A 120,763-nucleotide genomic window follows, 5' to 3' on the forward strand; every position below is an offset into this window, starting at 1 on the left:
GTGTCATTCAGCGTCATCCCATCAGTGTTGCGGGCCTGCACCTGGCATCAGCGGCATCTCTGCTGCAGCTGCATCTCTGCGTTCTCTTTACTACCACATTATTGGTTCTGAAGGGAAGCTTAGAGTCCCTGTGCTTCTTTATACATGAGGTTAATTTATGGTGGGGACTCAGTGACATGCTGGTCATTGTTCCGTGCAGTCACAAGAGGATGTACATGCCCCATGGCCTGGGAATGGTCTTCATAAAGCCCGAGTCTCTTGCTTAAGATTCATATATCTACACGGGTTCCAACAACATGGTGACTCCCATCTATTTCCCAGCACAGCTAGTGAAACGGTGACGAGGTATGCCCTGATACAGCTCCCAGAATTCCACAGAACAAGCTGGGGTCTGAATGTTAGAGCAGATTGGTTTTTCACTAGACTTTACACACGAAAATGATGGGGTGTTTCCCTTCTTTCCTCCCAGACTTGTACTGCTTTCTGCTAGCCCCTGTTCTTTGCTATCACTTGGATTTCCCAAGAAATTCACACTGCAGACATCATTAAGAGGCTCCTGGAAGTGGTAAGACAATGACACTACACCTAAACCTGTCAGCTTCTGAGGCTCTCCTTGGACAGTAACACTTCTTGTGTTGCACCATGACATTCGCACTGAGGTTTACGTAGCTCCCGTGGATACTGACATTACAATTGTGTCAAACATCACCTTATCACACGGGCATGTTTCTCCTGACGTTTGACAAGAAGCGGGAAGCTATTTCTGATATTACAAAACTATTTTCTTAACTCGGCCGCGCCCTGGTGGAGTAAACAAATGTCCCGCAGACTGCATGTGCGCGCTGCTAAAATTGCAGCAATCATCAGAGCTGTCTACGTTTTTTTTTTCCTTGTGTTTAAGTCCAACGGTGATGCAATTATGTTGTGAAATAATGGCAATTTCAGGCATCACACAGTGGTATTTTGCTAATTGTGGGGATTTGACAGTCCTTTCTAATCCCTCTCCCCTTTTTGAGGATATTTGAATGGAAGTTACCATTTGATCATCACGGATTAACCTTTAAAGGGGCTCTTGAAGGAGCTGGCAATTTCCTGGAGGTGATGTGAAGTCAGTGGGACTCTCACCTCCTGGCAATGAACAAGACTAAATGAAGTCCCCTGGTCTAGCAGCTCGTCACAGATGCATTGGCCCAGCCCGGCAAGGCTGAGCGTGGTCCGTTGTCATGTGCGGGGGGGGGGGCATGCTCTGAAACACCCGCTGTGAGAAGAGTTCTTGCAGTAAGATGTTGACATCTCGTGTTAGAGTTGGTGATGTGCTGGGAGGTGCGCCAGCCTCCGAGACCTTCACGGGGCGGCTGCAGGGTAAGCGATTTCAGTGTCAGTTAATTACACTTGAAGACGTTGTGGTGGTTGCGGTGTCTAAACACAGAATAGACGGAGATGTGGAGTGACGCCTCAGGACGCGGTGACTTTAGTGGGAGGGAATCAATGAAGGGCTTTGAAGTCTCTCCTTGGTTTCTTTGCAGATGTTTCTCTTTCTTCTCATACCGGTGCTGTTTCAACAGGTGTCGGGTTTTTGTTTAATGTTAAAACCCAGGGATTCAGTTGTCACATATAACAAGGACTGCTGGGATGTAGTTCTTAGCACCTACCATTATAGGACAGTTATGGCTGACCTGCGCCACTTTATTCTCCTAACCGCCTCTGCCACTACCTTAATGCTTATGTACCGTAGAAATGGCTCACTTTATCATATCTGTATTTATCCTCATCTTAAACACAGCAGCTGCCCCACAGGTGACAATTCCAGTGCCTGCTCAGTGTAAAGAAAGGGCAGGGAAGACACTGGGATTGGGGGTGCTGCCTGTCTCATTTTACGGCCTGCTAGATCACCCTTTGCATCTCTGCGTCTGTTTTCTCTTCCCTGTGAAAGGTTGTAACTTCTTAAGGTACTTTGGGATCTACGGAAGAAAAGCTTTGTACCTGTGTTAATAAAAATAATTATTTCCCATACTTCCCATGGCAGTCTCCCAGCAGCTGTAACGCAGCTTGCCCGGGATCCCCTGCAGAATTTCTCTAGAACCCTTTCCGCCAGCAGCGTGGGCAGCTGAGAACAGTAAGGAAATATCTGTTTAAAGATTTTGGGGGGTATAAAAGTATATTTTTCATGCCAGTATAAGTTCGATATGGTCCTCATAAAGCCCTTGCTGTAATAAAGCACTTCCAGTCGCTCTCCCTGCAAGCTGTTCGCTTCAGCTGGCAACCGTTTTCACACACGAGGGTGTGCTGTGGATGCTCCTCTCTATTAATACATCCCAATGGAACTGATTTTGTGCCTTTCTGTCCCAGGTAGAGAAGGCTGGAGGACTTTGTCCTGCTGCCATTGGCCCATCCTGCTTATACAAGGGGATCTCAATGGCGCAGGCTTTCCCGTGGTCCTCAGGGCAAAGGGAAAGAGCCACCCGTGGGCCATCAGCTGTTTGCCAGCGCCAGCACCTCATCAGGCCGGATGGGCTCACGTGCAGAAGAGGCTTGCAGCTGTGTTTTCTCATCATAGCGGACACAAAATAATGGGTCACTTCACAGGGTCTTCCAGCCAAAACTGTGTGAACCTCCGTTGCTCTCCATTTTTTCTTTCAGTTGGTTTTACCAAATATACGTTAATCAATGAAGCTTATAAATGCAAGCAAATAATGCCTGTTTATTTTCTTTGAGCATATTCTACTTCGTATCGTTGCTAGAGGTAATGCTCTAGTCTATTTCATTTATTTCTGCAGGCAACGGAGTCTGCCTTGCTTACAGAATACATCTGGAAATCAGCAGCAAGGCCAATCTACATGCTTTTTGTTGAACGGCTGGTCAGCTGTATGTTTCTTAGAGAGTACATCTTGTAACATAAAGCAAAGGAGGCCGAGGAATGAAGCGCGTTAGTTTTTTTCCCTTCTAAATGCCGTCAAATACCATTCATTGCTCTTCGTGGTAGCGTTACTGAAATGCCTTCGTACAAAATACCGGTATGAAAACCAGTGGATTTCATGGAGTCTCTGCTTAGTGTCTCCTGTGAGAATCATTACTTTGGGTAGGGATTTTCATCAGTTTTGACAGGGGGGCAGCGAATCAAAAGGGCTTGAAGAGGTATTGGTCCTTTGCACTAGAAATGCTTTTTTGGAGTATTTTGCAGTGTTTCTTAAAACATGCCCTGGAACTTAATTCCCTCATTGGAAAGCGTTTCTTTTCCAGCTCTTCCCTCGCTTCTTTTTGGGCTATTGTATCCTGGAAGTGTAACCCTTCAGTGGCTTGGGAGTCAAAATGGGATATCTGATACAGCACTGTTGTATGCCTTGCAATGGTCCGAAGGAAGGAGACTTTAAAGTGCCCTGCCTAAGCTGGGTGGTGGTGGGCTGCACTGGCTGGAGCACGTGCCCCACGCTCACAGCCAGCCCCACGCAGTGACTTGTGACGCAGCCTGGAAGAGAACACACAGAGTCGGGGCTGAGAAGAAGCAGCAGCATTTCTTAGAGTGGGAGAGAAAACCCCAGCACTATCTAGCAGCCATGTCCCTGCTCCAGACACTTGTGCAGGAAGAACCATCCCACACCTGAGGGAACCACGTGTGTTATTTCCTTCTCCGCGATTTTTATTCTGCCCTGTTCAGTCATGTCATTTGCCCAGCACGAAGCGTCTCAGCAGTTCCCCAGCTGCTGGCACCATTCTTCCTGGGTCTGCAACCGTTACGTGGTAATTTATGAACGAAGCTGCTGCTCAGGAGGAGTAAGGGATCTTCTGCTGCTCCACCTCTGAGCCCTGGTGGCCTTTGTGGCAGTTGATTGCCCTCACAATCATTTGTATTATTTTAAGTGGACTTGGGCCCAGACTCAACAACCAATTTAATCTCTGACCTTCCTGCTGAAATTAGTGGGCCGCAACAGTCATATTGACTTTAGTGGGATTTATCTCCTGTGATTCTTTCATCACTCTTCTCTGGATCTGAGCCTTTTCTGTTCCATATGACGTGTACAGGGAATGAGCCCAGCTCTGCCATCTCTGCTTGTTGCACAGTGCTCTCTGCACATCCTTCAGGTGGTTAAATTCCATGGTATTTGTGAAAGAGTGCTAACAGCTAGGAGTCTGCGTTGAGGGCACGTAGGAAGGCGTGCAGGCTGCATGCCGTGCTCTGGGAAGCTGCCAGACGTTGAATTCACACGTGGCATCTTCCCTGGGTAAGCCTCCATCACCTGCTACCCCTGTCGCAACGGGAGGACTAATTTATAGGTGGCCTAGGTAGAGCCCTTACACGATTGTCCTGACTCTTAAGGCAATCCCAGCTTTTACACACAGGTGTGAAGACAGAAATAACTGGCACTGAAGGCTTGCAGTTTGCCTTGGAGAGCTGCAGGTCTTCTGTGAACAAGTCTTGTTGATTTGGGGGAAGCAGCTGCCACCGTTGGCTTGCCTACCCCACTACCTTGGGTTTACCCCACTACCTTGGTTTTACGCCACTACCTTTTACACCGCTGTCAAGACAGGAGAACTGACTTGCATTTGTGTGCCCTAACGTGCCGATGGGATTCAAAGGAGCTAACGTTCTCATTGTATGTATGTTTTCACCACTAGGTTGCATCTGATTCCCGTCGCTGCTGCCTGCCTTTCAAGCTGTGCACGTACAGCGGATCACAATGCCAACAAAATCCAGACCTGTCGTTGTATGAAGGTTGAGCCGGGTGCTGTATCCATCAACAGGTTTTCTGAGAACGCGTAGTCAACGCTCTCTGAGAGAGCCTAGTCAATGGTGATGCCAGGCAAAAGAAGCGAGAGCACCTTGTTTCACATCAGTGTTTTCTCTGACGGCATCCGCCCACCTGCACGTTTGCTTTAACAGTGCATAGTGCACCGTGATATCGCATCCGATTGTGTTTCATTATTTTCCTCGCCCCAGCGCAATGCTTCAGCATGCTTATGGCTGGACTCAGTGATCTCAAAGGTCCTTTCCAACCATGAAGATTCTACGATTCTGTGATTCCAGGGGAGGTGGTGGTAGGACAGATACCTAACGCTCTCTTTTCTGAGGGCTGCGAGGAGCAGCTTTTACCATTTGTTGTTTTCTTAAACCGTTAGTCTTACAGTGAGGGTCTAGCAGATGTTTCCTCTCTGCAGTTTGCCTAGCTTTTTCCTCAACTCCAGCTCGCTAAATTCCTTTCTTTACTCTGCCTGAGACATGCAGCAGAGGACCCTGCCCAGCCCCGCAAAGGGCAACACGCTTCACAGTGTTGCAGTTTGATTTTAGTGGTGTTTTCCACTTATCTGAAGGATTTCCCTGCTCCCGTGTTTCTGCTGAAATACTAGGTGGTGTTTATCACTCTTCTAATCATGGCAAGTTTACGGTATCTCTCCTTGTTCGCTTCCTTGCAGTTTTGCAGCGTTTAACCTTTTAATTACATCTTTCACTATTTTTGTCCATGCCAGGATACCACAGGATGTTACGATGGCTGGTAAAGTCGCTTTTCCAGATTGCTGGCTTGTCATGGTGTTAGCCTCTTGTGCCTTAGAACATGCGCCTTGTGTTGAAAGTGCCCTTTCCGTATCTCTGCTTTTTTCTTTTTTTTTTTTTTTTTATTTCAGCCAATGCCAAGATCATTCCCCGTTTAGCACAGAAGCAGAAAATTGCAAACCCTTTCAGTGTATTCCGAGGAGATAGCCAGCATCTCAACACAGCAAGGTGCGGAGAACAATGTTCCTGCCCCAACCATGCCTGAAGCCTGCCAGACACGCGCCAGGTCCAGTTAATCCTGCCTTACACAGCGCTGAGCTCAAGCTAATGTCACCTCTTGGCTCAGGCTGGCTGTGACTTCCAAGTTTGCCCTGCTTTGGGCAGGACGCGGGGCCCAACATCCCCCAAATTGTCCCATGACTCATTGCCATGCTTACACGGCTGCGTGACTCCCAGGCAGACTGTGGCTTGTGTACACTCTCGGGTCATTATCTGAGAATGGGCAATCTCTCGAAAGAAGGTTCAAAAAAGCACCCAGGGAATTCCTGTCCGATCCAGAGATGTGTCAAGGGAATTACCTGGAAGCTGGAGTTTAAAGCCCAAAGGCCCAATACCTCCATTTGCCTTTCCTCTGAAACCATTTCTAAAATGGGTTTTGTACTATTTCTTATATCCCTCTGCATGTATCACCAATACTGGCATACAAGTAATATCTTTAGTCTTGTGTACCAGTGTTCATGCTAGGAGTTACAGTGGTATATTTCATGATAACGAAAGTGTTACAACTTTTACATGCAGGCGAGGTTCGGCTGGATAGCACTTACCGAAGGTAACGCTATGTTCAATATACTAACATTTCCGTACTGAAGGCCCTGGGCAGATGTGTTTGCCATTAGCCGGTTCACTTCATTGAGGCCTTTTCTACTTGAAATTGCAAATTCCGTACCCATTTGCCGTCACCACAGGGCATCCCCCTGTCGTTCATGGCTGGAAAAGGGGGCTGAGGCACACGGACAGAGAGAGAAGCCGCCTTCCCTGGCCTTCTGCCCTTGAGGGCTCTCTGTTCCTCTCCCTTCCAAAATTATCTCGTTACACACCACAGACCCACATAGCCTCGCAATTTACTCTTAGGACCTTGCCCTCTACTGGTCTGTGAACTTATTTATATCTGAACCATTTTTGTTTGTCATATTTTATATTCATGTCGTATTTAAAAGCTTCTCGTGGTGCTTGGCCTGCAAACGGATGCTTTAAATCAAGCTGAGGTAACTCTCTCTGTAAGAACAGTTGCTCTGGAAAGGGGCACGTTTATATTAGATTATATTAAAACTGTGCTGAAGGTGTGGAATTGAACCAAGAGGGAAAGTTTCTTTTTGTTGCCTGTTTCTCCTATAAGTGGCAAATCATTTCACCTGGCTCATTATTTTTTTTTTTTTATCGGTACTTTCGCTCCTGCCTCCATTGCCTCGCAGCATTGCCGCAATTTGGAGACTGGCAGTTTCATCATGGTAGGCGGTAAGGTGTCTTTCACCTCTTGCGAAAAGGAGCGTGCTGCTGCTTCGTTTGGGATGAAGCTGCTGGATGACGTGTTTTAGGTTCGTTAAGAACCGTAAACCGGTCTTCAAACAAGAACACTGGTTAGCTGGTACAGCGTGGTTTGACAGATCTCTAGCATGACTGAACGCTGCCTTAGAATTTAACAAGTCAGATTTGGTGGGTAATGCACGTTTGGCCAAAGCAGGATAAGGCTTTCAGAAGAAGAAGTCACGCGCCTTGTGTATCTCACATTTGGCATTGTCATTTGCGTTGCTGCAGAGAAGATCCTAAACATTACTGAGAGGGTGACAATGGCTGTGTACGTATCGTGGTATAAATGGCTTCAGCTAATACACGTTGTTCGCGTTAGGCATAAGAATTAACTTTTGCTATCAATACTGTTTCCTCAGAAATAGACGCTTGATCTATGCAAGTAAGGTATGGACAAGATCCAAAAACCCTTCCCTTTTTAGCTGGGTGCATAACCCTGCACCTGGTACTATTTTAGCCTCTGTTTCTTTTTTTCCATTTGCATCCCCATACAAGGAGGTAGATCCATGAAAAAAAGTGCCAGAAGACTCTAAATGAAGTTTACATTTTTAGCCTTTGCTGGATTTTCTCTAATGTGAGCTCCTCTTCCAGCCTAATTGGCTATGAAAAGCCAGACATCTCGGTATGACTAACAGCAGCTAAGGAGTCAGCAGCTAAACGAAAATGAGCGTACATCCAACTGCCGATTCCTCGGCTGGAGCTGAAGTCATTCAGAAGCCTACTGCGTTTCACGTTGGGAAAAGCCACTTGCGATAGAAAGTTTTTAAAAAAAAAACCAAACCCCAAGACAACACTTTCTCAAAAATTCATTTTGGTTGCCCTTGTCGTCTGTTTGATTTTGAAACATTTATCTAATTTTCGAGTGAACATTTGTGTCTTCTTTAGGGGTAGCTGAATTCATTAGACTTTTATACTTTAGCCAATAAAATGCCATTAATATATGTTAATGCTGTTTGCACCTATATGTACAACATGTATTATGTATTTATACATTCTTTACATACATATTTACCTCCTGTATCACTAATTGGTCTATTGAAAAAAATATATTAAAACATTAAGTGTTGATGGCACAGATGATGTAATGTGGGTTTCCACAGAGAACAGGAACATATATTGACCTAAAACGGGAACAGGATCTGTAATGCATTAAAGGAACGGGGTTTGACCTGAGATTAGATAGATATGGATATTTATGTAAGACATGATGTTAACAAAGTTGATTTTGTTCTCTCAAGCAGTGTCGCGTTAGTCGAGAATGCTGCCCTTTGCTTCCAAATGCCGTTAAAAAATTGTAAAATGCATTCAACCTGGTTAATACGTAATGTTGATATTGCGGTATGATTACTTTATATGACAAATAAACCCCAGGTACAGCTGCAGCGGGTGATGGGCTGGGGCAGGGTGCAGGCCGGAGCTGCCCCACTCCCCAGCCGTGGGGCAGCGGGATGGGGCCGAGGCAGGAGGAGGGGAACGCTGTGCCGAGGCAGCGGCGGTCGATGGGATGCTGCTCAAGACATCTTAGGCTGTGTCACCACTGTTCCGTCGTTTTCCAGGGTGCAGTGAGGAGCTCTGTGTCCTTGCTGTATGCTCTAAGCCAAATAGATACCAGGTGTTAGCGTCTGCTCTCCGGGGATGTTTGCTAATAGAGCGCTCTCCAGCTGGTTGCCGATGGGTGACTTTTAAAAATAACTGCAACACAGGACGTCACAGAATCCATTAACCTCAGGATTTGTTATTATCCCTAAAACAACAAACATTTTAATGAGCTAAATTACAGCTTTGACAACGATGTATTTTAGAAAATAATGACTTGAGCCCTAAAAGTCATGAAGCTGGCTTAGAAGGCATAGATATTTTTTTCAGCAGGTCTTAAGATTTTTTTTTTTAATATTCTTCTGATGCCTAATTCTTAACAGTTTTTAAGTTTTCAAAAAGTACTAAATTTTTTTTTCCCCCTACTGAAGCACGGCACCAGAGCTGGAGCTTTAAGGAAGCCAGTAAATATTGCAAGATGGAAACACACCGCGGTCTTCTAAATCCTGACTGTTCATTATTGAGGCAGTATAAATTAAAGGTAAATTTCTGATACAGACACAGCGTCTAGAAGAACTGCAAGATTATAGTCCCCAGAGTATGATCAGGAGGTGCTTTGTTTGGATGCTTCATCCTCTTTCACCACTGAAAGCGTTGTCAGGAAGATTAAGCTTTTACATTCCTGCAGAGGCAATGACAAGGCATCGTGTGCTGGTACCTCTCATGTAGCAGACGTTTGTCACCTTGACTGATGAACCATTCCGGTTCTCTCAGGCTGCCACAACTTAAAAGGGAAGCCGGGACTGGTGCCATTTAAATTACAGACTCTGAAACTTTCAGCCCGACGTCGTGCTCCGCAGCAGCGGCACCAAACGCGCACCACAGGTTAGGCATGCCTTCAGCCAGGCGCGGGGGCTGCCGAGAGGCATTTCCTTTTGTCCTTCTTGGGAATACCTACAGCCAGCAGCTAATTTCCCTAACACTTTCCAGCACCTGATTTTGCTGAATTCTAAAGCTGACAGTTTTTAGGGGTTTTCTCTTCGTGCCCCGGACGTCAGTCGTGCCTTCATAACTAAGCCTGATACACCTCCGTGGCCGAGAAGGGCCAAAAATTATTTACCAGCTTTAACTTAGGTGATTTACCACATCAACACTGTAGCTGTTATCTTGTGTTTGAAGTCATGGTCTCTAGATAAATATGGAAAAAAGAGGGGATACGACTATAGGAACACTGACATTCAAATTGGCGCGGTTCACAACAAACAGCAAGCGCTGCCTTCATTCCTGGCTTCCAGGATGGCTGGGAATCCGGCGTGCATACAGGAAGGTTTTCAGCTGGGCTGTCGTAACCCGCCCACAAGCAATTTGATTTTTAATGCACCTTTATCTCACCCATCCATCCATCCATCCATCCATGTCCACCCGGTAGGATGGATGCGTGTTTTCTCTGGAGCTACGTAACAAAGCCTGTTTTTACTCCTCCTCTCCTGGCAGGAACACAGACTCATGCTTGCAGCTGTGGCCCAGGTGGGACACCCCAGCCCACAGGTGGCTGGGCAGGTACGACACCGGCTTCTGCACGCGCCGGTCACCAGGCTCTGTGTTTGAAAGATGAAACACTACTGCTGGCAAATCAATAACATTAATCATCATCATCATCATCTTTTTTTGTAGGATTAACTTGCTGTGGGTATGTCTGTCTGTCTGCTGTGTGACTCTGAAAGGCTGGCTGGCTTGAAATTTGACTTGGAGGCATCGTAATTAAACCTTGACATCTGAAGCAATTAATGAGCAAGCTTTACATTTTAGCACAGTCTCAAAGGAACAGCAGGGTGCTGACAGAAATGAAATAACTTTGTTAATTTAAAAGCGTCGAACTTTCTGTAAGCGTGTAGCTTGCACTGCTGGGGACAAGCTCTTCAGAAACAGCACCGTAGCCCTGGTAGTCTGAATCTTGGCCCTTCTCTAAGGAGGGAGTGAAGGGGGGAGTCTCACTGCAGGAAACCGAGGGCAGGAGATAGTGTTCCCCACCAGGGAATGCATCTTACATCACCATCTCTGCCTCTTCCCCCAAAGTCTAGGGAAGGTCCCGCAAGCCCAGGCTGTGTGAGCATCTCCAGGAGCTGTCTGTGAAGGAGGCAGATTCCAAACCACTGCTTAATGTTCCAGCTGGAAACTGGATCTTATTTACACCTATAAATAGCCAGGATATGTTTCTTTCCATTAGTGCCTCTGGGAGACTGTTCCTCGTCACATGCGGATTCAGAAAGGTAAAGAACGATCACGTGTTTTAGCCCAAAAGCCTCCAGGAGAGAGACATGGTCACCTGTCACACAGCGACGGCCGGCAATGGGGTACACGAGTCAGGATTGCTGCCGTTGTACTGCTTAAGCAGTGTTGAAAAGGCAGCAGCGTAAATACCGAGCCTTTTAAGTGACAAGGTCAGGACTGGCAGTGTCTGTGACACTCTGATGACGACTCACTCCCTACAAAGTCACAAGCATTTTCTGGAGGACCCTTGCATCAATCACGTGGTGATAAGAGCTTTTGCTGAGCTTAAAAGAGTAGTTCATAAAAATCAGGGTCCTGAGGCCAATAAATTGGAAGCCAAATAAATGGCCTCAGATGTTTTCATGGCATCCAATAAGTACTCAGCACTCACGAAAACCAGGAGCAAGTTGCGTGTTTTCAGTGCCCTCAGTATGGACAGAGAGCCTAACTTAAGAAAGCAGTTTTTCAAGTTCTCCTCCTCCTGTATTTCCACTGCGTGCAGAGAAGAGGTGCAAAGGGGGGGTTAAAACAGATCTTGTATCAAAGCACACAGGTCTAGGCAGCACGGGGAGGTTTAGGCTTCGTTTCAGGTGGCAGTTCAGAGCAGCCTCCTCCCCAGCTCCATCGCTCAATGCCAAGGTCTAAGAAATGGACGGCATCTCCACAAGTCACGCAAGCTGTTGTGCAAGATGCTCCCCCAACTCGTTTGTGTGTGCATTTGGAGCAACCCCTTCGCCTTTAGAGGGCTGGTGGATATTAACTGCGTTATCTTGCTCCGTGCAATTAATCCCGATGTTAATGACTTAGCAGTGCACTTGGAACAATTCATCGAGCTTCTTCCCGTTTTTCTGTGCTCTGTGAACTGACACGTCTACAAGCCCCTGCTGCATCCCTGTTGACAAGTGGCAGGCCAGGCTGGATGCATTCCTTCTCTCGGCATGTTTCTGTGAGGTAGGTCACAGTAGAAGCCATCCTGGTCATAGCCGTGACCTCTTATTCATGTAAACTCAGAGCTTTGTGTGAAGCAGCTCAGATTTTGAGATTCGCTCTAGTTGCCTACGGATCCCCACCTAAGTTGGGTGCCACGTGCCGAGATGGGCGCCTAGACCAAGGGAATAAGGTTTGGGGCTGCGAGTTAGCTAGCAAATGGTTTTAAATACTGATGTGAGTTCTAGTGAGAGGAGTCACATTGCAAAATAACACTCGAGCTTCACGGACTGATTAGATTAGCACTCCAGCATGCTTGTGTTAGCAGTGCTAAGTGGCCAGGTCCACGCTGCATTAGTAGCTTGAGTGCTTTCAGTTCTTGATCTTCTGCCCATGCTGACAATCTGCTAGCTTGGGTTCAAAGTAAGCTTTGGATTAACCTAGAAATGTCAATGGTTAGAGGAGAGACCTTTAGCTGACCTTTGAAGTAAATTTTTAGTTTCCCAGGACCTGGGAAACAGTGGCTGGGAAACGGCGTGTGGTCAGTTAAAAGGTAAGTACGCCTGGGTGAAGGTGGCACTGCGGCAGTTCAGCAAATGTGAATAGGCTGTGCCACACTCTGCCTCCCGTGGCAAAGGAGCCGGTACCCAACGGCGGAGATGTTCCCCAAAGTATCTGTGCACTGCGTCTTGGCCCTGGCCAGCTTTCTGTCACAGGCAATTAAGTGTGACCCTATTCTGCAGTGCAAACCATTGCTTTAGTCATCGGATGCTCTATCAGTCATCCATGTCTTCGGATATCCTGCAGCTTTGCAGGTGGTAGAACAGCCCAATTCCCCTCCCAGGGATTAGGGATACATCACGCAAGAAAATTTAGGGAGCTCTCACATCCTCACGTGAGGCTGTGAGACGAGGCAGGGATGTAGGCAGGGATGAAGGCAGAAACTGGAAGGGCCATCGGTCTGCATGGCATCTCCTCCTCCTAGGACAGAAGAATTTGTAGCACAAATTACACCACCACTGAAACCAAGAACATCGCCTTGTGACTTCCAGCTATTGCTTTGGGGGAGCCCTGGGAAGCCAGTGGTGCCCCGGTCCAAGGCAGAGGGTTAAGGAGTGTTAAGGAGACTTCTCTTTGTATACTCCTGGTCCTTGTTGTTTAGACCAAGGTGATGGGACCATCAGAAAAAAGAGATGAACATAGCTGGAAAAATCACACTTGGGACAGACATCCTGGCTGGCCAGCTCAGGTTTGCTCCACTCGGTGGGAACAGTGCCATAGGCTGGTGGCCCGACAGAAGCTGTGAATCTCAAGGCTTTCCTTCCCCTTTTAAATTCCTTTTAACTTGTGTTTCACTCCAATATGAAGAAATGAAGTTGCACTAGTACCGGGTCCTTCATGCTTACTCAGCTGCGCCTCACCTGCTATTGCCAATAACAGACATGATCACCCAGGACAGATCAGGCAGATCTGGATCTTGTCTTTTCCGGTATCTAATTGCCATCTCACTGAAGACGTTCCGGTTTGGGATGTTTACCGCTATGCTATCTCAGGTATGGATAGATGGACATTAAAGAGGGGAATCTGCCAGCAAACATAGATCTATCAGGCCACTGATCACAGAGCTCTTGCTACTGTTATTTTAATGATATTTAATGATAAAGCACAAAAACTGTAGTTTTAGGCTGATAGTTAAAACTGTTAATACTGATTTTCTGACATGAATAAGACAGGCAAGACCGTGAAGGATGGGTTTCAGGATGGAGCGCTCCGTGGCATTATCATTCCTGCTGCATCGCGAAGAGCATCCTCCGTTTCTGTCACAAAAACCAGCCGAGCATCCAGCATCCCTTGTTTGTAAGTCCATCAGGATGGCACCTCCTTGTTCTCTGGAGGCTTTGTCTAACATCTAGAGCTGCTGGAGAGGTCTTTGCGTGTGCTTTGGTAAAAAAGCAAGGTTCCCATCCAGAGATATGTTCAAGCCATGGAGCTGGCTAAGTAAGCTGTGCAGCAGATCTCCTGTGTAACAGCTGTACTTGCCTGGAGTCAATCACTGCTGCCCGCAAACAGTCCCAGGCCACCTTCTCTGAGGATGGCGAACACCATCGTCTCTGGGTGTTAGATGGGTTTGCTCATGTTCTCACTATCTGCTGAAATGAATTCAACCAAGAGGAACATGCTGGTGGCCTCGTTCTGCGATGTGTGCTGGTACCTGACCCATCCAGACCATGCGTGCCTTTGGCGTGGGAGCCTCCATTGCAGCTGCTGCTTCCAGCACAGAACTAAAACCATCCATCACAGCCTTGGAAGTCTTACAGGATTACTCATATGTGGTTCAAGTCTTGCCTTGTAGACGATTCTTCAAGACCTGAAGGCACTAGTGGCCAAAAGTTGTTTTCCGACAGAGTTCCTCAGCAAAGACAAGGTGCATCGTTCCTGCTGGGCAGCCAGCCAGAAGGGTTATCACCAGAAGCCAGGAACCAGGACATTAGTGCTAAGGCCGGCAGCAAGGGGAGCAGTGTGGTCTGGAAACACAAAAGGAGAAGCACAAAATGCCAAGGAGATGATTTCAGAGACGTGTCATTGCACAACAGGGAACCGGGCTTGGGGAAGGAAGCGGCACTCAGCTCTCACACATCTCACTGTGTGTTGGTAACGCAAGCTTTGATGGAAGCCTGTGCACCGGCGGTATTGCAAGTACCACACAGCATTTGTTTTTTCTAGGTGGCAAACTGAATGGACGTATTCCAAAGGCTGCGAAGGTCGTGTTCTACAGACTGGTTTGGCTGGGTTAGTGTTTCACTGCAGTCAGTAGATGTTTATCAGATGCTTTTACTTGTTAAATTTTCCTTGGTAGTGGGAACGATCCAGGAAATAATATAAATGATGGAGCACGAGGAGACATGCAGCCAAGGAGATCAGTTGTTTGGCTGGATCCCCTCCTGCACAAGAGAGGCTTTGTGCAAGCTCACAGGAGCGCCGTGTTCAGCTCGCTGTGGGCAGAGCTGGAGGCAGGCTTTGGGCTTTCTCTCCATGCAGAGTCAGGCTGGCTTCGTTAACCATGGGGCTTAAAACTCATTAGTTCCGAGGTTGTGGCCAGGCTGCTGGGAGGCTGTGGTTTCTCACGAGAGGTGACCGTCTCCCTGCAGCAGTGGCAAGGAGGCAGCTGGTCATTTGGGAAAACAGAGAGGCTCATCTGGCCTGGGCGAGGGTCCTGTGCTGCCCGTGAGAGCTGCCATGGCGGTCATGCGTCTCTGGCAGTGCTGACCTCCTCTGAGACCTGCAAAGTGGGAAGGGACCAGTGTCACCAAGCTGGCTGACAAACAGCCCGTGGGTCAAGGACATGGGTTGGTCACGGTTCCACCAGCATCTGGTCTCATGCAGGTTGTCTTTGACCCCTGTCGATCCAGATAACACGAAATAAGTCAAGTCGTGCTCACAGTGAGGCAGGTACCAGGCACCTCTGGCTCAGCCAGCGTCACTGTCAGCTGCCAGCATCACCTTTGGAAACCTGTTTGCGGTAACACCAGCATCATGTTGGAACAGCCCAGCTGGTGACCAGGCACCGGCCTCAGAGCAACACCCTCACGGGGAGGGCAGGGTGAAACCCACCTCCCCGAGATGTTTTCCTGGCTCTTGCAGGGTTAGGTGGCCCCTTCTCAACTACAAACGGGCCTTGGGATCATCAGCTGCCTCCCAGCTGCTTCCCGCGGCGTTTCAAACACAGCATCACAAGAGCCAGGGATAATACACACGAAAGGCCCTTCTCAGTGGGACCAGAGAAGCACTAACAGAGTTATTGTAGGAACACAGAGGAAGTACTGAGTTTCCTATATGCAGGACTGGCTATATCTAGGGAGAAGAGAACCATAAAAAAAAACATCCAAGGTTTCCCTGGGATGCCCATCCTAAACATGCCACAGCATGCCCTTGCTAATTCTGCATATAATGAACATGTATTCAAATGCTGGGAAGAAATCAGTTGAGCTAACGCTGCCCTAGTCTACACAGATTTAGACAAGCACTCAAACCTGGATTTCCCGCCAGCCTTCTCCCCCGACTGTTTCCCTTCTCCTTGGCTGTCCTTATCCCCAGTACTCCAGAGGGCACCCAAGGCCATGGTCTGGGCACGTGCATCTGCAGCCACCACACACCTCACCGGGGAGAGGAGCCATCCAGGGATAACCTGCTGGGAGCGTGTCAGCCCTCCAGGATCCACAGTGCCGTTCCTTTCTGCCCCTTGCCAGCTCCTTTCACTCGTAGCTATTAATTGCATACAACAGGGTGCTGCAATTTCTCTTTCTCAACAGTTTTCTCATCCTTGATGAGAAGAAGGAGTTTTCACATCCTTCACACCATCCCACCTTCTCTGTCCTGCTTTCCAAAGGCACACCTGGTCTTTCATGAGCTGGGAAGGGCCTTCTTGTCCCCGCCGGGACCTGCTCACAGGAAAGGCCAGCTGCAGGCGGCTGTGGCCCGGTGGTGCCCCTGTAACAGCTCCTGCTGCCCTCCAGGTTCCCTAAGCCCCCTCCCCATGCATTTTGGGGTCCTTCAGTTTTTTATAAATCCCCTTAAGCAGCAACAGAGCTCCTCCTGCCTCTTGCTGCCCTTGCTTCTGCCTGCAAGTGGGACCAGGGCAGGCAGAGACCCCAGTGGGCACGTGGAGAGGAAGCTCCTGAGCAGGAGAGGCTGTCCCAGGGAGAAACGATGCAGCAGCACCCAGGGCAGGAGGAGCTGTGCCTCAGAGACCCTTGCTGTGCGGGCAGATGCACTGTGAGAGCCTCCAGCAGCCCCTCCGCTGCGCAAGGAATGCCAGCAGGGCACTGCCAGCTGGGCTGAGCTCATGGAGCAGCTTGTACCACATCCTGCTGCCTGGGCACCCCACAGCATCGGCATCCCAAGGCAGGGGGCAGCACGGGGCCAGCGGGGCATTGGCGGGGGCATGATGGAGCAGGCAGAGTGCAGCAGGATGAGGCCCGTGGAGAGGGAGAGGGTGGTAGCCAGGAAGTTAGGGATGGGCCCATTGCACCTCCACGTGTCCCTGCCTGCTGGCAGGGTGCTCGGGATGCGCAGCACCCACAACTAGGGCAAGGAACCAGCCCAGCGCACTCAGCATGAGCGTGACAAGCACCTCCGGGCCAGCTGCCAGATGGCACCCTGCACACTGTTTCCCCCTCTCCCCGCAGGCGGGCAGAGAAAGGGGGACCCCGGCTCCCTGGCCCCAGCTCTTTGCCCAGCTGGGGCAGTGTGAAGCCTCACGCTGTGTGTCTCCGTGCCGTCCCAGCATCTGGTGAGAGAGGTGGCAGGATGTGACCCTCACGCACCATGCACCATGCCACCGGCTCGGCCCCATAGGTGAGTGAGCCTGGGCAATGCTGGCATCAGTCCTAGGCAAGGTTAAAGCTCCGGACAGCTGCACCAAGGGACAAGGGGGCATTGGAGGGAAGAGGGGGGACGGTGGGAGAGCACAGGGCCAGGTGCACCCAGTGACATGCCCCCTGTTTCCCTGCAGCCTGCAGGACGCAGGCCAGCCTGTCCCCCTGGAGATCAGTGCAGGAGTTTGTGGCCACAGACCAGTTCCCATGGGTGGTAGTGCAACCTCCTGGCCTTCGGCTCCGTCCTGAACGAGCACTGGATCCTCAGCGCTGCATCCAGCCTGCAAAGCTGGTCTGTGCCCTTCAAGGGGCCCTGCATCACCCTGGGCAAGGCTTGGGAATCAACAGGGAATAACACCACCTCCCAGTGCTCAGGAGGGTCTTGTCACTGCCTGGCAGCTGGGTGAGCATCCTTCAACAAGAACAGGGGGCAGGCAGCACTTGCCCCAGGCTTTTCCTTGCACCCAGTTCCCTCCATCCCCCCGCTGCAGGCAGCAGGTGCTGGCCTTGGGCTGAGCACTGTAAAGAGGCAATCAGAGGGCCAGCCCCAGAATGCAGCCAGCCGTTGTCATCCCCCACGAGGACGTTGACAAGGCGACACTCTACAACACCGCTCGCTGCAGTTCAGCCCACCTGCTTCCCCCACGGAAGCCTCTCTGCCTGGGGCCTCATGAACTGCTGGGTCTTGGGCTGGATCCGTCCCACTGCAGGTCACCTCTGGCTTCTCTGGCAAAGAGCTCCCTCTGGCAGGGCAGAGAGCTGTCTTCCTTCTCCCTCCTGGCAACAGTTCCAAGGGGAGGAAGGGGAACAGGGCTTGTCCTTGGAGGAAGAAGCACACACTGGTCACCCACCCCTGTTTTTTGGAGGCCAAGGGCTGCCCAGAGCCACAGGCTCATGGTGGTCCCTCGGCCAGGCAGGGGAAAGAGCTGCAGCGACTTCCTGAGGATGCCCTCCGTGGTGGACGTGAATCCCTGCCTGCCGATAAGGATTGCTGCAACCACATGCTGCAGCCACAGGGACGCCGACAAGTGGCAGGCTGTTTAGTAAGGGATGCAGAGCGTCAGCCCAGACCAGGCAGACATTTAGCCAAACCGCCTCCTCCTCATTCTGCTTGTCTCCAACTCCCGGCTGGGAGAGCAGCCAAAACACTTGTTGGGGTTCTCCTGCTCAGTCCTTACAGGAAAAGATCCCTTCCGCACAGCTTGCAAACAACAGGCATGGGAGACTGTCTGAATGTGTGACACCCGTCTCTGCGTGACCTGCGGGGTGACCATCTCCCTGCAGGGTGGTGCTGCTCCTGGCCCCTGGACCTCTACTGCTGCTGGGGCCTCCAAGGGCCTTTGATGTGGCCAGGGTCAAAGATGCTCATGAGGCAAAACCGAGAGGGGTTCCTTGTGGTACGTACCAAAGGATCGGGCGTGGGGCTGGGCTGATGGAGGCATGGGCAGCCACAGGGAGCAATGCCGGTCACTTCATCTGGGACACACAGGGACATCATCAGCCCAAAGGCAGCCAAGCCCGCTGAATCAGTGGTGCTGTGCTTCCAGTGATGATAAAGGACTGAACTGCTGTGATCTGCTCTCCTCTCAGCCTGGTGAAGCCCACAGCCACTGAGAGCCATGGCAGGAGGGACACTGCTGAGACACAACCTGGCCTGTTTTGTCTCTCAAAAGGGTGATGCTGGCAACCCTGTCAACGTGCCAGATTAGAGGGACTGAGAAATGGGGTCCTGAAAAGCATTCTCAGTGAGGGCAGCATGAGATGCCACAGACCGTTCCTGTACAGCCCACTGTCCTCCTGCAGCAACCGCATCTTGGCCACCACCGAGAGGACAGGGCCTCCTGCATTCCCCACGCTAGTCAGGGCGCGAGCTGATCTGCAAGCTCCACCCAAACAGTGGGAAAAGGCTTCCAGACCAGCGGTGAGGCTATTTCAGGAAGTTGGTTACAACCCCAAGAAGGGACAGACAGACCTGAACTCCTCTGAGGCTTGCCCCGGGTGCTTGGGAAAGGGGTAGCTGCTCCCTTCTTGCTGTTTTGTTTCTTTAGGTAAATGAAGTATCCTTTTGCAATCAGAAAGCCTGCTTAGTTCATGTATGCCACGTTGAAATGATTTGCCCTATATGCTCACACTGCTCCGCTCTCTCCTATTGTCGGCGCATGCTTGGAGGTGTTGAACTCTCACATCTCCCAGGGACAACCAGGGACCCTCTGGTTGTTCCCGCACTAAGTGATCACTAGGGCTTGCCCAGGGAGAAAGGACGGTTCCTATGAACATGTCAGATTTGATCACCAGAGAATAACTGCTTGTGGTGACGGAGGGAGGGGGCAGCACCCAGAGCAGAGCTGGCTGACCTAGCAGGGCCTGCGAAGGGGCCAGGCAGCTAAGCCTGGTAGAAGGCACCACATGCTGGGACAGATCAAAGAGATGGCCTCACAACAGAGCCATGGGTTTCTTTATCATTTCATGCAGAAGTGGTTTCATCTCACTGCAGCTTGCAGGGTGCTACATTTACCCACTCGACAGCAAACATCCCCACAGGGCTGGCTCCTTCTGCAGCTTCCACTGCCCGCCTTGCAGCATCGGAGAAGCCTACTGCTGGTTACCAGACATCTTGACCTGGTTCCATGCTCTGCGGTAGCTTTGCAAGGTCATCTGCAAAAGGAGAACAAGGAAGGCCTTACTACATTCAGACAGCAGTGATATGTTGTGGAGAAAGTGGCAAGGTTGGAATCTAGCCTGGCCTGAGCTGCTGTACTGCTTGCCCCTTCATCCCCTGCTGCTCCCACCTGAGATTGGTGCTCGCTGTGGCACGCTGAGGAGAGCTCCTGCAGGTCTACACCAGCTTTGGTTTCTCCCTTGAATGCCACAGGAAGCCTGGAGACCACACACAACAGCACTGTATAGAAACCTACAGCCCCTTGCATGGCAGCAGGGGCGTTGGACATGCCCTGCCACAGACGGGCCAGCAAAGAAAACAGGTTTATAGCCTCTCTCTTATTCCAGGGCCAGCTACAGGTTCCTTCTTTAGCCCCTTGAGCCCTTGCTGCTCTCCAGCTCCCAGAGGCTGGCAGGACTCTGGGCACTGCTGCATGGGCAGCAGGCAAGCCAGAGCCTGGGTCTCCCAGTCAAGGGGAGCAGCTGGGCGAGAAGGGATCTGCTTGCACAAAGACAGGCCAGCAGGCAGGCTGCCCACCGGCTCTGGGGCAGTCACAGCCAGACCACTATTTCTGACCTCACAGCACTGGCACTGATGGATCAAGCCCAAATCCACACAGTTCTGACCCCCGAGAAAGGCTGGACAACATAAGCCCTGCCACCCGACTGGGGTGCTGGGGGGATAAGTGCTGGACGGGTGCAAGCCCTGAGCCTTCCCTGTCCCAGCCACAGCTAAGCCCATCTCTGCTCGAGGGCGAGCAGGTGTCAAGGTACAGGACCACACTATCTGTCCCGTCCAACTCAGCCACTTCTCTCCCCACGCTGCTGTGCACATGGGGCAGGGGTACAGACACGACCTGCTACTTCCAGGCTTTGACTACACTCCTCTGTGTTATCTCTCCATCTCCTCCCAGGCTGCAGGAGTTGGGGCAGGAGGAGAATCAAAGATATTCTTGCAACTTTGCCATGCGCTCATGGGTCTTGGCTAGCCTTTCCTTATCAGGGAAGCATCAAGATAAAAGGGAGTAAGAAATGTCTGAGACCATCAAAGATGACTAAAAGCACTGGGGAGCCATCGGGGGTGCTGGAAAAAGCCGGTGCAGCTTACATATGCGGAGCTGGAAACGTACCGGGCTGTCATACGTCCCCATCTCCTTACACCCACAAGAGGTTTCAGTATAGCAAGAGCCCAATGGTGCTTCCTGTCCAATTACAAGCTGTGTCCTTGCCTTGGCTTCCCCTCTGAGCCCAGTCATTAAAATTCAGCCTCCGTCCTCAGGGTAGGGAGCGATCACTGCTCCGTAAACAGGAAGAGCCTCTGGCTCTGCCAGGCACCAGTGAAACCACCATGCGAGAACGCAGGTGTGGCTTCCCGGGGGGTCAGGAGCGAGCACTCCGGTCCTCAGGGTGGCTGCAGGTGGGCAGGCACAGACGCAGCTCCACCGGGACCCAGCACCGGGCTGGCACATGGTCCAGACTCCCGCACACCCAGCCCGGTCTCACTCACCTCGGCAACTGCCGCCTTCCTCTCCCAAGCCTTGAGGCTGTTTTTGAGGTCAGTAACAGCCACCTTCTTCTGCACATAACTCAGCACAGAGGGGACGCTGTAGTCTGAGAGCTGCTTCCGCAGCTGCCAGTTCACGCTCTCAGCTTCAGCTCGTTGCTGCCAGAGGAATAGCGACAAAGGGCAAGGAGATCCCAGGGAAATGTCCCTCTGCCAACTGGTGGACAGAGGGACCAGAACTCCGGAGGAGCAGGCAGGCAGGATAAATTAAACCCTCAGCACTGCAGGGGGAGCAGTGGCATGCACCCACCAGTGCCTCCATCCCTGCCAGGCAGCACTGCTAGGGAGCCCCTTAAACCCGCTTCCCAAAGCTTTGGTGTCCCCGCCAGGCTGTGTGTCCCCAGACTGCATGACAGCAGTGCCGCTTCTCCCTGGGGGGGACGCTGCTGATGAAAAGTTCAAGGAAACAGAATTTCAAGAAGGTAGGGGCAGGTCCCTGTGGAGCCAGGGCCAAAATCCACAACGTGACCTGTTCTACAAACTTGCCCGTGCTCCCTGGCACCGGCAGGAGCCCTGGGACTTGCTCAGATCCAGAAAGGCACACAGGTATCCAGGTAGGTGCTGGGCCTCAAATGGGCATCAGTATCCAACATACCACAAAAAGTACCCCAAAAAAGTCCTCCCAAGTGAAGTCTCAGTGCTTCCCAAATCACTCCCTTACCTCCTCCACCAGAGCAGCTTCTCTTTCAATTTTCCCCAGCAGTTCCTTCCTCTGGGAGATGTCCTTCATCAGAGATGTGGACATTTCCATGGCATCCTGCAGCTTCCTCTGGAACATGAGAGCAGGACGGCATCAGCAGGCACAGCGGCAGCTCCTAGCCACCTGCAAAGCCACCCCTCTACTCCTCCAGCTTGGTCTCAGGGGAGCTCTGCGGCACTGCTCGTCCCCCGCAGAAGGCAGCCTCGTGCCCTGGTCATACAGCCACTGCTTCGTTATGTCCTCTGTGACACCCTGCGGCACAGCCCGCGGCACAGCAGCCAGGGTTTAGGACTTAGCCAGACAGAACGGCCGATCAGAGAGAAGCAAATACACCCAGCTGAGAAGCACTTTTCACTGACAAGAGCAGAGACTCAGAGTGATGGCTGCAGCTCATGACATCTTTTCAAATGTCACAGGTTATGTAAGAAATGTATTTTCCTGTGCAAGTCAGCACCAAAGCTCTTCCCTACTAGGATTTTCCCCTGGGGTGTAAAATAACCATGCTGCAAAGCATCAACCCCGTTATCAGGCTGCAGCCAAACATGAACGAGGGCATCGCTGCGTTTGGTGTGTCAGGCAAACCCCTCAACCAAACTGCTAAGTCAGTGGGAAGGCAGAGAGGTGCTCGGCACCCTCTGACCGAGAAAGGGAAAGATGCAGGAGCTGTTAATCAGCTCATGTGTGACCTTCAAAAAGAGGAGAAAGGCAAAACAGAGGTCCTGGGAGGTTCACTCACTTTATAGAAGTTGAGGACTTGGACAGTCTTCCCTGAGGTTAGTTTTAGCTGCAGCAGCTCCTGGTTCTTCTCATCAATCTTCTCCTGGTACTGGGCATTTCTAACCTGCAGCTGCTGCAAACGGACCTCACAGAGTGTCTCTCCCATCTGCTCCTTCTGCAAACCCTAAGGAAGTAGAGCTGTAGGTTGCCGACCAAAGCTGCATCCCAAGGGAGAGAGCTTTGCTCTGTGGGGAAAGCAGACCTGAAGAACACAGTCTTCAAACCTGTCTGCAAACCTGGGGCTTGGGGAGAAACGTGAGGCACAGTGTGCCACTGAACAGGTGCTCTGTGTCCTGGCTTAGAAGGTCCGAGCAGTGCAGACAAGTCCCCTCTGGTGAGGCTTCTGCCATGCCAGCAGCAGCAGCCAGTCCCCAGGGAACTGCTCTGATCCACCATACATTTTTTCCACAGCACCAAGGGCACAAAGAGATCTGCCAGCTTCCACTCTGTGAGACTTCTGGTCTCATCCCGTGCACGCAGACACGTGCCAGGTCAGAACCTGGGCAGAAGATAAAGGCAGCAAGGCCAGGAGCAAAGGAGGAAGGGGAGGAGGAGAAGGGCCATGCACGTCTACACAGAGCATGCCCTGTGTCTTCACTGGGCTGTACTCCTTTCATTCTTCAAGGGACCATCTAGTTCCTGCTTCTCCTCAAGGGCTGCACACACCTGCCTGAGCTGCTGCTGCAGCTTCTTCTTGTAACCCTTGAGCAAATAATTTTTCAAGCACAACTTCTCTCTCAGCAGATCCTAAGGAAAGACAGCAGATTAAAGTGGAATAGTAGAGCCTGGGAGGAGAAAGAGCACCCAGACCCCACTCCTTATGGTGTGGTTCCCCTTCACCTCATCCGCATTGTAGCCTTCACCGCTGGCTTAGAAAGGAGCCCAGCGAGAAACACTGCTCAGCATCACCCTGCCCCAAACACAAGGACACAGCCATGCCCTTTCCCAGGCTCGGCTAAGAGCCCTGCATCACCTGTGCTCACAGCTGTGCTGCAGCTCAGCAGCCTGACGAGCACCTGGGCTATGTAGCGCCTGACAAGCATGACAAGGGCTGTCCAAAGGAACTTGCTAAGACAGTCTGAAAACCTGCTGTAGGCCACACAGGAGTATGGGAACTAGCATGTTCCTAACCAACATACTTGTTAAATGACAGACCAGCCTCAAAATTTGCCATGGTGGACTGACCCTCTGGCGGTTCTTCTCCTCCATGTATCTCAGCAGCTTCTCAGAAGCTATGATACTCCCTTTCTTGCTGGAGATGGTGCTGATGATGTCTTTCTCAAAGTCACTGATGGCTTTCTTAACATCAGCCCACCAAACATCTGCTTCTTCTATGACTGCCTGTAGAAATAAAGACACGTAACAGTCCAGAGGTGCTAACTTCCCTTGTTCAAACAGCTTCGGGAACAGAGAACAGCAGAAAGCAGCAGGCATGCTCTCTGCTAGCATTACTAGCATTTCTCCTGTGAGAGCACTGAGCTTCACCCTGTGCAGCTTGGGCACATGATGCAGGCTCACGCAGCACCACTACTTCACTGACTCAAAGAGAACGAGAAAAAAAATCTTTCACCTGCCTGAACTTCAACATCTATTGCTCCATCCTGTCCCACAAACATCGCCAGTCTGACAAAGCCAACATAAGACAAATTACCACCCTTTGTTTACCGCGTATGCCCTGTGGCCACACAGAGGGACAGGCTGCCTGCTTCACCTCTCCTGGCCACTGCAGGCAGCATCAGTGGTCTGAACTGAATGTAGAGGTCTCTCCTTCCCCGAAAACTCCCGAGAATCTTGACTAGGAGGAGGTCTCGGCAGCCAGCACAGGGCAGACAGAGATGGCGATACAGCCACAAGGAGCCTGCAGCAGGAACGCAGTCTTGGGGACTTGGAGCGCTCTCTTAAGAAATCCCAGAGACAGCAGAAAGGCAGACCCCGGAGAGGACTGCATAGAGCCCAGCCAAATTGGGGAGCTTCTGGGAGCTTCTGGAATGAAAAATATGCCTGGCACAAATGGCACACCTTCAAGAAGGTGACAAAAAGGAGATTTTTCTTTCAAGCATTGATTTCTTCATCTCACACACCAGGTCTGAGCTTCTCTACCTAACAATATTCCCTTCGCCTGTATTATTGCTAGTTCCTGCTATAATAAGATCCATCTTTAAAGACCGGGCACCTCTGATCTCTGCTGCTGTACTTGCCTTCAAGACAGTTATGACTCCCACTCTCTGTCTTACCACACCTTGGTGATCGTAAGGGTCCTGGACAGCCATACCTCCAGGTCCTGCAAGGTCTGCTCCGAGTCGTCCTTCAGCCTCTGAATCTCATCCTTCATCTCAGCCAGCTCCCGCTCAGCCAGCTCACATTTCTGCTCCACTGTCAGGCCTACAAAATAGTCCGTCGCCCCATGCAACTTGGATTTGTACCTGCCACGTGTCTGCAACAACCAATGAACAACGCAGGTGCCATTAGAAAGCCCGCATTGGCCAACTGTTGCTGCATTTTCCTGTATTCAAAAAGAAAATAAGCTCAACAGTCACATTAGAGGGATTTCAGCTTACAGCAACGACAAGGAGGCCTCTCCAGAGGAGAGGTAACTCAGGGCCACACCTGGGCTGACCCCATCTGTCCTCTCATCTGCCCTCAAAGCCCTCCTATGTAAGCACTTTCGGTTCAATTCAACAGGCAAAACCAGGGCTAGAGGTTAAAGCCAATGTGACAGCTTCACGTGGGCAGGTAAAACACCTCTTTGTGGCCATGATGCTGATTGCTGTGTAGGACAGATGGGATCTCCGAGCACTGCCTGGGTCAGACGCCCTAAGGAGCTGAGCTTCCTGCTGGAGTGTGCTCTCGGAAGAACTGACACCGCTCTGGAGCAATTCCCAGTGCTGTGGGGACACAGCAAGGCGGGCACTGCTTTTCAGAGGGCAAGTGAACCTGGCCCAAGGCAAAGTTTCTAAGGGCTCAGCCTGGTACTATCCAGAAAGCAGCTACTTTGGACTCAGGCAGGTGCTAAAACCCAGCGCAGGATGCTGGCTGAAAGGAGCTCCGCGGCAAAGACTCCAGAGCTTCTGTTCACTGTGCCTCTGGCGAAAAGGTGATGTTTGGGCCAGGAGGTGAAAATCTGCTCCAAAAGCCCGTTGACGGCTCCAGCGAGAAGGAAGAGAGCAGCAGGACCTCAGTGGAGGTACCCGAGTGTGGATGCATACCGCTCTGGGCATGCGTAGACTTCCCCAGGAGGGAGGAGAGCATCTCGTCACAGACCTGGCACAGCCTTGGCCAAGTCTCCTGCTTTCTCGCGACCAGCCTCCCTATTTGTTTAACTTCTACTCCAAATTATGCTTGGCGGGGCGGGGGGGTTAACTCATTCCAGATCTCCCTGGCACTCGATGTTCAGGAGGGCACACACAGGTGTGATAAATAGAATCATGTTTGTTAATCAAATCATGCTTTCTTAAAGGCTGGTGAAAACTTACACTGTTTCGACTCTTCACATACTTGAATCGCAGGCATCCAGCGTGTTATCTGGTGCACTTTGATACCTAAAGGCCTAAATCACAGGCATCCGGTGTGCTGTCTGGGGCACTTTGACACTTCAAGGCCTAAATCACAGGCATCTGGTGTGTTTTAACACTTCAAAGGGAAGAGCTAATTTGTGAGATAAGCTGAAAAGAGTCTCCCCAAGGACACTGATAAAGATGAGGAGCCTTCAGTCTCACGACCATCAGGAGGCGGGACAAGACCGACCCCCTAGCAACACGTCGCTTAGACACGGAATATACCAGGATTGACACATATACGGGAACCAGAAGAGTATATAATCAACTACTTTCGGGGAGTGGGTGTGCGCCGTTGGCGGAGCAAAGACTCCCCGGCCGCCCAGCGCTGTTTTGCTTGTTGCCGCTTGCTTAATAAACTAATTTGATTAATTGGACTGGTTCCTGTCAATTATTGGGCCTCAATCTATAACACAGGGAAGGGACAGCATCAGGTGGAGGAGGAGAAACCAGAAGGCAGCCTGGCCTTTGCAGAGTGCAGGCAAGGCCTAAACTCTTACACCTGCAAGTCCAGAAGCACCGTTTTGCAAGCAGGTGTCTGGGTTAAGGGCTTGTCGCTGTGAAGACCAAGCGCAGAGGGCTGTCGGGGGACTTTCTCCACCCCATGTCAATGCGGGGAGCTTGCCTGCTGACCTCCCGTCAGATGAGCGCCGAGATCAGGAGCTCAGAGGGGCTGCGGAGGGAGGAAGCACGGCGACAGCCAGACCCGAAAACCCAGTCCCTGCAGTCGCGCAGCCGGTGTCCTGCCGGTACCTGCGTCAGCTCCGGTGGGGCATCGGGCGCCTCCGTCAGCAGCTGGAGCAAGGGGCCGGAGGGCTCCATCTTGCAGTACCATTTCTCAAACATTTCCACCTCAGTTCGGAGCAGGGCATTGGCGTAGCTGCGAGGAGAAGGGGGTCGGGCTGAGCCAAGCGCCGTGTCAGGGGGGATGGCTGAGCCAAACCGGGCGACCACAGGCAACAGCGGCCGGCCCGACGCGGGTGGGAGGGCCTGAACCAGGTCACCCCGGCCAGGACACAGGGGGTCGGCCAGACCCGCTCCTTCCTAGACCCGAGGCAGCCGGCAGAGCACAGGGCGCAGCGTGCGTCCCCCCCGGGGGTCTGGGGCGGGAGACCCTGGGCGCAGACCGACCATGGGGACCACCGGCGCCTCTGGGGACGGTGCCCAGCGCGGGGGCTGCCGGGGGCACCCTGCCCGGCCCTACCCACCCTGGCCCGGCCCGGCCCGGCCCGGCCCGGACCCCCAGGCCCCGTCCCCCCCCGGCCGCCCATACCGCGCTTCCCGGAGCTGCGCCCGGAGCTGCGGCAGCGGCAGCGCCGCCAGGCGCCACTCCGCCATGGCGTCTCCTGGCAACGGCCGGCGGGGGAGGGCACGGGACACCGGGGCGACGCGGGGACACGGGGCGGACGTGGGACATGGGGACAGGAGGCGTGGGACGTGGGGGGACACGGGGCACAGGCCCAGGGGGGCATGGGACATGGGGACTCATGGGGGATGGGGGGACAGGGGGCGTGGGGACAGGGGGGGACAGGGGACGTGGAGGGGTCATGGGACACGGGAACACGGGCGGGCACGGGACGTGGGACATAAGATATGGGGGGACACAGGGACAGGGGGAATGGGGGGACATGGGGACAGGGGGCATGGGGATACATGGGCACGGGACAGGGAACACGGGGACATGGGGACAGAGGGACAGGTGTATGGGGAGACACAGTGTCACAGGGACAGAGGTGGGACATGGGACACAGGGCATGGGGGAACATGGAGACGGGGGAATGGGGGGACACGGGGATAGGGGGCATGGGGCGACATGGGCACAGTGACAGGGCCCGTGGAGACACGGTGGGACATGGGACACAGGCCATGGGGGGACAAAGGGACAGGAAGAATGGGGAAACATGGGGACAGGGAAGCATGGGAAGATACAGGCATGGGAATAGTGGGCATGGGGACACAGGGGGACATGGGGACACTGGTGGACATGGGACATAGGGCACAGGGCATGGGGGGACATGGGTGGGGGCACAGGAGACATGGGGACACATGGACACACGTATGGACACACATGGGGTCTCATGTACACACACATGCACACGCGCCAGGACACATGCACACGCACATGTGCACACACCCCACGCAGGGTCCGGGGGGTCCTGCAGCCTTCAGGGAGGGGGAAGGTGCTGCTGGAAGGGTGCAGGGGGAGGCAGCCCCAGTGACACAGATGTCCCCTGCCCGAGAGGCTCTGCAGCGGGGGGGGGGCGGGGGGCGGTCCCTGAGCCCGTGGCGAGGTGCCTGCGGTACAAACGCATCTGCAGGGGGCTGGCCAGAGCGACACAGGGGAGTGTGATGACGAAGGGGCACCCCTCCAGGGGTCTCCTGGGGTGCACATCGCTCCTGGTCCCGCAGTGCCCACTCCCAGAAGCTCCTGGTCAGGCGCTGCCTCCCAGCTCCTCCTCTCCGGACACGCTGGACAGGATCTGATGATCAGCCGGGTGGCAAACCCTCTGGAGCTCACTGGGTGCACCTGCACCACGATGGGGCTTTCTCTGCCTGTGACACTGCAATCTGCCTCTTACACGCTCTGCTTTATCACAGCCTGGCTGTAAAACCGGGGGGGAACAGTAGCGCCGGTCTTGAAGACAGCCGCCCAAAAGGAATGCCTAATTTTAGGAGCTTTGGGAGCGTGTGGAGCATAGTTTTGAAGTATCCCTGTGGCTGGATCCAGACCACGGCACAGCGATGTGCTTTGTCTTCCTTGCACTGGATGCTCAGGACCAATTGAGGCGGGTGGCAGGTCTGTTTAAATGTGCAGCTCTCCCCTGAAAGTTGGTGGTGTGGCCAGTGATGCATCTCCACTGCTTTTCTGGGATGAGGGATGCAAGTCGACCTAATTATATAAACGGGGGAAAAATCAATGCCCTGGCAATGCCAGTCCTATTTCTGGCCAGAATATGTCAAAACTCATCTTCAAAACGCATCTTGAGTCATAACCGCATCCGATTCACGGGAGGAACCATGCTTAACAGCCTCCTCGGGTGCAGGGACAGATACACCTCACTGCAGGATCTTCATCGCATACAGAACTCGATGCCAGAAGTGAGGCATTTCAAGACAAGGAGGAAGGGACAGCACGTATGTGGCACAGCCTGGAGGTCCTCTTTGCGTGCAGGGTGGCATGGGGATCCCATGAAAAAGCTTAACACGGGGTCATGAATTAAAACCTTTGTTAAAAGCAGTGCTTGTGTGAGGTAGCTGATTAAGACCACCAAGTTAATCGTAACACCAGGCTGTTGGTCTCTGCACCGGCCCACACTTTCTGAAGCTCCAATCTGAGGCAGACAGTATTTCATTGTTCAGCTGAGTGGGGAGAGGCAGTTGAGCGGCCCAGAGCAGCCATGGTCAGGGATGGCATTTCTGAAGAGTTCAGCAAAGTTGTGACGGAGGTTTTGCAGCTACAGGAAGGTGGGGGGACGATTTTAAGATGTTTATACCTCCGTCCAGCTGCACAACGCTTTTCAGAGGTCAGCAGGAGACTCAGCATTTCTCTGCCAGAAGGTCTGGCCCTTGCCAAACACCAGGCTCCGAAGTACTTTCAGGACAAAATCTCCAGGTGTTTTTAATGGCCGAAAGCATATTTTCCCTGACTTTGCTCTGGGAAACAGCTGGACCTTTCTGGCCAGATTTGAAAACAGTAATAATAATAATAATAATAATAATAATAATAATAATAATAATAATAAAACCAGCTCACTAGCATTTCAGAGAAAGTAGGCAAAGCTTGGCAAACTGCCCTGAAACTGCAAACAGGGCTATTTTGCTGCGGGAAGTGCCAGGCAGCATCAGAAACCAGCAGTCAGCCCCGGTTACCCCAGACGGGCGGCCAGGGCACCAGCTGGAGGAGCTGGCAGAAATCAGGCTGGCACTCCGGTTCGGTAGCCTGCCTGTGTCCCAGTGGTAAAGCACCGAGGAAGATGTCACTGGTGACAAAACTGCTGACAACCCGATGTACTCCACCAGGAAAATGATCCTGCAGAAAAACGTTAGCCAACTCGATGTCTGAGCGGCACACTGTGGAATGCAAATCTCCCTTTTAATGCAGGGTTTTACCCAGGTGCTATGCAGAATTTACCAGGGGAGAGGAAGGCAGCCATGCAGCGCTGCAGCTCCAGCCGTCTCGCTCTGCGAAAAAGCCATACACACACGCCAGTATCATGGCACCACTTCAGACCTGTGACTCAATGCCATTACATACACTGTCATTAAGTCTAATTTATGCAAGGGCTGACTGCTTTGCTGATCTCTTCCAGGTGCTAGATGATGTTCATCTTCACTCTGTGGTCCTGATAGGAAGAGGTGAGTAAGCTGGACTCCAGACATGGCAGACTTCCCCAAATCTATCAGCTCTTCAGAAGGGATAGACAAGGAAGGAGAGGCGGGAGTGTGGCTCTGTACATTAGGGAATGTTTTCATTGTATAGAACTAGATTCCAGTGATGATAAAGTCGAGTGTTTATGGGTAAGGATGAAGGGGAAGGCAAATAAGGGAGATCTTGTGCTGGGAGTATGCTATAGACCACCCAACCAGGATGAAGAGACAGATGAAGTCTTCTATAAGCGGCTGGCTGAAGTCTCGCAATCGCCAGCCCTTGTTCCGGTTGGGGACTTCAACCTGCCGAGTATCTGCTGGAAATATAACACAGCAGAGAGCAGGCAGGCTAGGAGGTTCCTCAAGTGCGTGGGAGATAACTTCCTGACACAACTGGTAGGTGAGCCTACCAGGGGAGGTCCCTCGCTAGACCTACTGTTCACAAACAGAGAAGGACTAGTGGGAGATGTGGTGGTTGGAGGTTGTCTTGGGTTTAGTGATCATGAAATGGTCAAGTTTTCAATACATAGCAATGTAAGGAGAGGGGTTAGCAAAACCTCCACCCTGGACTTCCGGAGGGCGGACATTAGCCAGTTCAGGACACTGGTTGAGAGAGTCCCTTGGGAGACAGTCCTGAAGGGCAAAGGGGTCCAGGAAGGCTGGACGCTCTTCAAGAAGGAAATCTTAAAGGCCAGGAGCAGGCTGTCCCCAAGTGTCACAAGATTAAAGGTGGGGAAAAAGGCCAGTCTGGATGAATAAGGAACTTCTGATGGGACTTAGGAATAAAAGGAGGGTTTACCACCTTTGCAAGAAGGGACAGGCAACTCAGGAGGAGTACAGAGATCTCGTTAGGTTATACAGAGAGAAAATTAGGAAGGCAAAAGCCCAGCTGGAGCTCAACTTGGCTACTAACGTAAAGGACAACAAAAAAAGTTTTTATAAATACGTCAACAAGAAGAGAGTCAGGGAGAATCTCCATCCCTTACTGGATGCGGGGAGGAAAGTTGCAACCAAGGACAAGGAAAAGGCCGAGATACTTAATGCCTACTTTGCCTCCGTCTTCAATAGTCAGACCAGCTATCCCCAGGGGGTTCAGCCTCTGGAGACGGAACATAAGGATGGAGAGCAGAACAACCCACCCATAATCCAGGAGGAAGTAGTCGATGATCTGCTTCTGCACCTAGACGCACATAAGTCTATGGGGCTGGATGGGATTCACCCAAGAGTACTCAGGGAGCTGGCGGGAGAGCTCACCAAGCCTCTCTCCATCATTTATCAACAATTCTGGTCAACAGGGGAGGTACCAGATGACTGGAAGGTGGCTAATGTGATGCCCATCTACAAGAAGGGTCGGAAGGAGGATCCAGGGAACTACAGGCCTGTCAGCCTGACCTCGGTACCAGGAAAGATCATGGAGAGGATCATCTTGAGTGAGCTCTCACGGCAAGTGCAGGGCAGCCAAGGGATCAGGGCCAGCCAGCATGGGTTTAGGAAAGGGAGGTCCTGCTTAACCAACCTGATCTCTTTCTATGACCATGTGACCCACCTTCTGGATGCAGGGAAGGCTGTGGACATTGTCTATCTGGACTTTGGTAAGGCCTTTGACACCATCCCCCACAGCATTCTCCTGGAGAAGCTGGTGAATCATGGCATAGACAAGTGTACTCTTCGCTGGGTTAAAAACTGGCTGGATGGCCACGCCCAGAGAGTTGTGATTAATGGGGCAAAATCTTCTTGGTGTCCTGTCACCAGTGGTGTCCCTCAGGGCTCAGTTTTGGGGCCAGTTTTGTTTAACATCTTTATCAATGATCTGGATGAGGGGATTGAGTGCACCCTCAGTAAGTTTGCAGATGACACCAAACTAGGTGGGAGAGTTGATCTGCTTGAGGGTAGGAAGGCTCTACAGAGGGACCTGCACAGGCTGGATGGATGGGCCAAGGCCAGCTGTATGAGGTTTAATAAGGCCAAGTGCCAGGTCCTGCATTTCGGTCACAACAACCCCAAGCAACACTACAGGCTTGGGGAAGAGCGGCTGGAAAGCTGCCCAGCAGAAAAGGACCTGGGGGTGCTGGTGGACAGCCAGCTTAACATGAGCCAGCAGTGTGCCCAGGTGGCCAAGAAGGCCAACAGCATTCTGGCTTGTATCAGGAATAACGTGGCCAGCAGGAGTAGGGAAGCGATGGTGCCTCTGTACTCGGCACTGGTGAGGCCTCACCTCGAGTGCTGTGTTCAGTTCTGGGCCCCTCTGTACAAGAGGGACATTGAAGTGCTGGAGCGTGTCCAGAGGAGAGCTACCAGGCTGGTGAGGAGTCTGGAGACCAGGTCATATGAGGAGAGGCTGAGGGAGCTGGGCATGTTAGGGGAGACTTCATTGCCCTCTACAATTACCTGAAAGGATGTTGTAGAGAGGTGGGTGTTGGCCTCTTCTCCCAAGTGAATAATGACAGGACCAGGGGAATGGTCTGAAGTTGCGGCAGGGGAGGTTTAGATTAGATATTAGGAAGAATTACTTTACTGCAAGAGTGGTCAGGCACTGGAACAGGCTGCCCAGGGAGGTGGTTGAGTCACCATCCCTAGAGGTATTTAAGAAACATGTAGATTTGGCACTTCAGGGCATGCTCTAGTGACAGAGATTGTAGGGGTTGTTGGTTTTTATTTTCGTTTTGTTTGGTTGGTTGGTTTTGGTTTTTGTGTGTGTATGCTTGGACTCGATGATCTCAAAGGTCCTTTCTAACCATAAAGATTCTATGATTCTAAGGACAGCTGATTTTCCTCTCACTTTGCTAAGACAGGTTTGGCAGGAGTCGGTGTCGGGCTTGCCCTGTCTCTCGAGTGCCCTGGGGGAGTGAGCATTTTGAACACATCCTCCTCATTTCCCAAAGAGCCTGCGGAAGTCTTGCCTGGACTGCATTTGGTTGGGACCCAGAGTAAAAATTCTTGTTGGGTTTTCTCCTCATTTAGCCTCAGGTACCTGGAAGGCTCACTGGTTTTTGCAGTGCACAGTTGACTCCGTCTTTCCAGGGATACTTTCCTTTGGTTTCCCCAAAGCCTCGAAGCCCAGTCCTCACATCAGCTTTAGCCCTATGAATCCAGAGCCCTGTGGGTCCTTTTCCTTTCTTAGCATCCAAAGGAAAAGAAAATCATCTCTTTATGTGCTTCCATCAGGGAGAGCAGCCTAAGGCTTATCTCCTCTGTCTGCTGAGTGCTGCTGTTCCCATTAATAGCAATACCAAGCAAAATAGCAAAATCTACACACAGTTTGAAGGCTCCAACCTCACCTTGGTTTTGACTTAAAAGTGCACACCTACAGAAAAGGAAGGACAGTGGTGGCCCTGTGACCTGATGGCTGGAAAGGCTCCTCAGCAGCCAGCATGAAACTTGCCTGGAGCCAAGTCTAATTTCCAGCTGAGCCTAAGCTGATGTTTGGAGGCCAGCCAGGAGCAGCACCAGAGGAAGACCAAGCAAGCGGTGTCCCGAGCTCTGCTCTGTCACCTCATGGGCTAGTGGCTGGTGCTGAGCCCTGGCTGCACCTGGCTGGCGTGGGCCTGGGGAAGGGCTGGAGTTGGCAGCTCCCCTGGGACGCACCAGGGAGATGAGGGCGTAAGGTGGGTTCAAAAGCGGCCCAGAGGGTGGTGACTAGTGGCACCAAGTGTAGTTGGAGGCCGGTCACTAGCAGGGTATGCCAGGGTCCAGTCCTGTTGGGAAGGAGCTTTTCTGAAAAGGCCCTGGGTGTCCTGGTGGACACCAAGCTGAAAAGGAGCCAGCAACGTGCCCTGGCTGCAAAGAAGGTGAATGGCCCTCTGGGCTCTGCATTAGGTAAAGGCCAATACATTAGGCCAGTCCAATCATCTTCATTAATGATCTGGGTGATGGGGCAGGGCGCACCCTCAGCAGGCTGGCAGATGACATCAAAGTGGGAGGAGTGGCTGGTACTCCAGAGGGTCATGCTGCCATCTAGAGGGGCCTGGACAGGCTGGAGAAATGGGCTGACAGGAACCTGCTGAAGTTCTCCTGAACTAGTAGAGGTGCAAAGTCCTGTCCCTGGGGAGGAACAACACCAGGCACCAACATACAATGGGGGCCACCCAGCTGGGAAGCAGCATGGCTGAAAAAGACCTGAGAGTCTTGGTAGACACCAAGCTGAACATAAGCTGCAAAGAAGACTAATGGTGTCCTGGGCTGCTTTAGGCAAAATATTGCCAGGAAGCAGAGGGAGGGGATGTTTCCCTTCTGCTCAGCAATGGTGGGCCAAACCCTGGGGTGCCATGTCCAGTGCTGGGCTCCTCAGTATAAGAGAGACAGGGACATACTAAGGAGAGCCCAGCGAAGGGCCATGAAGATGACTGAGGGACTGGAGGGAGGGTACAAAGAAGATAAAGCCAGGCTTTTCCATGACCAGAGGCCATGGGCACAAACTGACACACAGGAGGTTCCCTCTGAACATCAGGAGGCACTTGCTCTGTGAGGGTGACCAAGCACTGGTGCAGGTTGCCTGGAGAGGCTGTGGAGTCTCCATCCATGGAGGTATTCAGAAGTCATCTGGGCACAGTCCTGGGCAGACAGCTCTGGGTGGCCCCACTAGAGCACGTGGTTGGACCAGATGACCTTCAGAGGTGCCTCCAACCTCAGCCAGCCTGTGGTTCCATGAAGTCCCTCCAGAGGAACACGAAGCCTTTCCTCCATCCAAGGTCCCACCTTGGGAGTGACAAGAGGTGATGGAGCCACAGGGGGAAATGATGGACAGCGACAGTGGCTGAGGCAGGTGATGGCGAGGGTGACGGTGCAACAGGGGACTGACCGGGGCTGTGACAGGACTGGGGGGGGGGCGTGACGGGGGCAGCGGAGGTGACAGAGTCTGCGATAGGGTGTGAGGGGGTGACAAGGGGGTGACAAGGGGGTGACAGGGTGCGACGAAGCCGCGCTGGGGACAGGAGGAGGTCGGGCGGGTGGCAGGGGATGGCGAGGGGCTGGGTGGCGGGTGACACGAGGCGGGAGGAGGAGCGGGGACGAGGGCCTGGCGGGGAAGCGACACTTGCGGTGGTGGCGGGGGGCGTGACGCGGCGTGACGCTGCGTGACGCTGCGTGACGGCAGCCGCCCGGCGAGCGGGCGCCGCGGGGCCGGACCTCCGCGCCGCCGGGGGGCGCTGCTGCGCGGCGGGCGGTGGCGGGCGGGCGCCTCTCGCGGCGCCTTTTCCGGGTTGGCTGCGCGGCGCTCGGGGCCGGCCCAGGCTGCAGCCGCCGCCGGCACCGGGCCCGGGCCTCGGCACGCTCCGCGCGGGCCCCGCGCCCGCCGCCCCCGGGCCGGCCCCGCCCCGCTCCGGCCTGGCCCTACCGCCGCCCGCCGCCGCCGCCGCCCTCCTGCGCGCCGCGCCCCGCCTCGCCGGCCCCCCGCGCCGGCCCCGCGCCCTCCTCCTCCTCCTGCAGCCGCCGCCCGGCGCCGCCATGCCCGGCCCGGCCGCCGGCAGCCGGGCGCGGGTATACGCCGAGGTGAACAGCCTGAGGAGCCGCGAGTACTGGGACTACGAGGCGCACGTCCCGAGCTGGGGGTAAAGCGCCCCGCGGGGAAACCCACCCCCCCACACACCCTTCACAGGGCCGGCGGCGGCCTCGCACCCTCCCGCGGGCCTCACGGGAAGGGTTCCCTGCCCTTCCCCCTCCCCCATCCGTTCTGGGGTGTCCCCGGGGGGCTGAGGTTGGCTGGGTGTGGGGGGGAGGGGGCTGGGAGAGGGTCCCCCTTCCTCCCCCCCGCCCCCCTCCCGGCCTGCTGCCCTGTCAGTCATCCTCCTCCTCCTCTCGCCCCTTGGTGCCCGCAGTAATCAGGACGACTACCAGCTGGTTCGCAAGCTCGGGCGGGGGAAGTACAGCGAGGTCTTCGAGGCCATCAACATCACCAACAACGAGAGGGTCGTCGTGAAGATCCTCAAGGTGAGTGTCCCATTGATGGTGTAGGGGCTTGCGGTGACTGGAATGCTAGGGAGAGAGAATCTGGGTTAGGCAGGGCCAAAGGGCTGTTGTATCTTCTCCTTCTCCCCAAAACTCCCCGTTGTCTCGTTAAGAACGTTGGGACGGTGGGCTTGGAAATGGATGTGGTGTCCCATGTGCTGTAGTGATGTTTTGATGTCTCCACCCCTCCTGCCCTGCATAGCTCTGGGCTGAGAGCTCCTCTGGAGGAGGAGAGTGGCGAGTCCTGACATTTGAACAGCGTTGCATGTGCTGCCCGCGTTTGGTAAATCGTATCTGGCAATGCCTGTCTAAAACAGCCCAGGGACTGCCATGTCAACAGGAATGTGAAGCCTGGAGGGGGGAATCCTTCTGTTAACCTCTAGACATCTGGCATGTGCCCCTTTCAGAGCCAGGCTGTGGGATGCTCAGCAGTCAAAAAAGCAGGCAAAATTTTATATTCAGTCTTTTAGAGGATCTGACATGGAAAAGAACTTCACCGCCGGCAGGCCAAAAACACTGTGGAAACTTGAGGAGACTGAGTGAGGCTGGCTGAAGTTTGGCAGCGTTGGTGGCCTGTATTCTGGTGTGTTGACCCTGGTGGGGTCGGGCTGCAGGGACCTTTGTGCAGCAGTAACAGGTTGTCATTTGGGGTGGCTGAATGCATGGGTTAGCCCCTGCAGGGCATGACTTAGTGTGTTTGGTGTTGAAGCAGCAGGCTCACAGCGAGCTGTGATAACTGTCCAAGCAGCAATCTGCGTTGGTGACCTATGGGTTGGCAGGGGTGATAAAAAAAAGGTAACTGAAAAGTTAGAGTAGAGGTGCTTTTGGTTTTGGCTTGGCTGACACTTGAGTCTGTCACTTGTTGGACTAGCAACATGTGTCACTTGTTCCCCAAGAGCACGTGGGAGCTGATGTCCGACCACGGGTGTTCTAAGAATTTGGGTACACATTGTTTTTAAGTAGGGGCAGGCAGGAGTTTCTGCTGTGAGAGAGTAGTCAAAGGTAGCCAGTGCAGAGCTGGGTTTTACGGCAAGGTGGCTTGTGGCTAGGCTGGGGACACCGTGCGCTTCTGCATGCTGCCCTGAAGCTCCTGATGGTCTCTTCAGGGCTGCTGTGGTTTGTTGAGACCCCAGATCTTGTCCCAGATAGAAAGGCACCACAAGGCTGAGAAGAGACTACAGGAAAAGTCATCAGAAGTCTTCCTCCTTGCCTCTTCCCAGCCTAAAGAGCCTCCCCTGGAGCAATGTTCCTCTCCCTGTGGCAGCTGAACTCTGTCATGTCTAGGGAGCCTGTCAGCGTTGGACTGTGAGTCAGCTGGCAAGAGTCATCTGGGGGTGGCTGGGCGCTCCTTCTCCTTGGGGCCTGAATGTGTTGCCTTAATGCCCTGAGAGCAGGGGACTGGATTGTCCCAGATTTGAAGCGGATGGTGTTGCCACCAGTTCCCCTGGCTCCCCCCACTTGTATTAACATGCAGATGGCATTCCTGTGAGTGAGCAAGGAAAAGCAGAAAGTCCAGATAAATAAAGATGAACTTTCTTCTCCAGAAAGTGGGTCAGTGAAAAGTGAGTTTCAGAGCACCATGTTGTGTACGTTATGAAAACCTGTGAAGTGTGGCAATAACATCACTCTGATCTGTGGAAAGTGCTTCTGGTTTCCTGTAGCTAGACTTAAACTTAATTGCAAATGTAGTTACATGTATCTACAGTGGAGCCCTAGCAAAGAGGCTGGGTCTCTCTGCTCCTCCTAATTCAGGCTGGATCCTCTGAGGTGGGAAACACAACCAAAAGTCTTCAGGTTTTTGTGTGGCTATAGGGGTGGGACAAAGGGGAAGACTGTTGCTGGGCGATGGATGCGGCTGTTTAGCACAGTTGCTCCTTCCTCTTTAAGGGTTTTTTGAAAGGACAATTTATGTGATGTGTTAGAGTGATTTTTTATTTTTTTTTTTTTTTTTTTTTTTTTAGCAAGAGTCACCATTTTAATATCTGCACCTCATGGGAGGTGACTGGTGTCTCTTCCCAGCCTTGCTCTTTGAAGCAGCTTATCCTTACTGAGCTCAAGTTAGCATGTAGCAAGTACTTCCCCTGCCTTTTTTTCTCCCCTTCTTTGGTGTTGTGCTACCTGAACATCTTGTACCCTCCTCCAGAGAGGTCAGGAAATTTTATCACCCTTTCTCTGATGCAGAACTGAGCCACAGAGATTTCCTGTGTGACTTTGGGCAAGTCCCTTAGCCTCAACAAAGCTGAGACTAGAGCGCAGGTCCTAGTCTACTGCTGCATGAACAGATAACTGCTTTTCCTCTTCTGGCGGTCACTTGCCTTGTTTGTTTAAGTGCCCTATGAAGACTTTAGCATTGGACAAGGCCAGGGAGCTAATGGCTGTGATTGGTATCACAGCGCCTCAGGCCTTTTGGGCTTGCATAAAGCAAGGTGCCCCATTTCCCAGGGCAGTACCCAGCATTGCCTTTCTGTTCTGCTACCCCGAGTGCAGGATGGGCATAATCCTGCAGGAAAATGGGACGCTCTTGCCACTAGTTGTAGTCAGCAAAGGAGAAGAATTAAGGTCATGCAGATGACCATAACATTACCATTTCCTGGGCCAAGTGCCTTTCTTTGCAAATATGATGCTCTTAATGTCACTTTTCCCAGGAAAATTCTGGAGCCCTTTAAAAAAAGGCAAACAAAGCAAGCAGGTTGCTTTTCACTCCACCGCAGCAAGACATCAAGACACTGCGTAGGCCAGTTTGTGCAAAGCAGCAAGGTAGAAGCCCTTGTTTGCCATGCAGACACCCCATGCCAAGCACCCTCCAAAAGCTTTTATCTCGAGAAGCAAAGCAGAGTACAACTCCCCGCCTTTTCAAGCTGTTCAGGGAGCAAAGATTGAGCAAAAAAAAAAAGCCGTGGGGCTGAAGTCATCTTGATAGGTAGTGGAGGACTCTGCACTGTGCTGACCTTCCTACCCCTCTGGAGTAGCAGGGCAAGGAGTTAGCCAGGAGCTGTGTTCCTGCAGTGCCCAGCTGGTATAGGAGGCTACTGTGGGCTTTTTGATCCGGCTGGCCTTGGTACGGCTGTGGGCTTGCTTCCTACATGCGTAGGGGAGGGCCAAGCCGAAAAGAGGAATGTGTGAACATGTCCTATACATGCTTTTGTGTCTTGCTTAAGTCTAACACTAAGGTTTGACTCCCAGGATGAGGTCTGACATTCCTCGGCATCTAGAAAGGAAGTTTAAGACATCTTTGTTTCCAGTGAGTCGTGTACCGTCTACATCCAATGCAGGTATCTAAAGTACAGCTCCGCTCTTTCACATCTAACCACATAGGTTTAGATTTTCAGTGGACTGCTGAGGTCAGTCTGCAACATTTGGGGTGTCTCTTTGGTGAACTTCTCATTTTGCTTTTCTGCTAATGCGGCTCCAAAGTGTCTGCCAGTCTCCTGGTGTGCCTTAAAAGGGAATCCTCTGTTCTGGGGTAACAGTGTTCCTGGGGGATGTGAACAGCATTGCAAGTTGCCACTCTGAAAGCCAAAGATAAACTTTCCACGTTGCATGTAACTTTTGTGGGTTATCCTTTGTGGCAAGAATGTTGCTGTTAAAGTTACCTGCAGTTATGGCTGTTTGTGAGCTTCAGCTGTCCCGCAGCGTCCCTCACAGCCTGTTCTCATGTACCGGTTACTGCCATCGGAGTGTCCGCTCAGTACGGAGTTTACAGCATCCATATTGTCAGCTCTGTGCAGGAGTCCTCCTGCTTTCCTGACGCACGTATGCGTCTATGTACGCTCTAGTTGCCTGCGAAGCATTGAACCCATCACGTAAAGAGACTGTTTTGTCTCCTTGTATGGTAGCTATCTGCATAGGCACAACACGCAGGCGGAGGTTAGGGGAAGAATGCAGTTACATGGAGAGGGACCAGCGAAATGGAGGCTCTGCAGCAGTGATGAAATAGCCCCTTTCTCCTTTGGTGGCTTTTGTCCCTCTGTGCTGAGTCCGTGGACTGGAACTTTCAACCATGTACGTGGTTTCACAAGTGCATTCTTGTTTGTTTGGCTTTGGTTTTCCCTTGTTCCCCCTTTTTGGGCTGTGTGAACGCTCCAGAGCTCCTGCAGTGCAGGCACTGCTGCAAGGGCCTTCCAGTGTTGAACTCCAGTTGTCGCTCTAGTAGCTAGAGAACCATTTTTGGGGAGGTAGCCCTGTGGATCCGGTAAAGTTTCCTCTGTCCCTAAAAGCTTTAGAGCCCACATAGATCTGCATACTCTAGATGGGGGCCGAAATGACTCTCGTGCTGGTGTGCAGAAGGGATTGCATGGGGAAATAGGACTGGATGATGTTGGCCCCTCAGGCTGGAGCTTTTGACTGCATCAATGGCCTTCCACCAAAGCCGTTCAATGCCTGTTCCTGGTAGCTATCTGTGTCTCTTGCTCCTCCTGCGTTTGCATACACTGAATCAGCTCTCCCTGGCCCACTTCCTCCTCTGGCAGTCTTGAAATGAGCCCTTTTGCAAGAGTGCCGGGTACACAGCTCTTCTCTTTTGAACACCAGTTGCCCGCACTGAGCTTGGCACAGTTGGCTGCTGGAGTCCAGCCTTGTTTGGAGCAGAGACCGGCTGAGACAGTAGCGGGTGTCTCGCAGAGGCCTGGAGATGCAGCTGGTAACTCTTGCTGTGGTGTTCTAGCACCAAGGAACTGGTGAGCTGCGGAGCTGCGGCTCCTGTGAGGAGGAGGGTGAGTTACAGCACTGCGGCTGTTCGCAGTGGCCGGGGGCAGAGTCCGAGGGAAAGACTCTCATCCCTTGCGGTGGTAGTGGGGGAGATCAGGGCTTGGTCCTTGTCCGTCTCCCTTTTAGTTGACTGCAGAAGACTGTTTTGGAATGCACTATGGGGGGAGGAAAGGCATTATGAAGGAAAGAACGTCACTGCCCTCAAAACACGTTCTGGTATATTCTACTGAACTTAAATAAAAAAGCGAAAGTGCTTTATTAGTTTCAAGGTAGGTTTCCCCCCCCCCTTCTTCTAAAATTCAAGAGCAGCTCGGGAAAGTTTGAATTCCCGTAATGGAAATGGTAAGATGCAAACTACTGACAGAATATTAACACAAGTGGGTTACTTGATTTTGTAGCTCTTTTGAATACAATCATTTAGTTTCCCAGATGATGTCTGGCAAAATAAGCACTGCTGCTCTGAAGCCAATTTTCCTGTTGAGCAATTGGCATTGCACTTTATAGGCCGATTATTGTGATCCTTTCGATAATACTTGCTAGAGACGAATAAGCTTCTATTGTCAGCTTTTAAATGTTTAAAGCCTGTCATAAGGATGCTGCTCAAGCCTTTTGCTGGTCCTGGACGTTGAGTGTTGAGATCTCCCGGCTCGTTCACTGGAAGCATCACGGTGTTTGCAGGCTATTGAGGTTTGGTGAGCAAAGAATAGATCTTTTTCTTTACGGGATGGTGGAATAAATGACTTTAGTTTCTTGCGGATTTGTATCTTTTGACTGCTGAACCTTCTCCCCTGCTGCGCTAACCCCAGTTCTTTTTCAGAGCACCTGCTGGGCAAAACCCAGCACCTTCTGTGACTCCTTCAGAGGAGCACGTGTGCTCCTCAGCTGGCAGTGTGTGTGCGCTGCCTGACTGCCTGCTTTTGGATAATGTAAAATGCTTTTTATGCTTTGGATTTAACTTGGATTTCACTTACCTTCCTGGTCACTACTTTTCTTTCTCGGCATGGAAATGTGCAGAGAACCTTGTGTAACAAATTTATTTTCTATCTTTGCTTGAATTCAAGCCACAGGGCCCCCAGGTTGTTGGGGAAGGCTGGAACTGAAGTGTCTGACAGAACAGTGTACTCCCTTTGCTTTAGAAACCAAGCAAAAAAGATGATTAACCAGGCAGCCATTTATTCGTTCAAGACAGGAAGTGATGGTTGCAGCCTTGTATTTAAAGGTTTATTTTAGCAAACAATTCTCTCAGCTGGTGTTTGTTGCAGCTGGACGCTTTCCCTGCTTACAAGTTCACATGATCTCATGGAAAATGACCCAGGATCTGATCTCTCGTAGAATCATAGAATGGTTCTCTCGGTCACAAACAGGTGTTTTCTTCTGCATCTACCTGACTGCAAAGCAACTCCTTACCCCATTCCATTTCTCACCTCTGCAGAGGGATGGCATTGCATGATGCTCCCCGATCTGGGACAGCGCAAGCCACTGTCGGTACCTCTTCTGCCTGATATTCAAGGGGATTGAAGCACCCTCATGGGATCCCCTTGGCTGGCAGGGTGGGAAACCTGCAGCAAAGGGTGGGCCAGCTGGGGACAGTCGCGTGAGAGCTGCGAGGTCCAGCAGAGACCATCCTCATGGGGCTGGAGGTCACCTGGTCCCTCTGCTCTGGGCGCTCAGCGTAGCGGACAGCCACGAGCTGCGTGTTTTGGTTCCACCGTCTACAGCCACCTCACTTCCAGTTTGCCTGAGGAAGGAAGCAATTCCCTGGGAAACTGGAAAACTGGCTTGTGAGAGACAGTCGTGTTGCTCTAAGGGTACTGCTGCAGTTGAAGTAATTAAACCCCTCCCAGTGTAGACACAGTTAAACTGAGCCATGTCTTTTAGCCTGGTTTCCTATGGAAACGAGCCTTATGCAATCCCGCTGTCTGTCAGCCTTTCTCCCTCTCCTCCCAGCCAGTAGTTTTTGCACTGGTTGGCCAATTTCAACCAAATGCGACAGAAGTCTCCAAGCTGTCAAGTTTCTACAGATTTCATGGAAATAGGTGTTTCCATAGAGCAGAGGGACTGTGTCGGAGCCTGTCTCGGAGGGAAAGGCTACGGTGAGGGTTTGACTTGTGGTGGTTGCTGGAGAATCCCAGCATGGAGGAAAGCTTTGAAATGCCTCTGCTGTGGGAACAGATGGAGTTGGAGTCTGCACCTGTATAAAACGTTGCCTTGCAAATGCAGGCGGATCAAACTCTGGAGCAGTTAATTTTGTCCAGGTGCCTGCTCCATTTCTCTGCTGGAAATCCACCTCCCAGGGTGGGGGGACTGAGCCAGGTAGGAAACACAACCTGAAATGCACCGTTCATACCTGGTTTAATGAAATAGTCTTAAATGAGTACTGGTAAAATAGTCTGGCTGTAAGGGCTAGTGTTTTAGGAAGCCACCCCTGCTGGGAGAGGCAGATGGTTGGAGGCCATAATAGCTTCAGTTAGTTCACATTTAATCCATGTGTGTTTGGAGTCATCATCCTTGGAGAGACAGATCAGGTGACTCTGAGAGACAGTTGTAGCAACCCAGACTTAATCCTGGTGCTTGGAGGATATGCTGCTGATTGCCTGTGGTTTCAGCAGCATTGGGGTCTGGGGACAGGAGGGAAGTCAGCAGAGTTTCTGTGGTTGTGAGCAGTTAGCTCCAGTGCAGTCCTGGCTGTGTGCTGGAGCGGTTTGCACCAACGTGCTTGGATTGCCAGATGTAGGAGCTTGGGCTGGGACTCAGTTACTGGGCAAAATCTGAGCCCTGGTGATGCATTCTTGGGTAGCAGACAGCAATGGCAGTTGTGGCTGGAGCAACGGTGTGGGACAACATGTGGGTAGGGGGTGGCATGTGGTGGGTAGGCTGATAACGGTGAAAGCTGCGCGGGGTGGAGGCCAGCGGTCGCTACTGTTTTGTCCTGCAAATCTGAAGTGGGGAAATCCTCCGTTACCCTGCATTGCTCTCTGGGGAAACTTCCAGGCAATAGCTTTTCCTCTGACGACGTTACTTCAGCCCATGGCATTTCTTCCCACCTCATCCCTATTTACCTAGGGATGAAAAATCCCTGTCCTGACCACTGGCTGCAGGCAGGGAGAGCGCTCTGACAATGCACTGCTTACCATCCTGCAACGAGCACGGCTTCCCATGCCCCCACCCTGCCCAGAGGCTTGCAGGGCCCTTGCCCCAGCTCGCAGCTGATGTGCAGGTAGTGTAGCCGTGTGCGGACAGCCTGGCCCCTGCTACTGCAGCTTAGCAGGAAAATGTGCAAACAGCCGGCAGCTCTTACCTCTCCCTCTTGCTGAGCCAGTATTCGCTGGAGTGTCCTCCCCTGGTGATGTCAGACATGCTGCTGTTGGCGATTACCTGCAGGCGTTTCGTTAAAAAGACAATCTTTCTTCTCTCCTTTTTTCCAAAAGTCGATGATTCTGTCTGCTTGTGTCTTTTAGTAAGTGTATTGTGGGTAGGGGTAGATTTCTGGTGGAGATCACGCAGGACATCGTTTTCCTATCCTGAAAAAGGTGGAAACCTGTGGAAGTGACTGGAAGACAACATCGTCTGCCCCAGTGGGAGTGGTGGTTGCTATGGAAGGAGAAATGGAAACCTCGGAGGGATATCCTCCCCTACCTAGCTGATGCAAAAGGCCCTTGAAATAACTACAGTACAAAGGAAAAGGTATTTCAAGAGTGGGCTTTGGGTCCTCTTGGCTGTTTCAGCTCCCGATTGGGTGCAAGTGTGGCAGCAGAGAGGCTGTGATGCACGTCTGTCAGCAGCCAGACTGTTCAGTGAGCGCCTTCAGGACATCAGTGCCTCAGCTCCCTCTCTTTGAAGTTCCTTGGAAAACAGCTTGTGTGTGCATCTGCCTCTCTGGACGAACAGAGTAACCAAATTACATCCTCTTAATCCCATCTTGGCCTTCTGGTAAGATCAGTGCATGTGGGCCACACAAGGGTGGTGTCTGTCCCCATGCTGACATAAATGAAATTAGTCCCTAACGGAGCATCTTGCTCTCGGGTTCAGAAATCCGTCCCCCTGCTCTGGCTGCTTCTCCGTGTTTGTCCGACCTCCCACTGGCTCCAGCCATGTTTGGGTACTCCTTGCGGCTGTTAGTCGCCCTCTCCCCAATGCACCCTGCCCTGTGTTGCTCCAGCTCTGGCTGACAGCTGCGGTAGCCTTGCTGCTGTTTTCCACAGTGGCTTTATGAGGTGCTGACGCTCCCTGTGCTGGTATCAGTGTTATTTTTGGCACTTTGCTTCAGGCTGAGATCTCATCTTTTGGCTTGAAAGTCTAGCTTCTGCCTTTTAACTTGGGAGAAGGGCAGGATTCGAATCCGAAGGTTTCAGACACCTGAAGAGTCTAGAAAGACAGCATATTTTATCACTTATATAAAAGGCTTATTTTCCCACTATATAAAAAGCTTCTGTTCCTTCTTCCATCTGCTCGTACATTCCTGCGAGGGGTCTGAAACCAGGGATTGCCTTGGATTTGCCTGCAATGGGAGCATGAGTTGCCCCTTCAGCACTCTGCAGCCATCATCGAAGTGGGAGGCTACAGCAGAGGTGAGGTGGCGAGCATGAGCTGTTGAGCTCTTGGGCTCCTTGTCCTTCACGTAGACATCTGATAACATGTGTCACTTTGGTAAGGTGCCTCATACCTCTTTGCCATGCCCCGTTACTCCCTTCCTCACACACCAGACTGTGACGGATGGAGAATGTTTTAGAAAGCTGAATGTCTGGAGAGGAGTCTTTTCATCAGCAAACCTCGCAGAATAGAGCAAGGGCTTTACCACTGCGTGCAAGATGTCTCTGCAATGCTACCAGTGGTGCAGGAGGGAGTGTTCCAGCTCTGCAATGAAGGGCTGCCAGACTCAGTGACTTGTAACTGGTAATGGCCGCACCGGTCACTAGCCACGGCTCATTAAAACAGTCTCATCTCTTAACCGCTCTAAGCTGCCTTTCCTTTCCAGCAAGTGCAGAGCCAGAGTTGTGCTGGGAGTGGGTGAGTTCTAGAAATGGTTGTTCCTCTGCGTTGAAGTGAACCATGGGATCAACAGAGTGTAAAAGCTAAGCCAACCTCCAAGCCCCTGCCTTGGGAGCAGCTGTTCTTTGTCACTCTGCAGAGTGATGTCCAGAGAAAAGCTTACTTTGCAAAGGGAGTTCCTGGGACTGTGCAGATTCAAGGAGGAGTCAAAAACTGTTTAAAATGTCTGCAGGCTTTAAAAGGAATCATGGTGTATGGATGCGATGGCATGCTGTGCGGTTGGGTCTGTGCTCTTGGGGTGGTTGCAAAAGATGCATCCCATAATTAGGCATAGCGGTGTCTGAGCTTACTCAAAATCTTGGTGTTGGAGAACTTTCAGGTTGTCATTTCATTGGAGTGAAGTACTCATTGGGAAATGGGTTGGGATCAGGAGTAAAAAATTGATTTGTGCCGGTAAAAAAAAAAAAAAAAAAGCTGAGATATGAGGTCCACCATGCTTGTCCTGTGGCTGTAAATGCATAACACCGGAGTGTGCTGAGATTTCCATGCAGCAGTCCAAGGCACTTTTAACCACAGTTACTGGAGTCCCAGTTACGTTCCTCTGGAGTGGTTTGATTTTCCCCTGATGAGTGGAAAGCTTTCACTGAGGAGAGGGAGATCCTAGTTCATGCAAGGTGTCTGTCTCCTCTTTGAAGCTAAAAATGTTGCCTTGTGAGGGTGGGAGCAGAGAGGGGAGGGGAGGGGAGGCGATGCGATCCAATCAAAATCGGTGGCAGAAATCCGTGTTAATTTCTGAAAGGACTCTCACTTCTAATTTCTTTTGTCTATTTAAGCCAGTGAAGAAAAAGAAGATAAAACGCGAGGTTAAGATTCTGGAGAATCTACGTGGTGGCACCAACATCATTAATCTGATCGACACTGTCAAGGATCCAGTGGTAGGTGGCTGTGTGTCACGGGGTGTGTGGTGGGCTTGCCTCCCCGGCAGCTGCAGGCGCAGGGCAGGCACTGCTGTGTGACTTCTGCTCTCAGCTCAAGTTAGGTGCTGCCTGTGCCTTCGTCCCAGCCAGGGGCACGCGGTGTCCAGCCCATGGGGGTCTCCTGAGGTGGGTGGGTTTGGGTGGGCTCATGTTTCCCAGACTCTTTTACACCCCTTCTGTGAGTTTCCCATGGCTAACAGGGGAGAAGTTTTGTAGCCCTACAAATTTTCTGTAAGAAAGCAGAGCCCGTAGCCTTCCGGCTTCTGCCTGGCGTCTGGAACATAAGTATCTGCCAGGCCAATTTGGATATTAAGCACTTTTCATCCTTCTGGTTGCTGTCCTGCCCAGTGACCAGACGTCACATCCTTTGTCTGCATTGCCACAAATATCCCATTCCCGGGAAGTTTTCTCTGGCTAGCAGCTGGCTGGGATCTGTGACTCCCAGACAGCTGGCAGCCATGGAGAGAAAATGACGCTGCTGTAGTGTTGGCAGTCCTGGCTGACCTTGCTCCTGTGATGGGCTGCAAGGTCTTAGCCCCTGGTGACACCTTTTGCCTTGCCCAGTGATACCTTTGCTCCATGGCATGGGGAGGAGCAGCACTGGCCAAAAGGCCATGTTGGTGCTCGCTGTGTGAGGTACGAGTGGAGCTTGCCCCTGCCTGCTGCGGGAGCAGGGCTGCATTTCTCTCGCTGTCCTGCTCCCACCCCACTCTCCGCAGGAAGCAAAAGCTTTCCCAGGTCTCTTGGAGTGACAAAAGGTCAAGGGGGTGTTTTAAACCGTGATTCTCTCTCTCTCTCTCTTGCAGTCAAAGACCCCTGCTCTGGTGTTTGAGTACATCAATAACACAGATTTTAAGGTGAGTCTGCCCGAGTGTGGAAGGGGGAGGCTCCCCATTTCTGTTAAGAGTGCTGTGATCTGGGGTTGTCAGATGCTCCTTGAGAGCTGTGGGGGGAGTTTGGGGCTTTCACTTATGTCAGCTTCACCTTCATTTCCCCATGTAAGTCAGAAACCTGTAAATAGGCTCTAGATGAGAAGGAATAAAAAGCTTGTGTGCTGACTCTCCTCCCAACTTTGAGGAGTGAGTTCAACAGGTTAGATATTCTTACTCTTCTCTCAGTTTAGTAATTACTGCTGTGCTGTATATTCTGCCCGAGTTAATCCCTGTGCTGTGATGCTGTATTTACAGCAGTGCAGTTGATGGAGCAGGTGACGCTGATTTGTGCTGGAACCTTCAGACCTGGGGACTGTGGGGCGTCAGAGGCTGGAGAGCACGTCTCCCATTGCTGGTGGGCCTGGTACTGGGGGAGTGAGCACTCTTGAATACATCTTAAGAGCTTTTCTGCATGTCTGAGGCTGCAGGGTATTCCCCTGGCTCTTCTGATGCCAGGGGAGCTCCAAGTGGTAACACTCTTTCGTGACACGGGGGGTCCTGTCTGAGCACAGCTACAACTGCCTGCGCTACCAAAATGCTGCTGGCTGGCAGCAGCAACCTGATACATAAAAGGGATATATAATTAGCAGCCACACCTATTTTAATGGTATCTTTGCTTCCCCCGTGTGAATCTTTACCCTAAGTCATTAAGTCAGTGGTGGAGAATTAATTGAGCCATTGCCATTGGAAAGCCAGCAGCCATCCCCTCCCGCGCTGTTTGGAGATCTCTTTTGTTCCGTGTTATGGGGTGGTGCTTTTTTCTTCCTGTCCATGCCAGTGCGTTGGGTAGGTTGCATGCCTTGTAGCATGCAGCTTCGGCAGATACACCAAGCACCCAGAGAAGGACCCTGGGTCCGTGGTGGTGGTGGGTAGGAGGCAGCTCATCAGCTGGTCCGCGGGCCATCTCCCCTGCAGCCCCGCACTCTGCAAGGCGGCACGTGGTTTTTTTTCTGTCCCTGGAGGGTTGGTCTGGAGAGCTGAATCCTGCTGGGTGGGACCCCGTGCACAGCCAGAGCTGCAAGCATGCTGGTGGTGGTAGTCTTAATGCTGTTTTAATCTCGTGTAGAGACTTACTGCAGAGTCTGGAATAATAGTAACTTGCAGCAGCGTCTACCCTGACAGCTCTGGGCGGGGAGTTGAGTGCTGCCTCCATCAAGTAAACAGGCATGAGTGCTATGTGGTGACCTTTCAGGGCTAATTAAAGCAGGCTTCGTTTGTCTGGGCTTCATTGACATCAGCTGGGCTGTTCCAGTGCCTCATGTATGTTGGGAACGTGCCCCTGTGCTGCTTCTGGTGACCCAGGGCCTCTTCGTAAGACTGGTACTGGAAATTTTTAACTATTTAGATAATGTTTGTTTATTTATTTTTATTTGCTTATTTATTTTTATTTTTAATGCGTGGCTCAAGATAAAATAGTTTGCTAGGACAGCGGCACATCTTTCTGAGGATCGCTTTGGTGTCTCCTAGTCAAAATGTGGTTGCACCACCTGTCATGTCCTTAGAAGAAAAAAATTATCATCGAAGCTATTACCCAGTAACAGAAATATGTTCACGGAGCGGAGTGTTAAGTAGTAACTTGAGGCTGGTGGCCAACAGGGACTCTTAACTGAAAAATGCAGGGCTTGGAGCACAAGGGAGGCCATCGGTCCCAGTCACGCTGAGAGCTGACACAGTCACAGTTGCAGCCAGTGAGGAAACGTCGGTCTGGCCACAGCAGAAGTAACGGTGCTCAGCTCTGACTGTTGCGTTAGAAACAACTGTATGAGTTTGCCGCAGATCATTTCGAGGCTCCTAGGAGAAAGCCTGGGTCCTCGAGGAAGCCCAGATTCACAGCTGTACAAGTCCAGGACAGAAAATATTGATGCTTTTGATGCTGATTGGTACAAGGCAGGAATAACTCATCTTGGGAATGCAAGCGCGTCCCCCAGGGCGTGCGGTGTGGCTGCTCGTGTTCAGGCATTATTTGTAACCTGAATTTCACTAGCTACGCGTGGGGCGTGGGGGTTATTTGAGCTATGCTCCCATGAGCTCTGCTGCCTATTTGGGTAGGTTCTCGGGGCTGCAGCTAAACTGGCGGATTACAGAGCTGCTGCGACTCGTGGGTGCCTGTGGATCTCTTCTCCTATACGGAGCCTCCCAAACTGTCTCTTCCCTTGCTCTGAAGTGCAGCTGGAGAGCACCCAGTCGTTGTCCCCTCTGCTCCACAGTCCTGAGCTCCCCAGGCAGCCAAATTCTGCAGGAATTAAGTGCCGCATGAGCTAATCCGGGTGACAGGGACCTCTTCTCTTTGTTTTGAGGGTCTGCTGATCTGTCCATCTCTGACTTGACTTCTGGATTCAGCAGTACTGATGAGTACCATCAAATCACCTTCAGGGGGTGTGAGGAGGTTCCCAGGGCGGCTGTGTACTGTGCTGACCGCTGTACAGGATTGCCTTTTTCTCTGTCCTGTTGGCAATAGTTGCTCACAAGCTTGGATGTCTCCTCACTTGTCTCCTTTCTGGCAGTTTCTTTCCCTCAACATTATTATTTTTTGCTTAATGTTAATAACTTTCACCCTGTTTCCCATTAAATGGCAGGACACTATTCATGTCTGTGCCCCCATGAAATTGGCTGCTGGGTTTCCTCAGCTCTCTGTGCACGGGCAGAAGCTGCAGTTCCATGAGGCCTAAGCCACGCCTGTGGACAACTCTGGATCAGAAGAGCAAGCTTGTGTTCCACAGGGTTTGGCTATTTTTAAATGGCGGTATAAACAGGAGACTTAGGTGATACCTCCCTGGAGCTGATTACAGTTTCTTAAATTACCCTGCTGGGTCCCTTCTGAAAATGCTGGCTCTGTACTTGCAGGGATGATGAATTGGAACCAGACTAAATGCGATTCTGCTGCGTGAGGACAGCAGCTTGTGTATGGGGCTAGTGTTTCTCTTCAGACCTGCTGTGGTGCTTGTCATCCGTGAGCACTCGAGCTACCTGCAGTCGTCTTCCTTAAACGATAGCTGCACTGAAGCGCCATGCAGTCAATTGAGTAACCGCCAGTGAAATTAAATGTCTTTTGCTAATTGGTTTCAAACTAGAAATGGTCTTTCAACCACCATCAGCTGTCACGTATTTTGTGTAGTCGGTGAGCATACCTGGTACTGTGCCTTTCATTGCCCCAAAGAGGCAAATCCCTGGAGAAAGAGGTGGACAGGGCCGGGTCTCCAGGAGCAGCGCTGACTTGGGTTTGCTATTGCGTTCTTAAAACGCATTAGCAGGTTTGCAGCTGAAGAAGAGGAGATGGCCAAGGAAGGTGAGCAACGAAAGGTTGCTTCAGGATGTTCAGCCTGTTGGAGTTGTGGGGGCAGAGGGCTTTTGAGTCAGATCTTCCACTTTGCATGCACCTCAGTGAACTTTCAGGCCAAGTTCCTGTGAGAGAACTGTGTGCCTGTGTTTTATCCTTGTACGTCCAAGCTTATTTAAAAAAAAAAAAAAAACCAAAAACAAAAAAACAGTTGTTGCCCTGAATAAGTGATGCAGAAGTATGAAAGATTCTCTTCCCTTGCATGGCTGCGGAGGCCAGGATGCTTTGAGAGCCGTTTCCCTGCACCCCAAAGCAGTGTCTCAGCCCTCCGACGGTGCCTCGCAGCCATCCTATTGCTCTGCAGATGCTGCTTGCTGCACGTAGCCAGCTGTGTTGCTCACTCAAGGGAGAAGAATAAGCGTTTAACTCCTGTCAGCCCCATGGAGAAGGGAGGCATGTCTCTGCCTCCTCGGGCACTAACAGGATTAGTTTACTTTTGGTTATGTGATGCGTGCCAAAATATCATGGAAAGCTGGGGAGGGGTGGAGACTGCTGGTGGGTGAGTGTGGCCTTTCCTCATGCTCTCTATGGAGCAAGGAGACCAGCCCAGGTCTCCGAGGCCTTGCATGATCCTGAGTGCTGGCAACCAGCTGAGCATGTATTTGAGCTGGGTCTGAGTGGTCCCCACAGTGATGTTTCTGATAGTTTTACTCCGAAGAGCCAGCTGTAAAAGCAGGGCATGGGACATGTCTGCAAAGGAGGTGTCTGTTGTCCCCTGCTAGGCTGGGCAAAAGGGATTTGGAGCTCACTGTCAAAGCCTTCTTGGGGCAGCTGCAGTGTGGGACCTACTTGCAGTGGAAACCTTGGCTCTATTCTTCAAAGCCTTCTGTGGTCACCAGCTGCCTGCAGTGCGAGGGGAGCACGCTCCCACAGGGACTGTTCCCTGCAGCGAGCGGAGACAGGGTGCTGCTAGCCACGCTGTTGGCCTTGGGCACAGTGAGAGGGTCAGAGGTGCTGGTTTCTAGGGAAGTCTGCTGAAAGCTGGTTGCCCAAAGGCTGCCTCTGCTGAAGGCTATGAGTTGGGGAAACGGAGAAGCATTGTGGGCCTGAGAAGAAAGGCATCAGTGACCTCTGTTCCATCCCCTCCCTGCTTCCAGGCAGTGAGAGGCAGAGGAGCCAGGGAATGGGGAAAACAGGGTCTAGCCCTGTTCTGCCACTGCCTTTCCTGCCCTCCGCCTTCCCCAGGTGCATTGATGTTGCCAGGTGAAGTTGAACAGGGTGGTGATTCCCAGAAAGACATGTTTTAAGCATCTCTGTCCCCCCATAGTGCTTGTGACCTAAGCAGGCCATTCAAACAAACCCCTGGACAGGCTCAGCTGGCCTCTGCTGGCCCTGGGTTGTACATCGGAGCTATGCACAACCGAGTCGGGAAATCTATCCCTGCTGTAGCTTGTGGCTATGTCTTTTTTGCTCCCTGCTCGCTTGTCTGCTTCAGTGAGTTGCTCCAAAGCGTTACGATCATCCTAGCTCATGAGAATACAATGCAGCTTGTGTCCTGGAGGCTGTTAAAGCTCTGCATGTGTAAGTGACACTTGGATGTTGTCAAACGATTTCCCAGAGCAGTATTGGGGTTTTGGCACTGTTTGGAGCTGGCCCTAAGTAAGGCAGGATCCTGAGGACCTCAGCATGGGCCTGGAGGGGATCCGGGGCCAGAGCTGCTTTCTTGGAATGTGAATTTCAATCCCTTGCTCTGGGATTTTTCCTGAAGCTGCCAAGTGGTGCCCGTGGTGGGCAGCTGGCTCCAGTGCTGATGCAATTGGTGATTGGACTGAGCAGTGAGACGATCCTTGTTTGTAAGAAAGGGCAGAGAGGTCTGGTCCTACTGCTGCCCTCTGAATGTCCTTCCTTGCCCTATCCTGGCGTCTGGCCTCACTTTCTCTAGATGAGAGCACAGCCCGATGGGGTTGGGTTGGCAGCGCTGCCAATGACAGGCATAGAGCAGAAAGCAAAATTGGGGCCGGTTGTGACCTGACGTGGGAGCAGCAGGATGATGAGTTCTCCAGTGATGGTGCTGGTGGCATGGTGCAAGTTAAAGTGCACCCTGAATCTTTGTCACTTCTGCATGAGTAGCCACAGAAGGACACAGAGGAGAGTGGTGGATGTTTGCTGGCAACAAGCACTTCCCTGAGACTCCAAGCTGTGCGCTCCTTGGCCCCACAAGCATTTCTGTCCTGTTGAGCTGCATTAGCCTTTATCCTGGGATAGAGGGGAGCCTCCACGGGTCTGAGGCTATCTCTACCCATTTGTGCTTCCCCTCCACATGCTTCTTTAGGTTAATGCTTTCCTCTCCCTGCCCCACCTTGAGCACTTAGAAGCCTTGCCCACGTGTTCCCAGCCTGCCTTCTCTGAGTGCTGTTACCCATGTTGTCAAATCTCCGTGATGACTTTGCATGTGAACAGAGAGTCAGGATCATCTGTGCCACCTCCAGCGTGCTCTGAAGGGCTTGCTGTCTGCACCTTGGACAGACAGCCTGCCTGTCTCCCACGGGAAAGAAGTCGTGACAGGTCTGAATGATCCCAGTAGCATTTCACGGGAGCTCTAGCATCTTTTCTGGGTTTCCTAGCGTGTAGCCCTGTCAGGTCAGAGACCTGGACAGCCTTCAGGAGTGGCAGCATTCACAGGGGAATCTGGAATGGGGTCAGTGATTGGAGGCAGGTGGGATGCAGGAAACGAAACTAATCCATATCTGGAGTATTTATTTTTTCTTTTTTTTTTTTTTTCCCTCCCTCCCCAAATCTGTTTCAGCAACTGTACCAGATCCTGACAGACTTTGATATTCGGTTTTATATGTATGAGCTGCTGAAGGTGAGTGGCATTGTATATGGCAGTCTGGATGGGGAGACCAGGAATGAGAGTGGCAGTAGCGGGGCTGTGCTACTAAGTGGTTACTTATTTCATATGTTCAATGCAGAATCCATGTCTCATAACCCAGGAAGGTCTGGGAAGACATCTGGTTACCTGGCTTGTTGCTATGAGGTATTACAGCCAAATTGGGGACCTTTGGTGACCTCCAAAGAGTCTCTGATTCTCTGAGGACTGTTCTTCCCTCGTGAAGCATTTGTGATTGTTAGTCACCTGGTAGGGCTGTGCTTGTTCTCCCCGTGTCTCTAGCACCATTGGGCTGCTATGAGGAAGATCGACTCCCTCCCATCCAGACGCAGTACAAGCTCCGAGGGGCATTTGCAGGGCTGGGGAACCGAGGACTCTTTAGCATGCTAGGGACAGCGGAAGAGAGGGATTGCCAGCTCCAGGCTTTCTTCGGCAGTATTCAAATGCAGCCCCAGAAGGTGACTTCTGCCCACTTGGTCTTAGACCCCTCTGTCTCTAGGTGGGGGATCTAGGCTACTTCAAGAAAAAGCTGACCATCTTGGTGCCCTGTGGTCACAGAACCCCGGGGATGTGGTCTTGGGGAACAAAGCTTCTGGTTATGCTACCTGTTATGTGTTGATATAATGCTGGTATTTTCCTTTGAGACCTCCCAGCCAAAGCTTTCCCTGCCCTTCTGGTGAAGGGCGAGGGCTGCCTCCTCTTTACTAGCCTAGCTTCCACCTCCATGTGGAAATGCTCATGGAGCCCTATGGCAGATCTGTGAGACCTGCTGCGCTGCCCCTCTGGGGTCTCTGGCTGCAGGACATGGGACCCAGCAGGGTGTTAGGGAGAGCTGACAGGTTTCGGCTGATCGCGGGGCTGCTCTGTGCTGACCTGCTGGAGCAGCAGCTTGGCTGTGTTGGGTCCTAGCAGGGCCTCGGGACTTCTGGGCTGGCACTTTGCATGTCCCCTGCCTCTGGAAATGAGTGGTACAGGCTAGGGAAAGCCCTTTGTGCTCCAGGACTTGGTGACTACAGGAGACTTCCTGAAACAAATCTAGTGGGCTTGGTGGAGGCTTTCTTCTCTGCACCTGTCTGCAAGGGAAACACCTTCCTACTGGAGGTTGGAGGGAGCCTGAGGCAGCCCAGGATTAGGGTTGAGGGGTGACGAGGTTTAGATGATCCAGCCTTGAGACAAGCAAGACACTAGAACAGTCTCATCTCTGGAAGCGGTTTGTCCAGCCTGTTATAGATCTCCTGTACTGGAGATCCCAGGACCACCATTTGCTGTGACCCCTGGTGGTTGCGAAGCCACGTGTCATTACAGGGATATTCCCTGAGGCTTTGCTGTGATGGAAGCTGCCTCCTCTGTTTCCCACTGTGGCAGGGGCCCAAGGACGGTGCTACTTCCCTGGCACTGGTGTCTTGGATATTGAATGACTGCAGGCTATACCCTCCTTCCATGCTGCTGGAGATCTCAGAGCATCTGATAAGTGGTGACGGATGGATCTCCCTCCCCCTTGGAGATGACAAAACAACATTCTCACCCCCTTGCTCAAGGGAACAGCTGCGGGGGTGGGGGTGAGTGGTGCAAGGTCATGGAGCTGGAGAGCTTATGTGTGCTCCTGCCTTCAAGCTTTAAGCAGCAGGGCCCTCCCTCGCATGCCGTCACCTGCCTTTTGTAAGCGCAGGTTTGGCTTAAACGAGCAGGGCAGAGGTAACTTTCTAGCTTAATGTGTTTCCGCAAGTGGAAACCTGCACTGGAAGGCCATAAAACTGTATGCATGTAAGAATCGTCCTCTTCTGGGGAAGAGAGTGTGGCCGAGGAAGCACAGGGCTACCCAGGTTGGAGCGTTTGGCTTGTCATCAGGTGGGCCGCCTCTCTGCATCGAGTTCTTCAAAGACTCTGCAGGGAACACGATTGCAGGACTGTACTGGGACACGAGGTCAATAGTCTTGTTGCCAGCTTGTCACTTCATCGTGTGCTGAAAATGCCAGTTCCTTGTGCCAGGGTTGCGGCATTTCCTCCTGGACAGGGCAGCCTTGCTCCTGGCTGAGAACTGTCTGTTATATTGTTAGTGCTGCGTCTGTGCTTACAGACGTGCCTTAACGTGTGTGCCTATGTCTGCCAGGCGCTGGATTACTGTCACAGCATGGGGATCATGCACAGGGACGTCAAACCCCACAACGTCATGATAGACCACCAACAGAAAAAGGTACTGTGGCACCAGGGCTTACAAGCAGTGTTTTTCCAGGGAAACTTGAAACTTTGCCGCCTGTAGCCTGGGCAGCTGGGCTTACCCCTTTTACCTTTATTGTCTCCCCGCACCGGGTTTCTTTGCTGAGAGGAGCAGGCCTGGGCTGTTAATCTCTGCCTGGGGAGCTACGGCAGTAGGGTGTAGAGGCCCTGGCCAGAAGAAGGGTGGCCTTGTCTGAAACACACGTGGATATTTTCACTTAGGGAATTTTAAGCTCTTCCTGTATTACAGCCAGCGTGTCCTGCAGTGGCTTCCTCACTTCTGGGGCATGCTAGTTAGATCACAGGTAACGTTGGTTTCCCGCTTGCTACCGGGAAATGGGCAGCACAGGGAGCTTCCCCACCCCGTCCTGGTACTCGTACCTCGTTGGGTGGTGTGTCTCCCTGTCTGCCCAGGGATTTGCAGCAGCTGGTCCCCAGGTCCGTCCCTCTCCGTCAGCGGTGGCTGGGCAGGCAAGGCAAGGTTTATATGGCAGGGGAAATCTCTTACTAAACCTGCTGTCTGTCAGTAACAGGGAAGGTCGTCCATCCCTGTGGCTGCAGAGGAGATGGTCTGCCTTGCAGGATGTGGTGGGGCCCCCTCCTACCTCCTTTCCTGCTCCCAGTGAAAATCAGTACTGCCTTCAGCCCAGCCCCTCTAAACAGCAGGATAAGGTTGGTTTTTGCCCATTCCCTAGTATGCAGTGACCTATCCACCATAGCTGCTGGTGCTGGTAAGGAGCCAGTTGTCCAGCAGTGACAGTGTGCTTGGACTCAGGAGGCAGGGGAGCTCTCTAAGCTGGGCTTTGCCTCACCAGCTAGCGATGGGGGAAAGGGAAGAGCCTGACCAGAGCACTGCTGAGAGCATCTCCTGTCCCCGGAGTGCCTCCCGGCATCCTGGGCTCCACACTCGCATCACAGGATTGAGAGGTTTGGCCAACGTGGCTTCACTGAAGTGGCTCGTACTGAGGCTCCTGACTCTGTGTCTCTTTATCGCATGTTCAGCTGCGGCTCATAGACTGGGGTCTGGCCGAATTCTACCATCCAGCTCAGGAATACAATGTCCGTGTGGCCTCTAGGTACTTCAAAGGACCAGAGCTCCTTGTGGATTACCAAGTAAGAGTCTGCCTCCTCCTTGCTAGCCAGTGATACCACTTGTGGTTGCACTTTGGCTGCCTTTGGGTTGTCTGGTTTTGCCTGCCAGGGCATTGCCTGGGTTGGAAAGAGGCTGGCTGTGAAGTGGAAAGGCTGAGGCCGCCTGTGTGGCTGGGGAACCGGGCTGTGGTGAGCACGCCTTTTCTGACAGCTTCTCCTTTTTCCCCTCAGATGTATGACTACAGCTTAGACATGTGGAGTTTAGGCTGTATGCTGGCAAGCATGATCTTCCGAAAGGAGCCCTTCTTCCATGGCCAGGACAATTATGACCAAGTAAAGACTTTGCTACCTGGCTTGTTTCTTGAGACGTTTGTCACTGCCTCATCTCTGTGTGTATAGTGGGGAGGTTCTGGGGATTGGACTGCCAGGCTGGGAGGATGTTGCTGTGTGCTTAGTTAAGCCATCTGGGATTATGCCTCACTGCCTTGTGTAGGAGACTTGTCTTCTGCACGTCTTGCAAAAACAAGTTTCAAGGGAGATATTCCTTCCATCTGGGATGTTTCCAGAAGGAGAGCTCTTAGATTTGGGCAGCTCTGCCTCTGCGAGAGGAGTGGCCTGCCCTTCTGCTCTCTCTCAACATGCCTTTTGTTCCAGCTGGTTCGCATCGCAAAGGTCCTGGGCACAGATGAGCTGTATGGGTATCTCAAGAAGTACCACATAGAACTGGACCCGCACTTCAATGATATCCTGGGCCAGTAAGTGGAGAAGTGAAATGCAGCCTTTTTTCCTTACAACACAGTGAGAGAGATAAGTTGACGTCCATCCCCTTGAAGGACTCTCAGCAAGGGCCTGCTTTGATCTTCTGGGTCACAGTGCTGCTTGCAGGCTTCCCATCTGGCTACTTATGCCATCTCAGGAGGCCACTGAAATGCAGGCCGTTTCCTTTTGCCTCTCCCATGATCCGCGAGACATCCCCTCTTTCTTCCTTCTGCTTGTTGACATCCTGGGAGTGGAGATGTAGGCACTGGAGTTGAGTGTGGGACGAGGGGCTCAAAATTTCCCAGTTGAGATTCCTGAGTAGGATGCGAGGTGGATGGGATAGCAAGGACAGCTTCTGTGAGACTGGCTGGCAAGCCAGAGCACCTCTGCTCCCAAGGGTGTCGCCCTGCATGCCGTTGTCTAGTCCCTGTAGGCAGAACGGAATGCGCAATATTGTGCCTTTCCCAGGTGCAGGACATCCACACAATTGTGTACCTAAAGAAAGAGGTGTTTTCCCCCTTTGGCAAGTGCTTGCTGAGCAGTAGCTTGTGCAAGGAAGAGCTGTAGGCAGTGTCCGTCACAGCTGTCTCTTCTCAGAAGTGGATAGTGGCAGGTGATTTCCCCGGGGACCTCTGGGTAGCGCTGTGCTGGTCAGAGCTGGCCAATGACAGCTGGTCCCTTTGCAGGCATTCCCGAAAGCGCTGGGAGAACTTCATCCACAGTGAGAACAGACACCTGGTCAGTCCTGAAGTCCTAGACCTCCTGGACAAGCTCCTGCGATATGACCATCAACAGAGGCTGACCGCCAAGGAGGCGATGGAGCACCCCTATTTCTGTGAGTCTGTGGAGAAGCTGGGACCAGCTGGGACGGAGAGGGGTCTTGGGTCGCAGGGGCAAATTCCATCTCCCTGCTCTGCGAAAGCCTTAGCAGCGGTGTGGGTTTCGAGGGCAGTTTCTCTGGAAGGGTTTGCCAGGGTGGAGCTTCCGCTTTATTAAATGCTGTTTCCCCTTCCTGCCTGGTCTGTGTCTCCTGCAGATCCAGTGGTGAAGGAGCAGTCCCAGCCCAGCTCAGAAAACGCTGTGCTGTCCAGTGGCCTGACAACAGCACGATGAAGACTGGAAAACGACGGGTAATTCAAGATGTTTACAAATAAAAGCAAAACCTTCAGTCACACAGTGAAGGGAAAAGAACCAAGGACCCCCCCCCCCTCCTTACCCTCCCCTTTATACTCGGCAGAAATCTAACCTTGGTGGGGGGGTCATAAACCTCAGTTCCTCTCTGGTGGTTGTGGTTAATGTAACTCTAACCCTGTGGTACCAAAGCCCTGGGCAAATGGTCTTGCAAGAGCTAAACATGTAGTGATATCCCCAGGGCTCAACACAACTGATTCTGGTTCACATCTCTATGGATCCTTCTCTTCCTTCTCAGTCCAGCCTTCCCTGCCACGCTGGTGGGGACAAATTGGTCGTTCCACCATCAGCCCTTAGCATGCCTCTTTCTAAACATGCCTTTCTGACTCGTAGACTGGATGAACCAAATTCAGGCTGGGGGTCAGCAGGTGCAGCTCCGTTTTGAGATCCAAGTCCTACTGCTCACTCTGGGCTCGAATTTGGCCTTCGAATTCCAGTTTCAATTGTGAAGGCCAGGGGCGGCTGGGGGGAGGAGGGAGGTTATCAAAAAAACAACCCGCAAACCCAGCAGCATCTCAGGATTGGTTTGAAGCATTAAAAGGAAGGCACTGATCCGAGTCGCTGGGGAGAGGTGAGATCCTCCCTCCAAGTGTGTTTGACAAAGGCTCGCTCTGAGAAGAAACTCAATAGACCTGCTTTGGAAACTTGTGAATGAGGGCTGCTCTTGTGGCAGGAGTGGGGAGGGACTATCCAGACTTTCCCACCGAGCTCAGGAAAGTCGGTGTTGCAAGATTTCTTGTGATAGGTGTGCAACCACGTACCTCATGACGTGGCTCCCATGAGAATTCGTGCCAGACGCAGACTTGTGCCAGAGCACAGCTCTGGAGCCGTTTGGTCCAGCACCGCAGGATGGAGGAGTGGGGAGGAGGCCAGGGAGGAGAGCGCAGGGAGGGGGAAGGATCAGCAAACGGCAGCGTGGTCCGTTGGGTAGGGGGCTGTGCAGCTACCCATCCAGGACTTGGGATCCCACGTAGTGTTTTAACAAAGTCAGCCTTTTGTTGAATTCCAGGGTGCCGATCCTGTTGTGGGGGGTGGGGGGTTCGTCTTGCGGGTTCTTTCATCAGATCCCTCGATGGCTTTGTAGCCCCACGGTTCACAGTTGCCTCCTCTACTTGTTCTGTGTGTAACTTCATCAAGTGGTTCTGGTGACACTCAAACCTAGAAGCTGGAGATAGTGTTTTCCCACCAGCACCTAAACACAGAATTTCCTTCTGCGGCATTGTTGAAATAGTTAATTTTTTTATAAGGTTGCAATGTTTCTATTCAAAACATCTGTTTACATTCCATATTCCAATAAAGTTCTATTGGCATCGATAGCAGGTCAATCCATTTGTATAATTCACTGAAACCAATAAATATCTATACGTCTGAATGTCTGCCATCTCTAATCTATGGGATAGCCAGAAAGGGTGAGAGCTGGAGGTGTTGCCTCCTCGAGGAGGCCGGGTTGTCTCTTCCAGCCCCTCTTGTCTGAGTATTTTGGGATCTCGTAGTCTTTGGTTGCGGTTCTTTGCGCCGTCAGCCCCGAGAGTTTCGCTGTGACAGATTGCCTCTGCTTCCCCAGGGCTGCAAAGGAGGTGCGGGGGTTCGGGTCCGGCGGGGAGCTGGCTGTTGTGGTACGTGGGATTCAAACAGCTGGCGCCCACGGTAGCGGGCTGTCGGTGATGTGGCTGGTCGGAGAAGTCAGCGATGCGGGACTGGAAGCTGGGCGTTCTCCACGTCCATAGCCCTGTGCTCATCTCCTCTCCGCCTGGGTGGATGGCTTTTTCTGAAGCTGGGCTGAGCAGGGAGTAGCTCTTCTCTCCTCCTCCCCTGGGATGCGGCTGCTGCTTGAGCTCAGTTATCGGTGTTTGGGCTGAGGAGCCAGCTGTGGTGTGTCTGCCATGCCACGGGGCCCTCGCTAACATTAACTGTCCTGCAGATGCTGCTGAAGGCTTTGGTGAGTGTTTCCAGCCCTTTTGTCCTTCCATTGGCCTGGCCTGGCCTGAGGGCTGTGGGGGTCTCTTAGGCTTTTAAGCTGCGCTGATACCAGTGAGGTTGGTTGGGGGTTTTAACATCAATTTCTGATGTTAAAAACTGATTTTAAACAGGTATTGAATTGCTCCGTTGAGAAGAGGCAGGGGTGGACGTTTCTCATGGGCTGTAACAAGTTGCTCTGGGGGAAACTTGCCCATTTTCCAGCTCTTTGTGTGTTGGCATTCCCAGCTTCCAGAGAGCTAAGGCAGAAGGGGGGGGGGCATGGGGGAGAAGAATGGGTTTGGTATGGGAATTTTGATAGGTGAAAAATGTTGGTTGTTGTATATGAGGGCTTGACCGTGTCCAAACCCGACGGTGGAGCTTCAGGAAGTGTCAGTTCTGTAAACCTCAGTCAGGAATTCTTCCCTGGTACCCTCGAGCAGAGGAAGAAAGATGCTCTTTCCAGCAAGTGAAACGAGTAAATGGCTTTTTCCCTGGCTGCAATAACCAGAGAGGCTGGAACAACCTGCCCCCTATCTCCCCACATCCTAACCCCAGCTCTAGGCTCGGACGAGCTGTGACAGATTCATCCTGAAGGGAAAGATGGCCTGAGCAAGTGTAGCCCGGGAGTGAGGAGGGTGCGGAGTCTCCTGATCCCAGGGCGCTGCGGATGCTTGGCTGCAGCTTGGGCCAGTTTCTCTCTGCACCCGTGGGCCCTTCCAGCACTGGGAGCAGGAAACCCTGCTCTCCTCTGGACCTCAGGAAGGCCTCGTCCTGCCTGTAGGGACAGCTGGGAGCTGGAGAAGACAGTGTCTTGTCCTTCGGAAGGAAGGAGGCTGGCGAACGTGCATCTTCGTATGCTTTCTCCTGGAGAAAGTTGGGAGAGTCCTGGCGTGTGTCCTGGACTTTCAGCTGGCCTGGCCCCAGCTTTCTAGCAGAGGTGGAGTGGAGGTTTGGCTGAGCATCTTGTGAGTGGAAACGCTCAAAAACAGAACCACGGCAGCCATTGAGGGACACCGTAGGGGAGACATGTGGTGCCTGTTGCAAGTGTGACGTGGCATGACGGGAGCCTTTAGCTGGACTAGAGAAGATGTTTGGGGCAGTGGAGGGGCGCTAAACACAGGAGGTTGAGGAAAAAGAAGTCCAAGCTCGTGTCTGGCTGCCCACGAAAGCCCTGCTTTGCTGGACTGTGTCGCTCCCTGGCCGTGCTCGGCCCTGCCTTCCCCCCTTCTAACGCAGGCTGAGGATCCCCTGCCGTCCCCGCACCCAGAGCGGTGTGGAGGGTGCGGGCAGGCCTGGCTGGCAGCGGGGTCGCAGGACGCGGGGCTGTGCACCCAGCTGTCTCCTTGTCACCCGGGGCCGGAGGCGCTCTGCGTCGAGCCAGCGGCGCCCTGCGATGCTCACTTCCCTCCTCCCGTCTCTCCTCAGGTCCGATGCCGTTGCTCCCAATTTTCCATAAGCAGAATGAGAACCAAATCAAACATCCTATCGGCGCGTGTAGAGTGACGGCGGGCAGACAGCGTGGCGCGGGCAGCGCTGAGAGCAGGGCAGCGCGCCTGCCTGGACGGCACTCGCCTCTGTGACCACAGCCCTTCCCGCCAAGTGTTAAAGGTTCTTCTGCCTCTGGTTCCTTGTTGAGCTCTTCCTGACCCAGAAAGCATGGAAACGTGAAGGGTGTGCAAAGCAGTCATCGGGTAGTTGTTCCTTCCTCCGCTCTGGCTGTTCCCCCCCCCAGTGTCTGACGGACCACAGTTAGCCGGCCTGTGCCCGTCTCTGCCAGGGCACGGGGGTGGCAGGGAATGTAGTGTCACAATGGACCGTTCTATATTACAGTTAAAAGAATTCTATATTGTTGAATAAAAGTTTTAAAAGAAGCCTACAAGGAGGAGTGTTCAGTGGGAAGGGAGCTGTGGGGCAGAACCAGCCCTGCTGGAGGACGCTGGCAGTGTGAGCTGTTCCCTGTGCCCTGCTAGGACAGGCTGGGCGAGGGGAGCAGGAGGAACCAGTTGTACGTGATCACCAGCAGCAGAGGCAAAGGAGCCACTTGCCACCTTTGGGGGTGTCCCTTCTTATGCCCCCAAACTCTTCTGGAGGTGCCTGCCTGGATGGTGACCTGGGTGCTAATGCTGGTACCTAATGCTGGTACCTGCTTTTCCCAGCCCGTGGAGCGTGGGCAGGGCCCTGTCTCTGCACCCCGGGAGCTCCCATCTCTTCCTCTTTCTTGGGCCGAGACTCTCCTCCTCCTCCCCAGCACCATCGCTGCAAAGCCCTGAGCTCCTGCCCATGGGCCTCTGCATCGCAGGTGTCCCCTTAGAGACGCAGTGCTTCACCAGCAGCTCTCAGGAGAGCCTGGCTGTGATGCCGGTGGTTGTTCAAGCTGGGCTCTGGTCTTAGATGTTAACGGACCGCTTTTTTCCCTACAGTTTTCCCCTGTACTGAAGCTGCCCGGGCTAAGGCTTGACTGGGAAAGATAGCCCTGTTGCTGGTTCCCAGGGAGGGGATCTCAGGTAAGGTGAGCCGTGGAGTCCTGCCAGCGCAGAACCACGGAGTGCTGCTCTCGCCCGGCCCTGGGCAGTAGCCGAAGTGGAAATGCAGGAGTGAGCGCTCACACAAAGCCTGAGGGTGGTACAGGTGGGAATTTGCCAACACTGTCCTCATGCATTGCCCCTGGGGCTTGCCAGTATGGGGCCAGATGTGGACATGTACATCAGGTGAGTTCATAGAATCACAGAATGGGTTGGGTTGGAAGGGACCTCCAAAGCCCATCAAGTCCAGCCCCCCTGCAGTGAGCAGGGACATCTTCAACTAGATCAGGTTGCTCAGAGCCTCATCAAGCCGGGCCTTGAATGTCTCCAGGGATGGGGCATCGACCACCTCTCTGGGCAACCTGGGCCAGTGTCTCACCGCCCTCAGTGTGAAGAACTTCTTCCTAATGTCTCATCTAAACCCGCCCTGCTCTAGTTTAAACCATTGCCCCTCATCCTATGGCTACATGCCCTTGCAAACAGCCCCTCCCCAGCTCTCCTGTAGGCCCCCTTTAGGGACTGGATGGGGCTCTAAGGTCTCCCCAGAGCCTTCTCTTCTCCAGGCTGAACCCCCCCAACTCTCTCAGCCTGTCCTCACAGCAGAGGGGCTCCAGCCCTCCCAGCGTCTCCGAGGCCTCCTCTGGCCCCGCTCCAACAGGTCCATGTCCTTCTTGTGCTGAGGGCTCCAGAGCTGGACGCAGTACTCCACGTGGGTTCTCACCAGAGCAGAGTAGAGGGACAGAATCCCCTCTCTGGATCTGCTGGCCACGCTTCTTTTGATGCAGCCCAGGATGTGATTGACCTTCTGGGCTACAAGTGCACATTGTTGGCTCATGTCCAGCTTTTCATCCACCAGCACCCCCAAGTCCTTTTCCACAGGGCTGCTCTCTATCACACCATCCCCCAGCCTGTACTGATGATGAGGATTGTCCTGACCCAGGTGTAGGACCTTGTACTTGGCCTTGTTGAACTTCATGAGTTTTGCTCGGGCCCACCTCTCCAGCTCATCCAGGTCCCTCTGGATGGCATCCTGTCCCTCTGGCCTGTCGAGTTCGAGGTACTGGTGCTGTAAGGCAGGGCTTGGTCCGTTGCCAAGGCACGGTGTAATGATAGCCCTGCTGTATCCAGGACTCTGGTGATCTCTGGTGCCTAAATTCAGCAAGACTCTTTTTTTTGGCCGGTGTAGATCTGGCCAGTGCTGAGAGCCTGTCCCTATGGGGAAGAGCCTGTGGCGGAGTCCACCTGAAGTCCACACGTGCTGAGCAGAAGCAGCACTGTGCGTGTATGCCAACCTGAGGTCCCTGCAGCACAGAGGCACATCCAAGTGCTGTTTCTACCTCACCCATCCCTCTCCTGATGCTGTTGGTTCATGCCCCCCGTCCCCACCTCCTGCCTGCTGCAACCCAGGTCCTCTCCAAGTCGATAGCTCATCTCTAAAGGATGCTCTTTTTAATTGTTGCTTGTCAGAAATAAACTTCTTTACCTGCCTGTCTTTTGTCTCCAGTTTGTGCAGAGTCAGAAAGGTTTTGTTCATTCTCGACCCTTGCTCCACCGTGACATCCATTGCGCAGTGATTGCACCAAAGCAGCATGTCCTGCTTCCTTGGCTTTGCCTGCCAAAGAGCTCCGGCGCACGCTGGCACTGTTCCCTTCTGCACCCACTGGTGTTTACACCCCTGTGCTCTTTTGATCCCCTGCTCCCCAGCAGCCTGGCTTCCTTTTCCTCCTGCACTGCTCGGAGTTCAGCCAGCATGAGGTCCAAAGCCTTCGGTCCAGGTTTCCTCACCACCCAAAGCCACTTTTACACCTCGCCTCCCCTTATGTGTAGTGGCTATGGATCTCCTGCCCAGTTCCTTTTCGGTTTCCTCATTGTAGCTGCCCTTCATCCAGTCCTGCTCCCGTAAGAAAATCCAGGCTGGGAGAGACAGCTGGAGTCATCCGGACAAATCCTAGGATCTCGCACTCCTTGCTTCGTTCTGGTTTTGGCCACGCAGTGAAGCCTTTTGGCTCACTGACCGGGCCCGGTTCTGGTTTTACTGGTCCAAGCACTGTCCTTTCAGCTGGCCCGCTGGGCCACGCAGCCCACCCCAGGCATCTGCTCTCCAGCAACGGCTCAAAGCCGAGAGGGTGACGGTCCAGTTTAGGATTTCCCAGGCCGTGAACCTGGAGTGTGTGCCCCAAGGCAAGCACAGACTTGGTGATACCGGAGAGACCTGCTCTGTTTTCCTCCAGTAACTGCACCTGACAATGTGAAACTTCAGAGGAGCAGTGTTTCAGGAACTTCCTGAAGATCTTATTCCTCTGAAGGCATCAGATGGCCGGGAACTCTGGAGGGCAGGAAATGCTTCAGTGGACAGTTATTTCTGGAGTGGGCAAGCTCTGCTCACTTCTTGGACCAGATTATTCTCTTAGGATGGGCCTTTTCCTTCACCTGCTCCCCAAAATCCAATTGCTCTGCACCCTGGGAATTGGGAACAGGGATGGTGTAACGTGCCAACATCTTCCCAGAGGTCTTCCAGGTGGATAACATCAGTGTGTGAGTCTCATTGAAATACACCTCCCAGAGGCCTCGACTATTAATGCGTGTTAACGTCTCATCAGGCTTCTCTGTTTCTGCCCTCTCCTTTAGCCCACACATGCCCGGGGAAGGAGAAGAGGCAACAGGTATTATTTTTCGTTAAAAATTCATTAAGAAATAGGGACAATGTGAAACCACAACGTATTTCCACGTCCATCACTTGCAGCAAAACACGACATCGGTAAGCGGAGAGCGCGTGAACGAGCAGGCGGTTCAGGAACGGCAGCTGCATATTTGTCCCAGTTGTCCCCTACCATCTGATTAAGGAACAAGTTATTTAATCATGCCATATAAAGCGTACTCCAACCCACTGACTAAATATAGCAGGTCATTTCGAAATAACGCCTTTGCTTTTTGCGTGTCCCGCTTGTTTGTGCGAGGAATTGTAGATGGAGGAGAAAGTGCTGCCAAGCCAGTCGCTGCGAAGGGCTGCGCAGTTGGGACAGTCGGAGCGTTTGTAGCCCGGGGGGAGAGACAAGCACGGCCATCGGACACCGCCGGAGCTGTCAGCAGGATTTGAACCGGGCATTAATTAGCAACGAGAGCTACACGGGGGCTGGAGTTAAACTGCAGGACCATAAAGCTGACGCAGAGTGGTAATTTTCGTGCTGTTTAGTGTCTGTATGTTGAAAATAGATGCTACAGGTGTTCTTACAGCAGGAAGAAATGTAATATATTTCAGTTTAAAAATGTAATTTCCAGCCGAAGCTGCTCCTGTTAAGTCTCTTCAGCTCTGCAAGGCCCTGTCTGTAGGCGAAAGCATTTTCACACCGGTAAAGCTGTACATCAGCCCTCCCCCCCGCCTTATATTATCAAGTGTGATAAATGATTTAATCGCAAACAGGATTCCAATTAGAATTTGTAATTTATTAAAGGAACAAAGGCAAGCAAACAGCGCTGGGTGTGCCGGGGGTCTCTGCTCAACCAAGACACACACCTTACAGACCCCATTTTTGGTTTATATCTCCTATACTAATACATATTCATAACTGCCTCTAAAATGGTTGACCCTTGCCAAAAATGGGTGTATCCCCCCTCTTACAGGTCACTATGCAGATAACAACAGGACTGGTTTAAGTTGGTATTCTAGAATGTTCGCCAGGTGGCTCCTGCAAAACACAGACACGACAGACACACCGTCTCGTCTGTGGCCATACAGACAAAACAATCAAAGGTCACACTTCACCCTGTGGCCCTAACACTGTTCCACACTGACACGAATCAGTTAAGCACATTTCACATCAAGGTACTGCATTTTACCCCAGTTCACAAAAAGAAAAAAAATTTAAAAAAGAAAAAAAAAAAGCACATTTCTTTGCAGTCATGCAGTAAGAGACGAGGGCTGTTGCTGGCGGAGTTATCTCGGAGCAGGAAGATGAACATACTCCAACAGATAAACCTTTCTCCAGGAGGCTAGGCAGGAGCCGAAAGCACTAACGATTTAAAAGGAGCGAGTAAAGAGCACGAAAACGTGGGGTTGTACAGCGTACGCCGCCGCTTCTTGCTCGTGCTCAGGTAAGGGCGGTTGGTGGAGATGAGCTGCCTCCGGCTGGCGTCCCTGTGCCACGGGGGTTCCCTGGACGCATAAATGCTCCCTGGGCAGGGCCAGGGCTCTGCCTGCCCTGTGCTCCTCTGCAGGGAGCCATGCGAATCCTGGCTTCACCAACGGGCATCACCGACGGGCATCACCGACGGGCATCACCGACGGGCCTCAGCCAAGGGCAGAGGCAGCGTTTTGGCTGGAGCAGCGGCAGCTGGTGGCGGGGGGGCAGGGAGAGGGCACACAGCCCCGCCACGTCAGCCATTTCTCACGCCCATGGGAAGCTGCTTTGGTTTCTTGCCTTTGGGAAAGTTGGTTTTTTTTTTTCCCAGAGGTTCCCTCCTTGTGCACCTCTATTTGCTGGAGCAAATACGTTCGTGCTCGGTGCTGCATGTGCTGCGCTGGGTGCCCCCGCGGACGCCGGCGGGGGCTGGACCTGACGCAGCCCTCTCCTGTGGGGCTTCTGCTGTGTTCCTGGGCCGGGGGCTGGTGCTTCTCCGGGACGGCAGAGATACCTCTTTCCGCCAGTCCCAAAATCCAGATCTCCCCCTGGGCACAGATCACCTTCCCGAGGTGGGGAGCCCGACACCGCCCTCCCGGCATGGCTTGGAGCGCCCAGTAGAGCATCACTCGGTGTTGCACGGATGGTGCTGCTGTGTCCGAGAGCTTCCCTGCCCCTTCGTGCCACTGCTCTGCCTCACGACGGAGATGGAGCAGTTCTGGCCTGAAATGCCATCTGAGGAAATGCCACTGTGACAACAAGCGTGATGCAGGACAGGGACAACCCCCCACATGGGCTGATGCGCAGGAGGCTCCTCTGGAAAGCATGGATTCGCAGATGTCCCAGCAATTTCTGACTTGACGAGGCAGCAGCCTCTGGCACCAATGCGTCCCTTTTAGTGCCGCATCAGCACGCAGCAGGAACAGGGAGCTCCCAGCTCATGGCCGCAGCCAGCGCCAGCCTCAGGTGGCATCAGAAATGGCTTGGTGGAGGGTGGGACATGCCCACTGCCTTCGTGTGACTGAAACATCCCTCCCTTCCACCCCTATCGAGGGTGGTTGCCTTTCCCTTGGCCGCAGAGGTCCAGGAAAAGGCCTGGCCATGTCTTGGAAGACCCGTGTCAGGTGTCCATGGATGGATGGATGGATGGATAGGTGGGTGGGTGGATGGATGGACAGATGGACGATGGATGGATGGATGGATGGATGGATGGATGGATGGATGGATAGGTGGATGGACAGATGAATGGACAGATGTACGATGGATGGATGGATGGACAGATGGAGGATGGATGGATGGATGGATGGATGGATGGATGATGGACGGATGGATGGATGGATAGACAGGTGGATGGATGGATGAATGGATGGATGGACAGATGGAGGATGGATGGATGGATGGGTGGGTGGATGGATGGATGGGTGGATGGACAGATGGATGATGGACTGATGGATGGATGTCACCTGCTGGGGCAAGTGACGGCTGGGAGCCAGGGAGCAGGCCGGGGCCAAGGGAAGCAGCAAAGTGGAGCAAACGCTGCGGGGACACTGGGGTCCTGTAAAACCCGCGGGGGCACAAACAGGGACCCCACGGAGGACAGGGCCGCGCCCGGGCTGGGAACACCCCCACGGCGGGGACCTGCCCCGCCCCGGCCCCGCCCATCCCCGTTGCCATGGCAGCGCGCGCTCCCACAACACCTCAGCGGCAGGCGGAAGTAGATCCGGCGTCAGCCGAAGGCGCGGAAAGTAGTTCCCTGGTGACGGCGGTGCCGCGACCCGGAAGGACGGAGGTATCCTCGGGGCTCGCCGTATCCTTGCGCAGAGCGGCGGCCCCGGCGGCGGGAGAGCGGCGCCCGGCCCGGCCCGCCGCGGCCCCGGCATGTTCAAGAACACGTTCCAGAGCGGGTTCCTCTCGGTGCTGTACAGTATCGGCAGCAAGCCGCTCCAGATCTGGGACAAGAAGGTGAGGCGGGGTCGGGGGAGCAGCGTGGCGGCTCGCCGCCGCCGCCCGGGGCAAGACCTGCGTGGCGAGACGAGGGGCCGCGGCCCACGGGCTGGGGCCCGGGCACCCGTGGGGCCGCCCTCGGCAGGTTACTGGTAGCCCCCCGGAATTTTGGTTTGGTTTTTTTTTTTTTTTTTTTTTTGGAGGGGAATGTGTTACTGTAAAAGTATCTTCTTTTCTACCTTCGCTGAGCAGCAGAGCCCCGCCGGGAGAGCAGGCCAGCCCGGTGTCAGGAGATGCAGCACGGCAAGAGGCTGCAAAAAGTGTCAAACACATGAAACAGGCAGCAGAAAACAAAATTACGCTTCCCCGCGGTCGCTGGGTGTAACTGAGATGGGGGGGTCTTCTCTCATATATGACCTACTGTTAAAATAAGCTTGCTAAAGGTATTTAAAGGTAGGCCATGTGGCAGCTTTTAGGGTGTACAAGAAATCATGAATGTTTGATCTGTTTATTTTCCCTTCCTACCTGTTTCTAGAGTGGCTCTGTTTAGGGTCCTCTGCCTTCTCCCAGGTACCTCGCATCAGGGTGCCTGTATCAGGACATTTGGAGGTGTTGAGATCTGCTGCTTCCTCCCTGTTAACAAACCACCCATGGTTGTGTTTCTGCCTAAAAGTGATTCTGCAAAACGCTTGTTACACTCTCTGAGAGAAGGCTCCCCTCTCTGAGGTTACGATGGGTACGCGGTTACTTGTGCTCGAACCTAACCTGAACTTCTTGTGGTTTCCTCAGGAATGAAAGCCTTCAAGGCAGTTCAGCAGACAGCAGTGTTGTTTGACCTCAGTGGGCGCACGTGAGCATTTACAAGTCATGGGATAGGGGACAGGCAGCACAGACCCATCCCGTTTCCCATCAGTGGGGTACCCACGCAGCTCTGAGAAGAAATGGGTTGCCCCACGATAGCCTGGCTGTGTGCATGTGCCAGTGTTGGGGCTTTTGCACAAATATTCGTGACTTTAAAAAAGGATCGGCACTTATTTGGATTGTGTGAGGACAGGGCACGTTAGAGACTCTTAGACAAAGGGATGTAGTCTGCCTTCAGCTTGGATGAAGCCACGAGCAATCTGGGCTGACCCTGCTCGGGGGTGGAGGTTGGACCGGAGACCTCCTGAGGTACCTTCCAACATGAATTGGCCTGCGCAGGATGATACTATTGCAGTTGTGCAGCTCGTGGGGTGGCCAGCAGGAACTCTGCTTGCAGGGTGGACGTAAGCAGCAGTCCATTCAGGTGCCATAGTCACTGGATTGGCCAGAAAGAACTGTTGAAAAATGTTCTTAGGAACAGCAGCTGGGTGCGCAGGCCGTCTCCATCGCGTGCTGTAGGTCTTGCCTGTGGCTGGGCTCCTCTGGCACTGCCCGGAGGCAGCCGCCCTGTGTCCTTGTGAGCAGCAGGGCTGTGTGTGGGTCCTCTTCCTCACTCAGAGGTCTGTCTGTCCTGAGGAAGTGCGGCCAGCTTGGGGGAGCTTGTTGTGAGGATCACCCTGCTCACAAAGGTGTGGCATGAAACCAGAGTGGGTTTTCTGCCTGTGGATATCAGCATCGCTTGCTCTTTCACCTTGCTTTTCCATTTAAAAGGAGTTGGGCTGGTGGGTCTGTAATAGCTTTGGCATTCCTGATCTGACACCCTTGGTGTATTTGCAGCAGCAGGAGGCAAAGGGCGGCACTTGGAGCATCTTGCTGCCTTGGAGCTGAGAAAGAAGAGTACCTCAGGTCTTCATTCCACTGCGCACGGGTGTCGTCTCCCCTCCTCAGCCCCTTCAGAAAATCCTGCTCGTGCTGCTGACTGGTGTGTTGTGTAGTGCAAAGGCTAGGTGAACTCGGAGCGTGGGGAAGTGCCACTGATGGTTTGGGTGCTGATGGCCTGCTGCAAGCAGGGAGCTGGGTGCTAAGCGGCTGATGAAGCCTCTCTGGCCGGAGGCAAGAACTGTCAGCAGAGGGGTACGCTGGCAGGCCTCGGGCAGCGATTTCACAGAATGAGTAGATGTCCAGAAATGGTGAGGGATTTTTCCAGTGGGTTGGTTTGTTTGTTTGTTTATTGGAAAATGCTGATATGTCCAAACCCAGACATCCCAGGAATGGTCCAGCTCTGGCATCGCCACAGGAGGGGGTTAGGGTTGGGGCTTCTGGAAAAATCTCTTTGCAGTAAGTGATTGCTGCTCTCTTCAAGGGTGCATAAAATGCACCTGTAGTTTTGGTGAGAATTGGAAACGAGGGATTTCATGTTCTCCCACATCCTAGGTGAATGCCCTGATTACTGTATTCATAGCTGTCCTAATGTGGACTCTCTTATCCTTGCAAAAAGTACCAGCAGACAGCAACAATTATTTAGTTAGTTAGTTAGTTCTTAGGGAATCTCAAGCTTTTGTGACATGGGGAAAACCATTTCTTGTTCGGCCCTAGTAGGATGTGCACTGCTTGTACTGATGGAGACAGTGTAAAGTAGAGGCTTCTTCATTTGATGTAGGTGTAGAAATGGGGCACTGGAAGCTTTTCCTTGTTTTTCCTTTTCACCTCCCTCTAAGTAGTAGGATACAGTCCTTCCCTTCTCCCTCAGGGGCTGTAGGTAAGCTCTGGGCAGGCCTTGGCAGCAAACCCTGCCAAGCCCAGTCTGTCCTGGCTGCCAGCATCCTGTCTCAGGGGACTCCGGCAGGACTGAAGTATCCAGACCTTGGTAGGAGCGCGGTGACTGTCCCACTGTCCCTGCAGGCAGAGGTTCTTCCTTCACCCTCATCTGCAGAGAGCCAGTAACTGCTGGCTGCGCTCTCTTCTCCTGCCTTTCAGCACCGTGTGTGCCTGGTTTGGAGACCTGTTTGCCAGGTGTTTTCTGTTTGCCTTCCAGCACTTTGTTGTTCAGAGCCCTCTCTTCATTCTTGCAGCGTCCTGCCACCATGGTCCCCCTGCTGATGCATGGAGACACACTGACCAGTCTCCCGGGGACTCGCTGACGCTTTTGTGCACAGCAAATGGGAACGGTTCAATGAAAGTTGTCAAACCTATTGATCCTCTTGCTGATTTCTCCATATTCCTTCTGCTGGCACATCGACGTGGAATGTCATTAGCAATTTTAAATGCTGTTGGGAGGGCGCAAGGTCAGCTAGTGTTCAATGCCTGCCTGAATGTCAAATGTGTGCTCTGCCACCAGGATGCAGATTGGAATTTCCCTGAAAAGCACGGCCGGGATCAAGTCCCTGTGAACTCTCTTGCAGCCCTCCTCTGACTCGTTAGCTCTCTCGCACAGCATCCTTGTCCAGGTTGTCCCAGATCTCTGCATCTCGAGTACAGCAGCTCACTCCTCCTCCCCAAACCCACATGTGCCAAGCAATAACAGCACAGCCAGGTCACTCCTGCATTTGCCTCCTCTTTTGCCCCTTCTCCCTTCCTGGGGGGAGGAGGTGGCATAAGGGCCTCCTGCCTGTTCTGGACCCACTACTGGCTTTGAGAAGTGCTGGCCTGTCCCAAGGCGAGAGCGTACCCATGCCTATGGTAGTCTGGGCAATGGTGCTGGCGTGTTTCAGCTTGCTGTTGCTGGCACAAGCCCATCGCCTAACAACGGAGTGGCCGGCAACAATGCGGGAGCGAGCCTCCAGAGGTCGGCCTCGGACTGCGGTGTCCCGTCTGCCAGCAGGTGGGCGGCTGGGCCTGGGGAGGATTACCCCTTTCTGCTTTTCCTCTGGTCTTTGTTACGTTTGACTAGTGTTGCTAGCAGCAAGGGCAGCCTCAAGAAGCATATATGTTCAGACACAACTGTCTGTGAAGCTGCTGCTTCCTCCAAACCCTGTGAGTTTTGAGGTTCGCATCTGCAAAAAAAAAGCTTTTCCAGTTTGTCTTTAGGCAGCAGGTACCTTCCCAGTTATCCTGATTCAGACAGTATTGGACATTTGAATAACTTTTTATTTTCTAAGAGGGCTATTGCCCTTTTTTCCAGCTTCAAAAATCCACCTTCTTAGGCATAAGATGTCTAGAAAATATTGACCAAGTAGAAATGTGGAGTGTTTTGTTTAGATTTCTAAAATTTTCTGAAATCTTTTTATTCTGAGCTTCCATGAGGTAGGGGAAAGCCCCTGAAGACTGGGACCCCTTGCTGAGTAGTGACTGCGAGCACGGCATGACTGTCCCTCCTGCCCTGCACCGCACCAGTGCTGGTGGCTGTGCCTGATGGAGCCGGAGGTCACCTCTTGGTCTGTGCGAGCTGGTTGGGACGGGACCTCCAAAGCTGGCAGGGAAAGAGCCGTGCTCCTCTGGCTGTGACCAAGACATGTCCTCCGTCAGGGAGGTGGTCCTGGGGCAGGCAGGAGGCAAGCTCAGCCTGCTCTGGGGAGCCGGGCTCTGGAGTGAGCCGAGGGGCTGAGTTGGGGTGTTTGGCATCACTGAGTCCCAGAGAGCAGCGCTTTGAGCCACTGTTGGTGGTAAGCACTTCTGATGCCGTTCGGCCTTATCTTACTGAAATGGTGAGGCTGCTTGGACTTCTGATCCGGCTGGTGCTGGATGTCATGCTCCAGATGTCTGTGTGACTGTCCTGCCAGCGACGGCTGCAGGGACGTGCAGACAGGCTGGCTTTTGTGCGAAAGGGCGACCTGGCCACCGTCTCCTCGCAGCTGGGCAGTAGGGCAGCTCGCAGAAACTTATACTGAGCTAGGCAGGAGTAGGAGGAGGGGCTCTATTGCAGTCTGGCTGTTTTGTACTTACCTCCTGTCTTATTTGCTGTTTTTCATCCTGTTTCTGGCAATGCTGAGGAGGAAGAGTGGCTTCTTTTCATTGTCCTTGTAATCTGGGGAAGGAAAGCCTTCACAGGCTAAGGAAGGGGACCTGGTTACAGATAGAAACACTGCTGACTAATTGGTTTAGCTGGTTTTTGTCTTGCTGTCCTCTCCAGAGAAGCCTAAACCTGAAGCTTTTTCCCTCTGTGGAGCCATAAGCTGTCCTCAGTGAAAGCTGTTTTACAGTGGTGTGGAGGCAGGCTTTGTTGTGCACTACTGTCACCTGCTTAGGCGGGGATATTTCCCAGTGTTAAGTCTGCATGCTGTATCCTCGTGGCTTCCAGCATTTATTTTCCCATATGCCAGTCACTGCTTCAAATATAGAGGGGCGCGCGATGCTTCCGTGGGGCTGGTGATTTTATTTAAGATCCAGACCTTGGGCAGTTGATTTCTCCTGAACAGACCTATAAATCCCTGGGAGCTGCATTTGATGCAAAGGGGAGATACGGGTATCCTGTAAGGATCCTCTCTCTGAGCTTCGTATTTTCTAGAAGTATCTGTGTCGGCTTGAAGCAAGAGTTAAGAGCAGCCTGGCAGGGTAAGCTGCGATCTCATGCTTATCACCAGCAGCCGGGGGATCCAGGCTGAGGTTTCTTGAAACTGCTTAGTGTGGAGAGGGTCCAGGGGGAGTGGGCTGCTCACAGGGCTTGTCTCTTTCTTCCAGCAAATGTATGCAACATCACCCAGGTAGGGCCCTCTGAAGAAATGAACTTGGAAGATTAATTGCTAAACCTATAAGTCATTTTGTAGCTCATGACTGGAACCATCCCATTAGAAGCTTAATGTATCCTTTATATTAGCAACAGTGATAGGTGCTAATGAAATTAATTCATGGAGCCGGAAGGAGCATTGCAATTCGCTGATCTAGCATTGAGGAAGAGCAGAGGACTTAATTAGCAAAAGTGCCTTTTAAATGGAGATAAATTTGATGGGAAGTAAGCTGCTTCATTAAAATAAAAATAAATCCTCAGACCCTGGGATTCAGCCATGTTGCTTGTGGAGAAAAATGAATTTGTGTTGGCTGCTGGCTCTGGCCCTCTCCTCCCTGAGCTCTGTGGGGAGCTGGCTGCATCCGAGTAGACAAATCCGTGTGCCTCTCAACAGAGCAGATGATGGCTCCACGCTTGCGTATGCTGTAATTCGGAAGGATTTCAAGCAAGCTCTCCCCTGGTCCTGCTCTTCCACAGAGGCAGTCAGCCATACCCAGCAGTAGAGACTAAGACCCTGTGGTGACCGGTGCTGGTCCCTGTATTGCTTGTACTTGTTTTTACCCCTTATCCCACTCTAGTTTGATCTTGCTCTGACACTGTTATGTTTGTTTATTTGGGCCTCTAACGTGAGGCTTGAGTCACTTGTGTTCACTGTAGCGTATTTTGATAAATTGAAGTCTTGCACTCGGTGTCCATGCAGCATGCTGGGCCATAAACTCTTGGTTGGAGTGAGGGCACTCTGGGGTGGTGATTAAAGCCTTGGAAACAGCAATGTCCAGGACAATAGGAGCCAAGCAAATGTAGATGGGTCCTCCTGGGATCTTTTCCCCCTCTCTCAGTGGAGCTGTGGGCGTTGTTTCCCTCTCAAGTAACATCTGTGCTGACTGCCTACTCTTCTTCCAGGTGCGCAATGGCCACATCAAGCGAATCACTGACAATGACATTCAGTCGCTGGTGCTGGAGATCGAAGGAACTAATGTCAGGTAAGGGAGGGTGTCATCTTCTGCTCTAGTGTGCCCTGGGCACTTGGCCCTGGAGCAGAGTGAAAGATGTCGGTGCCCAACAGACTCTGCTGCAGTCTCTTTGTCAGTAAATTAAAGAATACGATACCCCTCCATGGCATTGTACTGTGCCTTTCCCTGGACATGCTTGCAGAGCTCTGTGTCATCCTCAGTGGGGCTAAGGGACAAAAAATAAAAGCAAAGTCCTGTTATTTTTCCATCACTTGGGGAAAGCAGCTCTATTTGAAACCCGGTCCCCAGGCAGTGCTGCCAATTACTGAGAAAGCAGCACTCCGCCTTCTGCGTCTTTTATTGTCTTGGGCCTGCTCTGCTGCGCTCCCCACGTGACAGCTGCTCTCCCGACGGCAGGAAGATCAAAGGGAGATTTATGAGAGGAGTTGCTTATGGTGCTTCACTTAGCAACCTCGTCTCCATCGACCGGGGAGAGAGACGCCAGTTCCATGAGCGGGCTCAGAGTCTCCAAGGCTTCTCCAGGGGTGATTCAGAGCATGGCGCTCCTTATAAGGGCAGTGGAGACTCCTCTCCTGCAGACAGGCTGAGCCAACGCTTCTCTTCCTCACAAGATGTGTTGATACAGAACTTGCCAGGCGTGATGTGTACTTCTAGGGCTCATGACCTCTGTTTTCCCAGCCATATAGAGCACACAGGGCCTCTGCTGTGCTCTGGAGAGCTCTACCTGTTCAGTCAATGGTAAGAGGAGGTTGTGTCAAGAAACAATGCTGACATGACCTTGAAACTGGGGAGGTGAAGGTGTTCAGGAAGGTGTTTCATGCCCTGGGTAAGAAAAGTGGGATTTGAAATGCATTCTTAGGGCCTTTTATCTTGTTCTCGCTGCAGCTACCTGCGAAACTCTCCCTCCTGTTACAGGAAGCCTTGCTTGTTGTTCTCAGCAACAGCTGTCTTTTTCTGCCTGTCCTCCAAGACTGCGTTAGGTCAAGGGAGAGACTTGGGACTCAGGCTGCGTGCTGTGTGAGATCCTAAAGTGTTTTTCTGTCCTTCTCAGTACCACGTACATCACATGCCCTGCTGACCCAAAGAAGACCCTGGGCATCAAACTACCTTTCCTAGTGATGATCATCAAGAACCTGAAGAAATACTTCACTTTTGAAGTGCAGGTGAGGAGCGGGGAGGCCCCTCCAGAGACCAGTGAGGAAGGTGCCAGGGAGCTCACAGTCTTATGCTGGAACTTGTCTCAGGCAGCGTGTCATCCCCAAAACAATTTTGCTTTTTTGGACATGTGATGCGTCAAGTCTTCTGCTATGGGAGCATCAGTCAGCTTACAAGCACGTTGTTGTTATTCCTGAAAATGGGTTTGTTTCTTGTGTTAAAGATACTTCTGCTGTGAAATGGAGGGGTTGGGATTAGGAGAGCCCTCTTTCAGAGGCGGGTAGAGCCGGAATCTGGAACAGCTGCTGTCTCGGGGAGCTGTGGGCCCCTGATGCCTGGGTTAGCAGCCTTCCTTCCTTGCCCCAGGTGCTGGATGACAAGAACGTACGCCGGCGTTTTCGGGCAAGTAACTACCAGAGCACGACTCGGGTGAAGCCCTTCATCTGTACCATGCCCATGCGGCTGGACGATGGCTGGAACCAAATCCAGTTCAACCTGTCAGACTTCACACGCCGGGCTTACGGGACAAATTACATCGAGACCCTGAGAGTTCAGGTGAGAAGCAGGCGCATCCTGCCCACAGAAACCAATGGTTGGTAATCTTCCTGCTGGTTGGGACAGCCTTGCTGTATATTGGGAATCCGGGTTTCACCCTGACTGGTTCTTTTGCCAGTCCTGCTCTTTGCAGAGCACTGCGGGAGGGGAGCAAAGGCACAACCGAGGCAGCAGAGGTCTTGGTGCTGCCTCACTTCACTGGACGAAACTGGGATGAAGGAGCCCATTTCCATCTTGTTTCTCTTGCTGGCTGTCAGTTAGGGTAAGAGTTCCAGTCCCCCTAAAGTTCCCCGCGATGTGCCACGTATCCTGCTGGGGGGAGATCTGCTGGGAATTAGCCAAGTGCTGCCTTACTGCCCAGATACACCAGACAGCCACTGGCCAAGTGGAAGCCTGGCTCGTAAAGCCCCGGGGTGTATGTAATCCTGGTCAAGCTTGTTTCCTAGTGCAGATGGAGTGACTCTGCCTTCACCGAGCCCCTCGGACCAGAGCTGGTGCAGCGTTTGTTCCTGCTGAGGATGTGACGCTTTTTCCATATGCTAGGGATTCATGCTTGCTGTGTCCAGTGGCACGTGTTATTTTGAGGAATGCCTGTGTGCGGAGTGTGCCTGTGCTTTAGTATGGTGGGACTGCTGCAGTTCCTTGTGGGCTTGCCCTGAAATGAGCAGGCAGTCCACTGGGAAATGTCTGCCTTCTCACATACCCATGACGGGGACTGGGGCGACTCCTTTGCTGCCAGCTGATAGTGGAGGCAGCGCAGGCTGGACAGTCTCATTCCTGACCTCAGGGAGGCCCTGAAGAGGGAGTGTTAAAAATGCAGCGAGCTGAAGCTGACAGTGTTGTAGCAAATGCTGATATCAGCAGAGAAGTGGAGGTGTGTTCATAGCAAAGAACCCTCTAAGCAACTAAGGTAGATCTCAATTTGCAGAGATGCCAGAGCTTGGCCGAATCTCTTGAGCCAGCTTCCCTCACTGGAGAGAGCATCTAATGCAAAGCAGAGGGCATGGGCCAACATTTCTTCTCTGATTCCTTGTCAGACTCAGAGAGAGGCAGTGAGGGCTTTTCTAGAGCTGCTGAGCCAAGGAATCCAGGCTGTTGCAGGACAGCGAAGCTGGATGTGGAAAGAGCATATGGAAAATGGACTGACTCTTTGTTTTGACTCTCAGATCCATGCCAACTGTCGCATCCGACGAGTGTACTTCTCTGACCGGCTCTACTCAGAGGATGAGCTTCCAGCTGAGTTCAAGCTGTATCTGCCTGTCCAGAACAAGGCCAAGGTGAGCTAGCAATGGGCAAGGAGAGTGGGAGCAGCAGCTGGGCCAGGCTAGCATTCCTCCTGCTGCCTTCACAATCCAGAGTTTCTTCTAGCCACAGAGCTCTTGCCAGCTTTGGCCACCGGCCAGGGAGCACCCTCGCTGTTGCCAGGGTGAGCAGTTTGTTGGGGGTGCCTTGCTGAGTGGCTTTCCTGCCACATGGACATTGTCATTCCCATCTAAAAGCAGTGAGCTGTGCAGCTGCTCCCCATGTTATTCCTGTTCGGGTTGAAGGACTCTGGGCAGGGTGGCAGCCTCCTGACATCTCTCCGGAGCTTTCAGCTGTGACTCAGCATGGTGGCTTTGCTCTTCAGAGCTAGCTGCAGCTCCACAGTTTTCTTCCAGGAGAGGTGCTGTTTGTGTCCCTCTAGCCCAAACTTGCTCCCCTCTGATCTCTTCCCTGCCCAGTGCAGACGATGGTGCTATGAGGTGGGAAAGGCATCGGTGAAGTTGTGGCTGCCCAGCAGGAGGTGCCGACCTCTGCTCTTAAGGTGATGAGAGAGGATTCCCTGGCATATCAGCAGCAGTCCTGAGGCTTGGGAGGAAGCACTTCTTTGCCAGGGCAAGCTTGTCCCAGTGCAGATGCTGCTTCTAGCAGAGAAGATTCCTGGGCGAAATCTCAAGGAGCTGAGGGAGGATTTTGGGTGCTGATCTTAGTGGGAGGTAGAAGGCGGTGTTAGCAGTAGGTGACACCTCTGGGGAACTTCCAACTGCCTTCTGGGCTGTAGCAGCCTCCTGGGGGTGTCTGGGGAATGCTTGGAGCCCTCACAGTACAGTTGTCCTGGTGCTGCCGAGTCTAATGAAGTGTTTCCTTTTTTCTCCCTGTTCTATCCAGCAATAACACCACACTTGGAAGAGATGCAAGAAATGTTTGCAGTCAGTAGGAAAACAAAAGCAGGCGGAAGAAAAGGCCCTGCTGAGACCAAGTTTTAGATCAGCTCACCTTGCCTGGGGTAACTTTGATTCATCTGGTATTCCTCTTCTGGACAGGACACAATTAACCATGTAACAGGTCTGGGACTATGTTGGTGTGCAAGTTGTACAGAATCGGAGTTTGCCTAGCTGTTCTAAAGTGCTGAGCCTAAACACCGCGAGTGGCCTGGTACCTGATCTTGTGTTGCACAGTGCCTGCTCCAAGTGGCCACTGTGCCTCCAAAGAGAACACTCAGCAGGAGTTACGGGGTTAAGTGTGCCCTCTTGAAGACACCAATTTTATTTTTTTCCTTTCCTTGTTTTCCATCTCTTATTTTATATATGCTCTAAATATGGACATAATACTCACTTTTGGAAAGTTATTAAACATTTGACTTCTGGCTTCGTCCTCCTTTGATGGATCCTTTAACTTGCACATGTTAGTGCTTCAGAAAGTGCTGAAGAATTTTTTTAGGGAACCCAAATGTTAGAATTTGCCTCTGAATTTGACTTTGTCAGCCTCGCTGTTTAAGGGATAGCACAGATGCAGACAACACAAGAGAGGAAGAATGGTAAGGTTTTCATAGAGGAGATGGGATCTGTCTCCAGTTCACAAGGTTTGTGGTACTCTACCTATGACAAAATCTCATGCTGTTCACTTCTAGTACATGGAAATGGCTTTTTCATTCTCTTCTTGCTTGAAGCCATTTTCCCGGCAGTGACAAATTGGCCCTACCTGCCTGTTAGGACACCGCTGTGTTCCCTGTGTAGTTAAACAGCTCACTCCACCTCTCAACTAGGCCTTTTAGCAGCTACTTATAGCAAGAGGCACACAATAGTCTTCCAGCTGCCAAATTGTCCCTTTCCCCAGGGATCAAAGGGGAGGTTTAGCAAAGCAGCATAACAGGAGCGGAAGTCTTTTCCTGTGCTGAAGCTGCTCTTCCCTGCCTCCAACCAATATGCCTTTGTTGTGGAAAGGCTTGCAGAGGGGAGGCTGCAGACCTCTGCCAGTAACAGAGAGAGCCTGGCAGTAGCTGATGCCTTTCCTCGCTGGGGCGGAGCCCTCCACAGCGACTCTGGTGGGTAGGTACCAAAGGCGGGTCCTGATCCTTCCCTGGTGTTGGGCTGCGCAGTGAATTGGGAAGACTTCACTCTTATTGTCCTGTAAAACAAAGCTGGGCTCTCCCAGGACAAAGAGAGCCTGTTGGGGGACATCTGCCCCAGATTCTGGGTTTAATCCTGCCTGTTGGCGCTCCACCTGGTTCAAAGGTTTGGTACGTCTGTGCACCCTCACGGGCGGCAGCTCCTCTGTGTGGGCTGCACTTTACCTCTGTGGCCAGCTCTCGGGACACCTGTAATGCAGCTGCCTGATTTGCACTTCTCAAGCTAGTGGGCTTTGAACTGGAGCTGCTGACCCCATGCTGCCACGTGGTGCTGGATTGCACTTGCTGAAGGCTTTCTGGAGAAGAACTTTCCAATTTTCATAGCAGCCGGAGAGCTTGGTAGCTCTAAGGAGCCAAGCCAAGGAAGCCCACATGGGAAGGCACCATCCATCTTGCTTTGACGTTCTGTCAAGGCTTGGCCGGACTTGAGATTTGTTAAGTGGAATTGTCCTGTATTGTGTGCCAAGGATCCGCATTAATGAAGTCCATGGTGAGGCTTTCCTGCCATGTTTGCAGCTTGCCAGGGCTGGGGGAGCTGCTAGGGGAATCCATCCTTTCCCACAGGCCCGCCCTCATGAGCATGTGTTTTTGGCAGTCAGTGGTGGCCGAGCACTCACCAGGAGCTGCTGCTTTTTCCTGTCCCACTGGGGCCCATGCTCCAAATGAGTGACCTTCGTTCGTTAAGAGGGGCTGGGCTCCCCAGGGCCCCGAGCTGGCTGCCTCTGCGGAGAGATTAGGTGGGCCCTGCTGCCAATTCCTGCCTGACCTCTAGGAGCTGTGCCAGCAGTTTTGCTGGAATAAACTCCCAGCCTCAAACCCTTACAATCCATGCACGCCCTCTGTATGTTTTTTAATATGAAACAAAATATTGCGTCTTCCTGTTTACATGCTGCACAAAGTGGAGCATCATCAGATACTGGCTCTTTTCCTTAGGGCCAGACAGTGGGGGATTTAGGCCGTGTTCTTAAAAAATCTTCCTCTTCTAATCCCCCTCTCCCATCAAAACTTTAACTGTGAGTGAAGCTCTCCCTGTGGGAGAAGAGGATGCTGCTGGCAGCTAGGCCACAATATCACAGTCATTTCCTAGAGTAAATGTGCACCAGCAAAACTCCTGCGATGAAGCTCCCAGCTTCTTGCTGCTTTGGACACGCCAGCCGGGACGCGAAGCTCTCCTATGTGGAAAGAGTGGAGGAAGGCAGGAAGGACGTGGGTACAGAGATGGGAGGCTGCCCTGAGGACGGCTGCTGCCTGCGTGCTCCCGGGGCAGCCCCAGCTAGGTGCGAGGGGTGAGCAGAGCAGGGTTCTGCTTCAGTGCAGGCAGCCTGCGGAGAATAGGCCTTAAATATCTCCTCGTTCGCCTTCCTGCGGGTGGCCTGCTCATCCTTCCTGCTTAAGCCCTAATTGCAATGTCTAGTGGGAGAGAAAGGAGTCTTTCTTTGTGGGGAGCTCTGGATTCAACCTGGAGCAGAGTGGGGCCTGCACAGAGGTGAGTTTTCCTCGCCTCTGCTGGATTTTCACCTTCCTCTTCCATTATCTGGGGCAAGGTCCTGCACTTGGGCACTTGATCAGGACCCAAGGGTTTTTTACATCAAAGGCAAAGGTTCTCTTTGAAATCTCAGCTGCTGAAGGAGGGTTAGTGCAGGGGCTGCAGCATCTCAGAGCAAGACCCGGGGGAGTGACCCTCCTTGGGTTGGACCAGGGACCAGACATGCTCGCACTGAGCTGGAGCAGCTGGCAGGCACCGTGTGGTGCAAGCCAAGGCTGGGACATCCCTCGGCTCCGGTGGCTCTGCCTGGGCAGGTGGCAGTGTCTGGCAGGGGAAACAGGTGACAGGGTTTCCCTGGAAAGCTTTTGTCCGCTTGCTCTGCTACTGAGGCAGAAGCAGCCTGGGTGAGAGTCCAGCCCAGTGGAGTGGCAGGATACTGATCTGGGCTTCTGTCCCTGCCTATGGCCTTCCCTTTACTCTGTCTTCTTCCTATTAAGTAGATCCTGACACAAAGCACGGAGCTCTGATTGTGGAGGTGATATGCAGGAATCAAAAAAAAAATCTGGGCCAAACTTTGCTCCTTGCCCTTTCTGCCCCCCATTCTGCATCTCCCCGGATGTCCTGGGCCAAATGTTGTCGCCTTTGTAGAGGGATTGCACCTCCAGGGCGATGGTAATCCTCTGCAGCTGCTCTCTACCATGGTGGTGCTGGAGGGGAGGGCAATATTTATTTTGAGTTTTGCCATTGGCCACCGCCCAGGAAAAATGAGTGACGGTACTGGGGACTTTGGCCGCTTCTGCAGGCAGAAAGAGCTGATCTTCCTGCCCCGCTGGCGCCTGTGGGAGAGGGGTGAGAGCTTCCCCCAGCAGGCTGCAAAATGGGACCACACAAGCAAGACTTGATTTGGATGAGGGAGTGAGGGGCTGTGCACCCTGAGAGCTACCCTGGGCTGGGCGGGGAGCCCATCACCTCAGAGCCGCTAGAGGTGAGATGATGGACGCCAAGTTGTGCTGAAGCAGACCTGCAGACTGTCTGCTCCACCATCACCTCATGCATTGCCCCTGTGACCCCAGAAATGACTTTCCTCCCTGTGAGCTGAAAGGTCTGGCACCCCGGGGAGCGGAGCTGGTGGCTGTGGGGTGGGTGCGAGGCGGGGGTGACAGGCATGAGCAGCGCACGCGTGTGCCCGGCTCAATGCATCCCACCCAACAGCAGGACTGTGCTGGCACCGACCCCTGCACCCCGAAGCCTCAGTCCTGGCCTGCAGCGAGCACAGGCAGCAGGCTCAACCCCTCTCAGGGCCCCACAGCTCTTCCCTCTGTCCCCGGCGTCGTTTCCTCCGGCCTTGAGGCTGGCTGGTCGCTGCTCCGGCGTATCCCGGCCCCAGTTCTTCCTCTGGGCCGAGCCCGGCTTCCTCTCTGCTTTCCCGGTCCTCTCCTCAGCGGCGCGTGGGGGATCATGCCCTGGCTTGCATGGAGGAGGCAGGAGGAAGCGTGTTTTTCTCCTGTGACGGTGCCAAGCAGGCAGAGAGAGCCCCTGCCAGCCCTGGGGGATCACCCCATCACCCGTGCTCCAGCGGCGTGTGGAGCCCCGTGCCGCCGCGGCCAGCACTGCCCCGGCGTGGCAGGGCCCGGAGGACGCTGAGCTCCTGGGGTCTTTTCCAGGTCGGGCTTCTCTAGCCTATTTTTGGGAAGCTGGGAGGATCCACCTGGAAGCTGCCAGGATCCACCCCCGCCCCGCGGTGGGCTGGATGCTGGCAGGGCTGCCCAGTGCCTGCCAGGGCCTGGCTGAGCGGGACTTGGGCTCCCCCGAGCCACAAAAAGCCCTCTCCCTTGCAGCAGGTACATCCCTGCCCTCCCTGGAGGTCTTGCCATCCGTGGGTGGCCAGAGGCGAGCTGATCCCGCTGTGGGCATGCAGGGTAGAGCGGGAGCCTCCGGCAAAGAGCCTGGGCTCCGCTGAAATGCTGGGCTTTGTCTCCGGCAGGGTCGCTCACTGCTGTCCATGAGCGTTTCCAGATGGCCCAGGGCTCCTGGCGCCGGCTCCGCTGCAGCATCTGGGGAAAAGCGGGAGCGGGTGGGAAGTGATCTCCCAGCTCTCTGAACCCCGGGCAGCCGGGGCCTCTGCTCCCAGCGCCGCTAACTCCCCCTGGGGAATTGCTCCCAGCCCCTGTCCCACCCTGAGTCTGCAAGGAGCCCCCTGCCCTGCCGAGGGACTGCCCAGGGAAGGGGATGCCGTGAGCCTCTGGCCATCCTTGGCCGGCTCAGCTGGCTTCCCCTGCGAGCCTGGCATCTCTCCGGGTACCAGGCCTTGGGGTCCCCACCCCTGCATCCTGCCAAGCCCTTGGCGCCCCCGGGGAGACGGGGGAAACACAGCTGCCGTGGGAAATCAAGCTGTTGTCGGAAATGCATCTGCCACGGGAAGTGCATCTAGCGTGGGAAATGCATCTGCCGTGGGAAATGCATCCGCGCCGGCCTCGGGAGCTGCCTTTGCGGGGGTGGGGAGCAGCAAATCCCGTCCAGGCTTTCCTCCTGCCTCACCTTTTTGGCCAGGTTCGTGCTGTTCGGTAGCTCCCGGTGCTGGTTTGACCCCCGTTCGGGGCAGGCTGGGGGTGCCGGGCTGCCTGCAGCAGGGCTCCCCTTCCCGCAGAGCTGTGGTTCCTCCCACAGCCCCGGGGAGGACCCACGCAAGCACACATCTGGCCAAAATGGTCAAAAACGAATTGAAAGGAGTTAAAAGCCAAGGAATGTGACCCAGCACAGCCTAGCTGATAGAATACAACAGCCCTGGAGCCACTTGGAGACACACACACACACACACCACCGCCCCCGATTCTTCAGGGCTTTTCTCTGCCTGATTTTGGCTTCTTGCTTGGCTGCAGCGATGTGCTGAGTCTGAGCCAAAGTGTTTCCCAGGGAATCAGCTAACGGCAAGGAATCGCTGCCCAGCATGGGCAGGGATGGAAGCTGGAGTAGGGGATTGGTGGCCCAGGCCACCGGGGTCCTCCTCCCTGCCCCCCCAGCGCCATCAGCCCTGGGAAAGTGGGGCGAGAACCAGCATCAGTGTTTCCCTTTTAAAGTAATTAGTGGCTGAGGAGTAGCTGGGCGGCTCAGGGTAATTTAGTGCCGGGGAAGTGGCTGCAGCCGAGCCTTGGGCACAGAGCCAGCGGCTCTGGGTTCTGGGGTGGGGGGGAAGGATGGTGATGGTGGGGCACAAAGGCTTTGTTCCCACCCATGGAGGTGCCCTCCTGCTGGGGCCGGCAGGGCAGGGATGGGGGCATAGGGGCAGCCAGAGTCCCAGGGAGCGGGGAGCAGGTCAGGGAAGGGTTGATGCTCCAGCACCGAGCCCCGTGTCACAGCCACCTGCCCCGTGGGAGCGCCTGGGCAGGGGTGCCATGGGGTGCCAGGCTGCCTGCTGCTGGAGGAAGCCTGAGGAGGGAAGAGGATGCTGGTGGGAATCCAGTCCCACAGGGAAACCCCCCACACACACACACTCCATAGGGTCAGACCCACACGTCCCCTGCCTGGCATGGGCTGCCCACCCCCACACCCCACAGGTGTATTTAACCGCACCAGGCCTCAGCTGCACCCGTGGCTCCAAAGCAAACCTGGCCCAAGCTTGCCACCCCGGCGGGCATCGCCAGCAGAGGGAGGGAAGGAAGCTGCCGTCGCCATCTCTGCCGCCTGCCGCGGTCAGGTTTTTCCTTCCCATCAACGGCTGAGCGACATTTTTTTCTCTGGATAAAGCCCATTTCCCGCCACCCTCCCCTGGTCTCATCTTTCCTGCTCCCACCAATTATTTCCCCCGTATCTCCGCAGCGGTCGCAACTCCTCCGGCTCTCCTCTGCCCAGCCAACAGCGGTGAGACAGGATACGGCCACCCCCTTCCCCCCCCACCCAAGGAAAAGCTCCGGGATGGTGCAGGGACAGGGAGCCGGAGCACCCGGTAAACCAGCTGCCAGAGCATCCCCGCACCGTCCCCCGGCTGCCCAGGGATGGGAGGTGGCTGCCCCCGGGCCGGAGTGGGGTGCTGGCTGGGGGAGAACAAGGCCGGCTGTGTTCCTGGCAAGGCCGTCGCTGCTGCTGTGGGAGCTGGTGAAAGGCAGCTCTGTCTGCTGCTGGGGGGGGGGGGGGGCGGGGAGAGGGGATGCTTTCGCTGACCACCCCCCTCCCCCCCCCCCCCAAAATGGTAGCCCCAAGGCAGGGGCCACTGTGGGGACATCGCCGGCCATGCTGGTCCCTTCCCGCACATCCCCTGGCTCGGCCCCCTGCAAGGCACCCCTGGGCAATCCCCCACTACCACAAAAAATCTGCCAGACCTCACGCGGGGCTCCTGCCCCCCCTCCCGCGGCAGAAAGGACAGCACCACAGCTCTCCACGCACCCGACCCGTTTAATACACGTACAAGGTGGCCGTGCCTGCTGCCCTGCCCACAGGACCGCCTGTCCCCAGGGCTTCGCCCCGTGGCAGAGGCAGGGGCTGGGCTGGGCTGAGCCCATGGAGGGGGGGGGTGGGGTTGCAAAGGTGGAGTGTCCCCCCCTCGCGCTATCTTTAAGCGCCACATCCCTGCGGTTCAACGGGAAACACGGACGGGAGCTCGACCCTCCCTTCCCCCCTTATGCTTCCCTGCAATGGCAGGTGCCAGCAGCTGAGACCTGCCAGCTCACAGCACTTGTGAGCAGCCCCCAACCCGCTCACCGCCCCACGCAGCACAGCCACAGCACATTCACGGGGGGAGAAAGGGACCCTGCTGGGACCCTGTGGCAGAGGCGGGCGCAACACAATAGGTGGTAACCCGAGGGTCACAGCCAGGGACGGGGGACAGCCGCTGGGGAGCAGGCAGGACCTGGATGCCCTCCAGCCCCGCCACAACCATCCTCCAGTCCCAGCCCGGCTGCTCTGGGGGGGCTGGGGGGGGAGCATTCCCCCGTTTTCCGAGGCCGGAGCCATCAAACAAACCCAGGGCAAGAGGGGACGAGGCCGTGGGGAGGGGCAGGAGAGGGGGAGATCAGGTCCATCGTTAGCACCATGGTGGTGGGGGCGGGTTGGGGAGGGAGCCAGGGTCAGACCCACTCCTGCAAGGAGCGCTTGCAGTACAGGAGCATTCGGGGCGCGCCCTTCCTCTGCATCTGGACGATGACGTAGATGAGGCCGAGGATGCAGAGCAGCAGCACCAGCAGCACCAGCACCATGACGACACTCATGGTACGCGTGTACTCGTCGATCTGCACCACCACGTCCACGTCCCCACCCGGCTGGTGGCCACCCTCGCTGTAATCCTCCTCATCTTCTTCCTCCTCCTCCTCTTCCTCCTCCTCGCCATCGGCCCGCCTGTCCCCATCAGGGTTAAAGGGGGGTCGGTCCCCATCGGGCCAGCGGGGATGGGGGTCCGGGACCAGCTCCGTGTGACAGCCCATGAAGTCCCGTAAAATGGATTTAGGATAACCTGGCTCCGTCTTGAGCCGCTCGTTGTCGAATTTCCAGTACTTTGTGCCTCTGTAGAAGTAGGTGGAAGCTGGGGGGGGGGGGGGGGGGTGAAGAAGATGAAGGTGAGGTGTAGGTGGGCAGGCGCAGGGCACCCCACAACCTGGGAACCCCTGCAGGTGCCCAGGACAGCAGGTTTTACTCTGGGACTGGTGAAATCCTTCAGAAAGGGCTTCAACCACTGACTCCCGAGCACCCTTCTGGCCTCCACCCTACATGGCCAGGCCACCAGAGGGGTGACCCTATCCCCTCTGGTCCCCCCCTGCCACCCGGCCCTCTTCTCCTCCTCTACTTACAGGCGTCCGGGCTGAGGAAGGCACCCTTAGGTGAGGGAGGGATGCCCGTCCAGACGGAGATGGGCTTCGGGTACCCAGGGTCCACCGAGCGGGTGTCTTCATTAAAGCGCCAGTATCTGGAGGAGTGAGGTGGTGAGCAGGTGAGGAGCACGAGGGTCTCTGCCGCCCGCCATGCCCACCCCTGCCAGGGGCGAGGAGGCAGCAGAACAGGGGGAGGACCCCGGAGCCACTCACCTGTCCCCACGGAAGAAGAAGGTGTGCCCCGTGGGTTCCCACCAGATGGCCGTGTCGATGCTATCGTAGGGGATGCCCTGCCCGTAGGTGACCAGAGGCTGTGGGTACCCGGGCTCCAGGTTGGCTTCTCGGAAGAGCCAGTACCGGTCACCTGGAGGGGGGTGGAGAATGGGGATGAGGCAGCCATGCTCAGCTGCTGTGTCAGGGACACATGTGGACAGGGTACGATGCCTGCGGCCGCCCCGGCCCTTGGGAATCAGGCAGCGGCTCTGGCTGGGGAGGGGGATCAGGATGGCATGAAACCAAGCAGCTCTCAGCAGTCTGGAGGGCGCACTGGGGTCCCCCCTCCACCTCGGCCCTCCCCCCCACGTCTCGCCGCTCACCTTTAAAGAAGACGAACCTCCCGTCGTGCCTCTCATAGGCGGCATCGATGTCCCCAGGGAGGCCCCGCCAGAAGTGCCCGATGGGCATGGGGTAGTTGTCCAGCACCCGGTTGTGTCGGACCCTCCAGAACCACCGGCCCTGGTGGGAAACGGGGGGTTGGCAGAAGATGGGGGGGACACAGGGACACAGTCCCAGTGCCAGCCATTTCGCCATGGGATCCTCCCACCCAGGGACGCGCCACATCCCCAGGGAAGGGGCAGGAGGGGATCCTGGCAGGTACCTTGAACACAAACATCTCCCCACGCAGCACTGCCACCGTATCGAAGTTCCCATCGCAGATGTCGGGGCCATACTGGTCAGGTCGGTCTGGGCTGCCGGGTTTGGGGGGTCGCTCCGGTTTCCCCGGCGGGGGCAGTTTAGGGGGCCTCTGGTCTGGCCTGCCAGGTCTCCGGGGTGTCACGGTGGGCAAAGGCTCAGTGGGCTGAGGGTGCCCATCCGCGGTACCTGGATGGGGCGGCGAGAGAAGGGATGGCGTGATGCAGACCAGCAGCGCAGGTGCCTCAGTTTCCCCACATACGTGCCCAACATCCCACCTCTGGGCTGATCCCCCACCCAGCTCCTCACCGTACAGCTGTTGGATGCCCTTGAGGTCATCCTCAGGAAGCTGGAAGTTCTCCGTGTCCATCCACTGGTAGAAGGGAGCCATGATAGCGCTGGGGTTGCTGGAGTGCTCCAAGCCCAGCGAGTGCCCCAGCTCGTGCACGGCCACCAAGAAAAGGTTGTTCCCTGCAGGGAGAGGCACCATCAGCAAGACGGAGTGGAGGACATGACGCATGGGGTGGGTCTTTGGCCCCAACACCCTGTGACGAGGGTGTTCTGGTGGGAGCTGCCTGCACCACCGTGGTGGAGCTGCTCTCCCTGCCACCCCCGCCCATGCCAGCACGTCCCCCCTGCCCTCAAACCCAGGGGCCCACCCGGCTCGTCCGGTTGCCTTCACCACCTCCTTGGCCCTCAACTCACCAGAAACATCTGTGTTCTCCAGCGTCCAGGGCTCATCTGAGTCGAAATGCGTGTCGCCCCCCATGCCAGGGCCAGGAAAATAGGCGTGAGCCAAAAACCCCCCGACGCCGTCGAAGGGGGAGCTGTCTCCGTGGAAGCCGGAGGCAAAGAGCACCATGATGTCGGCCTCCTTCTTCCGCTTCTGTCGGATTTCCTCGTAGGGCACCTCCCGGAAAGCCAGCGGCGTGGCTTGCTCCCACACCCGGAAAGCTCGGCGGACGGCCTCGTACGAGTGGTACCGACCCAGCTTCTCCGTGTAGTTTTGGATGCTGGGGGTACAGAGCTCGCTGGGGATAGCCCGAGACAGTGCGTGCTCCCCGAGGGGGTCCATGGCTCTCCACGGGTCAGGGAGGGGTGGGAAGCCCTGGAGATGGTGGGTACCTGAAGGTGAGATGGCTCTGGCTCCAGCGCCGCCCCGTCAGTGCGTACCGCTTCCGCCGCATGTTGGACTTCATCCGCGCCCCAAACTGGTCCGGGACCCCGCAGCGGGGACGTTTCATCCACCTGCCAGGAGGGCATCGAGCCAGGGCTCAGCCCACCGCAGCCAAGGTCCCCGAGGGGTTACAGCAGCCGCAGACGGCGAGGGAAGTGTCCCAGCTGCAGGGGTGCAGCCCCCAAAAGGGGAGACACAGCTCTCGTGGGAGACAGCGCCTGCATTTCCAGGTGCAGGCAGAGCTCCAGGGCCGGCAGGCAAAGCCCAAGAGCCGGGGAGCGGAGGTGCCTTCTGCTAGAGCAAGAGGACACGGAGAAACTCACGCCTTGGTCTCCTCGTCCAGGACGCCGGTGACGGTGATGCCGTAAAACTTCTGCATCTCGGCAAGGGCGGAGGAGAAGGTCTGAGCCGAGCGCATGGTGGACATCTGCCGGCTGGGCTGCGGCAGGTAGCCGTAGAGCCGCAGCCATGCCTGCGCCGGGGAGAGCCCAGCGTGAGGCGGCGGCGGGGAGCGGAGCTGGAGCCCCCCGGGGCAGACGGCTGCAGGATGCGGCCCGCTGCCCCTCCAGCCCCGTCCCTGCCGTGGGGCGCGTGTGCCAGCTGCCGGGGGGCAAACACCGCACCCAGGCAGGCAGGGCAGGCAAGCCGCAGCACGCAGCAGGCAACGGAGCCCCAGCCCTGCCCCACAGATTTGGGGGGGACCCTCGGATCCAGGATGGGGGGGTGGCGGGGGGCTGTCAGCCACCCTGACCCCCAGGGAGAAGGCGGCTGTCAGGGGGCCAGCCTGGCCGCCTGCTGCCCTCCCCCAGAGGTGTCCCCAGGGGGGCTGCGGAGGGACACGGGGCCAGTCCCACCCCCACCAGCAGCCTGGGACCCCCCACCCCGGCCTCCACCCACAAAGGGGCTTCTGTCCTGCGGGGCGGGGGGGTGCTGGGGTGCGCCGGGTCTCTTCCTTCCTGCACCAGCCTCCGCCTCCCCTTGTCTTTTCTAATTAGTTTTTATTTTTATTAGTGCTTCTAATTTTTGTATTTTCTTTTTTCTATTATTTTTCCCTTTTAGTTTTATTTTTTCCCCTTATTTTAATTTTCTAATTTTTTTCCTTTTGATTTTCCACTTTTCTCTTTCCATTTTTTTTTGTTCCTTTCCCCCCCGTATTTTTCCTCCTTCCATTTTTTTTGTTCCTTTTCCCCAATATGTTTTTCCTCTTTCCTTTTTTTTCCTCCCCTTTTCCCCCCCAGTTTTTTCCTTTTTCACGATTTTTCCCCCTTTTTCCACTTCTTTTTCCAAACACCACCCCCCCCCATACCCCGATTTAATGTTTCGATTTGGAGAAATTCATCATTTTTTACCCCCCGCCCCCAGGCAGGGTGGCGAGGCAGAGACTTTATCAAAGGCCCTTTCACCCCCTCCCCCGCCGCGGCCTGGCGTGGGCACAAAGCGCTTCCTCTCCCCCGCCGGTCGCTGCCCGTCGCCCCCGGGGGAGACCCGGACCTCCCCCTCGGACACCCCCCCCCCCTACACCTCCGGGCCTGCACCCTGCCTGCACCTGCGGCGGCCAGCGCTGCCTGCCCTCCGGCCGCAGGTGCAGGCAGGGCGCGGGCAGGGGAAGGGGGGGGTGTCCCAGGGGAGCCTCCCCCAGCCCCGCGCCGCGCCCCCGCCTTACCTCCGCGTTGATCTCCTCGCCCGTCGCCCCCGCCAGCAGCACCAGTCGCACCAGTAGCACCAGTAAGGGCGGGAGGCGGCCGGCCGCCCGCAGCGCCCCGCCCGCCCGACGGGGGGCGCCCCCGCCTCCTGCCATCCCGCGGCTGCCGCCGGTTCGCGGCTGCCCCCGGGCCGCGCCGGGCCGTGCGGGAGCTACGCCGCCCTCATGGCCCGGTACCGGGCCGCCGCGGGGGGCTGCGCACGGTGCATGGGCAGGCGCGGCCCGTCGCCTCCCAGCCCGCCTTTGTGCGGGGGGATCAGGCCGGCGGCGACCGGCACATGGGCGGCCACCGCGGCGCGGCTCGGGCCCTGCCCGCCGGGAGCGGCGGAGCGGCGCGGAACCGTGCGAAGGGACGCGGGCGCGGCGGCGGCGGCGGCGGCGGCGGCGGGGCTCGGCGGGGAGCGGGCGGGGCGGGGCCGCGGCGGGCGGGGGGCGGGAGCGGGCGGGGGGGCGGGGCCGCGGCGGGGGGGCAGGGCCGCCGCGCGCTCCCACGCGTGTCACAGCCCCGCAACCGCCCCCACGAGTGTCGGCAGCCCCATGCAGCCCCCACAGGTGTCCCAGCCCCGCAACCGCCCCCAAGGGTGTCAGCAGCCCCGCACAGCCCCACGCAGCCCCGCAGCCGCCCCCACGGGTGGCCCAGCCCCGCAACTGCCCCCACGGGTGTCAGCAGCCCCGCACAGCCCCACGCAGCCCCGCAGCCGCCCCCACGGGTGGCCCAGCCCCACAACCGCCCCCACGGGTGTCAGCAGCCCCGCACAGTCCCACGCAGCCCTGCAGCCGCCCCCACGGGTGGCCCAGCCCTGCAACTGCCCCCACGGGTGTCAGCAGCCCTGCACAGTCCCACGCAGCCCTGCAGCCGCCCCCACGGGTGTCCCAGCCCTGCAACTGCCCCCACGGGTGTCAGCAGCCCTGCAGCCGCCCCCATGGGTGTCCCAGCCCCACAGCCGCCCCCACGGGTGTCAGCAGCCCCGCAGCCGCCCCCACGGGTGTCCCAGCCCCACACAGCCCCCACGGGTGTCAGCAGCCCCATGCAGCCCCCATGGGTGTCCCAGCCCCGCAGCCGTCCCCACGCCCATCCGCAGGCAGAGCACGGCCCATGGCACGCAGACCGTGCACGCCCTGCGCGCCACTGTGGGCCGTGCCAACACCCGCCTGTCCCCGGACTTTGTCCCCGCAGCCCTGCTGCCAAGCCCCGGCTGCGTCCCCCAAAGGCGGGAGCGGGAGTCCTGACACCCGCCGGAGGTACAAGGCCGGGCTGTGGGCCAGGCTGGGCCCCGCCGGGGAAGGAGCGCAGCCGCCGGTTGAGCATTAACCTGGCACTGCTGGACTCGGACCACAGAGAAACCGGTCGTGCCAGAGCCAGTTTCACTGGAAGTCCCCAGGGGCTAAATATATCCATCTTTGTTTGCTTTTCCTCCACCAAAAGAAAACCCGGGGTGTAATCACACGCCTTATCACGCAGATCCCCATCCCAGGAACCAACCGGCTACAGGCTTAACAGAATTTTGTTAAGGATTTTGAAAGCCGGCTCTGGCGCAGGCGTTGGCAGACCCCACGGCCTGGGCCAGAGATGCTCCCACAGCCACGACGCCCCCGGGGCTCTCCCGTGTGCAGGGAAAGGCAGCACCAAGCTCACAAGAAGCATCTGCAAGGTATGGCCTCATCCAAAGTCTGCGGGAGCTGGGCACGTCTGAAAGGGAACGCTTGAAGTATACCACAGACACAATTTTATGACACGAGGAAACAAGATTTTTACTGCTCAGAAGTCCTGAAGTCTTTCATCAGACAGGCACAGAATGAAAGATTCAGGGCAGCACATCGGCATCCTGCCCCGAATACTCGAGATGCTGCTGCCACCCTCCCGTCAGGAACAAAAGGATTAAAATGGAGCTTCTCCGGAGGGCCGACGTCCAGCCAACAGTCCCCAGGGTTGTCACGGCACCCGGGGTGCTGTTCCCACGGGGAAGAAGCTCGGAGCCCGGGCAGGAGCTGCGGCACCTTGACTCACCCGTGGGCATGGCCCTTCCAGCTCAGGAAAACGCTGACAGTGCCCTCTCTTGGGCTCGCCCACGCACGGCAGTGAGCTCCTCGGGAGCAGCAGCCCACCAAAAATGTCCTGGGCTCACGGCACGCACAATCTTAAACCAAAGCTCTTCTTTTAGAGCCAGCCCAAAGCACTGAAACGCAAGGGGTTTACAACCTCTCTCCTCCAGATTTCATCTTTTGCTGTTTGGCAAAAGGATCGGATAGCGAAATTTCTCTCTAGAGGCAGCAGCAGTGCGAGAGGGATGCAGAACATGACTCAGGAACTTGTCCTGGCTTACAGCTCGGAGATGCTCTGGTGAGAGTCCAGCTCTGTGTCCTCGCCTCCTGCTACTCAAAGCATGCTCACAGCCTCCCGACAATCGGGCAGCGCTATTTCCAACCGCGCGAGACACTTTCCCTTTAGCAACAGCCTCCCACGCTACCTTCTTCCTCCTTCCCGTAAGGCATCTATGGCTTTTATAGAGAATATTTTTTTTTTTTTAAAAATCAGCAAAATTAGCCACTGTGGGATGGCTGGAACCGCCGGTGCTGACAGCAGCACATACAGCAGCGAGAACGAAACCCGCTACAAACACACATTTCTTCATCCAGCAACTCAAACTTGGAAGTAGCCCGACTTGAGGCCACAAACACCCCCGAGGTGCTGAGCAGGCAAGAAGAGCGTGGGAGATGCGTGACAGCCACTTGGGGCTGTGCTGGAGAACAGTCCTTGGTTCAACGCCAGGGTCTTTGAGGCTCTCAAACGCACAGCCCCGCTGGCCCCTACCTCAAGGGGAAGGAGAAGTACTTGTTCCCCGACTTGCAACGGACTTGGTCCCATTGGACACGCAGCAGGAGCGCCGCATCCTCAAACCCATCCACGATGTCCTGGAAAACAGATGCAGGAGTCAGTACGAGGAGAGTGGATCTGCCAGAGGAAGGAGTCGGCAGCTCCCTCTCTGAACCAAGTCAGGGACAAGGCTGTTTGTGGCTGGAAGCCTCCAGAGGGTGATTAACTCATGGTCCCCCCAAAAGCTTCTCTTTTTTCAACCCAGTGAAGTTTGTCTTGCTCAGTGAAGAGAATTTCCCACTCTCTGCCCTCGGCGGGGACATGTGGCTGGACACCAGCTCCACTCTGCCCCTGCTCTCCACACTGCGTGGGGACGCACCTGGAGCTCCCGCAGACACTGCCCTTCCAGCCTGCCAGACATGTCCCCGACGCACCAGGCCAAGCTGATATGGAACGACGGGTCCTGAAGACAAAACAGGGATCAGATCGTGAGAGCTAAAGGAGCTCAATGCACGGAGCCGCAGCAGGAGATCTGGTGTGATGCTGGGATCGCAGAGGCAGGGGGATCCCAAAGGCAGGGGGATCCCAAAGCTGGAAGCCACCTCTGCCAGCTCAGCAGTTGCGGAGCTGATACAGGCAGTGCTGGAGGCGAGACGAGTCCTGGGCTCCCCATCCCAGCCCTCTTGGGCACCAGTGTACAAGGATGCCTGGTTCCCAGCCCCACTGCGGTCAGCTCTGCAGAAGCTTTTCCAACCACACAGAGAACCTCTCACGGACAGTCCTGGAGAGGGTAGGTGGGTGACTTCTGAATAACCCACAAGAGCCCCCTGCTCAGCTCTGGAGGCAGAGAAATCAGGGTTTGGCCCTTCAAAGCCCCAAATGTGTCCCCAAAGCTAGTACCCGATGCTGTGGGAAACTGCCCAAGGAAGAGGCATGAGCATCGTCCACATGGCTCACCCTAAGGCCATTCAATCCTAGGACAACCCTGCTTCCACGCAGAGCGGGGCAGCAACTGTGATGTACACTTTGGCCCTTTGCCCCAGAGACCCGATCCTCCAGAGGCCACCAGACAGTTACCATCCTCAGCCTCCTGCACAGGACGCGACACAGAAGTCAGACTCGCGCTAGTCCCATTCTCAGCAAGAGAACGGATATTAAGGTGCTAAGTATGAGTACCACCAACCGGCCCAAGGAGACCATCTCCGAGTCTAACCTCACCACTCCTGTTTATTTGGGGTGAACACTTCATGGATCTCTGGTGAGGAACCAGACGGCGTGTCTGGAGCGGCAGGGAAGTAATTAGGAGACCACTCACCTTGTAGAATGTGGGAAGGTCAAACTCCTCCAGAACTCTGTCCACCTCCGAGACCAGCTCCAACAGCTGGAAATGCCCAGCAGAGACCTCCAAGCCAATAAAGGTCCTAAAGAAAGAAAAGGAGAGACAGCAAGCACCCTTTCCTGCTGCAGAAAGCACCTCGGCAAGCATACTTAGCCCTGCATTCCTATCGGGCAAATTTCCTACCCCCTAACAAAAGCTAATTTGAGGAATGCCAGGTTTAAGCATTCAAGGATGACGACCGCATTCTGAAGAAAAACAGAAATAAAGATGCGGTAGCAGGGAGAAGCAGGACTGGGCAATACACCCCATAGATTTACTGGATTAACTCAGCACCTTTTGGGACGTGAAAACTCATTTTCCAGGCAAAGGATGGACTTGCCGGGTATTTCAGCGGGGCGCCGTGCCCACGCGGGAGCTGCATTCAAAAAGCAGAAGTTGCCAGAGGGGTTTGACGGCGGGAGGGGAAGTGGGGAATGGGAAGTACCAAGCTGGAGAGATGTGACAGAGAGGTACCTCCTCAAGGACTGTCTGGATGATGCTTTCTGGACTCCAGGAGGAGAGAGGAAGACTAACTCTCATCCAGGACCTGCTTCATCCCACCCATGACTATCGTGGGCTGCCATTCCCAGTAGATTCAGCAACTTTTCACAATTTTAATCACCTTTGCTTTGACATTTAAACTACTTAATTGCATTCAGTTGGGATCAGGCTTCCAAGCTGACACCCAGGAGAACGAGCACTGTTGGAGCTATTTCTCTCCAGCTCTTAGAAGACCTGCACTGCAATTTCACAACCAGCACTGCTGCCAAAAGAGGTGGCCCCCGGCTCCGCTTGCCCCAAGCCGCTCATGCATGCAGGAGGGTTTGCAAAACCACAGAACAAACCAGATGGCGGCGAACGTGGCTGCCACCTTTTAGCTGCTGGGAAACTGCAGCACAAATCGAAGCCCAGCAGACAGGCCTGCCTCGGGTCATGTTGTGAACAGATCTCCTCTCTCCAGAAGAATGAAATCCTCCAGCCTGAGGTTCACCCACCACCACCGAGACTTGCAGAGAATCAGCGCTGAAGCTAAAGATTTGCGCAAGTGGCTGGGGAAAGGTGTGAAACCTCTGGATAATAAGGTGACTGCACGCTGCCGCATCACACCGCTCAGCCCAGCCACCGTGGGACAGGCAGGATGACGCTTCCCATCTGCCCAGCACCTTGCCCAGCCTCCTCCCCAGGCAGGCTGCCCCGCTGCTTGCTCACCTGGTTTTGTTCTCGTTGGTGTAAACCTTCACTTGGTCAGCCACGCAGAAGAACCTGAAATAAGAAAGATTCTATTTCAGTCAGTGGGAAAATGAGAAGAAAAGAAAAAAGCAAATAGGGAGGGGACAGGATTTCTACCAAGCTGTGGAAAGATAAAGGCAAATGCATGCCGCAAGCGGCCCAAATCGGTGCAACCGGAATCTTTCTGGGCTCAAATTAATCCATTCCCCCGCTCTGGTTTCCAGCCCTCTGAAGCCCTGACAGGGACAGAAGCCCTGAAACAGCTGATGCTCAGCAGGTGCCTGAGCCAGATGTAAGGAATGAACCCACCCGCGGTTTTGGGGATGGCGCAGCTCTGGCCTCATCCTTGAGAGCCGGGACCTGACTTATCCAGTGCTGGATCCCGAGGCAAGGAGAAAAACTCGCCAGGGCTTTACTGCTGCCAGAGATGGCTTCGGGTGTGGATGCTGGCGAGGCACAAGGCCCGGGGAGAGGGCAGGGTGCGAGGAGCCTCTCCCGCGGCTCCACCGTCCCTACCTGTGGAAGGGGGCCAGGCGCTCCTTGAGGGAGCGGACGAAGGGGTCTATCCAGTGGTAGCGCAGCACCACGCACTGCGAGAGGCTGAGGTGGAACTCCTCCATGGCAGCCAGCGAGGCGACATAGGTGCGAGCGCGTGAGATGAGCAGCTCCAGCAGCTCCAGGAATTCCTCCTGGACTCTGTCTGCGGGGCAGCGCCATCAGGGCCAGGTTCCCCTCCCCACACCCCGCGGATCCCCACCGGGGACGGCCGGGTCCCGTGGGACTCCCGGGGCCCCAGCGGGCTCCCCGCCGCCGCCGTTACCTACAGGGCAGGTAGACGTGCGTGGCCCAGCTGCCCCGCTCGTGGGGGAAGCGGCGGACGCGGCCGCCGTGCAGGGAGCTGTCGTCGCTAACGGTCTCCTCCGGCTCCGGATCGCCCGGCAGGCCGGCGGGGACGGGCAGGCGGGGGCGGCCGGCGCTGCAGGGACAGGGGAGGAGGAGAAGGAGGATGAGGAGGAAGAAGGCGGCCGCGCCTTCCTCACCCGGCCCCGCTGGCTCCCGCCACACCCTCACCCCCTACCCCGCGCGAAGGGCCCGTCCCGCCGCACCCACCTGGCCGGGGGAGGCCCCTGCGCGCCGCCGCCCCGGCGTCCCCCATCCTCATCCTCCTCCTCTTCCTCCTCTGAGCTGCTGTACCCCACCAGCGCGGCCCGCATGGCCGGTGCGGCCTGCCTGCCTTCCTTCCTTCCCTCCCTCCCGCCCGCCCTGCCGGTGCCGGCGGAGGCGCTGTTGTCGGCGCGGCCCGGCAGGGGGCAGCCGCCGCCGCCCGCCCCGCCCCGCCTCCTCCGCCGCCGCCGCCGCGGCCGGCCCGGCCCGCTCCGCTCTCCTCCCGCACCGCGCCGCCGCCCGCCTCCGCCACCGGCGCCCCCTGCCCTCCCCTCCCTCCCGGGTGCCGCCGCCACGCCAGCGCGGGGCTCGGGCGCAGTGCGCAGGCCGCGGCCCCGCCGGCGGCGAGCGGGCGGGCTGACAGGGGCCTCCCGCCGCAGGTGAGGGGCCCGGCCGCCGCTGCCGCCCTTTGTGTGGGCCTCGCCGGGGCGGCCCCGGCCGGGCAGGGAACCCCCGCCCCCCACCCCACCGCAGGGCCTCCCGGCGCGGCGGCGGCAGCAAAGGCCTCGGGGCGCCGCCGCCGCGTTTGTCCGCAGGCCGGCGGGGCCGGAGGAGCCGTCCCATGGGGAGAGGCGAGCGGCGGGACGGGCCTGGCCGCGGGCTGCGGCGGCGGCGGCTGGTCCCCCAGCTCCCCGGCCGCCCCCGCGCCCCGGGGCCCCGCCGCGCCGCTCCCTGAGGCGGCCTGGGCCCGGCTGCGGGAGGCCCAGACAGCGGGAGCCCGGGCAGGCGGGAGTCGGAGCCGGCCATGCCGGAGCGGGCCGTGCCGCGGGCCGCTGCTCCGGTTTGAAAGTACCTCGGCTTTCCCGGCTTCTCTCCTTGAATGGTTGTCGCTTCCCACCTCCCACGGAGGGATGAGTTAGGCTCGGAGCTGGCTCGGGTACCCGTGCAGAGCCCTCGGTAAGCCAAGGTTGGTATCTCTTGCTCTCCCCAAGCTCCCCCTCCCCGTTGGGCAGGATGGTTGGGGATGCCCTTGCTGTTGGCTTGCTCCGGCCGTGGTTCATGTTGCCTGCGGGAAAGGTGGCAGCTGGGCTGTGCTGAGGCTGCATATCCCGTTGAGCTTAGGTGCTAGGTACCCTAACTGCCAGCCCTCCCTTCGCGTCGACGGTCTGGGTGAGCTGCACAGGAGAATGAGATCCTGCGTACTGGGAGGGCTGCTACGGGGCCTTTGGGCATTCTTCCGCCCAAAATTGTGCCGGCGGACAAAGTAATGCAGTGTGTCCATAGGCAGAAGGGCGGCCCGGCGCTGCCCAAGCTCTGGGGCACGATCCAGTCTCAGCTGGGCGGTGGGGGAGATGGGGACACTGGTCAGTTTCTCTGATGCTCCTTATCGCTTAGTTTTAAATACAACAAACCTGGAAGGCCAAGGTTTTACTTACCCTGAGCGAGGGCAGGTGTTTCGACGCAGAAATGCGTGTGTTCTTGCAGGATTAGGGTCTTGTGGCCCAGAAGCACTGGCTACTGCTGCTTGCCAGGGCCTGGACCCTTCCTCTCTCTTGAGGTGTGTCGGCACTGCTGCTATCTGCTGCTCACTGGTGTATTTACTCTTCTCTCAGTTGATATCAGGTTTTACTGGACATCTCTAGAAAGACTGGAACTTTTCAGTGAGCAACACCGCTGTGATGCTCTATAGTAAGGCCAGACAGCACCTTTGGTGTAGGTTGTTCAACTCCAGGGGACTTTTATTCCATGGTTTGGTAGGAGGTTCAGCTTCAGGTTGCTTTAACACTTCTTATGCCTTCACAGATACTGCTGCATGTGATACCTGTGGGTTCTGTGTTTTTTCTGTGGATAGAATAATGTTAAGGGCAAATCTTCCCTTGAGCGCTCTGCCTCTTCCTAGTTTACAAGTGCTGCGCAGAGAGGGGGAAATCTCTTACATGCATCCCTTGGGTAATGTGCCCAATACGAGAGTTGCAGGAGGAGCACAACTGCTTCACAGGGGTGTTTCAGCTGGGGTGGGATCAGGTTGGGGTTTGCCTTGATATCTGTAAAATCTCACCCTGTAGCTTCTTGATTGCACAGCATTTGGCGTACCTCAGCCTGTGCAGAGGGACCAGTGTTCTCAGCCAGTGCCCCCAGTGGGGCTGGGAGATCCAGTGATTGACAGCATGCTGGGCTGACTGGCACCCGGGCAGTTGTGCTGCCTCTCGGGTGAGCACACTGCTCAAACGTGTGCCTGGCTGCGGCCGGGCACAGCACGCCTTATCCCAGGCCCTTCGCACAGCAGCAAGGGGGGCTCCAGTTCCGGTTAGCTCCTGCACACGGGCTTCCTGGTAGCTTTGCCGGGATGTGGGAGAGTTTTTAAAGTGAGCCATGGGGGGAGGTTGACTGGAGAGTCGCCTGTCTTTCCTCTGAGACCTGATATGAGCTGTCTTCTTCCTTGCAGAGCAAGCTGCTCCCTGGGCCACTTCCTTCACCCTTTACAAATGTGAGCACATCACAGCCAGTACGGAGAAAGGCCTTCTCTTGTCTTCAAGGCACTTGCTTCTGCCTCCTGTTCTTTTGTCCAAAAAAGAAAAAGCCAAACCAAATCAGTCCACAAAGAACTTGTGCTGATCTAAGGAGGAGGCTGTGGAGTCTTAGTCACCCCTTTGCTTCCCAAGATCTTGGCTGTGGGCTGGATTTTCTGCCCTCGACTTCAGGGGATCAGCTAAGGGGAATCAGGATCTTGGATACTTTCAATTTTGGTTTTTACTTGGACCCTTTCAACCAAGAAGCTGAAGCTGTCACTGCTAAAATCCCGTTTTTTTCTCCCAAGCATGTCAGAAAGCTGGCAGCAGCCACAGCAGCAACCACAGCAGCAGCCGCCGCCACCACAGCAGCACCACGCTGGGGCAGCCGCCCTCCCAGAGCACTCCATCCCGCCCAGCACTGCTGACAACCCCTTGGGCTGTGCTGTCTACGGCATCCTGCTCCAGCCAGACCCCGGGCTGCAGCACCACCAGCACGCCCCCATCCAGGCTGGAGAGCCGTCCCACAAATGTGGTGTGTGTGGCCACGACCTTGCCCACCTCTCCAACCCCCATGACCACCAGTGCTTGCCAGGCCATGACCGCTCTTTCCAGTGTACCCAGTGCCTGAAGATCTTCCACCAGGCCACTGACCTCCTTGAACACCAGTGCATCCAGGTGGAGCAGAAGCCCTTTGTGTGTGGTGTCTGCAAGATGGGCTTCTCCCTCCTGACCTCGCTGGCGCAGCACCACAATGTCCACAACGGCAATGCTATGAAGTGCTCTATCTGTGAGAAGACCTACAAGCCTCCCGAGGCGGAGCATTCGCAGCCTCTCGACCCCTCGGAGAAGCCCTACAGCTGCTCCATCTGTCAGAAAACCTTCAAGCACCTCTCGGAGCTTTCCCGGCACGAGCGCATCCACACGGGTGAGAAGCCGTACAAGTGCACACTATGTGACAAGAGCTTCAGCCAGTCGTCCCACCTGGTGCACCACAAACGGACGCACAGCTCAGAGCGGCCCTACAAGTGCACAGTGTGCGAGAAGACCTTCAAGCACCGGTCCCACCTGGTGCGCCACATGTACGCACACTCGGGGGAGCACCTCTTCAAGTGCAACATCTGCGAGCTGCATTTCAAGGAGTCCTCAGAGCTGCTGCAGCACCCCTGCACGCCCAGCGGGGAGCGGCCCTTCCGCTGCGGCGAGTGCCAGAAGGCCTTCAAGCGCCCCTCAGACCTGCGGCAGCACGAGCGCACGCACAGCGAGGAGCGGCCCTTCAAGTGTGACCTCTGCCAGATGAGCTTCAAGCAGCAGTATGCGCTCATGCGCCATCGCCGCACGCACAAGGCCGAGGAGCCCTTCAAGTGCAACCTGTGCGAGAAGGGCTTCGTGCAGCCCTCGCACTTGGTGTACCACCAGCACGTGCATGGCATAGAAAACCTCTTCAAGTGCAACGTGTGCCAGAAAGGCTTCAACCAGTCCTCAGAGCTGCTGCGGCACAAGTGCGTGCAGAATGCAGAGCGGCCCTTCAAGTGCGCAGTGTGCAACAAGTCCTACAAGCGGGCCTCAGCTCTGCAGAAGCACCAGCTGGCCCACTGCGCCGAGAAGCCGCTCAAGTGCACGCTCTGCGAGAGACGTTTCTTCTCCTCCTCCGAGTTTGTGCAGCACCGCTGCGACCCAGCCCGCGAGAAGCCCCTCAAGTGCCCCGACTGTGAAAAGCGGTTCAAGTACGCCTCGGACCTGCAGCGCCACCGGCGCGTGCACACGGGCGAGAAGCCCTACAAGTGCCCCTCCTGCGAGAAGGCCTTCAAGCAGCGCGAGCACCTCAACAAGCACCACAGCGTGCACGCCCGGGAGCAGCAGTACAAATGCATGTGGTGCGGGGAACGGTTCCTGGACTTGGGCCTGCTGCAGGAGCACAGTGTCCAGCACACAGCCGAGGGCACCTACCAGGTGGCCGCCTGCTTGCCGTGAGCCTCCTGCCCCTCGGTGGCTTTCAGCTTGCATGTGGCACTCCTGAGCCTCGGCCTCCTCTTCCCTCTCCTCGGTTGTAGACGGCCTCCAGCAAGTTTGGGGGAAAGGGGAGGTACAGTGGGCGGGCAGGTAAACTTTCCTCCGGCCTCTGTGGTTGATACGGGACGACAGGAAAAGCTCGAAGGGGTGGAGAGGAAAGGAGGGTGGTGGGGAGAGGAAACGATGTCTGTAGTTGCCTGGCGTCCCCTGGACTGTAGTTCGTGCTGTACCTGCAGTTCCAGTGCTGGGAGCTCAGCTGCCCGCTGCAGGCACCAGCCCTTCGCGTGCGGCCTCTTTCCCCTGCCCTGCCTGATGGGGTCAGAAGGGAGGGCTGGGCAACTCTCCTCCTGGAGAGGGCTCAGGAGCAAGGCAGAGCCAGCTCTCACTTCTCCCAGGGTGCGCGGCTCAGGGAGAAGTAGCAGGTTTCCGCTGCTGGGATCTCCCAACTTTCTTGGTCCAAGCTCAGTTGAAAGGACCATTTCAGATCATTAGCATTGATTGACTGCGCCAACCTCCCCTGCTCTCCCTCTTTCTAGAGTGTAGAAAGGGAAAAGCCATGGGGCTGCACAGCTCCAAAAAGCACTTTGGCATTGCTGCTTTTGCAGTTGCTGGCTGTCACGCTCTGCGAGGGTTCTGAGCGAGCCTGCCCGCCCCTGTCCCTGCCAGCAGCACGGGGTAGAGTAGCAAGCGCTGCGCCACTACTGGAGAGCATGGCGAGGAGAGCCTCCGTGCCCTACTCCTGGCGTTTAAGAGCTGCTTCCCAAGGGGCTTAGCTCTCCTGCCAAGACGCGCCTCCAGGCCCCTTCCCTCTTTGCACCACTTGGGCCATTGGCATACCTCCAGGGGTGTCAGGCAAAGGGTCATCCCAGCAGTTCGAACACTAAAGGGTGAGGCGAACACTACTAATAGCCTACAACTTCGGAGACGTTACCATCACTGATGGTAACCCATGCCTGTGCCAGGGGCTTGGTGTCTGATTTGCTGGGGGAAAGCAGAGCGAGCCAGGAGAATCCTTCCTGGTCTGCGGGCTCGGCTACACAGCGAGGGGAAGGTTAGCAGTGGGTGAAGGAAGAACGTACTTTTTTCCCCCCCACCTCTTGCAGGAGTCCTGTTTTACCCCTTTACTCCTTCTTTACCTCTTCTGTATTTTTCAGGTTTTGCACAGTTCTTGTAAACATCACTTAAAAATAAATTTCCCCTAGCAAGGTCGATGCAGCCTCAGGTGTTTTCCTCTGCAGGATTTTGCTGGTTTCTCACAACCGAGAGACCCATTACAGGCCAGTTAGATGCCTTGGGGGTTGAAGGCACGCTTAATAGGTTGCCCACCAGCCTCCCCCTCTCCGTGGAGATACAAAGGTGTTAAATATATCCATCTTGGAGATATTCAAGCCCTGTCAGGATGCGGTCCTGGACAACCTGGTGTAGCTGACCCTGCCCAAGCAGGGGGTTGGATTAGACGACCTCCAGAGGTCCCTGCCGGCCTCAGCTCTTCTGTGACCTTGTCTGGCTCCCGTATGAGGAAGAGTGTTGTGATGAGCTGTAATTAGTGAACAGCAGCCAGTGAGTTGCCCATGTGCTGCACAGGTGATTAGGACAAGTTTAATAAACAAACCTTGCAGAGCGTTGGGCTGTGCCTGCTTTGCTGGTAGGGAATGCTCATCTGAAAGGTGGAGAAAGGTTTTTTGCCCCCAGTTTCAGCACAGTGAGGGGGAACGGGGTGTGTTTTTGGGGGCTGGGACGGGCAGTGACAGGTCTGACCCTGGGGCTGAGTCTTCTTTCATGTGCAGCTTTAAGGAGCTTAAAGCAGACCTTGCTATCTGCTGCCCAAGGAAGAGGGACCGATAGTTATTGTACTTCATGCTGCCTCAAGGATGTGGAACTTCCTACCAAGTTTTCTGTCTGTGTTTCTTTTTGCTTTTTTTTTTTTTGCCTTTTTTTTTTTTAAAGCAGTTTGTTAATATTCATTAAAAAAATACTGTATAGTTTAACTTGATGTCATACTGGATCTTTAAAAAAAAAGTGATAACTTGGATTTTTAAAAGGCTCTTTGGTTCTAGGTAGCTGGTTTTTGCTGTTTAATATGTAGTAAGTTCAGTGTATGCTTTACTGTAGGAGTAAAAATGAGGAGTAAAACCAAGGAAGGCTAATCCTGTCTTTGCAGAAGGGCTTGGTGGGTGACCGAGGCTGCGAGCGTGGGACCGGGGCCAGCCAGGGAGCGCGGCACCCCCTGACCCCTTGCTCTTTTCCTGCCTCAGGGCCATGGTTAGCTCTGGTCTTGCCCCAGGCAGCCCAGCGCCGCTGGCGCGGGTCCCACAGAGCCATGGGTTCAGCACTTGCCCTGACCGCTTGAGCACAGCACCGGCATCCAGGATTGGTGCCCGGAGCTGGGAGCTTGCAGAGAGGCTCGTCTTTAGCAAGAGGGGAGCACAGACTGGAGGCTGCTGGAGCCCCGGGGGAGCGGGGGTTGTAGCTGTATTTCTTTCTGGGACAGCTGCTGGCTAGAGCGAGGTTTGGAGAAATCACTGGCATGGCCCCTGAGGGGATGTGCCCTGCTCTCTTCCCTCCCCAGGGCCCCAGGTGGCTGGACGGCCTCAGGTGCTCGGGGCAGAGGAGTGTGGTGGTGGGACCCGGACAGAGCTCTGCACCACGTGCTGGCCACGGAGCTGCTGGATCCTGTCCCCTAGGTACCAGCTGGGCACAGGGACCGTTGGGGAGCATTTCCCTCACGCTGAGCAGCTGGGAAAGCCCTCGGTGTCCCAGCAAGGAGCTCCGGCTCCGCTTAGGATGTGGCAACAGCCAAGCAGCACCGTGGGCAGAGAAAGCATCATCAGGGCTGTGTGCTTGAGGGCCCATGCCAGGGGGGAGAGGGGATGCTGTGGGGAGCTCAGCAGGGACCAGCACAGGTCCAGGTCATCAGCCAGTGCCTGTGAGTAGGTGCCTCCAGGTTGGAAAACGTCTTGATGTGGCTTTAGAGCGTCGTTAAGTAGGACTGGCTTGTGGGCTCATGGGGATTCGGTCTCTTCATCTTGTTTGCTGCCCTGCAACAGCCCAAATCCAGTAGAAGCCCATGCTGGCTTCTGCTGCCAGACCTTGGCGCTGGCAGGTGGGGGACCTGTGTGGAGCAGGTGGCCGAGCAGCCACCGAGAGCCTCGGGTATGTTTATTTTCGAGGGAGATTGTCTAGTTGGAAGCGGCTGTGTTGGGTAGCCGGGGGAGCAGGTCCGTCTCCGTTGCTGTGCCTTTTGGTCATGTTTTGTACCGTGAGGTGAGAGGTGGTGGAAGTAGCAGGAGGCACATGAGTGTCAGGAGCATGGTGCTGGGTGGGGAGGCAGGGGCTGGCCCGGAGCACCGATGGTTGTCCTCCCTGGGCATTACACCATGAAGGGCTCTCTGCTAACTGCTGGTGTTTCCTTTGCAAACCAAAGAGCAGTTGTGGCCAAAGCCCCTTGGGGAGTAGAACATGTTTCTACTCTGTCCCTGTGTTGTACTTCCCCTCTGACGTTTATTTCAAGAGACTTTTGGGCTGCTTCATGCTGCTTCCACTTGGGCCTCGCTCACCGCCCCGCAGCACCCAAGAGGGTCGCCATGCTGGAGCTGGTGTGGCATCAGCCCCCACGGCAAGTGCTCGTGTGTGTCTTTGAGATGTGGTTGCCAGGCTGCCGGGGGATGCTCTGTAGGGCAGCGTAGGGGATGGTCCCTCCCGATGGGCTGTTCTCTTCGGCAGGCGGTTCGAGCGTGGGATACCACTGGGGAGGTGGCGGGGAGGGTTAGGCTGGCTGGAGGCGGTGTGGATATTGTCCAGAAGATAAATCCTGCTCTCTAGGGTTGCTGTTCCTCTGGCTTCCTGGGTCCAGAAATAAGGTAGTCTCTTACCCAGGCTTTTTTCCCCGTCTTCGCTTCCCCTTACCCTACCCACAGGATGCCTTTAGCTGTGTCCCAGCCCCTTCCCCTCCACGGCTCTTTTGCTTATACGTTTATAAGACCTTCTAGGCTTCTCTGCCCTTTGTTCAATTCTTTACTTGCAAGCGGCGGTTTGGTTTTTTCCATTTTGATTGCAGGGTCTCTTCCCCCTCTCCTCCCCCCACGCCCCCAGTTCCTCTTCCAGGCTGGATCCAGGTGGTACCAAACCACAGTTGACGAAGTCAGGTGTTTGGCACCCGAATCTTGCTGGAATCCAGTGGGTGCTTCTGGTCCTTCCCCCTCCATGAGGCTGTCTGTCTCGCTGATACCTGTGGCAGCTTGGCTTGGCCGGATCGTGTCCATGGTACAGCTGGCTCTGGCAAGGGAGTTGAAGCCAGGACCAGGAGCCAGAGCAGAGCTGGAGGAAATGGGCACTGGGGTGACAGTGGCCATTTCCATGGTGGGTCCCTTTGCCACATCTCCAAGGCTCGGGGTTAAGTCAGTGAAGGGCTGTCAGACGTTCCTGGGAGAAGTCATGGCGCTGGGCTGGGGTTGGACTGCTCAGTTCCCTGGGGACACCCGCTGAGTGGCTGCATGCGTCAGGCAGGTGGCTGAACCGAGCGAGCCGTGGTGTGGACACCCCTGATCCCGTTGGTATGCCCAGGTGGCCCTGCCAGCTCTCCAGGGAGCAGACGCCGTCCCTGCGAGTTGGGTGGGAAGAGGTGCACGCTCTGGTCTTGGGGCCCATGCACTGGGGCGGGTGGCGAGGGGGAAAGCGTCATCTGACAGTGGTTTGGGACCATCTCTGGGTGCTCAAGCCTGGCCTTGCACTGTTTGGAGGGAGGAGAGCGCTTTCTGTGCTTCCCTTGGGTATTTACCATCAAGTCCAGGCTGCAGCCAGAGCCTGGCTGTTAATAATAAGCAAAAAACCACCTTTTTGTTCTTCAGAGCTTGACTCTTCCTTTGTCAGGCAGTGAGTTCATGTGCGGGAAGGTTCCTGCGCGTGCAGACAGAATGCTGAGATGCAATATCGGCGGGCTGGTGAGGTCTGGGGACGGTGGCTCTCCCCCTTGGCCCTGGTGAGCCCAGCTTCTCCCCAGCCGCCCCCGCAGCGTCTCCTGGCAGCCACCTCCGCCGCTTTCCGGATGTGAAGATGCTGCTCTCGCAGCATGCCCAGGATGCTCAGCAGGGAGGGAGCTGGACCATGGGGCTCATCTCCGAACGCCTCCAGGCCACGGGTCCGAGGGATTTCGTGCCCGGTGAGGTTCTCGGGCTCCTCCTAACCTGCACTCGTGCCTCTGGCAGAGTTCCCAGGGCCATGGGAAATCGTGGCCAAGGATGGCGAGGTTTGTGTGGCTTGCAGTGCCTTTAACACTGCTCTCCGTGTGTTTCTAAGATGATACTCCATGTACGTGTGTATATATATTGTATTAACACATCCCGCTCTTCTGTGTGAGTGTCAAATGGTTTTGCTTTACTAATAAATTTATAGTTATTTATACCTTCCTGTGGGCGTGTAAGATTTCTGGAGCGGAGGCCATGTGCCATGCGCTGCCTCCCCTGTCTGTCTTTGTGCTCTGTCTGGCTCCGCTTGGTTGTTTTTTTGGTTGGGGTTTTTTTTGTTTTTGTTTTTTGGTTTTTTTTTTTCATGTTTCGTTTCTTTCCCCTGAACCTTTTTGGTGGAGAAATGACGGTTCGTCTGCTTGGTAACCAAAAGTCGAGAGGCAGGGTACGGGCAGGCTCCCCGGGGCTGAAAGCAAACGCAAGCAGAGCCTGCAACGGGGTTTTGCCCCTTGCTGGAGGGGCAGAAGCAGGCAGGGTTCTCTGCCTGCCAGAAAGGAGGCAGAAGTTGATGCATGTTGTGCTCTGAGGACCCCAGCCCCACACACGACTTGCAGCTTTCTCAGAGGTGTTTTTGGGTTTTTTTGTTGGCATCCCCCCTATGCCGGGACGGGAAGAGAGGAGCCCACTGCCTGCAGGTGACCTGTTTTGCTCCATCCCGCACCCAGGCCAGGGGAGATGGGTGTTTGTATCACTGGGAAAACGCTTCTAGCTGAAGGGTTGGGAAGGGGATGGGATGCAAAAATGGCAAACTGAGGCAAGGGGAGCGGGGACAGCACTCAGCCAGGATCCTGCGGCCGGGGGATGTCTTGGCATCCCTTCTCGGCTGGCTGCTCCATTCAAAGCTCCGTAAATGACAGCGGAGAGGTGCTCGGGGGGAGGAGGATGCCCACATCTCAGGGAAGGGGCAGGACCCCCTTCCCCTGTGCCGATGCTGATACGGGGTCACCAGTCCCCCCGTGGCAGCTGTGCTGAGGGTGTTAGTGCCACCGAGCAGCATCGTGTCTGGTGGCAGAAGGACGATACCTTTCCTGGTTGCCCTAAGTTCTTATTCCTGGCTGGCTGATTTCCATGGGAAGGTGAAAAGTTAAACCGCGGCCCACGGTCCTAAGCGGTGCCCGTGTTTGAACTTTGCGGTTTGAGGAAACACTCCATATCCTCAGGGCAGGCAAGCAAACTGCATCGGCACCACCGTTTGCACGGCTTTTACTTTCTCGCCTTTGATTTCCCTGCAGCACAGCAAAGCTGCGTAATTTTTGCATGTGCCAGAGCCCTCAGTTCTGGCTGGGGGGAGACCAGGAGCGGTTGGTGGGAGCAGCGTCCTCTCAGCACCTCATTAAGAGGCCCTAAGGTCTGGTTGCTTTTACAGAAGACCTTACCTACTTGGCAGCTGTTTTCCATGCAGGTACCATCAACGATCCCTCCTGCCTTACCCCACAAATGTAAAAGCTAAGGACAGAAATTCAAGGCCAGCGAAAGCGGATGGAAAGTAGTTCTCCAGCACATGTGCCAGGAGCGCTGGTAGCATCGTCCAGGCGTAGAGCGGAATCTTCCCCTTCCTCCCCTGGGTTCCTCCTGGGCATTCGCTTGCAGAAATAAGTCTAAGAGTTATTGAGCAGGTCTGGCTCGGAGGCAAAGGGTCGCTAGAGCGTCCTTGGAGGAGATGCAGGTTTAGCCATCAGCAGGTGTTGCTTTTTCTGAACCCCTCGCTGAAGGATTTCAGGGGCCTGAGCGTGCAAAAGTCTGCTTGAAGCTGTCCCTGCATCGCGCTGCTCTTTCAGGCAACGTTGTCTTCTCAGGTGGGACCTGCGAGGTGGGACCTGGGCCAGGCTGTGCCCCAGGGGTGCAGCGCAGAATTTGGGTGTCTGCCACTTCCACCGCTGATATCACGGCAGGGGCAGCAGGTCGATTTAACGCCCTGCCTGTCCGGGAGCCACCGCTGCTCTTCAGGAGCTTGCACATGGAGCTCTGGGGCCCACCACGGCTTACTCCCTCTGCGGGGGAGGTTTTTCCTGGCGATCCAGGGTTTCCAAGGCATTATGCAGCAGCCCTCACACCCTGCTCTCAGAGCCAAGGCTCCCCCGCCACCCCCAGCCCTGGCGCAGGGGTCAGCGTCCGTCCCACAGCGGGGAGCAGAGGATTTGCCCCCAGTGTAGAGACGCGCTGAAGTTGCCAACGGATTAAACTGAGGCGATTTTTTTTTATTTTTTTTTTGGGGTGCTTCAGCATCTCCTGCCCCAGCACTCAGCACCCCCAGCCCCTGCAGGCTGGTGATGGAGGCAGCATCCAGGTGGTGGCCATCTCCAGACTCATCCTGCTTCCCGGGGCAGGCTGGGCCAGGGGAGAAGCAGCGGTGGCCCGTCTTCTCCACGTGATGATGGCACATGTGTACGGGGCTTTGGCACATCAGGGATGCAGCTTGCCTCTCTCGCCCCTTAGCACCACCAGCCAGGGCTGCCTGGCCTGGGCTGGGAGCCCTGAGTCCTCTCCTGTCACCATGGAGGCTTTGCTGCCGATTCCTGCTGGGGCAGGGACAATTTTGCCAGCCGGAGTCACGGGGAGCAAAGTGAGAAGAGCTGAGGCTGGGTAATGGCTTTGGTAGCCACGAGGGCTGGGAGAGTGTGGCAAGCACTTTTGATTCATGTTTCTGCCATTAAAATTAGTGGCTAATGCTGAGGTCTAAGTGGTCATCACTCTGCTTCAGAGTGAACAGTATCTTAGAAATACAAGGATGCCTTTTGGTCAGCTTCCCCGGGCCCAGCGGGTGGGGAACAGGGTGTGATTTGGTAGACTGCTGCTCTGTGCCTCAGTTTCCCTGTCCGTGAACCAAAGCTGCAGAGGTCCTGCGCTGGGGCCAGGCAAGGTGGGTACCCGTTGCTCACCAGGCTGGGGACACCCGCAGGGCCAGGGAAGGAGGAATCAGGCCAGGGGGCTGGGGTGCCACTCTGGGGAGAGACAGAAACCGAGGCCAGACGTCACACAGCGAAGCCGTGCCGGTACCAGCATCCCCGGGTGTGATCGCGGCTGAGATTAGGGACGATGGGAAAGGCTGGCAGTCACCCAGGGCCAGAGGTAAACGGATCAGGCAGCAATTGGCAGGCTCAGCAAGGGGAGGCTTAGCTCAGCCCAGCACAGATTTGCTGCCTTCTGCCCCAGATCCTCCAGGGTTGGGACAGAACCACATCCTCGGGCGCGGCACCCTCAGCACAGCACCCGTGTGCCGCCCCACGGGGTTTCAGCAGCCCCGTTGCTGCTCATCTGCACGTCCCTGCGCCTGGGTGAGACATCAGCCCTCCACGCAGCGCTGCTGGGCTCGTGCCGGGCCGGTGAGTAGCTTTGGTGGCTGCAGGCATTTTGAGGATGCTCAAACCTGCTTGATGTTGGGGTTTTCTTTGCGTTATCCTGCACCAAAACCAGGCTGGCTGCTGAGAGCCGGGGCGTTCAGGACAGCTGGGTGCTGGTAATCCCATCTGCAGGCAGGGCTGGGCTAATCCTCGCAGAGCTCTGAGCGGATTGGGATGGGTGTGGGGTGTCAGTGGCGAGCTGTGGTGGCCAAGGGAGCCCATGCATCCTGGGGGTGGCTTCCCGGGGAGGCGGCGGTGAGCGAGCCGGGGTAAGTGGCAGCGATGGAGGCGAGGGACGTCGCTGGGGTTTCTGCAGGGCCACTTCCGCATATGGCTGGGAAGTTTGGTGCTCCACGATGGAGCTGGAGGCTGAACCGCAGCAGGGGCATGGGTCTGTGCCGGGGGAGCGACGGAGCGGGTCCGTGATGCTGCAAGGGCAATGGAGCAGGGTAACGTGGAGGGGGTTGAGCTGATACTGGAGGGGAGGGAAAGGCCGTGGTGGTCCCTGCTCCAAATGGGGATGGCGGGTCTGCGCCCCGCGTCTTCTTCTCAGAGTCTGGGGCCCTTTGCATGAGCCCCGTGGAGCTGCCACAATGAACAGTGTCTGCAACACAGGGTATTGCGGCAGGCGCCACTGCGGGCAAATCCTGGCTGCTTATTCCCGTTTCGTCCAGCAACTAGTTTTTTTGGGGACCCACAAGTGTTTCTGCCTCTTTCTTGTTTGGATGTGCTGGAGGAACGGCCCCAGCTCTCTGCTTTCCTTCCCGGGCCAAGGACAGGCTTAAACTCCAGGCTTTTACAGCTGCGCAAGCTTATGTCGAGGGAGGAGGAGACCTCGCCAGTCGCGGGGGGCTTGCCCCAGCCCCGGTGGGCTTTCTCAGGGATTGTTTGGGCTCAGCAGTGTACACTGGCCCCGGGCTTCTTTAGGACCTCTGAAGGTCCCAAAGGATGGGTGGAAATGTCCCTGTGCTGCACAGTGCTGCTGGTTCCTGGGTCATTTGCAGCTCCTGCCGTTCCTGGGTCATTCGCAGCTCCTTAATCCCTTATACCCAGTGGGAAGCAAAAGGCAATTTCTTAATTGGTTTCTGGCCATCAGGCCTCCTGGGGGGTGTTTTACAGCCACCCAGTCCTGCTTCGGGGATGCAGGGGTCTGTGGGAGAGCTGAGCCTGCCCGCGGTGTGCTGGGGGCTGGAGGTGCCACGTAGGGCAATGCTTTGGCCACATCCAAACCCGGCTCCTGGCCTTGCACAAGGTGGGGGCAAGCAAAGAGCTGAGGATGCACCCCCCTGCCCCCTCCCCGGGAACCTCGTCTGGCTGAGATTTAAGGTTTTGAGCAAGAGGAGACCAAGTGGCTTCCAGCCGATAACCTGCTGCCAGATGGGACTGGGGCCGCGCGTTAACCCCGTATCCGAATCCCGTGCGACCTCCCGGCTGGGCAGCGCTGGGGCTGCCCGAGACGCTCCTGAGCAGAGTGGTCTTTGGAGGGGCGTTTGGGCAGAGCGGGGCTCCGCGGAGGGGCAGCGGTGAAAGACATCCCCAGGTTGAGCTGGGCAGAGCCCCCAGCCCTCGTCCTGTACCCAACCATGGGAACGCGCAGCGTCGCTCGGGGCACTGGTGCTGCGTCCCAGCCCAGAGTCGCACTGAGAAGGGGAGGGGGGGACGACACCTGAAAAGACCAAGTAAACAGAGCTCGAACAGCTGAATCCCTTCTCTGCAACATCTTACTTTTACCTACTCCATCACCATCTCAGCAGCCGCAGCAGGTTGGCACTGGCTGCCTTTGCTGCCACCCCCAGGGCCCCAGGCAACTGCCTGCCGCCCCCCACCCCTCCCCCCGCCCCCGTGGCCACCGCGGCCCTGGGCCGTGGCTGAAAGGCAACGGAGCAGAGCCGTTTCCTCGGGGCAGGAGGAGCTGATCTGTGTTGGGACGTGTGATAAATGATTTAATCGCAAACAGGATTCCAATTAGAATTTATAATTTATTAAAGGAACAAAGGCAAGCAAACAGCACTGGGTGTGCCAGGGGTCTCTGCCCAACCAAGACACACACACCTTACAGACCCCATTTTTGGTTTATATCTCCTATACTAATACATATTCATAACTGCCTCTAAAATGGTTGACCCTTGCCAAAAATGGGTGTATCCCCCCTCTTACAGGTCACTATGCAGATAACAACAGGACCGGTTTAAGTTGGTATTCTAGAATGTTCGCCAGGTGGCTCCTGCAAAACACAGACACGATAGACACACCGTCTTGTCTGTGATAGACACACCGTCTCGTCTGCGGCCATACAGACAAAACAATCAAAGGTCACACTTCACCCTGTGGCCCTAACACTGTCCACACTGACACGGATCAGTTAAGCACATTTCACAATCCCCCATTTTCTTTTTCTATGGCATTGATTCGTGTTTTTGTACTTGCCGAATGGGTATTAGTTTCGAATCTTCTTTTGTCTTTAGTATCATCAGGGAAAGAGTTTTCTCTTTCCCTGGTTCTGAATCAACAGGTACTGTAGCTATCTGCATTCCTTGTATAACTGAGTGTATTAGTCTAATAAAACAAGGTATAAAACATGAAATTATTAACAATCCTGCAAATGCCCCCAGTATAACAATCCCGATTTTAGTAAGCCAATCACCTCCCATAAAGTTTTCCCAGAATCCTTCTAGGTCGACTCCAGTCCAAGTCTGAACTGGGACATGTGCAATTTTCTTCATTTCTTTTACAAGTTCATTTACAGCTTCCCCTTCATCATCAATTTCTAAACAACAATTACTAAGGTTAAACTTCCCACAAACACCTCCCTCTTGTGCTAGCAAATAATCCAAGGCTAAGCGATTTTGATACAAAGCAGTTCTGATCTTGGTATTTTGTCTCGCATTGTTTTCCATATTTGAGGATTACTAATATTGCTCTCCATAGCCTCCCATGGCCATCGTTCACCTTGGTTTGTTCCACCACAAACATAACAATTAGTTACATTTAATGACTTAGCAATGTTTTCAGCAAGATTTACAAATAGATTTTTAGCAACTGTGGGAATTTCATATTCCACTCCTGTTTCTATTTCATGATAAAATGAGTTAAATAGTAGTCTGTGCTGTCCCGATTCCCTTATTCTTTCTTTTATTTCAATATTATAAACCAAAGTCTGGGAACTTACCCGTCCCCTCCTAGTAGTTCCTACGCACTGGCTGCAGTTGTTTGCCATAACCAGAGTCAAGGAGCTTACCCCAAATAGGACCAGAAGAGGTCCGGTCAGGGCCATAGTGATCGGCGGTCACAGCCCGAAGGGGTTGCAGCCCTTGGCAGACCTTTCAAGCCGCACCACTCGTTCCCCTCCGGTCTTGCCCTCTTCCTTAATCTTTTAAGGGGTAACCTTCAATCAAGAAACACTCTTTGATTAAATTGACAACAATAAAGCCTAACCCATGGTATGTTATATAGGGGAGTGGTGGCCCCACAGCGAATGCACAAAAATTCTAAACTGTTTCCTAGATCCTTGACTTCTTTTTTGGAAAATGATATATTTTAAAACATGTAGAACACTTTGCCCTTAAAAATAAACAACACCGTTTACACAATGGACTAAATTACCTTTCCTAATAGGTATTTATCCCTGTCCACTAATTCTACAGCAGTAGTTACAATGAAATTCCCACAGCAACTTAGCTTATGCTTCTTGATGAAGGTCTCTTTAAGTTCCTCTGATGGTTAGCTTGGCTTCTCCAGGCTCAGATGTGACTCTCCACTCCTTCACTGGACCTTCCACTCGCGACATATGTGTCCATCCTTTTTCAGCAGTTCTCACAGCCGTTTCTGTAGTTAATAAAACAAGAAAAGGCCCTTCCCAGAGGGGAGATAAGGTTTCTTCTTTCCATGTTTTTATCAGAACCTTATCTCCCGGTTTTAATTGATGAATTGCAAATCCTAATGGTGGTGTTTGAGCCATCATCCCAATCTCTCGTAGTTCTTTTAACCTTTTTCCAATGGATATTATATATTTTTGGATACTATAATCTTCAACTACATTATTCCCCAGGGGCATCCCTTGGGAGTAAGGCATTCCATATAACATTTCATATGGCGATAATCCAGTCTCACTGTGTGGCTTAGTTCTTATGTTTAATAGTGCCAATGGTAGGCATTTCGTCCAGGACATCTGTGTCTCAATCATTAATTTAGCCAATTGCTGTTTTATTGTTTGATTCATTCTTTCTACTTTCCCTGAGCTTTGTGGGTGCCACGGAGTGTGGTATTCCCATTGAATACCTAATGATTGACATAATAATTTTATTATTTTAGAAGTAAAATGTGTGCCCTGATCAGAATCAATATACTGGATTATCCCATATCTAGGTATTAAGTGTTCTAATAAGATTTTTACTACCATCTGTGCCGTAGCTCGTGCTACAGGGTAAGCTTCTACCCATTGTGTTAAATGATCTACTATCACTAGTAAATATTTTATTCTCCCTACGTTAGGCAATTCAGTAAAATCGACTTGTATTCTTTCAAAAGGTCTATAAGCTGTTTTCCTTCCTCTCGTGGATGCTTGTCGAAACACTTCCTTGTTTACTTTTTGACAAGTTAAACATCCTCGCGTGATTTTCTTTGCTATTTCAAAAATCCCAATACAGCCAAATTGTTTAAGGAAATGATCACTTATCGCCTTTGTACCCCAATGTGTTTGTGTGTGTAATCGTTCTAATATTTGCCTGGCATAAGCTTTTGGCAACATCTCTCGCCTGTCGGGCAGCATCTGTTTTCCCTGTTCTGACTTAGCTCCTATTTTCTCTAATTTTGCCTGTTCCTCAGGGGTAAATTTCTTTTCTTTCTCCTCTAGTTCTTTTTCACTAATGTCTCCTTGTACTTGTACTACATTAATTTTAGTGACCTGAGTCCTCAGGGCTGCTTCCTGGGCCTATCGGCTAGGTTATTCCCTCTGGTTTGATAATCTAATCCCTTTTGGTGTCCTCTCACATGTATCACTGCTATCTCCTTTGGTTTTCTTAACGCCTTTAAAATTTTCACTATTAGTTCTTGATGTATTAGATTCCTTCCTTGGGTATTAATTAAACCTCTTTCCTCACAAATTTTTCCAAAAGTGTGGACTACTCCATACGCATATTTAGAATCCGTAAATATGGTCCCGCTTTTTCCTTGTAATAATTCCAGGGCTCTACAAAGGGCATACAGCTCACAAGCTTGAGCTGACCATGATGGACTCAGAGGTCCTGATTCTATAAATTCTAAATTTTTATTAATTATGGCATATCCTGATTTTCTCCTCCCTTCCACCACACAGGAGGAGCCATCTACAAATAGCACTTCTGCATTTTCTAACTCAGTATCTCTTAAGTCTGGCCTCACCTTAGTCTGGGTCTCAATTACCTCTAAACAATTATGTTGTACTTCCTTTGATGGCTCTCCAAACAAAAACTGTGCTGGACTCTGAGGAGAAGTCACCCTCAGTTCTAAATCGGGGGAGTCTATTAATATTGCTTCATATTTCAAGATCCGGCTGTCCGTTAACCATTTTTCTGCCTTTTGTTGTAAAACACTCCTGACATTGTGTGGGGTATACACTTTTAAAGGAGCACTAAAGGTAATTTTCCGAACTTCCTCTATTAATAAGGCGGCAGCTACCAAAGCTTGGAGACAAGCAGGCCATCCTCTACTTACTGGATCAAGTAATTTAGAACAGTACCCCACAGGTTTTTTTATTCCTGCCCAGTCTTGAGTAAGAACTCCATATGCTGTCTGATTTGATGTATTCACAAAAAGATGGAAAGGTTTTTCTAAATCTGGGAGGCTCAATACAGGTGCTTGTATTAATGCCTTTTTTATTTCCTCGAATTTTTGGTCATCTTCTGTAAACCACTTAAGTTGGTTACTAGTTAATTCTTCATATAGAAATTTTACCTTGTCACTATAATTTTCAAGCCATGATCTACAATATCCTAATAATCCCAATATTTGCCGAACCTCCTTTTTAGTTTGTGGGGGTCTTAAAGATAGAATCCCAGATATCCTATCAGAATCTAGTTTCTTCTTTCCCTTACTTAGCCAATGTCCTAAGTATTTTACTTCCTGTTCTACAAACTGTAGTTTTGATCGGGACACTTTCAATCCCTTCTCCCCTAGAAAATTTAACAATTTAATAGTAGCTTCTCGGGTCCCCTCTTCATTTTCTCCTGCTACTAATAAATCATCTACATATTGCAATAATTTTATCTCCTGGGGTAATGTAAAATCCTGTAAGATTTTCTCTAAAGTTTGCCCAAATAAATTTGGTGACTCCGTAAACCCCTGTGGTAATACCGTCCATCTTAATTGCTGTTTCCGTCCCGTTTCGGGGTCCTCCCACTCGAAAGCAAAATAATCTCTAGATCCCTCGTCCAGAGGACAGGCCCACAAAGCATCTTTCAAATCTATCACATTATACCAAGTATGTCTGGGAGAAATATCACTTAATAAAGTATAGGGATTTGCCACTACAGGGAATTTAGTAATCGTTCGCTGATTTACAGCTCTTAAATCCTGTACTATTCTGTATGACCCGTCCAGTTTCTTTACAGGGAGGATGGGTGTATTATGAGGTGATATACATGGTTCCAAGGTTCCTTTTTCCAAAAGTCTGTCAACTACAGGTTTTAATCCTTTTCGACCCTCCATGGGTATAGGGTATTGCTTGATTCTAATCGAACGATGTGGATCTATTATGTGAACGCTTATGGGGTCCATTTTTCTTTTTCCAGTTTCCCCTTCTTTATACCACACCGAGGGGTTAATAGCTTCTTCATCCTGCTGTGTTAAAGTATATAATTTGATCTGCAGTTTGTTCCCCTGACTCTGAATGCTCAAGTTTAACTTCAAAATCAGATCCCTCCCTAGTAAATTGTATTCTGCTTCAGGGAGCAAAAGTAAATCATTAAGACAAATTTTCTTTTCTGTTTCTACTTCTACATCTTTCAAGATAGGGACTTTAAAAGGTTCTCCTTTTGCCCCGACTACTGACATATAATTCTTCCCTATCTCTATTCCTTTTGGAAGTTTCTGAATGGTTGATTTTTCAGCTTCTGTATCCACTAAAAATAAAACCTCCTCCTTATGGGGACCTATTAATAATTTTAGCAAGGACTCTGTTGATGTTTAAGTCCCCAAAAGATATAGCCCCTGACACCCCTATTCTTCTTTGAGCATTTTCTCATCTTGTTCTCGCTTACGACAGTTCCTCTGAACATGTCCCCTCTTGTTACAGTAGTAACAGACAGGAATTGTGAATCTCTCCCTATGAGGCTGTCCTCTGGGTGTCTGCTCTATTCTTTTTTCCCTTTTCTCTCTAAATGGATTCTGATTTTTCTGACTTTCTTTTGCTGCTGCTACAAAAATTTTTGTCCCTTTTCCTCAGCAGTAAATAAGATCCCTAAAATGGATTGTATTTCTTCCTAGGTATAAGTATTAGGTCCTAAAAATTGGTCGAGTTTTTCTGCTACTCCAAGGGGATCATCTAATAGGGTCCCCATTTCTTTCTTGAAATTCCTTACATCTGTGGTATTTAATGGAACTGCCACAAACCCGATGCCTCCCTGATTGCCTCCGAGGGGTACTTCTCGTAAGGGTTATAGAGAAGCTCCCCCAGATGTGGCAGTTCTACTTCTCGTACATGCAGCCGGAGGTCGATCTAATTCCGGTGCTGTCGATGGTGGAGGCAGGGGTAACGGTGGCACTGGTGGGGGTACTACGGCCCCTGGAGGGAGAGCCGCCGTTGGAGGAAGATTGTTAGGATATGGAGGTGGTAAGTTATCCAGTGGTTCCCCTTTATCATCTTTTTCCTTCCCTTTTTCGTCTTTGTTTCCTTCTTCTTTCTCAGACTTTTCATCCGTTTTTAATGTAAGTATTGAAGCCGGAAAAGGATGTGAAGTCCTGATCCATAATCCTGCATAATCACTTTCCTCCTGACTAAAAGGTTCCTTTGAATTAACATATAGATTTAAGACCTGGCAAATCCAGTCTTCTAATGATCCAAAACCAGGCCAAAAGACATGTGGTTTTAAAGGTTTCTTCGGCCATTCAATCATACAATAGTGAACTAATTTTAATTTACTTTTTCCTTTTCTGGGGCCC

General features: G+C 54.1%; 6 protein-coding genes across 13 annotated transcripts; 3 read left to right on the top strand and 3 right to left on the bottom strand.

Moving 5' to 3' along the window:
- Positions 1 to 19,640: 19,640 nt before the first annotated feature.
- Positions 19,641 to 27,781, bottom strand: CCDC113 (coiled-coil domain containing 113). Of its 2 annotated transcripts, XM_054200004.1 has the most exons (9): positions 27,711 to 27,781; positions 27,191 to 27,317; positions 25,156 to 25,317; positions 24,069 to 24,224; positions 23,550 to 23,630; positions 22,843 to 23,007; positions 22,068 to 22,175; positions 21,350 to 21,505; positions 19,641 to 19,839 (listed from the first exon to the last, which is right to left on the bottom strand). In XM_054200004.1, exons 1-9 carry the CDS (start codon positions 27,773 to 27,775, stop codon positions 19,777 to 19,779), a joined length of 1,083 nt encoding a protein of 360 aa, XP_054055979.1. In that variant the 5' UTR covers positions 27,776 to 27,781; the 3' UTR covers positions 19,641 to 19,776. The 2 variants fall into 2 exon arrangements, with proteins under 2 accessions (XP_054055979.1, XP_054055980.1); XM_054200005.1 differs by lacking the exon at positions 23,550 to 23,630.
- Positions 27,782 to 36,192: 8,411 nt separating this feature from the next.
- On the top strand, positions 36,193 to 63,609 carry CSNK2A2 (casein kinase 2 alpha 2). Of its 5 annotated transcripts, XR_008465926.1 has the most exons (13): positions 36,193 to 36,351; positions 36,619 to 36,730; positions 47,278 to 47,379; positions 48,228 to 48,278; positions 54,437 to 54,496; positions 56,631 to 56,714; positions 57,740 to 57,850; positions 58,061 to 58,162; positions 58,484 to 58,584; positions 59,275 to 59,423; positions 59,625 to 59,718; positions 61,344 to 61,718; positions 63,164 to 63,609. XR_008465926.1 is itself a non-coding variant. In XM_054198524.1 (12 exons), the coding sequence occupies exons 1-11, from the start codon at positions 36,248 to 36,250 to the stop codon at positions 59,699 to 59,701; spliced, it is 1,053 nt and encodes a 350-aa protein (XP_054054499.1). In that variant the 5' UTR covers positions 36,193 to 36,247; the 3' UTR covers positions 59,702 to 59,718; positions 63,164 to 63,609. The 5 variants fall into 5 exon arrangements, 4 of the variants coding, with proteins under 4 accessions (XP_054054499.1, XP_054054498.1, XP_054054500.1 ...); XM_054198524.1 differs by lacking the exon at positions 61,344 to 61,718; XM_054198523.1 differs by lacking the exons at positions 61,344 to 61,718; positions 63,164 to 63,609 and having other exon boundaries at positions 59,625 to 61,151.
- A 6,497-nt stretch (positions 63,610 to 70,106) lies between these two features.
- On the top strand, positions 70,107 to 81,156 carry CFAP20 (cilia and flagella associated protein 20). Of its 2 annotated transcripts, XM_054198529.1 has the most exons (6): positions 70,111 to 70,340; positions 76,750 to 76,829; positions 77,872 to 77,983; positions 78,342 to 78,530; positions 79,697 to 79,807; positions 80,679 to 81,156. In XM_054198529.1, the coding sequence occupies exons 1-6, from the start codon at positions 70,257 to 70,259 to the stop codon at positions 80,682 to 80,684; spliced, it is 582 nt and encodes a 193-aa protein (XP_054054504.1). In that variant the 5' UTR covers positions 70,111 to 70,256; the 3' UTR covers positions 80,685 to 81,156. The 2 variants fall into 2 exon arrangements, with proteins under 2 accessions (XP_054054503.1, XP_054054504.1); XM_054198528.1 differs by lacking the exon at positions 80,679 to 81,156 and having other exon boundaries at positions 70,107 to 70,340; positions 79,697 to 79,816.
- Positions 81,157 to 87,781: 6,625 nt separating this feature from the next.
- Positions 87,782 to 93,372, bottom strand: MMP15 (matrix metallopeptidase 15). The gene is made up of 10 exons (XM_054201131.1): positions 92,955 to 93,372; positions 91,615 to 91,763; positions 91,240 to 91,362; positions 90,820 to 91,127; positions 90,424 to 90,585; positions 90,080 to 90,303; positions 89,799 to 89,937; positions 89,416 to 89,566; positions 89,182 to 89,297; positions 87,782 to 88,916 (listed from the first exon to the last, which is right to left on the bottom strand). Exons 1-10 carry the CDS (start codon positions 93,087 to 93,089, stop codon positions 88,465 to 88,467), a joined length of 1,959 nt encoding a protein of 652 aa, XP_054057106.1. The 5' UTR covers positions 93,090 to 93,372; the 3' UTR covers positions 87,782 to 88,464.
- Positions 93,373 to 94,719: 1,347 nt separating this feature from the next.
- USB1 (U6 snRNA biogenesis phosphodiesterase 1) lies at positions 94,720 to 99,662 on the bottom strand. Its single transcript, XM_054201001.1, has 7 exons — positions 99,527 to 99,662; positions 99,241 to 99,392; positions 98,933 to 99,116; positions 98,396 to 98,449; positions 97,124 to 97,229; positions 96,188 to 96,271; positions 94,720 to 95,906 (listed from the first exon to the last, which is right to left on the bottom strand). The coding sequence occupies exons 1-7, from the start codon at positions 99,628 to 99,630 to the stop codon at positions 95,802 to 95,804; spliced, it is 789 nt and encodes a 262-aa protein (XP_054056976.1). The 5' UTR covers positions 99,631 to 99,662; the 3' UTR covers positions 94,720 to 95,801.
- Positions 99,663 to 100,227: 565 nt separating this feature from the next.
- ZNF319 (zinc finger protein 319) lies at positions 100,228 to 109,447 on the top strand. Of its 2 annotated transcripts, none has more exons than XM_054199947.1 (2): positions 100,228 to 100,487; positions 101,967 to 109,447. In XM_054199947.1, exon 2 carries the CDS (start codon positions 102,340 to 102,342, stop codon positions 104,002 to 104,004), a length of 1,665 nt encoding a protein of 554 aa, XP_054055922.1. In that variant the 5' UTR covers positions 100,228 to 100,487; positions 101,967 to 102,339; the 3' UTR covers positions 104,005 to 109,447. The 2 variants fall into 2 exon arrangements, with proteins under 2 accessions (XP_054055922.1, XP_054055923.1); XM_054199948.1 differs by having other exon boundaries at positions 100,228 to 100,477.
- Positions 109,448 to 120,763: the final 11,316 nt, after the last annotated feature.

Source organism: Rissa tridactyla, chromosome 4 (genome assembly GCF_028500815.1).
Source record: "Rissa tridactyla isolate bRisTri1 chromosome 4, bRisTri1.patW.cur.20221130, whole genome shotgun sequence".
Classification (NCBI taxonomy): domain Eukaryota; kingdom Metazoa; phylum Chordata; class Aves; order Charadriiformes; family Laridae; genus Rissa; species Rissa tridactyla.

What these genes read in the sequence shown, in the direction of transcription:
- CCDC113 (XM_054200004.1), bottom strand. Translation starts at nt 27,775, where the DNA reads ATGGCGGAGTGGCGCCTGGCGGCGCTGCCGCTGCCGCAGCTCCGGGCG. An exon ending in GCGCAGCTCCGGGAAGCGCG is followed by an intron (nt 27,318 to 27,710) that starts GTATGGGCGGCC and finishes TTCTCCTCGCAG; the next exon opens with CTACGCCAATGCCCTGCTCC. An exon ending in AGACCTTGCAGGACCTGGAG is followed by an intron (nt 24,225 to 25,155) that starts GTATGGCTGTCC and finishes TTATTTCTACAG; the next exon opens with GCAGTCATAGAAGAAGCAGA.
- CSNK2A2 (XM_054198524.1), top strand. Translation starts at nt 36,248, where the DNA reads ATGCCCGGCCCGGCCGCCGGCAGCCGGGCGCGGGTATACGCCGAGGTG. An exon ending in GCGCACGTCCCGAGCTGGGG is followed by an intron (nt 36,352 to 36,618) that starts GTAAAGCGCCCC and finishes TGGTGCCCGCAG; the next exon opens with TAATCAGGACGACTACCAGC. An exon ending in GCCAGGACAATTATGACCAA is followed by an intron (nt 58,163 to 58,483) that starts GTAAAGACTTTG and finishes CTTTTGTTCCAG; the next exon opens with CTGGTTCGCATCGCAAAGGT.
- CFAP20 (XM_054198528.1), top strand. Translation starts at nt 70,257, where the DNA reads ATGTTCAAGAACACGTTCCAGAGCGGGTTCCTCTCGGTGCTGTACAGT. An exon ending in ACTTCACTTTTGAAGTGCAG is followed by an intron (nt 77,984 to 78,341) that starts GTGAGGAGCGGG and finishes TCCTTGCCCCAG; the next exon opens with GTGCTGGATGACAAGAACGT. An exon ending in TCGAGACCCTGAGAGTTCAG is followed by an intron (nt 78,531 to 79,696) that starts GTGAGAAGCAGG and finishes TTTGACTCTCAG; the next exon opens with ATCCATGCCAACTGTCGCAT.
- MMP15 (XM_054201131.1), bottom strand. Translation starts at nt 93,089, where the DNA reads ATGGCAGGAGGCGGGGGCGCCCCCCGTCGGGCGGGCGGGGCGCTGCGG. An exon ending in GCGAGGAGATCAACGCGGAG is followed by an intron (nt 91,764 to 92,954) that starts GTAAGGCGGGGG and finishes TCCCCGGCGCAG; the next exon opens with GCATGGCTGCGGCTCTACGG. An exon ending in CTTCCTCAGCCCGGACGCCT is followed by an intron (nt 88,917 to 89,181) that starts GTAAGTAGAGGA and finishes CCCCCCCCCCAG; the next exon opens with CTTCCACCTACTTCTACAGA.
- USB1 (XM_054201001.1), bottom strand. Translation starts at nt 99,630, where the DNA reads ATGCGGGCCGCGCTGGTGGGGTACAGCAGCTCAGAGGAGGAAGAGGAG. An exon ending in ACCTTCCCACATTCTACAAG is followed by an intron (nt 96,272 to 97,123) that starts GTGAGTGGTCTC and finishes TTTTGTCTTCAG; the next exon opens with GACCCGTCGTTCCATATCAG. An exon ending in AGTGTCTGCGGGAGCTCCAG is followed by an intron (nt 95,907 to 96,187) that starts GTGCGTCCCCAC and finishes TCTGTTTTCCAG; the next exon opens with GACATCGTGGATGGGTTTGA.
- ZNF319 (XM_054199947.1), top strand. Translation starts at nt 102,340, where the DNA reads ATGTCAGAAAGCTGGCAGCAGCCACAGCAGCAACCACAGCAGCAGCCG.